The following is a 144,179-nucleotide window of genomic DNA, read 5'->3' on the forward strand; positions in this document are numbered from 1 at the left end:
ATAGTCCAGTAGGTTTATTTGGAAGTACTCGTTTTCGGAGCTTTGTGCCTTCATCAGGTTGAGGTTAAGATCATGCTCACAGAATTTATCGCCAAAGGAGTCCACTGTCATGGACATGTGAAACAGTAAACAATCTTAGATTAAAACTTTCATCTTTTATAATGGAATATGCTGGTTTCTGTTCTTTGATAGGTAAATCCCAGAACTTATTTTAAATTACATTCTCAAGTTATGATTTAAAGTTGCGAGTGTTGGACTGGGGTGGACAAAGTTAAAAATCACACAACACCAGGTTATAGTCCCAACAGCTTTATTTGGAAGCATTGGCTTTCAGAGCGTTACTCCTTCCTCAAGTTAGATCAGCTTTTTAAACAATAGGTGTGAAGTCTGTCTGTGTCCCAATTCTATGTCAGATTGACAAACCCTCTGTATAGTTTTACAGTCAGGTGAATTGGCTATGCTAAATTGCCCGTGGTGTTAGATGCATCATTCAGGGGGAAATGAATCTGGGTAGGTTACTCTTTGGAGGGTCGGTGTGGACTGGCTGGGCCGAAGGGCCTGTTTCCACGCTGTAGGGAATCTAATCTAAAAAATATCTACATGAATATTCATGCAGTTTTTGAGCAAAGTAAAATGTAATTCTTTAAAAACAAAATCACCCCATTAGCTTATATGTGTGTTTATGTAGGAGCGATAGGTTGAGTGTTCATGTGAGTGTGTGCGTATGGTTGTGAGTGCGCGTGATAGAGTGTGTGTATGTATGTGTGTGTAAGCTTGGTGAAGTGTGTGTGTGAGTGTGATGGGGCATGTGTGAGAGGGTCCGTGTGTTGGTGTGAGTGTGGGTGGCGTATGTGTGTGCACATGAGAGAGAGTTTGTGTGTGAGGGAGGGTCTGCATGGGGGTGTCAGTATGTAGAAGTGTGTGTGTGCTTGTGTGTGTCTGAGAGAGAGTTTGTCATGCAGTGGGGTCACCTGTAATGTGACTTGAACCCAAGGGTACCGAACTTTGTTATCAGCTTCTGCTCAGCCACTCTGCTTTGTTGCTTGTCCCGAACTCTGCCTTGGAGGATGGTCACCCAAAGGTCCAAGGTCGAATGTCCCGGACTGCTGAAGTGTTCCCCGACTGGGAGGGAACACTCCTGCCTGGTGATTGTTGTGTGGTTTGCATTCATCCGTAGCGTCTGCTCAGTCTCGCCAATGTACCATGCCTCAGGGCATCCTTACCTGCAGCATAAGAGATAGACCATGTTGGGCGAATCACATAAGTACTTGCCACATACATGCATACACATACCCTGCACCTGCACACACACACACACACACACGTAGCCAAGCTTATGCACACACACACATACACACACACTCTGTCACGTGCACTCACCCACACGCACACACTCACATGCACATTCAATCTGTCGCTCGACATAACACACATCTAAGCTTATGGGGTGAATTTGTTTTTGCAGAATTACATTTTAATTACACAATTACATACACCTTTGCTCAAAAACAGCATGACTTCATGTAAAGCTATACACAGGGTTTGTTAATCTGACATAGCATTGGGACACAGACAGACTTCACACCTATTGTTTAAAAAGCTGATCTAACTTGAGGAAGGAGTAACGCTCTGAAAGCTAGTGCTTCCAAATAAACCTGTTGGACTATAACCTGGAATGAATTTTAACTGTGTCCACCCCAGTCCAACACTGACATGTTGCGCACTGGTTAGCACTACTGCTTCACAGTGCCAGTGGCCTGGGTTTGATCCCTGCCTTGGGTGACTGTGTGGAGTTTGCCCATTCTCCCTGTGTCTGTGTGGGTTTCCTCTGGGTGTTCTGGTTTCCTCCCACAATCCAGAGATGTGCGGGTTAGGTGAATTGGCCATGATAAATTGCCCATACTGTTAGGTGCATTAGTCAGGGGTAAATAAAGGGGAATGGGTCTAGGTGGGTTACTCTTTGGAGAGTCGGTGTGGACTTGTTAGGCCGAAGGGCCTGTTTTCATACTGTAGGGAATCTAATCTAATCTATAAAAGCTTCCAAATTATAACTTGTGAATATAATTTGAAAGAAGATCTAGGATGTACGCATCAAAGAACAAAAACCAGCATATCCCATTATAAAAGATGGAAGTTTTAATCTAAGATTGTTTACTGTTTCACATCTCCATGACACTAGACTCCTTTGGCTATAAATTCTATGAACATGATCTGAACCTCCACAACTATCTGAAGAAGTAGTGGCCCACAGAAAGCTAGGGCTTCCAAAGAAGCCTGTTGGACTATAACCTGGTGTTATGTGATTTTTAGCTTTGTCCACCCCAGCCCAACACGGACATCGACCTCCAAGGCATGTCGCCCACATGTAAGTCAGCTCCGCCCACACAGACATAGCCCCGCCCACATATAATGCTAACCCCGCCCACATATGCATGCAACCGCCCGCACAGGCATAGTCCCGCCCACATATATGATAACCCCGCCCACACACGCATGCCCCGCCCACAGACGCTGCTCGCCCAGGTGTAGTCCTGCCCCTTGCTTTCCCGGCCACAGACGTACCGCCTCATGTTGTCACGTGACAGCCGCGCTCCGTGGGAAGTGATGCAGTGACTTGGTCGCGCGGAGGGAAGGTCAGATCCGGTGGCGGGGTGGAGTGAACGGGAATACCGAGGATGGACAGCCGTTTGCAGGAGATCCGCGAACGGCAGAAAGTGCGGCGGCAGCTATTAGCTCAACAGGTGAGAGCCATTGCCTTCACACCCCCGGAGGCAGTGTTCCCGGGCGGAGCTTAGGCCGAGCGCCTGGTTTAAAAGGAGCGGTCAGTGAGGCCCCGCAGCCTGGGCCAGTTTAGGAACATCTTGAGGCCAGTACAGGGAGGCCGTTCATTCCATCGTGTGTGTACTAGATCTCCAAAAGAGCAATTCAGTTGCCTCCTTTATCCTCCCTGTAACCCTGCACATAACCGTCCTTCTCCCGTTTTGTAAGTTTCAGTTGAACGTGCCCTTAGGTACATGTGACAATATTAAACTTCAGTACAGTGAAAAGTTTTGTTATGTGTGCAAGTACAGCAGATCATAACATGGAAAGGCACCATGATCATAGGGTGATTGCACAGAGCGAGGCATACAAATTTATGGCTGTAAAGGAGGGTGTACAAAAAGCAAGGTCAATGTGAGATTTTATATTTGAGAGGTCCATTTTAATACCAGCAGGGACGATGCTTTTCTTGGCGGTATGTGTTTTTAAGCTTTTGAATCATCTGCCTGATGGAAGAGGTTGGAGGAGAGTGTAACCAGGGTAGGAGGGGAGTTTGATGATGTTGGCTTCCTTTCTGCAGCATTGAGAGACATAGATGGAGTTAATGGATGGAAGTCGGGGTCAAGAGTGTGGTGCAGGAAAAGCACAGCAGGTCAGGCAGCATCCATGGAGCAGGAGAATCGATGTGCTCCTCAGATGCTGCCTGACCTGCTGTGGTGCTGGAAAAGCACCCTTTCAACTTTGATCTGCAGCATCGGCAGTCCTCACTTTCTCCTCAATGGATGGAAAGTTGGCTTGCATGATGGTCTAGGCTGTGTTCATGACACTCAGTAGTTTCTAATGGTTCCAGGCAGAGCAGCTGCCATACCAAGCCATGATTCATCCAGATAGAATGCTTTCCGTGGTGATGGTTAGGATCCTTATGGACGTGCTGAATTCGTTTAACCTCCTGAGGAAGAATAGGTGTTGTTTTGATGCCTTGAAAGTCACATGAAGTTGGATGTCCAGGACAGTTTGTTGGTTATTGTTACTCTTAGGAACTTGATGTAGTTGACCAGCTCCATTGATGTAGACAGGGATGTGTCCTCTACCTTGCTTCCTGAAATTAGAGTCATAGAGATGTACAGCATGGAAACAGATTCTTCAATCCAACTTGTCCATGCTGACCAGCTATCCCAACCCAATATTGTACCACCTGCCAGTACCCGGCGCATGTCCCTCCAAACTCTTCCTATTCATATAGACAAAAGTGAAGACTGCATTCCTGATGAAAGGCTTTTGCCCGAAACGTCGATTTTCCTGCTCCTCGGATGCTGCCTGACCTGCTGTGCTTTTCCAGCACCACTCTGATCTAAACCCTTCCTATTCATATACCCATCCAGGTGCCTTTTAAAAGTTGCAATTGTACCAGCATTCACTGCTTCCTATGGCAGCTCATTCCATACATGTACCGCCCTCTGTGTGAAAAAGTTGCCCCATAGGTCTCTTTTATATCTTTCTCCTCTCACCCTAAACCTATGCGCTCTCGTTCTGGACTCCCTGACCCTAGGGAAAAGACTTTGTCTATTTACCCTAACCATGTCCCTCATAATTTTGTAAACCTCTATAAGGTCCCTCCTCAGCCTCTGATGCTCTAGGGGAAAATAGCCCCAGCCTGTTCAGCCTCTCCCTATAGCTCAAATCCTCCAACCCTGGCAACATCTTTGTAAATCTTTTCTGAACCCTTTCAAGTTTCACTACATCTTTCCGATAGAATGGAGACCAGAATTGCATGCAATATTCCAACAGTGGCCTAACCAATGTCCTGTACAGCTGCAACATGACCTCCCAACTCCTGTACTCAATACTCTGACCAATAAAGGAAAGCATACCAAATGCTTTCTTCACTATCCCATCTACCTTCGATTCCACTTTCAAGGAGCAATGAACCTGCACTCCAAAGTCTCTTTGTTCAGCAACACTCCCTAGGACCTTACTATTGAGTGTATAAGTCCTGCTAAGATTTGCTTTTCCAAAATGCAGCACCTCGCATTTATCTGAATTAAACACCATCTGGCACTTCTCAGTCCATTGGCCCATTTGGTCAAGATCTTTTGTAATCTGAGGTAACCTTCACAGTCCACTACACCTCCAATTTTGGTGTCATTTGCAAACTTACTAACTGTACCTCTTATGCTCGCATCCAAATCATTTATGTAAATGAGAAAAAGTAGAGGACCCAGCACCGATCCTTGTGGCACTCCACTGCTCACAGGCCTCCAGTCTGAAAAACAACCCTCCACCAACACCCTCTGTCTTCTTCCTTTGAGCCAGTTCTGTATCCAAATGGCTAGTTCTCCCTGTATTCCGTGAGATCTAACCTTGCTAATCAGTCTCCCATGGGGAACCTTGTTGAACGCCTTACTGAAATCTATATAGATCACATCTACCACTCTGCCCTCATCAATCGTCTTTTTTACTTCTTCAAAAAACTCAATCAAGTTTGTAAGACCTGATTTCCCGTGTCCACAGCCCTGAAACTGAGACTCCCACAACAAAAACCCGAAGAAACCTTCCCTGGCAGTCAATACACTTTATTGTCGGGACCCAGGTGGACCAGCTCCATTTTCTCCCTCTTTCTCTGGTGACGCCATGCCGTCTCAAAAGTACTTATAATAGGAGGTGTGGGGTCAAAAGTGATAACTTTAAGAAGTGCCAAATTCTAACTTTTTTTTGCTCCGGAGCTTCAGACCTCATGTCTGTAGAGGACCTAAACCCCTTTTTCACTTCACTTTTTACAGGGACTCTAACCCCAATTGAAACCTTTAATCCATAGAAAGCGACTCATTGGTGTGCAAGCGTGCAAATGACCACAAAGATTCCATCACCACCAAGTCTCACGAGACGAGGGGTCGACTGAGTGTTACATTTAGAGAGAGAGATCAAGGTGAAGCTTACCTTGTGGGCCCACCCGTCTCTCGCAACCAACACTCAGATGAGCACTTATTCAGTCCACCTGGAAACCTGTGTATGTTGGAATCCCACCACTGCCACCATATGTTACGTTCTTTTCCCAAGGTTTTGCACAGAAGATGCTATTTGCACACGCCAACTTCTGAAAACAGTTAAAGTTTATTAAAGCTTGCACACGTTAGATGACGACCTCCTCCTCCCCCCTCCCCCTTATACAGGTCAGTTGTTCATGCTCACAGATACTCTGGCCACAGTCACATGCCACTCAAGACAACTTCCAGTCACTCTCTCACAATCACATGCCACTCCAGACAATCCCCAGTCACTCCCTCACAGTCACATGCCACTCAAGACACAATGCAGTGATGACCTCACCTCCAAAAACAATGCAATGTAAATCATCACTAAATGGCCAGATCACGTGTGAATTGTATTTTTTTGTAGCTATAGGGCCGCAGTCAGAATTTCAATTGCAATGTTTTTATTGATTTTGAATAGGTGCTGACGACAATTTAAATCACCCCTGAATAGCAAGGGAATGGTCATGTAAACATCCCACTTTCCACCTATAAGAGAAAGACATACCAAACTACCCCCAGGGCAATCAATTTCTTGCAGGTCAGCAAAGCAAATTAACTCTTTAATATCATACTGGTGTTGAGGATTGTCATGGAGGAGGTGCTATTGCCTGTCTTCTGTGAATACTGTCTGGGTCAGGAAATTAAGATTCCAGGTTAGAATGGTGCTGGAAAAGCACAGCAGTTCAGGCAGCATCCGAGGAGCAGTAAAATTGACGTTTTGGGCAAAAGCCCTTCATCAGGAATACAGGCAGAGAGCCTGAAGGGTGGAGAGATAAGTGAGAGGAGGGTGGGGGTGGGGAGAAAGTTGCATAGAGTACAATAGGTGAGTGGGGGTGGGGATGAAGGTGATAGGTCGGGGGCAGGTGGAGGGTGGAGTGGATAGGTGGAAAAGAAGATAGGCAGGTAGGACAAGTCATGGGGACAGTGCTGAGCTGGAAGTTTGGAACTGGGGTGAGGTGGGGGAAGGGGAAATGAGGAAACTGTTGAAGTCCACATTGATGCCCTGGGATTGAAGTGTTCCGAGGCGGAAGATGAGGCGTTCTTCCTCCAGGCGTCTGGTGGTGAGGGAGCGGCGGTGAAGGAGATCCAGGACCTCCATGTCCTCGGCAGAGTGGGATCGGGAGTTGAAATGTTGGGCCACAGGGTGGTGTGGTTGATTGGTGCGGGTGTCCCAGAGATGTTCCCTAAAGCGCCTTGCTAGGAGGCGTCCAGTCCCCCCAATGTAGAGGAGACCGCATCGGGAGCAACGGATACAATAAGTGATATTGGTGGATGTGCAGGTAAAACTTTGATGGATGTGCAAGGCTCCTTTAGGGTCTTGGATGGAGGTGAGGGAGGAGGTGTGGGCGCAGTTTTTACAGTTCCTGCGGTGGTAGGCGAAGATGCCAGGATGGGAGGGTGGGTTGTAGGGGGGGCGTGGACCTGACCAGGTAGTCACAAAGGGAACAGTCTTAGCGGAAGGTGGAAAGGGGTGGGGAGGGAAATATATCTCTGGTGGTGGGGTGCGTTTGGAGGTAGCAGAAATGTCGGTAGATGATTTGGTTTATGCGAAGGTTGGTAGGGTGGAAGGTAAGCACTAGGGGCATTCTGTCCTTGTTACGGTTGGAGTGGTGGGGTCTGAGGGCGGAGTTGCGGGATGTGGACGAGATGCGTTGGAGGACATCTTTAACCATGTGGGGAAGGGAAATTGCAGTCTCTAAAGAAGGAGGCCATCTGGTGTGTTCTGTGGTGGAACTGGTCCTCCTGGAAGCAGATACAGCGGAGGCAGAGGAATTGGGAATACGGGATGGCACTTTTGCAGGAGGTAGGGTGGGAAGAGGTGTAATCCAGGTAGCTGTGGGAGTCGGTGGGTTTGTAAAAAATGTCGGTGTCAAGACGGTCGTCATTAATGGAGATGGAGAGGTCCTGGAAGGGGAGGGAGGTGTCAGAGATGGTCCAGGTAAATTTAAGGTCAGGGTGGAATGTGTTGGTGAATCAAGGATCCAGGTGCAGAATGCAAAGCAGAGACCAGATCTCAAGAGTTTGGAGATTAGTTTTGTTGGAGGCAGAACTGTGGTCAATAAATAGAAGCCTGACGTAAGTATCCTTATTATGCCACCTGAGTTTGGACTCTTGGGAATATTGCAAGGGTTTTAGGTAAACTTATTTCTAAGGATTGTTTTTAAGATCCTGCTCTTTTTTTAAATAACAATATGTAAATGTAGTGCAACAGCAATAGTTATTTTGCCTGCTAATTTTCCATTACTTCTGATGTGTCCTTCTGTGTGTTGGTATACAGTATTTGAACAGGACTGTCCTCCTATTAAGTATTCGGGTGACTGAGATCACTCTTTAGCATCTGCTATGAACTCTGTTCTCCACCCATTTCCTCCATCTCTCCTGGCAACTGTATGGTGGAACCAGACAGTTACAACTGTGGTTTTGCTTGAAGTTGAGCTTCCAATTCCCTTTCATCATAAAATTTGCCTCCTTCCAGTTCTGTAATATTGTTGATCATCGGTGGCTGTTTTATATCTCAATTTGATTTTGAAGTGCTCTTGAGCATTCTTCCACGTTGTATCTCCAGACATGTTTGGTCGTCCAAAGCTCTGCTGCTCTATTCTGATCTCTTGCTCTGAAATTTGCTCCCTAAATTTCTGATTCTTTCTCTTCCCCTTCATTAATCAATAAACTTAACTCTGACCTCAGCAGTCCTAACCTGAAATTTATCCGTATTATACCACATCTGCCATGAATTTGCTTACTCACTCAGCCTGTCCAAATCTCATTGCAACATCTCTGTATCCACCTCATCCACCATCCTGCAAATTCTGAAATATTAAACTTAAAGTTTCACCTTCAATATACCTTTACATTTTGATTTAAGTGGCCTTGGGCAACTGTCTGTGTGGAATTTGCACATTCTCCCCGTGTCTGCCTGGGTTTCCTCCGGGTGTTCCGGTTTCCTCCCACAGTCCAAAGATGTGCAGGTTAGGTGAATTGGCCATGCTAAATTGCCCATAGGTACAGTAGTCAGAGGGAAATGGGTCTGGGTGGGTTACTCTTCGGAGGGTCGGTGTGAACTTGTTGGGCTGAAAGGCCTGTTTCCACACTGTAGGGAATCTAAAAAATTCCATTGTCTAAATAAATGCAAAATAAAAATTTAGTTTCAGTAATGAGGATTGTGAAACTACCAGATTGGTGCAAAAATCCATTTTGCTCACAGACGTCCTTTTAGGGAAAGAAACCTGTCCTGCATCAGATCTACCACAATGTGATTGCTTCTTAACTGCACTCTTGAATGGCAAAGCAACCAACTTGTGCTCTATCAACTTAGAATGCAAATCTAACTGGAATCAATCACCCAATGTAGAGTTAGGCATCAGATGTAGAGCCACAAAAGGCACAACTAGTATTTATTATGAGAAGGATAATTTCAAAGAGTACTTTGAAATTAAATAGTGATATCTTGAAAAGTGTCTGTGTTACAGATGAGGTGCTAGAAACACAAAGGTTGATAAATCAGTGGGATCTGATCAGGTGTATCCCAGACCTTTGTGGGAAGCTAGCGAAGTGATTAATGGGTTCCTATTTGTACCATCGATTAGCCACCCTCCAGTCTTCTGGTAATGTGGTGCCATTATTTCAGAAAGGTGGTAAGGAAAAATCAGGGAAGTATGGACTGGTTAGCCAGATGTCAGTGGTGGGTAAGTTGTTGGCGGTTGTGAGGGATGTGATCTGCATATGTTTGGAAAGGCGAGGGCTGATTAGAGATAATCAACATGGCTTTGTGCATGGGAATGCTTGATTGAGTTTCTTGAAGAAGTGACAAAGGAGATTGTTGAAAGCAGGGCAGTGAATGTTGTCTATATGGACTTCAGTGAAGCCTTTGACAAGGTTCTGCGTGGTGGACTTGTTAGCATGGTTTGATCACATGAATCCAGGGAGCGCTAACGATTTGAATACAAAATTGGCTTGAAGATAGGTGACAGAGGGAGATGGTAAACGGTAGTTCATCAGACTGGAGGCCCATGACCAGAGGTGTGCTGCAAAGATCGGTGCAGGGTTCACTGCTTTCTGTCATTTATATAAATGATTTGGATGTTTGTATGGGACGAATGGTTAATAATTTTGCAGAGAAAGTATATTACTGTTAGGGTGAAAGGGAAGGCTGGTAGGTATAGGGAATGCTGGATGACTAAAGAAATTGAGGGTTCGGTTAAGAAAAAGAAGGAAGCATATGTAAGGTATATGATTCCTGAAGAAGGGCTTATGCCCGAAACATCGATTCTCCTGCTCCTTGGATGCTGCCTGACCTGCTGCGCTTTTCCAGCAACACATTTTCAGCTCTGATCTCCAGCATCTGCAGTCCTCACTTTCTCCTCATATATAAGGTATAGACAGGATAGATTGAGTGAATCCTTAGAGTATAAAGGCAGTAGGAGTATACTTAAGAGGGAAATCAGGAGGGCAAAAAGGGGACATGAGATAGCTTTGGCAAATAGAATTAAGGAGAATCCAAAGAGTGTTTACAAATACATTAAGGACAAAAGGGTAACTAGGGAGAGAATAGAGCCCCACAAAGATCAGCAAGGCGGCCGTTGTGTGGAGCCGCAGAAAATGGGGGAGATATTAAACGAGTATTTTGCATCAGTATTTACTGTGGAAATGGATATGGAAGATATAGACTATAGAGAAATAGATGGTGACATCTTGCAATATGTCCATATTACAGAGGAGGAAGTGCTGGATGTCTTAAAATGGGTAAAGGTAAAAAAACGGGTAAAATCCCCAGGACCTGATCGGGTGTACCCGAGAACTCTGTGGGAAGCTAGAGAAGTGATTGCTGGGCCTTTTGCTGAGATATTTGTATCATCGATAGTCACAGGTGAGGTGTCAGAAGATTGGAGGTTGGCAAACATGGTGCCACTGTTTAAGAAGGGTGGTAAGGACAGGCCAGGGAACTATAGACCAGTGAGCCTGACGTCGGTGGTGGGCAAGTTGTTGGAGGGAAACCTGAGGGACAGGATGTACATGTATTTGGAAAGACATGGACTGATTAGGGATGGTCACCATGGCTTTGTGCGTGGGAAATCATATCTTTCAAACTTGATTGAGTTTTTTGAGGAAGTAACAAAGAGGATGTATGGAATTCAATGTGAGCAAATGCGAGGTCTTGCACTTTGGAAAAAAGAATACAAGTATGGACTACTTTCTAAACGGTGAGAAAATTCGTAAAGCCAAAGTACAGAGGGATCTGGGAGTGCTAGTTGACGATTCTCTAAAGGTAAACTTGCGGGTTGAGTCCGTGATTAAGAAAGCGAATGCAATGTTGTCAATTATCTCAAGAGGGTTGGAATATAAAAGCAGTGATGTGCTACTGAGACTTTGTAAAGCTCTGGTTAGGCCCCATTTGGAGTACTGTGTCCAGTTTTGGTCCCCACACCTCCGGAAGGACATACTGGCACTGGAGCGTGTCCAGCGGAGATTCACACGGATGATCCCTGGAATGGTAGGTCTAACATATGAGGAACTGCTGAGGATCCTGGGATTGTATTTATTGGAGCTTAGAAGATTAAGGGGAGATCTAATAGAAACTTACAAGATAATACATGGCTTGGAGAGGGTGGACGCAAGGAAATTGTTTCCATTAGGCGAGGAGACTTAGACCCGTGGACACAGCCTTAGAATTAGAGGGGGTCAATTCAGAACAGAAATGCGGAGACATTTCTTCAGTCTGAGTGGTGGGCCTGTGGAATTCATTGCCGCAGAGTGCAGTGGAGGCTGGGACGCTAACTCTCTTCAAGGCAGAAATTGATAAATTCTTGATGTCACAAGGAATTAAGGGCTACGGGGAGAATGCGGGTAAGTGGAGTTGAAATGCCCATCAGCCATGATTGAATGGCGGAGTGGACTCGATGGGCAAAATGGCCTTACTTCACCTCCTATGTCTTATGGTCTTATGGATAGATGAGGGCAGAGCTGTAGTAGTGATCTATATGGACTTCAATAAGGTGTTTGACAAGGTTCCCCATGAGAGATTGGTTAGCAAGGTTAGATCTCATGGAATACAGGGAGAACTAGCCATTTGGATACAGAACTGGCTCAAAGGTAGAAGACGGGTGGTGGTGAAGGGTTGTTTTTCAGACTGCAGGCCTGTGAGCAGTGGAGTGCCACAAGGACCAGTGCTGGGTCCTCTACTTTTTGTCATTTACGTAAATAATTTGGATGCGAGCATAAGAGGTACAGTTGGTGAGTTTGCAGATGACACCAAAATTGGAGGTGTAGTGGACAGTGAAGAAGGTTACCTCAGATTACAAAAGATCTTGACCAGATGGGCCAATGGGCTGAGAAGTGCCAGATGGAGTTTAATTCAGATAAATGCTAGGTGCTGCATTTGGGGAAAGCAAATCTTAGCAGGATGTATACACTTAATGGTAAGGTCCTAGGGCGTGTTGCTGAACAAAGAGACTTTGGAGTGCAGGTTCATAGCTCCTTGAAAGTGGAGTCGCAGGTAGATAGGATAGTGAAGAAGGCGTTTGGTATGCTTTCTTTTATTGGTCAGAGTATTGAGGTCATATTGTGGCTGTACAGGACATTGGTTAGGCCACTGTTGGAATATTTCGTGCAATTCTGGTCTCCCTCCTATCAGAAAGATGTAGTGAAACTTGAAAGGGTTCAGAAAAGATTTACAAGGATGTTGCCAGGGTTGGAGGATTTGAGCCAAAGGGAGTGGCTGAACAGGCTAGGGCTGTTTTACCTGGAGCATCGGAGGCTGAGGGGTTACCTTATAGAGGTTTACGGAATTGAGGGACATGCATAGGGTAAGTAGGCAAAGTCTTTTCCCAAAGTCTATCCCAACCCATCTAGTCCCACCTGCCAGCACAATGTAGGTGTGATATGCTTCAGTATATCCTCCTGGGTTCCGCCTAGGAACCCTCCAACTACCAGGGATGAACTTGGATTTCACCAGTTTCCTCATTTCCCCTCCCCCCACCTTGTCTCAGTCAAATCCATCGAATTCAGCACCGCCTTCCTAACCTGCAATCTTCTTCCTGACCTATCACCCTCACCTTGACCTCTTTCCACCTATCGCATTTCCGACGCCCCTCCCCCAAGTCCCTCCTCCCTACCTTTTACCTTAGCCTGCTGGACAAACTTTCCTCATTCCTGAAGAAGGGCTTATGCCCGAAACGTCGATTCTCCTGTTCCCTGGATGCTGCCTGACCTGCGGCGCTTTTCCAGCAACACATTTTCAGCTCTGATCTCCAGCATCTGCAGACCTCACTTTCTCCTCATGCCTTTAATAAAGGGGAGTGTAATGAGGTTTGTGGATGTGTTTTGTCTGCTTGTTTGGGTTTGTTGTTGAGAAATCAGCGGACTGTGTTAATTGGTTATCTGTTCTTTTTGAATACGCTGAATAAATGATTTTCCTTTGCTCTTCTTAGTTCCTCTGTGCTGCAGTGTGTGGTGGCTGATTGATATAATGTTCACCGGAGGCTCATGGATGTTACCAAGTAGGGTGATGAAATATCTGAAAATGAACCTTCAAGCTCAGTGAGCAAACTTACATCCAGAACCTCAACCTGAGCTACACATCTTCTCAAAACTTGCTTTGCTGCTGAATTTAGATTTTTCTTTGTGCAATCTAAAGTGAAATTTCACAAAGTTTTTTGTTTCTTAGCTAGGAGCTGAAAGCGCAGACAATATTGGAGCGGTTTTGAACAGCAAGGAAGAACAGAGGGAGATTGCTGAAACCAGGGAAACCTGCAGGTTAGTTTGAAAACAATTGTTGTGTGAACCTTTTTAATTTATTTTGCATCAAATAAGGTAGTATAGGAGATTGTGATTGTTTGTTAAAAACTTTGTAGGTACTGTAAAGCCATAGATTCACACTCATCTGTATGCATAAAGCAGTGGAATATTCAAAAACTAATTCCAGAAAGAAACAGAATTTGTTATCTAAAAGCATCTTGAATAAAGACCATATTGTTTTTTATGAGGGGATATGCAGGTGTTTTTGGTGATATCCCCTTATCCTTCAGCTTTGCTCCTCTCAGTTGTTTTTCTTCTCTTTCTGTGGGAAAGTCTCCAACTAAGAACAATGCAGCTAATAAGTGAAGGCTTGCAAGTTTAATCTGCCTCCTACAGTATTTTTATTCTTATCTCGAATATAGTTGCTATAATTAAGTAATTGAATTAACCTTGTTCTGCCAACTCTCAGAAACCAAGATTTTATTCTAAAATTCTTATTGTGTTGCTTAAACTGTCAGTTTTAAGTCTGGGCAAAGTGCTTTTGTGTGCACATTGGCACAAGACCCACTTTGTACCTCAAGTTAGGTAGGCTCTGCCATACATATTTTTACTCTATCTTGGTGCACTCCTTATTTTCTCTATACTCAGCTGATCCATTGGGATTCTTGGGAACTCTTCTAATCAATTAAATATGTTTAGTTTTTGGAAGAATAAAGTAATTCTCCTACCGTCTCGCTGCCATTTTAAGAACAGTGGCATTGAGGCACAGTTGACCATATAACTCTTGTGGCTGGCTGCATTTCATGATCCACCATTATTGGTCCCAGATTTATAGTTTAAATGTGTTCTTTAAAAAGTACATTTTCAATTTGATATTTTAAAATTTGATATTGATCTCTAAATTTTTTTGCAACGTATGCTTGTGTATATCTTATGTAATTTTATTATAATAATGTTTCACATTTTGATTACTATTTCAATTCAAGCTCCAAATGTTCTCTAATTCATACAAGTGCATGAAACCGACAGGATCTGCTCCATAGAAATAAACTTTATCTTCAGAAAAAAGTTAAACAGTAACATGTAAAGCAATCTAAGCTTGAGGCAAATTCATAATTTCTTTATTGATTTTAAAGCGGCAATGCCAGCTGAACAAGGCAACATGAGACTGTTACAGTTTTGAATATTCATCTCCTTTGTGGAAGAATTACAGGTTCTAACCTGTGGTATGAAGTAAAATTCAAAGCATTTTCTGGTGTTTGTGATAAAGCATATTCCAAAAGCTTAGGTGTATAAGAGAAAAATTGTTATGACCATAATGCTCTTTTATTAAATGCAGTGGGCTGTGGTATGTGCAATTTTGTAACTGAAATGTGTTTTGATTTTTTTTGTTGTTTGGTCTGCTGAGATAGAAAATCAATGTCACATTTTTAGTGGATTGCTTTTTACTGGATTATGTTTTTGTAGTGGAAGGCATACATTTTTAAAACTGATATTGTAATAAACTAGACTGATCAAATCAACTTGTTCTACTCTTTCTATAATTGCAAACACTTCTAAGTGAAGAAATGTAAAGAAATTGACAATTTCATCTCTGTAATTTAGTACTTATTTTCCTAATTTTGACAAATATAAAATATTTAGTTGTTAAAAAAAAACTGAAGGTTTTATGCTATTCCTTTTACATATTTGAATTTTATTGATCTTCCTTTTTGATGATTGGGACTTCCTCTACTGTGCCTTAAAATACAGCTAATGTACGAGGTTGATATTAACTTTCTACTAAACCAAACTTGTAGTCTTTGGGATCCCTGTTTTGAGTGAATTTGCAGCTATGCTGGCGCAAATCAAAATAAATCAATGGCATAGATTTTATAAATTGCATTCTGTTTTGACTGCAGAAGTTGTATTCAGTCCTATTTGGATGGCAATCTGATTTTTGAACAACGTTATGTTGGCACCAGTATAACAAATGGAGTTGGTGCAATATTCTCCACTCTAATGCTACAAGTTGATACACTGAGCCACTCTCCAGATATCACAGCAAATCCTGACGCATTGAGTTGTAAATTTGTATTGTTGATATGTGTGCAGCCAAGCTTCTCTTGGACAAAATACTTTCTATTACAATTCCAAATGCCACTGCACATGTGCAAGCACTTAACGCGAATGGCAATATTAATGAGTGCGTCTGGTTTTTACCATTTAATGGTATGGTGAAACTAGCATTAGTTAGGTTAACAATGTGAAATTAAATTGTGAGCTGTTTTGTACAATGACTCTCCTTTGCAAGACATGGATTTGAGACTGGCCCAGCCAAATATTGCTTGGTGTCCTTAGGAAAAGCTTTTGAACAGTCATTTTTGAGACTGGGTTAGGCCTGGGTCTCCCTAGTGGCAGTTTTTAATTGCAATGGGGGCAATATTGGATGGAAGTTTATCTCTTGATATATTCTTAAAATATTATTTCCTCAGTAAGTGGATTGATAAATCTTGTTCCTATTCAACATGTATTGGAGTTGGCCTGAAAAGTGTTACTTATTTTCTTTGCATGGTCAAACCAATTGCTAACCTGACTTGAAAGTCAGCATTTTGTTCGTAAATTCTCACAAAAGTTTCATAATTTATACTCATTTGAAATAGTATAGATGAGTACTTTAATAACTGCAAACTATCTGTTTTTAGATGCATAGAGATTGAACAGAGTGAAGAAAAGGTATAGATCAAAATTACATTTATTATGAAGCTGGTAAGCACTGTTTGATGTAAAGAGCTGATGGGGATAAGCTGCACTGAAGCAACAAATAGTTCAGCAGACCAATAATCTCAATTCCTGACAGTGCCGAAATAATTTTTGACAAATGTTCCTTTTCATTTAATTCTGCCCAAATAACCGACTTCTGGAGGGATAAAAACTCATTTATCTATGCTTACTGAATTGTTCTTGCTCCTCACTCCATCCGCAAATTTTAGTTGTCATTGAACCTGACGTTAGATTTAGTAGCTATTTAATAACTCTCTTAGTAGCGATGAAATAATAGCACTGAGTCTGATCTAAGTTATTTGAATTAAATAAATACTGGCAGCTTAATAATTAGTTCAGATTTGTGGAAAGCCATTTTAGGTCAAAGGGATTTATAACTACAATTGTGTATTATTGTAAATATATTTTCTGGGCAAGGAACTGGCATCATTGTGTAGTTATCGTATTGCTGCTTCAGGTATTTATGTCTCAACATTAAATTGCAAATCTTGTGGGTTCTCATTATTAACTTCAATTAAGTAGCAGATAATCTATTACAATGCCAGAATGTCAGAACTTTTTTTTTAATGGCAATCCACCTGATGTGTTTTGATATAAATTCAAGTTGTTGATCAATCTATCGTAAATCTCTCAGTTTTTGGCAAAAATGGTCCGTAATGACTTTTGTGCCAATATTCAAAGTGAATATAAATCTTTGGATAATGAAGGAGGTGTTAAATGTTTGGCACACCCAGTATTTTTTGACATTGGATGTTGATGAAACCTACTCATATGCAACTTTAATGTAGCAAAATAACATTGCTTTCTGGGACCTTCTCAACAATCAGACTTTTTATTGCACAAAAACAAAGCACTGGAGAAATTCTGCATCTGTGGAGAGAGAAACAAAGTTAACATTGCCAGTCCAGTATAACTTCTTCAGACCAGGATTTGCTTTCGTTATTCTTCCAATTTTCATACTGTTTCTTACAGTTTTGAATATTTGTTGTTTTCAGTGGGGTTGTAAGCAAGCTTTGTAAAGATCATTTACATTGTCAGATTTGATTCTGAAGTTTATGCTTGCAGATAGACGAGGGGAAGCATAAGGATTGCTTTTGTCCTCGAGAGGGTAATAGCCTTGGCACAGTATTTTCACTTTGGTTGCCACCTGCTGATTCCTGATGACAAGATTGTATTGATAATACATGTGTTGAAATTAATTAAAGTTTGGATTTGCATGTATCTAAGGTATTTGAGGGTGCAGTCTAAATGCCCCAGTCAGCAAACATCATTGGTCGGGGTTGGAATGCTGCTAGCGTGAACGACTGAACGAAAGCAAGAAGGAGCATTAAATAATATTTAAGAGAATAACTTTTTTTTGTTCTTAATCATGTAAATCAGGACTCCACTATTTTATTATGGTTATCATTGAATTTAAAAAAAAGTTTTATGAAGAGGCTGGAAACCAAGCTGGATTATAATTGATCGTAAAGGAATGAAGGGAAATGTGTCTGTATCTGGTCTAGAATGATAGGAGTTGTGCTGTTTATATGGGTTTTATGCAAGTTAACGTTGAAATTGTCTCTAATTGTATAAAACCAGAACAATCCCATAATTTAGCTGTAATTTTGAGACACAGCAATGTGTAGAAAATTGAAATGTTAGATATGATGGTGGTAGCTTTTCTGAAGATAGGGTTGAGATGCTGGCTGTTGTGATCTATTAGTCATTGGTGGTTGTGTTTAAAACAAGATCAAAATATTTTGTTTTCTAACAATGCAAGTTACTTTCACACATTAAAATAATACTTGCAGTTTTATCTGACATGGTGTGCTTATTTATGCCTCTTTCCACTTGAATAAAAAAGCATTCCCTAATAATTTTTATTAAATTTGGTCAATTTGGTTTTACAAAAGAAAAGTACTTCCGTTAACATGGATGAAGAAAATTTCAGTCCAGAGAGGAGAGGATCATATTTTTTCTGAGCATGATGCATTTTGTTTGGAGTAGTATTTTTTTCTACTACATTTAAATTTTGCTTAATGTTTGGCATTGGGTATTTCCTATTTACCTGTAGAACAAAGTAGTTCTCTTATAGGAACTGCAGTTAACATAACTAAATGTTTCCAGCAAGTTATCAAATTGATTGATTGTGTTTGATACAATTCAGTACAGTTCTGTCACCATCAGCTTTTTGAATGTGTAAAAAGTGCTTAATCACTTAATTAAAGATTTGGGATTAAGCTTTTTTTCCTATTTCCCAATGTTACAATCATTATGCATCAAGAATAAGCACCAATGGATGGGCCAGGTTTCTGTGCAGTTACTTGTTTATGAATCTTCTGGATGAAAGTTGCACTTTTTTAGTGAGAAGTCCAATTTAGTCAAAACACAATATTAGATTATGATGCATATTTGTTTCCTTTTTTTAAAGGAGCAGACTCTTTTGGTGAGTACTTCTAGAAAAATTTATTTCTCCAATGGATTGATGGAGACTGCAGCTTTAATATTGGGAAACTCCTCCTGTGGCGGGATTATCTGTTAAAAAAATCCATGATCAATTTAAGGTTCAGATTTTGGTTAAAAAAATTGCAAGTGCATTTTTGGATTGTGACAGAGTTCTGAAAATCAGACATTTATTAAATTTAATTTAATGGAGCATTGTTTAGAATCCTCTCTCCCCGCCCAATTTGATAAATATATATTGTATGCGAGTGAATACTTTTGATCCCATATTAAAGCTCCATTTGTCCCCAATAGTTTAAACTCTAATTTTTTTGTAGCAAAATTATTTTACTCTTCATGCTTTAACTTATAGGATGTGATAACTATTTGATAGTGTAGCTCACTTGTGTAAATTAATTCATAAGGGAGGGATAAGAAAGGTAATTCAGTTGCAAAATTTAGACTCTTTACAGAGCTGTTTGGGTCACTTGTACTGTATACTGTTTCTGTAGTATACTCTGCATGTGCATGGAAGTGGGATATTCTTAAATCTATAATTTATTTCAATTGATTTTTTTTAAACAACAGCATCTTTTGTTTGATGCTTCTAGGGCAACATATGACACATCTGCACCAACCGCCAAGCGTAAATTTCAAGAAGAAGGGGAAGCTAGTGAAGAAGAATTCGAAGAATACAAAGTAATTACAGCACTGCAATGTCTTGTTTTCATTTCCATCTCCAGACTAAAATGGGCACAGACTATAAAATTTATTTTAACTGGCCTCTTCCATATTATAGAAACATTGAATATAAGCTATAAAACATTTCCAACAAAACATAATTTATAACTTAGCATGTGAAACTCGTCACGAAATGTGTATCTGATTAAAGACATCCACTGCAAATTTAAAATTCTGCCAGAACTGCGATAAGAATCTAGTTCACTATTTTTTTGTTTTTGATAGTTGTATTTGTTTGGAATCAGTTACCTAACTAGAATCTGTTTTTTAAACTATTGGTTCTCAGGAATTCAGTTTATTCCATGCTACTCCAGTACCTGTTGCTCATGAGTTGAGAAGGTGTGCTGTTGCAGTCTGTGTTATAGGAAGTTTGAGAATTCTGATCTATCAGTGATGATGACATAATAGGATTCATGTGTCCTTGGCAGCATGAATTAGAAGTTGGCTAAAAGGTAGGAAACAGAGGATAGGTATAGAATGGGCTAAGACTGGAGATAAGTTGAAAATGGTGTTCCACACTAATTGGTGTTGGGACCCTGGCCTTTTCTGATTTATCTGTTTGCACGTTCTACCAATGCATGGGTTTCCACCGGGTTCTCCAGTTTCAAACCCACAGTTCAACCTTATGCAGGTTAGATGGATTGGCCATGCTAGATTTCCCCATAGTGTCCAGGGATTCACAGGCTAGGTGGGTTAACTATGAGAAATGCAGAGTTACCGGGATAGGGCAGGGGGTGTAACTGGGTAGGATGTTTTTCAGAGGGTAAGTGTTGATTCAGTGGGCTGAATGGCCTGCTTCCACATTGTAGGGATTCTACTCTGTTCTAGATTCTATTCATCCAAATGATTTGGTGATAGTGTTGAGGGCAAAATCTCTACATTTGTAGATGATACTGAGCTCGGGAGAATAGTGAATTGTGAGGATAACAGAGTTATTTTGGAGAGACATTGAAAAGTTGGCCAAATGGGCAGGCACCTGCCAATGAATTTCAGTGCAGACAAATGAGTTAGTGCCTATTGGTAGAAGAAACGTGGAGAGACAGTGCAGGCTCAATCGTACAACTTTGACGGAAGCTCAAAGGAGATATACTAAAATGATACCAGGAAAGTGGGATTTGAGGTATAAGAAAAGAATACAGAAATTGGGCTTAATCTACTCTGCCCCCAAAGAAAGTAAGAAGTGCTGAAAATGTGTTGCTGGAAAAGCGCAGCAGGTCAGGCAGCATCCAAGGAGCAGGAGAATCGACGTTTCGGGCATGAGCCCTTCTTCAGGAATGAGGAAAGTGTGTCCAGCAGGCTAAGATAAAAGATAGGGAGGAGGGACTTGGGGGAGGGGCATTGGAAATGCGATAGGTGGAAGGAGATCAAGGTGAAGGTGATAGGCCGGAGTGGGGGTGGGGGCGGAGAGGTCAGGAAGAAGATTACAGGTTAGGAAGGCGGTGCTGAGTTCGAGGGATTTGACTGAGACAAGGTGGGGGGAGGGGAAATGAGGAAACTGGAGAAATCTGAGTTCAACCCTTGTGGTTGGAGGGTTCTTATGCGGAAGATGAGGCGCTCTTCCTCCAACCGTCGTGTTGCTATGGTCTGGCGATAGAGGAGTCCAAGGACACCTTCATCCCCCATCATGAAGGACTCAAAGCCCTCCACTTCTTCCTTTCCCGCCGTACCAACCAGTACCCTTCCACTGACACCCTCCTTCGACTGACTGAACTGGTCCTCACCCTCAACAACTTCTCTTTCCAATCCTCCCACTTCCTCCAAACCAAAGGAGTAGCCATGGGCACCCACATGGGCCCCCGCTATGCCTGCCTCTTCGTAGGATATGTGGAACAGTCCATCTTCCGCAGCTGCACTGGCACCGCGCCCCACCTTTTCCTCCGCTACATCGATGACTGTATCGGCGCCGCCTCGTGCTCCCACGAGGAGGTTGAACAGTTCATCCACTTTACCAACACCTTCCACCCTGACCTCAAATTCACTTGGACCGTCTCAGATTCCTCCCTCCCCTTCCTAGACCTTTCCATTTCTATCTCGGGCGAACGAATCAACACGGACATTTACTATAAACCGACCGACTCCCATAGCTACCTAGACTACACCACCTCCCACCCTGCCCTCTGTAAAAACGCCATCCCATATTCCCAATTCCTTCGTCTTGCCGCATCTGCTCCCAGGAGGACTGGTTCCAATACCGTACAACCCAGATGGCCTCCTTCTTCAAAGACCACAATTTCCCCCCAGACGTGATCGACGATGCCCTCCACCGCATCTCCTCCACTTCCCGCTCCTCCGCTCTTGAGGCCCGCCCCTCCAATCGCCACCAGGACAGAACCCCACTGGTCCTCACCCCACCAAGCTCCATATACAGCGTATCATCCATCGTCATTTCCGCCACCTCCAAACGGACCCCACCACCAGGGATATATTTCCCTCCCCTCCCCTGTCAGCGTACTGAAAAGACCACTCCCTCCGTGACTCCCTCGTCAGGTCAACACCACCCACCAACCCAACCTCCACTCCCGGCACCTTCCTCTGCAACCGCAAGAAACGCAAAACTTGCGCCCACACTTACTTCCCCCTACTTCCCTCCAAGACCCCAAGGGATCCTTCCATATCCACCACAAATTCACCTGCACAACCACACACATCATTTGTTAGATCCGCTGCACCCGATGTGCCTCCTCTATATTGGGGAGACAGGCCGCCTACTTGCGGAACGTTTCAGAGAACACCTCTGGGACACCCGGACCAACCAATGCAACCACCCCGTAGCCCAACACTTTAACTCCCCCTCCCACTCCACCAAGGACATGCAGGTCCTTGGACTCCTCCATCGCCAGACCATAGCAACACGACGGTTGGAAGAAGAGCGCCTCATCTTCCGCCTAGGAACCCTCCAACCACAAGGGATGAACTCAGATTTCTCCAGTTTCCTCATTTCCCCTTCCCCCACCTTGTCTCAGTCAAATCCCTCAAACTCAGCACCGCCTTCCTAACCTGCAATCTTCTTCCTGACCTCTCCGCCCCAACCCCCACTCCGGCCTATCACCCTCACCTTGACCTCCTTCCACCTATCGCATTTCCAACGCCCCTTCCCCAAGTCCCTCCTCCCTACCTTTTATCTTAGCCTGCTGGACACACTTTCCTCATTCCTGAAGAAGGGCTCATGCCCGAAACGTCGATTCTCCTGCTCCTTGGATGCTGCCTGACCTGCTGCGCTTTTCCAGCAACACATTTTCAGCTCTGATCTCCACCATCTGCAGTCCTCACTTTCTCCTCGTAGATTAAGAAATGACCTGTTTTGAGGTGTTAAAAATTATGAACAATTTTGACAGGGTCAAGAACGATCTTCTGTTCCCACGAGTTAATGTATCACTAGCTGGTGATCGCAATTGTCAGCAAGAGAGCTAGGAGTGAGATGAAGAGAAACTTTACTCGGTTGTTAGGAATTTGAATGTGCTACCTGGGAGAATGGTGGAGGCAGATTCCAGAGGATGTTTCAAAAGAGATGTACATTTGAAAATGATTAATTTTGAGACATACAGAGGAAGGGTTGGAGAATGGGATGAGATGGGTAGCTATAAACACAATGGGTAGAATGGTCTCCTTCTGTACTGTACAATTCTATGATTCTAATTATATATTTTCTACTTGGGATGGTATTGAAGGGCAACTGGTGCATTGCTTATGTGCCTACCTTTCTTGTGCTTCTAGCCAGAAAAGGGTGTAGATTTGGAAGGTTCTGTTGAAAGAGCCTTGTTGCAACACATTGGTGATAAAGAGAGTAAATGTTTAAGGTGGTAGAAGACAGCTCACCTCCACCTTCTCGAGGACCACTCAGGATGGGCACTAAATGCTGGCTAGCCAGTGGTGCCCTCATCCCACAAGTGAATATAAAACAGTAGCTAATCAAGTAGGCTTCAAAAACACAGTTACAGTGGGGTCCCATCTCCAAAGCCTTTAATCTGTTTTTATCTCCCACATCATTCTTATCTTTTCTGGAGTTTCCATATTTCCATTCTTCCAACTGGATAACCATGATAAAGGTGAACATTCCCTTCTTGTTCTTGTCAAATCACCTGCGGCCTTTAAAATAATTGAATACACTGCCCTTCCATAACATTTCCCCACTGCCGTCCAGCTGATTGGGATTCACCTGGTGCTATCCTTTATCTATTTAATTGTGGCCTGGGAATTACTTGTAATGGCTTCTTTCCCTGTTATTAGAATGTATTCTTGATCTCCATCCCTTCCTATTTAGAGTCATAAGCTTGCACAACATGGATACAGGTCCTTCAACCCAACTCGTCCATACCATAGATTTCCTAAACCAAATTAGTCCCATTTGCCAGCATTTGGCCCATATCCCTCTAAATCTTTCCTATTCATATATCCGTTTACATGCCTGTTAGATGTGGTAATTGTACCAGGCTCCACCACCTTCTCTGGCAGCTCTTTGCATACACACACCACCCTCTGCATGAAAAAGTTGCCCCTTAGATCACTTATGAATCTTTCCCCTCTCACCATAAATCTATGCCCTGTAATTTTGGATTCCCCACTACCTTGGGGAAAATACCTTGTCTAGTCACACTGTCCACGCGCCTCATGATTTTATAAACCTTTATATGGTCACTCTTCAGCCTCCAATGCTGCAGGGAAATAAGTCCTAACCTAGCCAGCCTCTCCTTATAACTCAAATCTTCCAGCCTTGGTAATATCCTTGTAAATCTTTTTTGCACTCTTTCCAAGTTAATAACATCCTTCCTATAGCACAGTGACCTTATCCATGTCTTGTACGGCTGTAATCTGACTTCTCAACTCCTGGATTCAATGCTCTGAACAGTGAAGGCAAGAATGCCAAATGCTGCCATCATCACCCTCGATACCCGTGACGTCATTTTCAAGGATATGTACCTGCACCCCTAGGTGTTGTGTTCGACAGCATACCCCAGGGCTCTACCATTAATTTTGTAAATCCTGCCCTGGTTTGCCTTGCCAATATGCAACACCCTACATTTATCTGAATTAAACTCCATCTGCCATTCCTTGGGCCCACTGTTCCAGTTGATCAAGAATCCATTGTACTCTTAGCTAACCTTCACTATCCACCATACCACCAATTTTGGTGTCATCTACAAACTTACTTACTGTGCCTCCAATGTTGTAGTCCAAATTATTTATATAAATGATAGAACAACAGTGGACCCAGCACTGATCCTTGTGGCGCATTGCTGGTCACAGGCCTCCAGTCTGAATAACACACCCACTGTCACCACCCTCTCTCTCCTACTGTAAGCCACTTTTGTATCTATTTGGCAAGCTCTCCCTGTAGATGTCTTCCACTCTGCCTTCATCTATCATCTTGGTCAAAAATTCAATAATTTGTGAGACGTGATTTCCCATGCACAAAGCCATGCTGACTACCCCTAATCAGTTCTTGCCTTTCTAAATGCACGTAGATCCTGTCTCTCAGAATCCCCATCAACAACTTACCCACCACTGACATTAGGCTCACTGATCTCTAATTTCCTGGCTTTTCCTTGCAGCCTTTCTTAAATCATGGCAGGGCAATAGCCACCCTCCAGGCTTCCAACTGTCAATGATACAAATCTCTCCAGCGAGTTTTGAGAAGATTTGTAGCTCAGTTGAGGTTTTGGATGTATGTTTGCTCGCTGAGCTGGAAGGTTCATTTCCAGACACTTCGTTACCTTCGTAGGTAACATCTTTAGTGGGCCTCAGGCAAAGCAATGCTGAAAATTCCTGCTTTCTATTTATATGTTTGGGTTTCTTTGGGTTGGTGATGTCATTTCCTGTGGTGACGTCACTTCTTGTTCCTTTTCTCAGGGGGTAGTAGATGGGGTCTAAATGGAGTAAATGGTGTTTGTTGATAGAGTTCCAGTTGGAATGCCATGCTTCTAGGAATTCTCGTGCGTGTTTTTGTTTGGCTTGTCCTAAGATGGATGTGTTGTCCCAGTTGAAGTGGTGTCCTTTCTCATCCATATGTGAGAGAGGGTCATGTCTTTTTGTGGCTAGTTGGTGTTCATGTATCCTGGTGGCTAGTTTTCTGCCTGCTGGTCCAATGTAGTGTTTGTTACAGTCCTTGCATGGTTTTTTGAAAATGACATTAGTTTTGCTTGTCTGTATAGTGTCTTTCAAGTTCATTAGCTACTGTTTTAGTGTGTTGGTGGGTTTGTGGGCTACCATGATGCCAAGGGGTCTGAGTAGTCTGGCAGTCATTTCCGAGATGTCTTAGATATAGGGGGGTTTCTGGACATGTTTTGTCTGCTTGTTTGGGTTTGTTGTTGAGAAATTGGCAGACTGTGTTCATTGGGTATCTGTTCTTTTTGAATACATGGTATAGATGATTTTCCTCTGCTCTGCGTAGTTCCTCTGTGCTGCAGTGTGTGTTGGCTTGTTGAAATAATGTTCTGATGCAGCTTCGTTTGTGGGTGTTGGGATGATTGCTTCTGTAGTTCAATATTTGGTCTGTGTTGTTTTTCTGTAAACACTGGTTTGAAGTTCCCCATTGGCTGTTCGCTCTACTATGACACTCTGGAATGGCAGTTTGTTGTTGTTTTCCTCCTCTAGTGAATTTTATGCCAGTAAGGGTATTATTGATGGTCTTGAAGGTTTCCTCTAATTTGTTTTGTTTAGTGATGACAAAGGTGTCATCCACGCAGTGGACCCAGAGTTTGGGTAGGATGGTTGGCAGAGCTGTTTGCTCAAGTCTCTCTGCTAAGAACCCTGATATCAGAGATCCCATGGGTGTTCCTTTGGTTTGTCTGTAGGTTTTGTTGTTGAAGGTGAAGTGGGTGGTAAGGCATAGGTCCACTAGCTTGATGATGTTCTCCTTGTTGATGAAGTTAGTGGTGTATGTGTCTTTGGGTCAGAGGCCCACTGAAGTTGTTATCTAGTAGGGTGGTGAAATGTCTGGAAATGAACCTTCCAGCTCAGTGAGCAAACCTACATCCAGGTATATGAATAGGAAGGGTTAAGAGGGATATGGGCCAAATGCTGGCAAATGGGACTAGATTTATTTAGGATATTTGGTCGGCATGGACGAGTTGGACCAAAGTACCTGCTTCCATGCTGTACAGCTGTATGACTCTATGAATGTGTGCCTGTTTGGAATTAAAGAGGGTATATCCTAAGTTTGAAGATTAGTAATTAATGATCTGTTTACCACTGCTAAAAAGATGAACTTCTTAAGTTTAGTTTTCTTTGTTATTAATGGGACCTTGTGTGAATTTCTTTTGTCTTAGGTAGTGGCCAAAGTCGGGCAGGTTAGCCACCTTGGTGATTAAGTGGTCATTTGGGGCAGTAGGGTGGCTCAGTGGTTAGCACTGCTGCCTCACAGTGCCAAGGACCCGCGTTCAATTCCTGTCTTGGGTGACTGTCTGTGCAGAGTTTGCACATTCTCCCTGTGTCTGCGTGGGCTTCCTCTGGGTGCTCTGGTTTCCTCCCAAAATTCAAAAGATGTGCAGGTCAGGTGAATTGGCCAGGCTAAATTGCCCATAGTGTTAGGTGCATTAGTCAGGCATAAATATAGGGTAGAGGAATGGATCTGGGTGGGTTACTCTACAGAGAGGCAGTGTGGACTTGTTGGCCTGAAAGGCCTGTTTCATACTGTAGAGAATCTAATCTGTACGTGTGTGATGGCTCATGGACTAGAGCAGATTAATTTCTCACACACAACCCATCAAGGTTGTGACATGAAAGGAGTACATTCTTGTATAATCTGCACTTCGTCAATAATTGAAACAGCTCGCCAAGGGCTTTGCAGGAAGATAAACTATTGAAATTTATTGTTGGGTTAAAATACTTCAACCAACCGTTGTTAGTATTTGGTATTTACTTAGGGAAAAGATGATTTATTTCCAGATTTTCTTTGTTTTCAGGTCCTCTTGGTTTTCAGATTTAGATAAAATGCATTTGAGAGTATTAAATTAATGTTTACTAGGTTAGTCATTAATATATGCTGCTAATTGTCAACATGAAAGTAACTATTTTCATTCAATGAAATAAGTATTTAGGGATGTCGGCCATATGTTCTTCATACTTATATTTGAATGGCGCATGTGTGTTGTACGTGGACACCTGTTGCTTAACAAGAAGCAAATGCACAAAAGATCAATAACAGCGTATGCAAAAACATTATTAATGAGCGCATAATTTTCTTGTTTACTAATTAATAATAGAAGTTAAGCAATTAAGCATATGTGAAACACCTTTCTGGGCTTGATGAATGTGTAATATATTTTCTACTGAGATTCGTATTTGTGGCCAAAATTGCATCACTTGATCACATCAATGGCGAGTCAGCAACTTGTTTAGGAAAGTGCAAACCTAAATCAACCATAAAACTGACCAGACTGTAGAACGGCATCTGCTTGAAGACTTTCATAAATCAAGAAGCTCCGGTGAATTCAAGTTTTCTTCAGGTTGAATTCAAGTTAGCTGACAAGTGTCTTTCCTCGGTTTAGCTAGTTGTTGTGGTTTACCATTAAATTAGAGCACACTGAATGCACATATCTGCGCTTCATCATCAGTGACATGACCATAGCTATGGAGTGACATGCGAAATGGCCCTTGCAGTTGGAATTGTCATATTTAAAACAAATCCAAAGAATTTTTATTTTAAATTTGAAAGCAGAAGACTGCATTGTATCTTAATCAAATTATTATTAACAATCTATCAAAGAAAGATATTGTATTCTAACCAGTTTCTAACTGTGCAGGAATGAATCCAATAAATCACTAAAGGAGAAGCTGTTTCTGGAACCTTCAATCTATTTTGATGTTCAGAAAAACATTTTGTTTTTGACAGGATGAGGTGGTGGAAGAAGAAGAAACAGAAATGCAATATAATGAGGAAATTTATAAGGATTCCAGCACATTCTTAAAGGTAAATCTATTTCAGCTAAGTTAGTGCATAAAGCTAAAATAAAGTAAGCAATAAGCTATCAAAATGCTGAATACACTTGTGAATTTAATTAATACATTTACTCTTCTATTTTAGCAAGAGTGTAATGGCTTATTGTAATGTTTTGAATTGTTTTGAATATATATATACATACACAAGGTGAGAGTACACAGGCAAGCCTACATTTATTATCCCAGCTGCTTTGAGAATTGTGATTATAAGCTGACATACAATCTTACGGTTATTGTAATGATGCTTCTTGTCTGGTGATTTGGTCATCAATTCCTACTAATTCTGAATGTAGTTTTAAATAGCTTTTTTTAAATGAAATCAGTTCAGCTGCTTTAAAATCTCACTTTTAAATGTGTTGAACAAAAGTTGCAGCAGAGCTATTTATACAAAAACTTGATTTCTTTACCAGACAGATTGAAGTATAGTGTATCTTGTCTTCATTTTTCCCCCTCTGCTATCATAATATTGAAGCGATATACAGACATGAAATCTAAATAAATATGTACCTCAAAGAATCCTGAGACCTGTTCAAACATATATACACCAATTAGTGTAACAAGACTTTACATTCTTGCAGCACTTGTAACAGTAAGTTACAAAGGATATTTTAAAATAAATGATATTTGAGCCAAAAAAAAATGATAATTGGACAAACTACCCAATGACCTTGGTCTGATGTACATTTTAAGCAGTGCCTTGCATGGTGAGTTTAGGTTGTGGAATTTGAGTTTATGGTCCAAGCTGCTGACAGCACAGGGGCAAGAAAAGGAGGTTGAGATACAAATGAGGCTGGATTTGGAGCGGTACAGAGTTTTTGGGCTATGGGATTTGTGAGTTGTGATTAAGGTGTGTGATTTATTTAATTTTGTTATCATTTATTGTTTTTTTTGGATTTTGGACTATTGGCTTGTAAGTTTTTTTCTGGGAGAGAAAATGTTCACTGATTTCTTATCATGGTGTTCGCAAGAGTGTTCTTGGAGACCTATGGGAGTTTGTTAATGTTGGAGCAGTTTTATGAGCCCTGAGAAAAGAGCATAATACATTAGGCTTCAGGTAGAAGGTTTTGGAATAGACTTTTTGAAGAAGGTGGGAGATGATGTGGAAATGCATGTAGCTTAAAGGAAGCCTTTATTTTAAAAGAAAATGCTTTACTGATGTCATTGCTTCATGTGAAAAACAGTTGGTTCGAAAGAAGGAGTTCCAAAGTGTTAAGAAATAGATTACCTCAGTGTACAGAAGTTAATTTTGAAGTTCTACACTAACCTTTTGGTTAAATCCCTGAAAGGATTGTGTGAAAGTGTGGGAGGGTAGGGAAGATCTCCTTATTGGGATTGTATTACAGACCTCCTAATAGTCAGAGGGAAATTGAGAAACAAATTTGTAAGGAGATCTCAGTTATCTGTAAGAATAATAGGGTGATTATGGTATGGGATTTTAATTTTCCAAACATAGACTGGGACTGCCATAGTGTTAAGGGTTTAGATGGAGAGGAATTTAAGTGTGTACAAGAAATTTTTCTGATTTAGTATGTGTCTGTACCTACTAGAGAAGGTACAAAACTTGACCTACTCTTGGGAAATAAGGCAGGGCAGGTGACTGAGATGTCAGTGGGGGAGCACTTTAGGGCCAGCGACCATAATTCTCTTAGATTTAAAATAGTGATGGAAAAGGATAGACCAAATCGAAAAGTTGAAGTTCTAAATTGGAGAAATGGCCAAATTTGACGGTATTAGACAAGAACTTTTGAAAGCTGATTGGGGGCAGATATTCACAGGTAAAGGGACGGCTGGAAAATGGGAAAAGTGACTACGGGGAATCTCAATGATGAGTAGATATTTAATAATACTCAGCAAAAATGTATTCCTCTCGAAACCAAGGACTTAGTGAGAAAGGTGAACCACCTGAGGTTTTCAAAAAGAAAAGATGGTCAAGGAGACTATCCAGTCAAAACCTAAAGGATACAAACTGGTGAAGACTAGTGGTAGGCCAGAAGATTGGGAATTTTTTTAAGATCCAGCAGCAGAGCCTAAAAAGCTAATACAGGGAATCCCCGATTTACAAATGCTCGTACTTAGAAATGTGCTCCCATACAGGGATGTAATTTTCAAAGACAAATGCAAACATTTCCTGTGCTAATGAGCAGCTGCTTTATATTTTCCTGCATTGTGTTCCAACTTGCATATAAGTAGACTGGCAAACGGACTCCAGAATTGAACCCGTTTGCAACCTGGGCATGCTACCTTTGGAAGGAGAAAATTGATGATCAAAGCCAAGAGTTTCATTGGGTACGCAAAAAGAGAGTAGCGAAGGAAGTGTGGGAACCTTGGAGGATATGACTAGCGAATTGAGATTGGGTAACAAGGAAATGCCAGGTAATTTAAACCAGTATTTTGCATCAGGCTTAACAGTGGAAGTTACAGTCCCCAAATATAATAAATATGGTGGTAATGGGAGGATAGATTTTGTGACAGTATCACGAAGAACAAAGTATTTGATGAATTAATAGGACTAAAGGTGGATAAGTTGTCACAACCTTGGGGCCTGCAATCAATGGTTTTAAAGGAGGTGGCTGCAGAGATTGAGGCATTGGTTGAAATATTCCAGACCTCACTAGATTCTGGGAGGGTTCCAGTGGATTGGAAAACTGCTAATGTGATGCTCTGTTCAAGAAGGCAGAGAAACAGAATGCAAGAACTGTAGGTCAGTTAGCCTAACATTTGTTCAGAAAAATCTTGAGTTCATTATTAAGGAGGAAATAGCAGAACTGTGAGAAAAGCTTAACATAATCAGAATGATTTTTTTTTAGAAAGGGAAATCATGTTTTGACAAATGTGCTAGAATTTTTTTTGATATAACAGTTGGTAAAGGCAAACTGATAGATGGAGTGTATTTGGATTTTCAGAAGAGATTTCATTAGGTGCCGCATATAAAAATTATTGCATGAGATAGGAGCTCACTGTATTGGGGGTAATTTATTAGCATTGATTGAGAATTAGTTAACACATCGACTGTAAAGATTGATAGATCTTTTTTCAGATTGGGAAGACATAATGGGGGGAATGCCACGTGGATACATCCTTGGACCTCAAGTACTTGCTATCTTGTATTAATAATTTGGAGGAGGGTGCAGAATGTAATGTATCCAAATTTGCTGCTGACACAAAAATAGATGGAGGGCATCATGTAATGAGGGCATAAAGAATCCGCAAGGGGATATAGATGGGTTCAGTGAGTGAACAAAAACTTGGCAGATTGAGTTATAAGTAGGAAGTATAAGGTTACTTTGGTAAGAAGAATACAAAGGCAAAGTATTATTTAAATGGAGGAGAGACTCCAAAGTGCAGTGCATATAGATTTGGGTGCCTGAAACACATTTATCCTGACTGTTAGTTACCCAATCCTCATTGGTAGTTGTGAATTTTTTGTTTACAGTTCTTCCTCCATTCTTGCACTTTGGGTTTTCTGCTATTCTTGGATTGTTTTTTGTGTATTCAGTTGTGAAGATAGATACAGTATAATTGTTTCCTTGCTTTCCGTTCTTCATTTCTTAGTCTCAACCATGTTTATATATTTCTGGAAGATTTTACCATCTGCTTTTTAAATTTTTTTGCTATTTTTCTCTTAAACCCCTAATTTTCACCTTTTATTGTCATTCTTCAGTTTTTAAAATTTTCCCAACCTTCTGACCTATCACTTGTCTTTGTAGCATTTTAAGGCTTTCCTTTTAATTGATATCATTCTTCATTTATTAGTCATGGCTGGTGTATACTTGTCAAATATTTTTTCTTTGTCAATGAAGAAAGCTTTGTTGAGATTTCTGAATTATGTCCATAATAGCTACCAAACTACTTTACCGTCTTAACATAGTTTCCCATCCCACTTTAACTTGAACTGACTTTAGATAGTAGTAATTACGTTTATTGAAGCTTAAGGCTCAGTTTAGATCCCATATTTCAAGCTAAATGTGAAATTTTATCATGTCATGATCATCATGTTGAGGATCCTTTACAATGAGTTAATTTTGTAATCCTGTTCCAACACACATTACAGGTCTGATATGGCCTTCCCCCGGTTGGTTTCAGTTGTGTTTGTCTTTTAAAAAAAACTGTCCCAAATCCACATTATGAACTTATCCTCCATGCTAATTTGCCAATTATTGCTGTGGTGGAGAAGGGTAGCTTTTCAGACTGGGGGCCACAAGGATCGATGCTGGGTGCACTACTTCTCATCATTTACTTAAATGATTTGGATGTGAACATGGGAGGTATGGTTAGTAAGTTTGCAGATGACAGAAAATTTGGAGGTGTAGTGGATATCGAAGAAAGTTCCCTCAGAGTACTACGGGATCTTGATCAGATGGGTGAGGAGTGGCAGATGTAGTTTAATTTAGATAAATGCGAGGTGCTGCATTTTGGAAAAGCAAATCAGAGCAGGACTTGTACAGTTAATGGTAAGGTCCTGGGGAGTGTTGCTGAACAAAGAGACCTTGGAGTGTAGGTTCATAATTCCTTGAAAGTAGAGGCGCAGGTAGATAGAATAATGAAGAAGGCAATTGGTATGCTTTCCTTTATTGGTCAAAGTATTGAGTATAGGAATTGGGAGGTCATGTTGTGGGTGTACAGGACGTTGGTTAGGTCACCTTTGGAATATCGCGTGCAATTCTGGCCTCCTTCCTATCGGATGGATGTTGTGAAACCTGAAAGGGTTCAGAAAAGATTTACAAAGATGTCACCAGGGTTGGAGGATTTGAGCTGTAGGGAGAGGCTGAATAGACTGAGGCTGTTTTCTGTGTAGCATCAGAGGCTGAGGGATGACTTAGAGGTTTATAAAATCACAAGGTGTAAGGATAGGATAAATAGTCTTTTCCCTGGTGTGGGGGAGTCTAGAACTGGAGGCATAGGTTTAGGGTAAGAGGGGCAAGATATAAAATTGACCAAAGGGGTAACTTTTTCACGCAGAGAGTGGTGCGTGTTTGGAATGAACTTCCAGAAGAAATGGTGGAGGCTGGTACAATCACAGCATTTAAAAGCATCTGGATGGGTAATTGAGTAAGAAGGGTTTAGAGGTATATGGACCAAGTGCTGGCAAATGGGACTAAATTGGGTTGGGATATCTGGTTGGCATGGATGAGTTGGATCGAAGGGTCTGTTTCTGTGGTGTACATCTCTATGACTTTATAACAGAATGTGTAGATGTAGTGTGTTCAGACTTTCAAAGGCATTTTATAAATTGTTACACAAGTTAATATATTGGCATGGTTCAAGGATTAGGAGGAGAAAGTGAGGGCTGCAGATGCTGGAGATCAGAGCTAAAAATGTGTTGCTGGAAAAGCGCAGCAGGTCAGGCAGCATCCAAGGGCTGGAAAAGCGCAGCAGGTCAGGCAGCATCCAAGGGATGGAAAAGCGCAGCAGGTCAGGCAGCATCCAAGGGCTGGAAAAGCGCAGCAGGTCAGGCAGCATCCAAGGCTGGAAAAGCTTGGATGCTGCCTGACCTGCTGTGCTTTTCCAGCAACACATTTTCAGCTCTGGTTCAAGGATTAGGTGACATATAGAATGCAAAGCCTAGAAATAAAAAGGAACTTTTAAGATATACTTTTAATTGAAAGGATAGAAAAGCAGGGTGTTTTTTTTTTAAAGGTATGAAATTGGAAAAGTTAGCATTCAAAGGAACTTGGGTCTGCTAATATATACTGCTGAAAATGTGTTGCTGGAAAAGCGCAGCAGGTCAGGCAGCATCCAAGGAACAGGAGAATTGACGTTTCAGGCTTATCCAGCAACACATTTTCAGCTCTGATCTCCAGCATCTGCAGTCCTCACTTTCTCCTCTGCTAATATATAGAATATAAAGTTTGCATTTGGCAAGCACAGCAAGCACATGGTATGTTGACCTTTTATCAAAGGGTTTGAATAAAAACATCTTTGAAATTGTGCAGAATTATATTTGATCACACTTGGAATATTGTATGCAGTTTTGGTCTCCATATACATAGAAGAATACACAGGGGAACCTTGATTATCCGAACATGAGGGGCGGGCAATGTTTTGTTCGGATAATTGATTATTCCGTTAACCGATGAAATGCCTTTCCTCCGGCGCTCGGAGTTTTTAAAGTCTGCTCCCCCTTCAGGGGACTGCAGCAGCATACAACGCACAAGACCCCGGACCCAACACTGCACCCGCCCCCCTCCCCCCCCACCCGCCCCCCTCTCCCCCCGCCCCCCCCCCCCCCCCCCCCAACCATCCAACACCACGTCCCACCCCCAACCCATCCAGCACCACCCACCCTTGTCCAACCCCGCCCCCAACCTTATCCACTCTCACCCACCCACCGCCTCTCCGTCCAACAGGGGAAGGGAGGTTTAGGGTACACCCCTATATAGAATGCCGGGGAAAGAGAGGGTGGGCAGACAGTCATTTGGAAACAGTGCCTGTTTAATCACTGTAAATAAAAGACGCGATCACTGTTGGAAACACGTCTTTGATGTGATGTTTCTATCGGGACATCGAGATCTCCTTCGGATAATCCGATTTTTGGATAATTGGTATTCAGATAATCGAAGTTCCTCTGCACTTTCTTTAGAGGCAGTAAAGCAAACATTGACTAGATAGATCTTTGGGATTAAGAGGGTGATTAAATTGGGTCAATATTTTGAGGTTGAGAAGAATGAAACATGATTTCATTGAAATATACAACATTCTGAAGGGATTGACAGGGTAGATACTGGTATTTTCGCTGGTTGGAAAATCTGGAACAATGGCTGCAGTCTTGGTATTAGAAATCATTATGACTGCAGTGAGGGCACAATTCTTCACTTGGTGTTTTCAATCTCTGGAACTCTCAAAGATGGAGAGCTGTGAATCCACCCTCGTTGAATTTATTTACACCTGAGATTTTTGATGTTTTGGGAAATGAGACATGGGGAACAGGAAGGAAAGAAGAGTTGAATCGGAAGAGGATCCATGATTGTACTGGACAATGGAGAGGCTTGATGGACTGCATGATCTACTCATGCTCTAATTTATGTTATTCTGAGAGCCAAAGGTAGAACAGTTGCAACTTGAAAAGTGCAAATTATAATTAAACTGGGACAGATTCTCTGGGTAACAAAATTTCTCCTCATCTCAGTCTTAATTGGCCTACCCAGTATCCTTAAACTGTGACCTCTGCTTCTGGACTCTCCAGTCCCTGGAATGTTCTTCCTGCATTTATCCTATCGAGTCCTGTTGGAATTGAATAGCTATCTGAGATTTTTCCTCATTCTTCCAGACTTTAAGACTTACTGATCGAGTCTCTATACATCAGCTCTGCCATCCCAGGAATCAGTTCGGTAAATCTTTGTTACACCCTGTCCGTAGACAGAACAAGATTCCTCAGATAAGGGGACCAGAACTGTACACAATACTTCAGATCTGGTCTCTCCAAGGCCCTGCACAGTGGTAGCAGAAATATTCTGCTCCTTGTACTTGAATCCTCTAGCTGTGAAGGCCCACATATCATTTGCCTCTTTCACCACCACCTGCACCTCATGCTTATTGTCAGCGACTGCTGTGTAACGATACTCTGGTCTTGTTGCATTATATGAAGAATATTACAGACATGAGAATAAAATTTTGATTTAGATCTGAAAGTGCTTTCCATACTGGTTTTATTTTGAAAAATGACTGCAGTATTTCCCAACTTAGCCCTGATATCTTAAATCTTTAATGTTGCTAAAAATTTATTAGTTTACTGATAAACTTTTATCAAGGTAGCATAAATAAGGATAGTTATCCATGCTGTCTTACTCTTAGCTTTATTCCAGCTTTTCTGTTTTGTATAAACTATTTATTTCATTCATTTTTCCATCAGGGTACGCAAAGTCTGAATCCACATAATGACTACTGCCAGCATTTTGTGGACACAGGTCATCGACCCCAAAACTTTATTCGTGATGTTGGTAAGTTAAAGCAATAGCCCTACAATTTGTAGTGTTGTGAATTAAAGTTGAGTTTAATTTTATAGGCTTTCCAATTCCGCAGTTGGAAAATAGTGAAGTGGAAGTCCCACTTCTGATTTCAATAGAGCCAGTTTTGGGAATGAGAAAAGGTGTAACTTGTGCAAGCACAGATGATAAGTTCATCACTGCCATTGAACTCATTGTTGACTGCACTCAACCAGCCATAGTTTTCAAAATTCACTATGTAATGTCTACATTAAATATTATTCTGTGTTTGTTGCAGTACTTGTGGACAATCTCTAATTGCCAAGAATTAGACTAACAACATTTTAATTATGGACCTCACAATTATGGCTGAGACTGAGGTTTGCTAGAAGCAACATCTATATGCTGAAACCTGCCTTGTTTGGGCAAAAATAATTTTACCAGACATTGCATATTCTTCTAAAAAGTGTTTGGGGGAAATTATCTCCCTTAAATAATCTACATCTCAAGGCTTGACCAATCAAGAAGCAACTTACCAATGAAGCAGTAACCTTTGCTCGTTCTTTATAAAAGGTTGCTCCCTTTGAAATTTGGCATTTTTCAAGCTTGATGGTATGTCTGTTTTTGTCTCTAGTCGTCAACTCTCTGTCGAACAAGTGAATATTTACATAGTCAGTAAATTTGGATTTACATAGATTTATACTTAGTTCTAGGTATTGACATGACCTAAAAAGATAGAAGGTTGATTTAATGATTTACTGTTTTGAGGAGATAATAGTACTAACGTGAGGTTCAGCATGAATATTCTTTAGAGTAGTGTCTTCGGCCCAACCATATTCAGCTTCTTCATCATTGACCTCCCCTCCATAAAAAGGTCAGCAGTGGGACATTTGCTGGTGAGTCTACAATTTTCAGCACCATTCACCACTCAAAAAGTGAAGAGGTCCATGCCCAAATGCAGCGAAACCTGGATCAGGTTTGGATTCACAAATGGCAGCATTTGTACAGTGGCAGCAGTGTGCATCATCTACAAGATGCACTGCAGAAATTTATCAAGATCCCTTAGACAGCACCTTCCACATCCACAACTATTTCCATGAGAACAGATATTTTGGAACACCACCATGTGCAAATTCTTCTCCAAGCTATGCTCATCATCCTAACTTGTTGTTTTTTCTTCAGTGTTGCTGAGTCAAATTCCTAAAACTCCTCCCCTAATGGCATTGTGGATCTACCTACATAAAATTGACTGTCTCAGTTGAAGAAGGCTGCACTCTACCATCTTCTCAAGGACACCTAAGCATGGGCAAAATATGTTGGCCCAGCCAGCCTATGTTCCATGAATGAATGGAAGAAATAACAGCTGAGATCTTGCATCTAAAAGAACTGAGCTGAACACTCCAAGATTTGCTATATATGATCTTTTCTGGATGTGATTTTTTTTTTGAGATAACACCAAAATAGAAAACATGCACACTACCTGAAAGCTGAAAGAACGGCGGATACTGTGAATCCGACACCAAAATAGAAATTGCTGGAAACACTAAGCAGGGCTAGCAGCAGAAGTTAATAGTGACCCACCCTCAGAACTGATGGTAGCTCGAAAAATGTTTGTTTATATGCAGAAGATAGGGTCGGGGGAGGGGATAAGGAGTAAAGGATAGGTAAGGATAGAGTCCAAAGAGAGAGAAGAACAGTTGAACAGACAAAGGAGTCGATAATGATCTGGCTGGGAGAGTGAATAGCTGTTAATGGAGACTGTTAGTGGCTTACAATATGTAATGTGTAATGGCAGACTATGTGATAACAAGGTAGACAAACAGGAGACTGGAAGAACACAGCAAGCCAGGCATCATCAGGATTCCAGCATTGTAGTTTTTCGTTTCTAGCTAACTGATGACAAGGCCTGGTGTGTGATAAGGGGCTAGGACGTGGAGTTCAGGCCATAAAATTATTGAACTCTATATTGAATCTGGAGGGCTGCAGGATTCCCAAGCAGAAAGTGAGGTTGTGTTCTTCCAGCTTCTGCACTTCTCTGGAGCACTGCAGCAAACCTGAGACAAAGATGTTGGCCAGGGAACAGAGTGGTGTGTTAAAGTAGCAGGCAACTGGAAGCTCAGGGTCATTTTTGCAGGCAGAACGAAGATGTTCTGCGAAGCAGTCACCTAGTCTACACTTCATTTCCCCAATGTAGAGGAGAGTACATTGTGAGTAGTGATTGCAGTAGACTAGATTGTGAGGCGTGCGGTGAAGTGCTACTTCACCTGGAAGGTATGTTTGGGCCCTTGGATACTGAGAAGGTAAATGGACAGATATGGTACCTTCGGTGGTTGCAGAGGAAGGTTCCGTGGGGCTATCGGTGGGGTGTTGGGAGTGAAGAAAGAGTGGACCAGGGTGTCCTAGGGGAACAGTCTCTGTGGAAGGTAATCAAAGAAAGGGAATGGAATTGTCTTTACCTACCATCCCACCAGCATCTAGAAGATCACCAGTTGCCATTTCTGCTACCTAAAGTGAGATGCTACCACTCGACACCCATTCCCCTTCCCCTCCCTTGTCCACCTTCTGCAGGGACCGTTCCCTCTAGGACACCCTGGTCCATTCTTCCTTCACTCCCAAACTCCCCCACGCCACAGAACCTTCCCATGCAACTGCCGAAGGTGTAACACCTGCTCATTTGCCTCCTCCCTCTTCAGTGTGCAAGGACACAACCATACCTGCCAGGTGAAGTAGCAGTTTACCTGCACTTCTCATAATCTAGTCTACTGTATTTGCTGCTCACAATGTACTCTCCTCTACATTGGGGAAATGAAGTGTAGACTGGGTGACCACTTCGCAGAATATCTATGTTCTGCCTGCAAAGAAAGACTCTTTGATCTTCCAATTGCCTGTCACTTTAACATGTCACTGTGTTCTCTGGCCAACATCTGTCTCAGACTCACTGTAGTGCTCCAACGAAGCATAGCCTAAGATGGAAGAACAATGTCTCATTTTCCACTTGGGGTAACCCTCCAGACTCAACATCGAGTTCAATAACTTGAGGGTCTGAACTCCCCATGTCCTAGCCCCAATAGGCCAGACTTGTGATCACATAGTCTGCCATTATACACTACTTATTGTTAGCCACTAGCAGTCTCCTATTCACTCTTCCAGACAGATTGTTATTGACGCCTTTGTCTATCCAACTGTTATTCTCTCTGGGCTTTATTCTTACCTATTGTTTACTCCTTACCCCCTTCCTCCAACCCCATCTTTTGCATATATACTGACATTTTCCTAGCTATCATCAATTCTGAGGAAGGCTCACCTGACCTGAAATGTTAACTCAGATTTTTCTTCTCAGATGCTGCTAGACCTGCTGAGATTTTCTGTTTTTGTTTATGATGTACATTATGTGAACACAATAGGGAACAGCAATAAACTGAGAGGCCTACCAACACTCTGTTTGTGTCACCTGAACTGGAAATTCATACTTCAACCCACTTTCTCTGTTGTATGAAATATACTTCATATGATATTAATTTTCAGATGTGCATTTGATGAGTCTTTGGAACATCAGTAACCTTAATTCATTAGCACAACTTTCAAATGTAATTTTAATTTTAAAATAACACAACAGGCCTGGCGGACAGATTTGAGGAGTACCCTAAACTCCGTGAACTGATCAGGCTGAAGGACGACCTAATTTCCCAAACCAACACTCCCCCTATGTGAGTATTTCTCTGTGGAAATTTTATGACTGATCTCATGTAAAATACAGCTGAAGAAAAATAGTATGTGAAGTTGTTAGCATTTCAGGCTTAAATAAGGATCTTACTGTGAAGTAATGAGCTCTCTAGGCTGCAGAGCTATGCAATAATGTGGAATTCACAGCACAATCCACACAAGTGTTGGCTGTGTCAAAGATGTTCAGAGCTGTAGGAAGAAAGCGTTATAGGTCCTCTGCGATTAAAATGCATCACCTGTGCAGTAGGTTTTGAAATGGAAATTCCTTTCCCTGTATTTCTCTTATTGTGCCCTCTAGGTTTAAATGTCATCTGATAGTACACCTTTATATTTTGGCCCCATGCCCAAGAAAAAAAATGTACTGGAATTGGAGGCAAACAAGAGAAGGTACACTAGACTGAGGAGGAATTATCTTATGAGGAAAGGTTGGGTAGATTGGGCCCATACTTGTTGGAATACAGAAAAATGAGATGCAACCTTACTGACATGTAGAAGATTCTTAGAGGACTTGGCAGAGTGGATATGGAAAGGTTGTGTCCCCTGGTGGAAAGAGATTAGGATGAAGAGGCATAATCTCAGGATAAGAGATCAACCATTTAAGACAGATGAGGGATTTATTTTCTGAGCATAGTGGATCTGTAAAATTCTTTGCCACAGAGAGCTGCTGAGGCTGTGTTGTTAAATATGTTCAAGGTTGAGATAGACATATTTCAGTAGGAAATTAAGATTATGGGGAAAGACAGGAAAGTGAAGTTTAGAATTCAGATAAGCCATGATCTCATTGAATAGTGGAACAGATTCAATAGCTGACCTAATTATGCTCCAATGTCTTGTGCTGTTACTAATGTTTTCAACTATATTTGTTACTTACACACTTTGGGTTGTTAAAAGAAAAAAGCTTTACATTGTGACAATGCTGTCACTTTAAAAAGGTTATTTTGTCCTTGTTTTTTTTTCAAGAGAGGTTCTAAAGGCAGAGGTGTGGGAATGTCTAGTTTAACAACGACAGGGAAGTGGTCAGTTCTCCCAGTTCAGGTTTTTTCTAGTTTGGCTTAGCTGTAGCATTCACAAGATGCTGCATTCCTAAAAGGTTCCAAACTTTAGCAGATGATTCCTGACTGAGTTTTTCTCTGAAATCTCTTTAGAAGTTGTTCACTCCTTCTTATAAAATTTACCTTTTTGCCAAGGGGTGTGTTTACGGGATTGCAACAGTTCCTTAGTTAAGTTGCTGAATCAGGTTGGGTAAGTTTTCCAATAGTTACATTATTCTAAATTCTGTTTTCTTTTATTCGTGTTTCAACTGTAGTGTTTAAATTGCTTCGCTTAAAGGTGAGTGGTTTGACCAGCTGCATCACACCTGGACTATCCACTTCACATCTGCCTTTAAAATAAGAAAAAGTTCTGGTCTAGATGACCTTTTTAAAATAGTTTGAGGGGGTCTGGGTTGCTCCATAACAACATTTACAAAGTATCTTTAACATCCTCATGTGTCATAATCATACGCTTTTCTAAAAGCTGCCCCCAACAAAATGCTACTAATGAAAACTCATTGAGCTGATGACATCTGTTGCTAATTTGACATCAAGGTTCTTGTGAAAAACATTACATCTGGTGGAATGGGGTATGACTGGATGTTTAAAGATGTGCTATGCTGATTATTAGCTAAACGGCATCATAGGATCTGAGAGTATTTGTGGAATGTCAATTTTCTCCATGTTAAATTCCACATGTTGGAGAAAATATTTTGTGTAACTTGTAGATATTTGGACCTCTGCTTTAATTCCTTGAGTATGTTCTAATTTATTGTGCTACTTTAAAAATTTAGAAAGAAGAAATTCTATGCAAGTTAATTTCTAGTTTGCTCTCTGTGGAATACATTAATGTGATTGGCTGGTGGCATATTTGATGACATCACTATTGCTGAAAGCCTGAAAATCTCCTTGACTTGTACCAGATTCAAATTGATTTTGTTTCACAGTTAACTGCTAAATTCAAGTCCATGCTCTTTGTTTTAATTTTAATTATTCGTTGCATGTGGTTTTATTATCCCATCAGCCTCTTTTTGGTTCACTAGCCCATCTGAAGTATTGAGGCTAAAAGATAGTACTTTATTAGTACTGCACGGTGCGCAATGCACACATGTTTGCAGAGAAATCTTCCAATTCTGACCAAGTTCCTGATGATGTTTATGTTAGCTAAACACTTGTATCACCAACAGATATTCATAAAATATAGTTATAATTAAGTTTACAATTCTTTTTATAAATAGGTATTTACCAGCCGACCTAGAAACATTTGATATTAGAGACCTGAAATGCAAGTTTGATGTTATTTTGGTGGAGCCACCTTTGGAAGAATATTACAGAGAAACTGGAGTAACAGCTGTTGAGAAGTGCTGGACATGGGATGATGTGAGTTGTGTAGATTTGCTGACAATGTTTTATTTTATTTATGATCATTATACAGCAGATTATCATTTGAAAATGTTTCCCATTTGTAAGACTGGTCCGGGGAGTGTCCTGTATTCTGAATTAACTAGCAGTTAATTACAAGGAGATTTTCAGGCTTTCAAAAGTAACAGCTGTGCTTTATCCATTTATCCCTTTTTTAATACCTGATTACTTGGAGATAAAGCCATTTCAAACCATTAACACTTGTTCTTCAATAATGTTGTTAGCATTACTAAGAAGAGATTTAGTTGAAATAGCACTAAACATAATAAAATCTGATAGGCTGAAGAAATTAGTTGACTTATTTCAAAGCTTTATACATTATAAATCACAAGATGCATAAACAAAAAAAGTTTAATTTCTGTTTAAAAGAAAGCATTTAAAAAAAGGAGCAGGGGTTTGAACTACCTTTGCCAGCATTAGCTGTAGCTGATATGAACTTGATCCCCACTTTCCTGCTCCCCGATCTTTGAATCTCTTATAGTTCAAGAATCTCTCTGCTTTGAATATATGCAATGTCGCAGTCTCTGCAGCTGTCTAGGGTTCAAACTTCCCAACACTACACAATCCTTCCTGATCTCATCCTTTAAAAGGCAGCCCTTATCCTTAAACTAAGCCTCCAAGTTCTAAAATCTTTCACAATAGAGATTGTTGTGCATACATCTGCTCCAAGGTTGCCACTCAGGTTAAAGCACTTTCCTTTGTCTGGAGGCATGCCCAGCAAGAAAGGAAGATGATCAATGACTTTCTCCATTTTGCTGGCATAAATGCCATCATCTTTTCCATAACACACATTCACACACTATATTTCTGCAACTGTGCCCACCAATGTTTGTACTGTACCCTTTCACTGTTGCCTGCAACATCACTTTCTCTTACCCAACCAACCTCCAACACTGCCTGCTGTCTGCTGCCTAATCACTCAATGCAGCATCACCTCAGTTGCAGCAAAAGTAACAGCTGTGCCACCCATTTTTCCCTTTTTTAATACCTGCCTCTCCCTTATTCCTGGAGGAAAGCAGTCCCCATTAGAAATAGTGCAGAAAGAGTTAAGATGGGTGGTGGCTGCTTAGTTTCTCATCCCTTATGAGGAGAGAATCCCTAAGTTGAATGATTGATAGGCTGGCTTACTGTGCCCACGCTCCTGGACTGGTCTCAGAGGCTACCCTTGGCCTGAAGAAGGTTAACTCTGCTTTCTCTCCAGAGATGCTAGTAGACCTGCTGAGATTTTGCAACAATTTTTCTTTTGATTTCTGTCCTTGACTTAGTATGCCAGGGTCTCTGAGCAAAGGCTTACCCCTCTAGACTTGACTGCAACTTCTGACAACTACAGCAAGGCAAGACAGAAGCAATATCTCTAGCTGAGACTGCAAAGTGCAAAAAGGCATGGCAGGGATCTCCTGAGCATCAACATAGTGTGGATGAGCAGAGGGATCTTGGTGTCCATGTACACATGTACACAGATCGCTGAAAGTTGCCACCCAGGTAAATAGTGCGGTGAGGAAGGCATATGGCGTACTGGCTTTTATTGGTAGAGGAATTGAGTTCCGGAGTCCTGAGGTCATGATGCAGTTGTATAAGACTCTGGTGCGGCCGCATCTGGAATATTGTGTGCAGTTTTGGTCGCCATACTATAGGAAGGATGTGGAGGCACTGGAACGGGTGCAGAGGAGGTTTACCAGGATGTTGCCTGGTATGGAAGGAAGATCGTATGAGGAAAGACTGAGACACTTGGGGCTGTTTTCATTAGAGAAAAGAAGGTTTAGGGGTGACTTGATTGAGGTGTACTAGATGATTAGGGGGTTAGATAGGGTTGACAGTGTGAACCTTTTCCCGCGTATGGAGTCGGGTATTACAAGGGGGCATAGCTTTAAATTAAGGGGGGGTAGATATAGGACTGAAGTTAGGGGTAGGTTCTTCACTCAGCGAGTCGTAAGTTCATGGAATGCCCTGCCAGTAGCAGTGGTGGACTCTCCCTCTTTATGGGCATTTAAGCGGGCATTGGATAGGTATATGGAGGATAGTGGGTTAGTATAGGTTAGGTGGGCTTGGATCGGCGCAACATCGAGGGCCAAAGGGCCTGTACTGCGCTGTATTCTTCTATGTTCTATAGGCTCAGAGTGGGTGAGTGCTGTGATTGCAAGCAAAAAGCCTAGAGGTTTAGCCTGGTCCAATCCCTGAGCATAATAATATTCTTGCAGGAGCATTGCAGTGACAGATACTGGTGCAAATTATCCTGTAATGGATTGGAGATGTGCCATGAACATCACTTCCTTTTACTACTTTATTTAGGCTGGGCAGACTTCTAAGTGCTCTCTGCATTTGTTTTGAGAGTTCAGGCTCACTGTCGCCACCACTTCCTTATCCATGTCAGGTGAAGCCTCTTCTGTTTCTCTACCTCTCTGCCCACCTTGTTTTATTCTCAAATTTCTCTGTTCATATGCCGTGAGCTGCAAGATAGTAAAGTGTGCAGCCCTACAGCAGACTGAGTGAGTGTTGTTGAATGGCAACTGCTTGTTGAGTCTCAAAACCAAGGAAAAAGGACCAAAGGTGACACAACATGAAAGAGGGTAATTTGGGTGATCAGTGACCATTTTGAGAGATGAAGAAGCTGGGGTTGGAGAGTTTGATTGAGGAAAGAGCTGTAAAAGAGCAATTCCAGGAGGTTCTGGAGCTCTAATCACCTTGAGTCTTTGGGCTTTCGGAAAATTTCCCATGACAGCTTCAGGAGGGAGAGTCCTGTCGATTGTCCTGCTTCACCCTGGGCGAGGTTTTCAATTGAGACTACAGATCGCAGGATTCTTCAAGCAGTTCCACTGCAAGGTGCCAGATATGCATGGTTAATTTTAAAAAAAACTGCATCCATATCAGACATTTCAACTGGGCAGCACCAATGAAAGACTATGGCTCACAGCACAAATACCGAGCTCATTCATCAGCCTTCATGCATTAACTAGTCCTGTATCTTGTCACTGGAATAGGAGCTGCCCCATTATCTGCAACATTATTTAAAGCTATCTACTGTATGACAGTTTTTATTTCTCTCAATCTCTTCTCTGTTTGAGACTCCATTTGGGCTGTGCTCTTTGGGTTGGGACCAACATTTACATTGGCTACACTCTTTTTTTATATACTTACAAATGTACTTTCTTTATTTTTGTTTCTTTTTTTTTTCTCTTTTTGTTATACTGACTGTATTTGATTTTTCTCAAAATTCTGATCTACCATGAAGCTTCACAACATTGTATGCATTCTTTTTTAATTTAATACAATACTAAACACCTTTAGCCATGGGTGACTCGTCCTTGTGTAGATTTTCTTTCTTCATCAAGTATATATTTGTTGAGAATTATGAAATAGCTCCTTTAAATATCTGCCACTGCTTATTCAGCAGCTTTCTTTGTAATCTGTTTTCCCTGTTCACTGTAGCCAAGTTCATCTTCATACTTTTTTATTTATAATAGCCTTTAAATTTAGTCACTAGTTTCAGAACAAAAATTTTTGTTCTCAAGTTGAAGTGGAATTCACGATGTTATGTTCACTGTTCCTTAAAGGATTATTTGCTATTAGATCAGATAATCAATCCTGTTTCATTGGATATTACTAAATCTAAAGGAGCCTATTCCCTCGTTGGTTTCTCAACATATTGACTGTTTTTTAGAACAATATATTGCATGAACTTGTCTTCAAGGTTACCTCTATCAGTTTTATTTGTCAAATCAATATAAACAATTTAAGCCATCTAGGATTATTGCAACACCTTTGTTAAACCCCTCATTGTTTCTTGATTCGAGCTCTGCCTTAACATTTCATGCCAAATAGGAGCATGCCAACTATTATAATCAGTGATTTATTTCCCTGTTTTTTTTTAATTTGGCTCGCATAGCTTGCAAAATTAGGGTAAAATCTATGATAATTTGTCACTACCTTACTGATGCCATCCTTCTAATAGAGAGACTCCAACTTTTTTGCTTTCTGCCTGTTCTCCAGAAATGACAGGCATCTCTAAATGTGCCTTGGTCATCTTGTAACCATGTTTCTATTAGATCATGCTTATTTACATTTGTGCAATCAACTCTTCTCATTTTGAAAGCAATGTGCATTTAACTAAGAGCCTAGAATTTAGTTGAACCATTTTTACTGGACCTTCCCCTCCCACACCAAATCTTTGTCTAGTCCTGAGAAGCCCTTAGCCTTGGCACTGAGCATGCAGCATAGACAATGGGCAGGTAAAAACAAGGACTGCAGTTGCTGGAAACCAGATTCTAGATTACAGTGGTGCTGGAAAAGCACAGCAGTTCAGGAAGCACCCGAGGAACAGTAAAATCGACGTGTTGGGCAAAATCCCTTAATCAGGAATGCAGGCAGAGAGCCTGAAGGGTGGAGAGATAAATGAAAGGAGGGTGGGGGTGGGGAGAAAGTAGCATAGAGTACAATAGGTGAGTAGGGGAGGGGATGAAGGTGATACGTCGGGGGTTGGGGGAGCGTGGAGTGGATAGGTGGAAAAGAAGATAGGCAGGTAGGACAAGTCATGGGGACAGTGCTGAGCTGGAAGTTTGGAACTGGGGTGAGGTGGGGAAAGGGGAAATGAGGAAACTGTTGAAGTCCACATTGATGCCCTGGGATTGAAGTGTTCCGAGGTGGAAGATGAGGCGTTCTTCCTCCAGGCGTCTGGTGGTGAGGGAGCGGCGGTGAAGGAGGCCCAGGACCTCCATGTCCTCGGCTGAGTGGGAGGGGAGTTGAAATGTTGGGCCACAGGGCGTTGTGGTTGATTGGTGCGGGTGTCCCAGAGGTGTTCCCTAAAGCGCTCTGCTAGGAGGTGTCCAATCTCCCCAATGTAGAGGAGGCCGCATTGGGAGCAATGGATACAATAAATGATATTGGTCCAATATCATTTATTGTATCCGTTGCTCCCGATGCGGCCTCCCCTACATTGGGGAGACTGGACACCTCCTAGCAGAGCGCTTTAGGGAACATCTCTGGGACACCCGCACCAATCAACCACACCGCCCTGTGGCTCAACATTTCAACTCCTCCTCCCACTCAACCGAGGACATGGAGGTCCTGGGCCTCCTTCACCGCCGCTCCCTCACCACCAGACGCCTGGAGGAAGAACGCCTCATCTTCCAGCTCGGAACACTTCAACCCCAGGGCATCAATGTGGACTTCAACAGTTTCCTCATTTCCCCTTCCCCCACCTCACCCCAGTTCCAATCTTCCAGCTCAGCACTGTCCCCATGACTTGTCCTACCTGCCTATCTTCTTTTCCACCTTTCCACTCCACCCTCCCCCATCTCTTTTCCCCCCGCCGCCGACTTATCACCTTCATCCCCTCCCCCACTCACCTATTGTACTCTATGCTACTTTCTCCCCACCCCCACCCTCCTCTCATTCATCTCTCCACCCTTCAGGCTCTCTGCCTGTATTTCTGATGAAGGGCTTTTGCCCGAAGCGTCGATTTTAATGCTCTTCAGATGCTGCCTGAATTGCTGTGCTTTTCCAGCACCACTCTAATCATAGACAATGGGCAGACAATCCCTGCTTAAAGACAGCATTATTTACTTTCTTAAGTGCGGTGTTAAACATCACTGCATTCCTTTTTAGCCCTGCACTTGAATGGCTATCTGCACAATAATGCTGCGATATGTTTGCTCAGCCTCCATGCATCCCACATAGGCTGCACAAACCTTGTACCCCTTGGGCAGGTTTAATACTCCTCCAGTGCTGCTTTCTGGGTCCCCGTATCGGATTCACTCATAGTCACATCTACTTATCCTGACTATATCTGATATGTTTGACCTAAGGAGAATGACTGCATCTTAGAATAAAATGTTCAGGTAATGGCCAACTTCTCCCTCTCTACTGCATTGCAGAGTCCAAAGCTCAGACCCTAACCTATGAATTCTGAACCAAAATTCCTTGAATTGCAAAAATTGCATGACAGATGCAGTCATTGTGGACTGCACTAGTCTTCATCAAGTTCTACAGCTGCAACATATCAACTGCCTGTATCTCTATTATACTTAATTAGGATTTTGACTTTTGAAATCAGTTTGTGGTTTGCTTTTAATCAATCTTGTTTAATTTATTAAAATTAGTTTTTTAGGTTTATCCTGTTACTTCACCATCTTATTTTGACTTTTTTTTAATATTAAAGTATCCCCAGCTCTCTGAATGGCTGCATGCCTCCAATTCCCCTGCATTCTGAAAAAAATCTATACTGGTATGTAGTTCCATTGCCTCTATATATTCTTAATAATTCACTTGCTCTTCTACTTTCCTGATTGTTTTAAATCAAGGAAATCAATTTTTTTTAAATCAATGTCCAAGTTTAAAAAGGAAATAAAACACAAATGTACCTGTAACTCTCTCTGGTAAGCTGAACCTGCTGGTGCATTTCGCAACTGCTTGACAAATTCCTATACCAAATGATTTATATTAATGGGGAATGGACAAAAGGAAAGTTACTACTTTGTATCTAGGCTTTAATTGACATTTGAATCAATGATTTTGAAACTTAGTTGTTTTTGAAAGATTGTACTAGCAGCACTTTAAAGAAAAGGTAAAAAAATTATAAAATATAAGTTTGAAGCCGAAAGTCACACGTCTGCATCATTCTTCATTATCTGCTTTTGATGGCAGTATCAGAGCAGCAATGTTCAATAGCACAAATCTTGTTAGTGTGCTAAAGCATAAGTGTCAAACACTTGTTGCGTAAAATCCTGTCTTGGTTAATTTATCATAGAATCCCTACAGTGTTAAACCAGGCTATTTGGCCCATCAAGTCTATACCTCTGAAGAGCATCCCACCCAGACTCTTCCCCCCCCTAACTCTGTCCATATAAGCCTGTATTTCCCATGGCTAACTCACCTAACATTATGGGCAATTTAGCATGGCCAATCCACCTAATCTGCACGTTTCTGGATTATGGAAAGAAACTGGTGCACCTGAAGAAAACCCATGTAGACATGGGGAGAATGTGCAAACTCCATGCAGACAGTTGCTTGAGGGTGGAATTGAACCTGGGTCCCTGGTGCTGTGAAGCAGCAGTGCTAACCACTGAACCATCGTGCAGCCCTTACCACTGTGTGTACAACTATAGCTCTGGATAAATGCAGTTTTTAAAAGTTTGTTTTGCAGAAGTTAGAAGAAGGATAGAGATAGTCAAAGAAATTATATGAAAGTGAAGAATGTGGTAATATTAAGCAAACGTAGGCTTGTAACTAGGTTTAAAAGTGAAGATTGTACATTCTACCTGCCTCAGAAAACTGAACAGTATGTAAAGATATACAGGAGAAACCAGAGGCCTTTTGAAATATGGATGCATAGATGTGTACAGAAGTTCCACATACAGCCCAAAAGGCAAATGAGGAGGTGCTTAAATTTGCAAGAGCCAGAAGAATTATAAACAGCAATATTCAGAAAAACAAATAGCAGTATTTTGGCCATTCAGTTACATCTGAAATGGAAAATAAATATTCATCTCGTGTTTAGGTGTCTACATTCACCTAATCTTCCAAACAAAACCCTTCACTTAACAATTGAAAATGAGGCTTTGAAGCTGCATATTAATTCATTCACATTGCATTCAAGAATAGGAAGCAAATCTACTTCAATCTTGTAATGCTAAAAATAGTGAGTTTTATAGCACGTCTTAACTTTGGGTAGCACACTGGAAATCCAATCCTGCTAGATCTGGAGTCATTTCAAAAGTTAAAGATTTTATTAAAGTACAAAAGTGCCTAGTTTACCTGTCCTTTTAAGACCCAGGTGATAAAAAATACTAATCAGGTTTCTGTAGCTGGATTTACTATTTATTGCAAGTAACTGGATTCTGGGCACAGATCTATAACTGTGAACTGTCAGCATATAACAGTGCTGATTAAAACTGTAACCGTTTTATAATTTTTTCTATTTCCCCCCCCCCCCCCAAAAATAAAAATGTATGGATATATAGAAACATACACAGGAAAAACTGAGGTTAGTTCAGTGGTTCCTGGCCAGTTTGCTGAGATGATCCTTTTGGCTTGCCAGGACGTGCTGCTTCTTGACTTCTCCTCCAGGTACTTTCACTTGACTGCGGGAAGCATAGAGTGACTGACTCATAGTTTATAAAGTCTCTGACTTTCTGGTTAAAAGCAGCAGCTTACATTAATGGTGAGGGAACTAAAATAGCTTTCTTCAGGCTTTAGGTACTTAGTTATTGCAGAGACAAGGACCCATGCACCCCCTACCTTGCCACTTTATGGAGGTCCAAAGGCTCTGGGTTATGCCATGCAGACTCAAGCTGTTCATTTACCTGGGAGTCATATTGTTGGATCGAAAACATTTGTCATTGGTCTGTGGTGTTGTGACTAGTTGCCAACTTGTTGCCAGTTGTAGTCTACTTTGTACACGCCACTGGCATCAGTTCATATGCAATTCATGTTCCCCCACTGGTTGAATAAATAGTTTCCATAAGTGCCGGAAGCTTGCTTTTAAAAAGTGCAGCATCTCTTCTACAATTTCTTTTTAAAAATAACAGTTCTTTTCCCATTTTGGTCCCTAATCAAAGATATAGAAATATGAAAAAAAAGTAATCTTTATAATATGCAAAATTAGACAGCTACCTGCTGTATGAAAGAAATAGTTTTTTTTAAGTATGATCAAGTTTTGTAAATATTCTTCACAGTGCTTAAGATAAATCATTTTGTCAACATGATAACTCACCACTCAAGTGCAGGACCTTTGTACTGTCTGTGAGAACTATGAATTTTGTTCCATTGTAAATTGTGCACAATAGCTTTATCCTGTTTGAAGTTCTTCCTCCCTTAGAGTGTCCTCTTTCTCCAGAGTAAAAGCTACTTCTAAATAAAACTTTCAATATTAGTTTAAAATTTAACTCAAGTAATATCTTGTGGACAAAATTTGTTATAAATTTTACAATATATGCTCACTGGATCACCCATTACCTTACTCAAAATAAGTGCTACAGTTTGTATACTGGACGTCCAATTTAACATGGTCAGGTTTTCACAAGGACCAGATGGCTTCAACTCGCTATTCAATTATATGAATTGAATCTGCAAACACCTAGAGTTGGGGAAAATCTTTATAGGAGAATCACAGGTTTCATTTAAGATGCAGGTACATAGTTCTTTGAAAGTGGAGTTGCAGGTAGTTAAGATAGTGAAGAAAGTGTTTGGTATGCTTGCCTTCATTGGTCAGTGCATTGCACGTAGAGGTTGGGAGGTCATGTTGCGGATGTCTAGGATATTTGTTAGGCCCCTTTTGGAATATTCTGTTCAATTCTGGTCTCCATGCTATAGGAAGAATGTTGTGAAATTTGAAAGGATTTAGAAAAGATTTACAAGGATGTTGCCAAGATTGTAGGGTTTGAACTATAAGGAGAGGCTGAATAGACCGGGGCAATTTTTCTGAGAACATCAGATGGTGAGGAGTGGTGGAGGCTGGTAGAATTACAACATTTGTGAAAAGATTTGTAGCTCGGGTGCTCGTTGTTGTGGTTCTGTTCGCCAAGCTGCGAATTTGTGTTGCAGACGTTTCGTCCCCTGTCTAGGTGACATCCTCAGTGCTTGGGAGCCTCCTGTGAAGTGCTTCTGTGATCTTTCCTCCGGCATTTGTAGTGGTTTGAATCTGCCGCTTGCGTAGCAACAAAAGCAATCACCCCAACACACACACAAGAAGTTGCATCAAGACACTATTCAAAAGGGCCACAACACGCTGCAGTACACCAGAACTGCAAAAAGAGGAAGAAGAACATCTATACAATGTATTCGCCAAAAACAGATACCTGCGCAATTTCATCAACAGGTGCCTAAGGGAAAGACAATGGAACGAGGACATGCTACAACCCAAAGGACTAGCCACGTTACCATACATCAAGAGCATTTGCGAACTGACAGCCAGACTACTGCGACCACTAGGACTCATAACAGCACACAAACCAACAGCCACTCTCAGACAACAATTCACCAGAACGAAGGACCCGATACCCAGCATGAGCAAAATCAATGTAGTGTACAAAATCCCATGCAAGGACTGCACAAAACACTACATAGGACAAACAGGAAGACAGCTAACGATCCGCATCCATGAACACCAACTAGCCTCGAAACGACATGACCAGCTATCCTTAGTAGCCACACACGCAGATGACAAGCAACATGAATTTGACTGGGACAACACTACTATTATAGGACAAGCCAAACGGACAACAGCCAGGGAATTCCTAGAGGCATGGCACTCATCCACAGATTCAATCAATAAGCACATCGACTGGCCACTGCAACAGACAGCTGGAACTGACAACCGGAAGCGGCAGATTCAAACCACTACAAATGCCGGAGGAAAGATCACAGAAGCGCTTCACAGGAGGCTCCCAAGCACTGAGGATGTCACCTACGAAACGTCTGAAACACAAATTCCCAGCTCGGCGAACAGAACCACAACAGAATTACAACATTTAAAAGGCACCTGGATGGTGAATAGGAAGGATTTAGAAGGAGATGGGCCAAATGCTGACAAATGGGACTAGATTTATTTGGGAAGTCTGGTTGGCCTGGACGAGTTGGACTGAGGGGTTTGTTTCTGTGCTGCACATTTCTAGGACTCCATGACTCTAAAGTGGGTTCTGTATTCTTTTGCATGACTGAATTGGAAAAGGATCTCTCTACTGCAACTTGGCAGTTCTACTAGCTTCACTGTAACAATGTCAAAGAATTATTTGATGTGTCATAGTGCTATCCTTGGGGACAGAGTTGCAACGCTGTTTTTTTTCTTTCTCTGGAATTATTCTGGTTCACAGTCTAATAAAGTTAGTGTCTGCCAAAGCAAGAACGTCTGACCTTTTGAGATGTGGTTTCACTGAACTATAGGTTGGTCTTTGTTTGATCTAGTTTATCTACTAGAGTGGAATGGCAGTTAGAAGTTGGCAGGGTGGTCCAATATGTTTATTTTGCAGCACTCTTTTGTGGCAGTGCTGAAATTAAAACAAGGTAGACTTTGACCCTCAAGAGGCATAAAGACCATGATTTCCTTCTATACCTCTGGAACGAAGTGCTGCAAATGGTAAACATATATGGGCCATGTTTCCTACTTCTGCACTGATTACAGGCAGGTCATAGGTTTGGTTCCTGCCTCATCACATAGAGACCCTCTGTGCAATTTTCATATTATAGTATTTTTTCAATCTGGAGAGATTTTTGATTAGAAGTGGCCCTTTACAAATGATTACTTTTGAAGTGAAATATTTATGTGACCAGCAAGTATGTATTTGCTGTTATCACTGCTTTCGAGAGCAAATGATATACGCGTTATAAATATTGAGACACAACTGAAATGAACGAGGAGAGTTCTGATACTGTTTAGTGATGTCAGTGGGTCTTTTAGTTATTGTAAACTGTGAAGGGTTTGTAGCAATAAAATCAGCTAAATTATGCTGAGTAACTAGATTTACAAATCTTTCAAGTCGTTACTGTGGCTTTTGGTCTATTTGTCTTAATCACGTGATTGACACCTATTAAGTTAAATGTTTATTTCTCTGCCCATTTTTATCTTGCTTTCATATATTTGTAAATATCAGACCAGTATTGGATACCGTTTTGCAAAGGTACTTCTGCCATCAACTTTTGTAATAAATTATTTTTGTACGTTAAAGAGATGGTCCTGAGTGCAAATCATACCTCAAATGGAAAGAGGTTGTAGAAAAGTAACCCAATAATCCACAAAAGGTTAGGAGGTGAATTCAAGTCTGTACCCAGCAAAAATACTGACAATGTATTTATGAATAATGGAGAATTAGTTTATGATGTCCAAGAAAAATTTTGCAAGTAGTTATTTTTAAATTGAGAAGAAAGCATTTTCATAGCAATCTGTTTTTCCTCCTATAGATCATGAAGTTGGAAATTGAAGAAATTGCAGCTCCAAGGTCATTTGTCTTCTTGTGGTGTGGCTCTGGGGATGGTCTCGACCTTGGAAGAGTGGTAAGTTGTAAATCAACAACAAAATCTCTTCATTTACTAAATGGTCTATTCAGATGATCAGTTTGTCTGGTTTACTGCTGACCAATTGTTTGCCATCAGTGGATGGTGTATATTGAGTCTTGAGCTGATTACACAATTCACCCTGATCACTCTAGTGTGCTGTTCCTTGTCTAATATTTTGATCACAATTTTTTAAACTGTGATAGCATGAAGATATTTTTCTGCATTTTCAGTTAAATTATATATTGAAAACAATCTTCTGTCAATTTTTTTGATCAAGATAATTAATATCTAATAAACTTTATTAAGAAATAGTAGCCATATGTCATCATCAATGGACAGAATTTCTTATCTGAAAACCTGTTAATACTGCAGGGATTAACATTCCACTATTCAAACATTTGTTAAAGTTTGCACACTTTAATTATTAACCCTAAGAAATCCTTCCTTTTGTAAACCCTGATTCATGTTCTGCCATTGTTAACATTTTTAACTGCTTTTTATAAGACTTTTTAGAATTAATATTCTTACATAGTTTAAAGCTTTTAAGCCAGTTTTCCCCCAGATCATTTTTATTACTCTGATTTTAATACTATGTAAGTAAGTGTGTACTGGTTGTCCTTTGAATATAATTGCATTTTGTTATAGTGATCAAATGATGCAATTGACTACATTTTATCAACATTACAGCGAAATTATCGAAAGGTGTCACATTTTATTAAACTGGCAAGCTCCTGAGTTAAAACAAAATCAAAATGTACTCAAGTATGTGGTTTACAATTATCAGACCTCTCTTTAGAGATTCTGTTTTAATGCAAAAGTCATGTTTCATTGATTCTAGTGCCTTCGCAAGTGGGGCTTCAGGCGTTGTGAAGATATTTGCTGGATCAAAACCAATAAGAATAATCCTGGAAAAACGAAAACCCTGGATCCAAAGGCAGTCTTCCAACGAACAAAGGCAAGTGTCTTGTCTGACCTTGGGAGCAGCATTTTGTAGCGAGCCCAAACTGTTTCATTGAGTTTGCTCAGAATTCATGCAGTCATACAAAAAGAAACACCTGTTTTTCCTTCTATTGTCCAATTGAACTGTACGGAGAATTGCAGTTCAGAATGGGTAATTAATTCCTCACCAATTCCTACAGCCTTTGGTGTGAGATAATATGGAAGGCATTGATCGCTTGCGTATTTTGCTTTATGAAGCCCTTTTATAGCGTTGTGAATAGAGGTATTCACTTGTGCCATTGTGCTAACTGAAATGCAAAGTGGGAAGGATGGAAAAGGCCTTGAAAGTGACTATCCAGTATTGAATGATGAGGTTCAGTAAAATTCAAACATGTTCCTCAACATTTGCCTGATGTTGTAGCTTAATAACACCCCATGCAATATCTCCGAACTCTAGTTTTAAAACACTTTCAGCTCAATTAAAATTCAACTCCCAGCTATACAATTATCCTTTTTCTTTGAAATCTGAACCTGCATGAGTCCTACTAAGTGGAGGTGCATTACAAGAATTAGATTTAATTCAGTAAGAATTGTTTAGTTGTAAAATGTCTTTTCTGTTCTTCTTTTAAACAAAAAAAATCTCATGCAGGTTTCTAACTGAGAAGCAGTGCATGTCTATTAGTTTTGGAGTGCGAACTTATAATCGCAGTTCCCTTCATGAAAGGTTATTAATTTCAGCTGGGGCTTTGTTAGTGGAGAATACAAAAGTTTGCCATGGGGGTGGGGAGGAACATGCCACTGTTTATAACCATCACAACGACCATGGGAAAAAGACCTAGTATAATAAGAGTTAGTTGCCAGCTGTTTCTAATGTTGTTATATGCTCCCAGGAAACAGATTTTGGATAAAATCTACTTCAAACTGGTTATCAGGGCAAAACATTTTAGTACAGAAAAGAAATCGACCTGATCGTAGTATGGCAGAAAGTTATTCAGTTTAGGAAAATCACCAAAAAAAAACTTTACTTGCAGATAAGATATTTTTAATGTTCAGCATCAATTCACCAGATTTGAATAAAACCAAAAGAGCAACTAACTGAACACAAATGATACACAGTTTGAAAGTGTTCACCGCAGTGTGCAGCTAAATCAAAAATCTATTTTAATCAAAGCAATTCTTCTGATGTTAAACATTAACATCAGTTTATTTAGCATAATAAATGGATTCTCTATTGGTGTATTCATAGAATTCAAAATATAGTTTTAACTTTGATTCAGAATATATAATCTAATAAAAGTAGTTTTCTACTTTAGTTACATGTTTGTGAAAAGTATATATCATTGCAGAAACTGCTTTCTCTAGATTACTGCTAGCTGTTAGTAAAATCAGTGCTTTAATTTATTTTAATGCGCGGCTTTCCACAATCAGTACTTACAACACAGTGACTTGATTCTCCAGAAGGGCAACAGTGAATTACTGAGCATGAAGAATTGATGTGCATCGGCATCCTGAGGAAGCCATAACTTGCGCACATGTAGTATTATTGCTGGAAGATTAAACTTCCAACTGTAGTACTTGCCCTACTTGCTTTGTTTCTAGATAACTGATCCCACAATCATAGAAAATAGAGAAACCTGGACTTTTTACTATATGCTGACAGAAGGATGTAACTGTTCAGTAATTTAGTTAGGACGTCAAAGCACAGTGCTGATTGCAACAATGTTCAACTCCTCCACTGCTCTTGTACCTGAAAATGCAACCCACCCCCAACTAGCCTCCCCCTTCCCAACACACGCCCTTCCTACCCTCTTTTCCCCCCACCCTACTTCCCCGCAACCTGTGGTCACTTAGGAAAGACTGTCCAGTATCGAAGATGATGACCCAATTCAACCAATGTACACCAGTGAGCTGAAGACAGAACCTGAGGGAAGTGTTTTCAATTTGTGCAGAAAAAAATGGTGTGGCTTTGCTGCAGTTATGTTTGCTACTTTGCCTGTCAATTTGTTGCTTGAGGCAGGATCAGAAGTTTAAAGACTCCAAAATCAAATGATAAGTCAGCAGCAGGTGCACTTCCTCCAGTGTTGACCAGAGGGTCTGGGCCTATGTATTCCATAATTATTAAAGTCATAAAATTGCAGCACTCTGTTTCTACTTATACTGACATAGGTCAGAAGTTAATTTTGATTTTGTTTAGAAGGACGTCCCTTTGTTCCCTCAGGAAGAAATGATGTTTTATTCGTACAGAATTTTGCTCATGAGTATCTAACATAGAGCTTTGAAATATAGACCTCACAATCCAGGAAGGATATATCGGCTGAAGTTGTAGCACTCTTTCATTATATTGCTACTTGTACCTAAGATGGTATCATTTGTGGGGACATTATACACTTTTCACTGAACTTGTGTACACATGACAATAAAGTTTAAATCAAATCAAACAGGCTGGGCTCAATACCTCCTTATGTACTTGTAATTTCCAAGATCCAATAAACATTGATCTTTACAAACTTTAATGGATGAGACATATGTGTATTATGAAATATTTTATTTACGGAGACAGACTACCATTTTGATGACAAAATGAAATGCACTCAAAACTCTCATGCAGCATTCTTTCAATATAAATTCCCTAATCTATTTTATTAGGAAATGTCTAATTTCTAATGTAGTGAAAATTTTATTTTTCAGGAACACTGCCTGATGGGTATCAGAGGAACAGTACGTAGAAGTACAGATGGTGATTTTATCCATGCAAATGTGGATATTGATCTGATAATTACAGAAGAGCCAGAGATTGGAAATCTTGAAAAACCAGTGGAAATATTTCACATTATTGAACATTTCTGTCTGGGACGAAGAAGATTGCACATTTTTGGAAGGGATAGCACAATAAGACCAGGTGTGGAATGTAAAATTATTTGCGGGGGGGGATATCTGAGCATTGTTGAAAACATTGTTCTGAAATATTGGCGCATTCTGCTTCTTTATACAGCTTTTAAAATAGTTGGTGAAAAAACTGTTGCATTCAAAGATCATTTTTCCTGGGCATTTGTGATAGCTGAATCAATAACTCAGTGAACCAAACAGACCAGAGGACATTCAGATTCTGGGTGTGGTGTGTTCTGTTTGGTTGATCTCCATTGGGGTAGTAATTTTGATCTTGCTTTTTAATGAATCATTAGGTTAAGAATGAACTAACTTCTCAGTCATCCAGCAGCACCACTTGAAGTGCAAGTACTTTTATCCAGTTTGACCTTGGACTAAATGTATTGCCTATTCATGATTCTGGTAATGTGGCAGGATTGTTAAATGCTGCCCAAGACGACTTGGGATAATTGTGGATTTTATAAGGTTTGTAGTTATTTCCTGTTAAATAGGTGGTGGAGGGGTGGTAGAAATTAGAATGATAAAGAAGTGAATTTTATTTATATCTCACTTGACTGCTGAATACCTCAAAGCACTTACAATAACTAAGTGCTTTTTCAAATGTTGCTGTTGCAGTGTAGGAAATGCAGCAGCCAATATGCACTCAGCAACCTCCCTCAAACAACAATGTAATAGAACTTGTGTTCGTGATGTTAAGCGAGGGATAAATATTAAACAGAAATGTACTTTATTTAAAACACTTCCCATAAAATAATGCGTTTGTTCTGATTTCAATCTTGTTAATCTCCTCTGAACCATTTACAGTGCATTCACAATCTTCTTTTAAGTAGGCCAAAACTGCAAAATGATTGAGATTGGGCTCACTAATTCTCTAGATAACCAAAAGATAATATCCTTCCTTTTATGTTGAATTTCTCTTATAACAGAGATAACATCCCATTAATTACTTGCTGTACCTGTATATTAACTTTTTGAACTTGTGCACGAGAACATGAGATCTTGAAATTCCAGGCGTTCTCCATTTAAGCTGTACTCTGCTATTTTATTCTTTCTGCCAATGTGAACAACTTTACATTTTTTTCCACATCATCCTCCATCTGCAAGATTTCTGTCCATTTACTCAACCTGTCTATTATTCCAGTAATAGTATTGCTGACAGCACTCCAGTGCCTTTTAATGAAACATATTTTAAGCTGAGAAATCAATATACCACTTTAACCTGCCAAGCTAGCAGCAAGATAAATGTCCCCATTTCTTTTGAAATGTTGGCTTTATAAATTTAATGTAATTTTTAGTGTTGTTTAGTGAATGTTACTTTAGTGTATCTTTCCAAACATGGCAATTTTTTATCACTAGTTCTCAGAAATAGGTTGGGCACTCCTAACTCAGGGCTAACAAATCATTTGTCCAGACTTCATGCTAAAATTCAATTCTTTTTGAATCACGTGTGCTATTTCAGTAGCAGTTGTTAGTTATACGTATCTTTGAAAAAAATCGGAAACAGAGGAGTTTATGGTGTTAAATGTTGATGTTGCCTCAAAAACTCTGGATTGTAATCAATTTATTGCCTTGTCTTGAAGTTATGGCTGTACCTTTAAAGGTTAGTTAGCTACTTATTCTTTCATTCCTGGACATTTGAAAACAATATTTTTATTTGACTTTGGTGTTATCATTGATTCAAACTTAACTTTTTATACAATTTTTGGATAATTTTGCATTTGCTTCAATTTTTCTTTCTTTTATCCCTTGTTTTTAGGTTGGCTCACTGTGGGTCCTAGTCTTACAAACAGTAACTTTAATGCAGAAGTCTATAGCTCATACTTTACTGGTACAAATGTGCACCTGACTGGTTGTACAGAGGAGATTGAGAGACTTCGTCCCAAGTCGCCACCTCCAAAATCTAAATCAGATAGAGGAGGTGGAGCCTCTAGAGGTGGAGGAAGAGGTGGACCTTCAGCTGGACGTGGAGATAGAGGAAGAGAAAGAAATAGAGGAAACTTCAGAGGAGAAAGAGGGGGATTCAGAGGACGCGGCGGTGCCCATAGAGGCTTTGCTCGGTGATGACAGAACCCGAAAGAGAATTAATTTGAAATGACAATGGAAGCAGGATTTCAGAATCACAATCTGAATTCATTACTGCTCTAATTTTTAATTAAACTTTTTGATATATGCTACTTAACCAGGGAGTAATACTTCCATAAGAACAAAACGTACACAGGCAATGTGTACGCAGGCAATGTGTACGCAAGCAATGGTTTGTGCATAATCGTCGTTAAAAACATACTGTAATACTTAAAGTACAGTGCAGCTGCCATTAAATCTAATGCTGTAATTTAGGTTGTTTTTCAATTTAAAACTTATTGCAATGTCTTTTAAAGCTGTAAAATATCAAAAACCTTAAAATTTCAGAAGTTAAATACAATGGTTTGAGTTCAATGTTTCAAAGCTATTTGTATTTTCCCCTCGTGTATGTTTGGCTTAATCTTATTAGGTGACGTAGTGCAGGTTTTCCAGCTCGTTGGTGCAACTCCTGTCAGACCTGTTCAAAATGATTTCTCTATGGTCAAGTAACAAACGCTGTCAACTTCAGTCTGATCATGTTGGAGCCAAGGCCATGTCCCAGTCTTCTCCATGCTTTCAAATATGTCAAAGTTAATGTAACTCTTTGCCTTTGACAATATGTAGGAGACATTATGATCCCATTATAAAAGCTGTAGTCAGCTGCTCTTTTTAAATCCCAAATTTTGAATACTTCCATACTAGGTTCAGATGAGGTGCGTGATATTGAGAAGTTTGTGTCTTGCTTTGTAATGCTCCCACTTTCAGAACATCAATTTATAAACAGACTTAAATTAACAATGCTTGAATTTTTCATACACAGCCCATTAAAGAAAGAAACTAAGGCAGAATATTCTGTTTGTTTCAAATGATAAACTTCTAAATCTTTTGCATTATCCATTACAATTTGTTGTTAACAGTTTCATGGTAATATCTTTCATTGAAAAGTTTCCCAAGTACAATGTCTAGAAAGAAATTGAAGGATGAGTAAAGCTCTAATAGTGACAAATTAGAGCACAGCTGATCATTGTAGAGCAGATGACCAAAAAGCAAATTACTGAGTGAAAAATCTCTAAATGAGTAGCAAGGAGTATTGGGACCATATACATTATTGAGCAGATGGTTTCAAAAGCTATCCAATTCATTTAATTTTGCTTCCTAAGTCAATCATGCTGACATCCGCAGTAGTTCGTACAAATCTGTAAAAGCATTTTACTGCCGATTGAGCTTTTTATTTTAATAGAGTTCTAGCTTTGATTTTTAATAAAGAAAAACTAAATGAATGTATATTTTCAAGAACTGTCGGGTTAAAAACCAAGCACTCTGGTGATAAAACCTATTTGATGTCTTCAAATTTTGTGGCGTGATGACACCAAGTCTGAATGAGTTTCTCCCTTATCCCATCTGATCAATCGGGCTATTTTGGCAGTCTCTGACCCTTTGGTTAAGAATAAAAGAAACTAAAATAAGTTTCATGTCTTTTATTTTCATTTGTTTTGTGTATTGTGGAACTGTTAGCTTTGTTAATTAAATTTGCTGGTTGAAAGTATTTGAAACATTGTATTTACTTTCAGTACAGCAATAATTTATGGCATATCTGTTTTAAATGCAGGTTGTAAATGTGCAGTTTGTGATGAACTTTTATTCCATGTAATCTAACCAGATTAGTTGTTTACTACACTGATAGTTGCAGGTTTTGTTTTGAAAGTGTTCAAGTATTTGACTGCTTTGTTCAGCAGTCTTACAAGTGACAAGTACTTAGTGCATGTTTTTAAAAGCTAAATAGATTGTTTTTAAAAGATTAATGTAGTTGCCTACAGATATTTATGGCTTTGTTCCAGATACACATGTTTGAAGAAATTGAGTGTCAGCCAGTTAATTTTGATATGTTAATGCTTTTATTTGTATATCCCCTCAACAATTGAGATTATCTGTTAGTTAAATAAAAAAAACTGACTGAAACACATTATCCCTTAAATAATTTTGGCACCATACTCTTAGTGACCCAACTCCATTAAGTTTAATATGGGCACATTTTCCAATGATCATGAATTTCACCTTTTGAATATTGTATTGGAAAATGTAGATTCCACCAATAATTGTCTTTAATTTTCTATCTAGTCTCATTAAATTTGGGCATCTCTAATTTAAGACCTTATAACAACTGTAGCTACATTGTCTAGTGGATAGCAGATGTTAAGACCATAAGAACCAGAAGTGGTCTGGTTGATCCCTCGAGCTTGCTCTGCCATTCAGTCGGATCATGTCCACTTTCCTGCCTTTTCTCATAACCTTTGATTCCGTACTGATCAAGAATCTATCTATCTCCGCCTTAAATATACACGGGATCTCTGCCCCCACAGCTCTGTGGCAAGACGTTCCAATGACGACTTCCTTATCTTAGTCTTAAACTGACACCCTCTGGTCTTAGATTCCTCCCCTGAGGGGAAACTTCCTTTCAGCATTTACCCTATCAAGCCACTTAAGAATACCATATATTTCAATGAGATCACCTCTCTTTCTTCTAAACTGCAGTGAGTGGAGTCTCAAGCTGTTTAATCTTATGTCATAAAAACAACCCTCCATACCACAGATCATCCTAGTGAATCTTCTCTGAACTGTCTCCAATGAAATTTAAAAAGGGACCAAACCTGCAGTCACTCCTCCAGATGGGATCTCACCAGCACCTTGTACAGTCACTGGAAGACTCCCTGTACTCCAAGACCCTGGACATAAGGCCCAACATTCCATTAGTCTTCCAGATTATGTGTACCTATGTGGTGTTCTCCTTTCCAAAATGAACAGTTTCTCTTTCCCACATTACACAGGAAGCAGAGTGTGAGCATAACTGGGGCATTTTCAAGTTGATATTGAATAGTGGAATGCAATCCAGATCATTGAGACCTTAGCTGCTTGATTCAGATGAAATGAGAGAGCTGGTACCTAAGTTTGATGCAAAGAAAGATGGAAATGGGGACAGGATGCATACAGAATCTATAGGCCAACCAGCAACAAAATGGCAGATGGAATATAACTTAGTCCTCAATGTTTTCAGCAATACTTGATGCAAAGGGCACAGGAAACGAAGACTTGTCCATCTGTTTTGTTCTGCTCTGCTCCTAAAGGTAGCGGCTGATCTCTTTCTGAAGAGAGACAGCAAACGTGCAATCATTGTGTAATACTGTGTTGGGTAATGTGCCTGTATCAGCTGAATAGATGGAGTTCTGTGGAAGCAGCGAGTAGTTGAGTGAGGCTGGTGTCAGTAGCTTGTGCGTGAAGTTGGAATGGACTATCAATGTTAAACTCGGATTTCACCAGTTTCCTCATTTCCCCTCCCCCCAGCCTGTCTCAGTCAAATCCATCAAATTCAGCACCGCCTTCCTAACCTGCAATCTTCTTCCCGACCTCTCCGCCCCCACCCCAGTCTGACCTATCACCCTCACCTTGACCTCTTTCCACCTATCACATTTCCGACGCCCCTCCCCCAAGTCCCTCCTCCCTATCTTTTATCTTAGCCTGCTGGACCAACTTTCCTCATTCCTGAAGAAGGGCTAATGCCCGAAACGTCGATTCTCCTGTTCCCTGGATGCTGCCTGACCTGCTGCGCTTTTCCAGCAACACATTTCCAGCTCTGATCTCCAGCATCTGCAGACCTCACTTTCTCCTATCAATGTTAAACCAGAGTGTTATGGACTGTAATGGCTGTGGTGCATTGAGTAGCTCGAGACTATTGTGATTCAGTGCTTTTGAAATACTTCGAAGGTGTATTCACCATCTTGACCACTCAGGTGAAGTTATTAAATTTTTGAGACATGGCTGCCAGGTTGTGTGCTGTGTCTGTAGAATTTGCCTCCCTGGCCACCTGCTGCTATTACTTTCAAAGAGCACTCCTTGAAGATCTTCTGGATTCTTGTCAATGTTGCATTTCTTAGCTTCCTTTTAACTCCAAGACTAAAACCGCCTTCCAATATGTGTTCAATCAATTTATTAGATTTTAAAGAAGCAACATGCTGTAATAGAGGAGTGCTAGAAGATGTGTTGTACCTGAATTTCTAGAAGGCACTTGATAAAATGCCAAACCAAAGGTTATTTTATAAAATAAATGTTTGTGGTGTAGGGGAATCACTTGATAAAATGCCAAGCCAAAGGTTATTTTATAAAATAAATGTTTGTGGTGTAGGGGAATATGTATTAGCATGGGTAAAAGATTGGCTGATTAGCAGAAAAACAGTCTGTGTAAATAAGTCTTTGATTAACAGGATGTGGTGAGTGGGATTGCACAGCAATCTATGCTGGGACCTCAACCTACGCTTTACATCAGTGTCTTCAGGAGCATTATAGCTAAATTTACAGCCGACACAAAGAAAGGTATTGTGAACATGATTTTGCAGTTGGATATTGATAGGCAAGTTCCTGTTCCTTTGATGCTGCCTGACCTGCTGTGCTTTTCCAGCAACACATTTTTAAGCTCTGATCTCCAGCATCTGCAGTCCTCACTCTCAAAAAAAAATCTGGCAAATGGAATACACTGCAGCAAAATATGAAGTTCATTTTTTTAAAAATTACATGTTATTAAAGAGAATGCAGAAATCCCAAGTGTAGAGAAATCTAATTATTCATTAAATGAAGCACAATATGATAGTATGCAGATACAGCATGTAATCAATACCGCGAATGGGATGCTATCCTTTATATGAGGAATTAATCATAAAAATGATGATTTGGAGATGCCGGTGTTGGACTGGGCTGTACAAAGTTAAAAATCACACAACACCAGGTTATAGTCCAACAGGTTTAATTGGAAGCACACTAGCTTTCGGAGTGCTGCTCCTTCATCAAGTGATTGTGGAGTGCACAACTGTAAGACTCAGAATTTATAGCAAAAGTTTACATTGTGATGTAACTGAAATTATACATTGAAAAATACCTTGATTGTTAATAACCTGGTGTTGTGTTTTTTTAACTTGTTATGCTTCTGTTAAATTGGGAATTGGTGAGGCCATTTCCTGAATATTGTGTGCAATTTTGATCTCACTTAAAGAATGTTGTAGATGCTTTGGAAGTGGTTCAGATGAGGTTGTCTAGATTGGTACCTCGAATATTTGGTTGGTCTCATAAAGATAGGTTGAACTTGTTTTACTGACATTGAGAGAGCGAGAGGGCTGTCTTGATTATTGTGTATAAGATCCTAAATGCCACTTGTGCAACTTTGGAACTCCACCTCAATGCAGTGGAAGAAAGATCATTAAAGTTTTTTTACGACCGAGCTGGATTCTTGTTAGATAAGGTTATTGAGGATAGATATAAATGGGGAATTTGAAACACAAACAGATCAACAATGATCATAATCATAAAGTCATAGTCATAGAGTAATATAGTACAGAAGACACCCCTTTAGCTCATCGGATCTGCACCGACAAAAAAAAAATCACCCTATCTACACCAACCCCACTTTCCAGCACTTGGCAAATAGCCTTGAATGTGAAGACATTTCAAGTCCTCATCCATGTACTTTTTAAAGTGTGGCATTTCCTGTCGCTGCTACCCTCCCAGGCAGTGCATTCCAGAACCCCACCACACTTTGGGTGAAACATTTTCCTCAAATCCCCTCTAAACCTTCCAATTAAAGATTAAAACAAACTGTAAAATCTGCCTTCACCTTAAAATTCTGCTCCCTCATTGATTGACCTTTCCAACTAAAGGGACTGTTTTCTATCCACCCTTTCCATGCCCCTCATAATCTTATTTGCCTCAATCAGGTCACCCCCTCAACTTCTGTTTCAAAGAAAACCAACCTAAGCTTATCCAGCCTCTCTGCATAGCTAAAATGTGCTAATCCAGGTGACATTCTGGTGAATCTCCTTTGCACCCCCTCCAGTGCAATCATATTATTCTTCCTCTAGCACCAGAACTGCACGAAGTACTCCAACTATGGTCTAACCAAAGCTACAACATAACCTCACTGCTCTTATAATTATGCTACGACTGATAAAGGCAAGTATCTTACATGCTTTCTTAACTATTAACTTAAATAACTTAATTATCCTCCTCCCAATTAACACATTCTGCCACTTCAGTGATCTGTGGACAAGGACCCCAAGGTACCTTTGTTCCCCTGAGTTTCCTAATGTCCTACCATTCATTGATACTCCCTTGTTTTGTTACTTTGTCCAAAGTGCATAACCCCTTACTTCTCGGTATTAAATTTCATCAACCACTGATCGTCCTTTCTTATCTTTCTCAATGAGGGAGCAGTATTTTAATCTTTCTTCTGTTTATATCCTCTTGTATCACAAATCCTCTTTCCTTACTATTACCCACTCAGTCAGCTATCGAGTCATCTGCAAACTTACTTCTCATCTCCACCTTCCTCTCTACTACATTCTCATCTAAATAAACAATGAGGAACTCAGCTCTGATCCCTGTGGTGCACCTCTGGACATCAGACTCCAGTCACATAAACAGCTTTCTACTATCAGCTTTTGTCTCTTACTATAAAGCTAATTTTGGATCCATCTTTACCCTAGATCCCAGGAGTTTTTACCTGCTGTATAGGTTCCCCACATGGGACCTCATTAAAAGCTTTGCTGAAATCCATATAACTACTCAACTGCACTATCCTCATCTATAAACCAGAAGAATTAATTGACAAGAAGGGAATTAAAAATTTGGGTCAGAATTCCTTCCCTTCCCAGAGTAGCCTGGGATACAACTCATCCGGACTTTTCACTGTATCTCAATACGTGTAATAATAAATTCAATGCATCCAAATTCATTATAATAATCTGCCGAAGAATCTCACTGTTCCTCTCATTGAGCTCTATGCCCGTGTTCTCCTCCTGACTGAAGACACACACGAAACATTCATTTAATACCCTACTGGTGTCCTCGCTTCATGCACAGATTACTCTCTTGGTTTCTACAGGACTCTGCTCTTTTCCTGGTTACCCTCATTCCCCTTAAAATTTAATATCATGGGATTGTCCCTAACTTTATTTGCCAGTGTTTTATCATACCCCTTCTTTAGTCTCCTAATTGCTTTCTTAAGATCCCTCCTGCACTTTCTATACTCCCCTAGGGCTTTTGTTGTACCTATAGCTTCCCTTTTCCTTCTTATCCTGTCCTGAATATTTGTAACCATCCAAAGCTCTCTGAGATTGTTGCTCCAACATTTCAACCGAGAGGGAAAATATTGGGCCTGTACTCTTCCCTTTTCCTTTTTGAATGCATCTCACTGTTCTGCTGTAGATTTCCCCACAAGAAACTATTTCTGGTCTATTTTAGCCATATCCTGCCTGAGTTTAATAAAATCTGCCTTCCCCAATCTAAAATCCTTTTCTGCATGCCATCTCTTTCCTTTTCCATAACAAACTTAGAATATATGGTGTTGTGTTTGCTATCACTAAAATGCTGCCCCAGTGTTCAATCACTTGTCCAATTTCATTCCCCTGAATTAGATGCAACACTGCATCATTCTTACTGGATCTTCTGTGTCTTTGACATGAAATGTATTAAGGAAAGATTTTAAGAAATCTGCCCCCTTTTATACCATGATTACCCTAATTAGGGTTGGCGAAGTTGAAATCCTTTTATAAGGTGACCCTATTATTACACACCTATATGATTTGTCCATATATCTGCTGCTGTTTCCAGTTGAGTATTTAGTAACATACACTCAGCAGCATTAATGAGTTTTTTTTTTCATTCCTAATCTCTACCCACAAGATTTATTGAACGATAGAGTAGATGTGAGGATTTGAATTGTCTACTTTGCATGCTGGAAAAGCACAGGTCAGGCAGCATCTTAGGAGCAGGGGAGTCGCCTTTTCAGGCATAAATCCTCATGAGGCTCATTCCTGATGAAGGACTTATGCCCAAAACATTGATTCTTCTGCTCCTTGGATGCTGCCTGACCTGCTGTGCTTTTCCAGCACCACACACTCCACTCTGATTTCCAGCATATGCAGTCCTCACTTTCTCCTACTTTGTATGTTTGTGTGATCTCACTTTCGGTGCCATCTTGAATAGTGATCCCTGAAGTCTGCTCTAAAATAAACTTAGTTCATTTCATTTTATTCATTGACAGGATAGCAATAGGCTTCCTCCTTGATCTAAATGCTGTGAAGACAGTGCTGTAAGGGAGAAAGTTCTAGGACTTTACCTTAGCGACAGTGATTCAAATCAGAATGATGTGTAGATTGGAGAGGATCTGTAGATGGTAGTGTACCTTTGTATCTGTTGGACTTGCTTCTTAGTTTGGAGAGGTTGTGGATTTGGAATGTGCTATGGAATGACCTTTGTTGAATTGTTAACAGTATATCTTGTAGATAGACCACGTTACCACTGTGTGTCGTGGAAGGTGTGAACATTGGAAGTGTTGATGCCAGTCAAATGGGTTGCTTTGTCATGGATGGCATAGAGCTTACTGAGTGCTTATTAGAGCTACAATCATCCGAGCAAGTAGAAAGAATTCCATCATACCCCTTACTTGTGCCTTGTAAATGATAGACCAGATTTGAGTAGTCAAAAATGAGTTATTCACTGCAGTATTCCTAACCTCTGAGCTGCTCTTGTAGGCATGGTAATTAGATGGTCTTGGTGCTCTTGTGCCATTACCTGCCAGTTATCTGCTCAGGCCAGAATGTTGTCCAAGTATTGCTGAATTTGGATACCAGCTCCTACCATTAGTTAATGCCAGTTCCTGATTTCAAAATTTATTCAAATACCACAAATATTCCCTAAGTATTCAACCAGATAACTGTTTATCTTCCATCACAAAATATAACAATTTATTTAATAAGTGTGAATCTGCACAAATCGCTTGCTTTCAGTGCCCCAAACTGTCTGTCTTTAGTCTGGCAGTAATACACATACCAATTGACACCATGGTTATTTTAGCATTACTAAGTGTGAAGGAGCCAAACAGTTTGAATAAGTTGTCTTAAGTCATTAATTCCCAGAAATGAGAAACATTCTTACCCCGTGTTTTTCTATAGAAAACAGTGAAGAGAAAGAGGAAGATGAAAGAGGGCGAATCTCATGTAGTAATGGTATAGTGTGTCATATTTGGAACTTGCCAGAAACAAGAAGGAAGTTTAGGGAAGTGGTGACCCACAACATAGTTGTTAAAATAAAGTCATCATCAAAACATTAGACACTGAAGTTGAGAAATCTTGATCTTGAATAGACTGAGTTTTTAAAAGATTGTAATTTATTCTTCCATTCTCCCATTTCAATGTTCAATTATAGACCTGGTTCGCTATAAGTAAAAAAAAACCTATACCTTTTCAACCAGTATTAATACAGAAATCAATTTCCCTGGACACTACACAATCTGTTCTTGTCCCAGTAACTTGTTTATCCAGCTAATAAGGTAAATTAGGGTGTAACGAAAATACCTGTAGCAATATTAGAATAACATTTTTCTCCACTGCGACTAGTTTTTCAATGCTAAACTAACCTTTAATTTTTATACAATCTTCTGAAAAATTTCATAAATGTTAAAGATAAATATGGTTAATAAAGAAGTCAAATTACAGCTGTTATGGAGGCATCGAGTCATACAGCACGGAAACAGACCATTTGGTCCAACCAGTCCATATCGACTATAATCCCTAGCTAAATTAGTCCCATCTGCCTGTGCTTGAAAAATATCCCTCCAAACCTTTCCTATTTATGTATTTATCCAAATGTCTTTTAAACATTGTAATTGCACCCACATCCGCCAATTCCTCTGGAAGTTCATTGTACATACGAAGTACTGTGTTTTAAAAACAAAACCAGTTGTTTCATGTCGTTTTAAAACTTCCTTAAGGTGTGGTATGCTGCCTCAGTGCCAGGCTGGATGGAGTTTGCGCATTCTCCCTGGGTGCTCCAGTTTCCTCGCACAATCCAAAGATGGTTACGTGAATTGGCCATGTTAAATTGCCCATAGTGTTCAGGGATATATAGGTTAGGTGCATTAGTCAGGGTTAAATGTAGAGTAATAGGTCTGGGTGGGACACTCTTCGGATGGTCTGTGAGGACTTGTTGGGTCGAAGGGCTTGTTTCCACACGCTAGGGATTCTATGATTTTAAGTCCTCATGAACCCAGCAGCCGCATTGTATTGAAGAAGAGATTTAAAGCATTGGGCAGGCTGGAAAGCCAGTTTATATAGCAGAACAATTTTTAACATAAGGAACTGAACTTTCACCTTTAACTTAATGTATTAATCTTTATGGAGTTTGCTGGTTGTAGCTTTAAAAGGAAATACGCCTGAGGAAATAGGATCACCTGGTTGACCCCCACAGCTCCACATGAAAACTTTTGCCCATCTGGAAATACATTTTGACATCACATCAATAATTTACATTCAAGTGCTGCATTGAACTTTTACCTGCTATGAAATTATTTATCACTATAAACTTGTTTAAGAAAAAACTAGTTTTCAGAAAGCTAAATATTTATTCTATTTCAGAGATTAGTTACTGCATATTTATTACAGGTACTACATGTGACAATGTCTTCAAACATTACTAACTATCTTGAAAGCAGATGTTTTGCTTTATGCTCTTGTTTGCTCAGAAGCAGCACCGGTTACAGGACGCATTATCCTGGGTCAGCAACCTTTCCGAATTTCTCTGGTGTCTCTTTGGAAACAATGAATTTCTATCCTTTGAAATTTGTTAAAGGTTTGAGTACATAAGGAATAGCATATACTTGTGCTCTATTGGTCAGGGCAGACTCAAACTATCCCTTTAAAGTACATGAGGTCAAGCCAATCAACCATATAGCATTTGTCTTCCACTGAATAACCACATCTAATATGGATTTAGCCTGACTAGTGTCCTTGTGAAATAGCTTTAATGTCAAATAAATGTCAAAGAAGGAAAAAGCTCTTAAGATTTCACTCTGCATCCTTAGATTAGTCATGCAAAAGCTCCAGGATATCATGTATATTGATTTACCTGTCTGGCTGCATTGGGCAAATCCATGTTATGAAGAAATTGGAGTGATTGGTTTCCTTTGGGACTATCTATATCAAAAACATTTAATGCCTTTTATGAGAAAAATAAGGGAAAGCAGGAAAACGTTTTGCTGTGCAAAATGTTCCTTGGCATGGTTGGGGGGTGGTGGTGTGCAATCCATCTTGTGCAAGTAAACTAATTGTTTGGCTATTTACAGTCAAAGAAGACTCTTTGCTTTACATGATTGCAAGGTCTAAGGTGAGATGGGAAAGATTTAAAAGGGACGTGACTTCATGTAGAGAGCTGCCAGAGGAGGTGGGTACAATTACAGTTCATAAAAGGCGTAAAATGTGTATACATGAATGGGAGGAGTTGAGGGATATGGACCAAATGCTGGCAAATGGAACAAAATCAGTACAGGATGTATGGTTGGCATAGTTGAGTTGGACTGAATGGTTTGTTTCCATGTCTCCAGAAACTAGAATTTAACCCAATTTTTAATTAATTAATCTTAGAATCCCTGCAGCATGGAAACAGGCCCTTCGGCCTAACAAGTCCACACCGACCGTCCAAAGAGTCTCCCACCCAAACCCATTACTCATTAATCGATATTTAACCCCGGACTAATGCATCTAACCAACACATCCCTAAACACTATGGGCAATTTAACATGGCCAATTCACCTAACCTGCACATCTTTGAATTATGGGAGGAAACCCATGCAGACACAGGAAACTCCACACAGACAGTCGCCCAAGGCTGGAATCGAACCTGAGTCCATGGTGCTGTGAGGCAGCAGTGTTATTCACCGTGCTGCCCATAAAATACTAATCCAGTATGTCCCCCATCTCCTATGGTTCTATGCATAGGTGGCCTTGCTGATCTTTCAGAGTCAAGAGTGTGGTGCTGGAAAAGCACAGCAGGTCAGGCAGCGTACGAGGAGCAGGAAAAAATCGATGTTTTGGGCAAAAGCTCTTCATCCTGCTCCTTGGATACTGTCTGACCTGCTGTGCTTTTACAGTACCACAATCTGGACTCTAATCTCCAGCATCTGCAGTCCTCACTTTTACCTAGTTGATCTTTCAGGAGCCCTATTCTCGCCCTAATTACCCTTTTGTCCTTAAATGTGTTTGTAGAATCCCTTTAGTTTCGACTTAGCCCCAGTTGCCAAAGTTATCTCATGTCCCTTTCTGCCATCTTTCAACTGTGAGAGGAAACCCACACATACACGGGGAGAATGTGCAAACTCCACACAGACAGTTGCCTGATAGGTCCCTGGCGCTGTAAGACAGCAGTGCTAACCACTGAAAGGCTAGCTTCTAAAAATCTGCTGCCTCCTCTAAAATGCTCAGTGAGAACAGGAAGAGTTAAAGGCAAATTTTTAAAACTTCTTTTGAAGTGTAAAATATAAAAAGACTATGGAAGTAGAAAGAACAGCTATGAGTAAAACAAGACTGGTAGGGTTAGCTCAGAACAAGCAGTAGTCACAATTTTTTATTGACACAAAACAGTATTTCATATACTTAATTTCCTGTTTTGATGTTATTGCTTCACAAGTGGTCCCTGATGTATGAGTACTTTGATTATTGTAATATTTCAGTGTTACGGTTCCAGAGAAAACAAAAGTCAGACCAGAGAGACATGCGGTTCCTTAAAACCAACACAATCCAAGTAAAAAAACAATCACTAAAGCATTGGTAGAGACTGTTTTTTGTTGTCTCCAAATGAGATTGAATGGAAAATTCTAGAGGTGAAACTTGCCTTCTGCAGTGATGCAAGGTGAACCGCAAATATATCATGTGGAGGTGCCGGTGTTGGATTGGGGTGGACAAAGTTAAACTCTGCTGTTAATAACCTGGTGTTGCATAAATGTATCATTGGCTGATCTTGCCGCAACTGATTTTACTTTCGTTATCGCCCATTTTCCACTGAATATCATAAATCTCCCAAGTTAGACAAGCTGAGGACTCAGTTAATTCCAGTTACCAATTCATTATGTGTATTTCATGCATCATTTGATGTGTTGGCACAAAATGTCAGAGTTAAATTCTATGTATTTTGTCAGTCTATGGTGTTCTGCCCCAGAGCAGATCCAAACTCAAGTCCCCAGAGGTAAAATTCTTGAGCAACTCACTCAGCAAAATTAGATGTGGTGATTTCTTGTTACCTTCCTCGGTTTCTAACTTTGGAGTGCCTTCAGTTAGTTCAGGTACAATCTAAGCAAAAAAAGCCTAATTCACTGGAATTAGCACACAAACACAACCAGTCTGACTCAGTGTGGACAACATCATTTTCCCCACAATTTCATTAAATTGGAATTAAACCAATTGTTCCCACAAAGTTCAGGCTTAAAAGATTATTTAAAATATTCATCTGCCCACCATGTCCCCTCAGTCTCAACAACACAGGTCGAGTCTACTTAGTGCCTTTATGTCTCTTCCTGATCTAATTATCAGTATTTATGGTAGAGGGTGATGGGGTCAATACTCAGTGCTAGGACTCGAGCCACTCCTTGAGATGGTTCGTTATCGCCCATTTTCCACTGAATATCATAAATCTCCCAAGTTAGACAAGCTGAGGACTCAGTTAATTCCAGTTACCAATTACCTCCCACTTTTTATAATGCTTGAGTGAGTCTTTCCTTGAAGCTTTGAGTTACATCAGAGCCTTTGTTTTCTATGGCCCCAACATGGTTTTTGGATGAGATATAATCATGGCAGCTTGTTTGTTTGATGACTCTACCTTAATTTGATGGTCTCTTATTAACACCTTTGTCCAGGTAATAACAGGGTAGTACCTTTTGCTCTGTGCTGACAATTGTACAATTGGGACGGTTGATCTCTTAGTGTTTCCACCTTTTGCCTTATTCAGTTTTGAGGTGATGTTGAATCAGAAGCTTATGCTGTAGCAAAGAGAGCTGAGTTTTTTTAGCAATATGTTAGTGCTGCTGTTGGTGACAGTACATTCCTTAGAGTCATCCTGAAATGAGAGAAGGCTGAATCTACATTGTTATTCTTTGTCATAAGCATCTTGATAGTTTATACTTCACTCTCCACTTCTTCCTTAGCATGCAAATGAATGGTAATAACATAGAAAATTCATTATGTTCATGGATGATCATCCAACGTCATAAAATGGTGAAGCAGAAGTTAGTAATTTAGCTGATCAAGTCTGCTGCACATTCAATGAGATCATGGCTGATCTTATAATCCTCAACTCCACTTTCCTGCTTTTTCCCCACGTCCCTTGATCCTTTCACTGATTAAAAAACTGTCTGTCTATCTCAGCCTTGAATACACTTAATGACCTAGCCTCGAGAGCCCTCTGTGGTATAGGATTCCACAGATTCATTATCTTCTGAGAAGAAATTCCTTCTCATCTGTCTTAAATGTGCAATCTCTCTCACATAAAGAAATCAATATTCTTCAGTGACTTGTCTGAAACATTAATTTACAAACTGTCCATTACCTGCTATCGTTTCATTCAGAATGCCATGTGTGGAAATATAGGATATTTTAAAGCCTTAATGACAGCTTCAGCTACAGTCTGCTGATTTCTAACCAATTAAAGCAGTGGCCTGTGCTTATAAAGTAAATCCTCACTCTGAAATCAAACAGATCTAAGCCTAGCCTTTGCCAAACTCTATAGGGATAGATTGATGGTAATAAAGGTCCTGTAAGTGTATATTTGTTGATGGCACAACTACAATAAAAAAATAATCTAATCTGGCTTTTGAAATACTACTGTATCATACTGACTGTTGTTTTGACTTGTTTTGTATTTGCTAATCCCAAATGATGACCATGGAGTTTTTGGAGATGTCTTCTCTCAGTGCTCATGGGGTCAGGGGTCTGTTATTAAAGGTTAGTAGGTCATCAATTACCTTTAGGAATGCCTGCGCTTTGTGATTTTTTTTTTAAAAGCACCTCATTGCAAGGCTGACCTGTTAGTATGGTCTGACCTGAACATATTCTACATCTTCCAATTGTGTTGCCGTAATGTCTGAGAGTGGTAGTGTCTACAGCTTCAGAGGTGAGCACCGGGTCCTGCAGTGCAACCTGGTCACTGTTGGTCTTAGCGGAGTGCATGCACTATTGCACACTAGTCAGTGTGGCACCTTTGCCATTTCCTTAGAGAAGGGCAGTACGGTGGCTCAGTGGTTAGCACAGCTGCCTCACAGCACCAGAGGCCTGGGTTCAATTCCCTCCTCAGGCAGCTGTGTGGAGTTTGCACATTCTCTCCATGTCTATGTGGGTTTCCTCCCACAATCCAAAGATGTGCAGGTTAGGTGAACTGGTCATGCTAAATTGCCCATAGTGTTTAGGATATGTAGGTTAGGTGCATTAGTCAGGGAAAACAGAGTAATAGGGTAGGGGAATGGGTCTAGGTGGATTACTCTTTGGAGGGTCGGTGTGGACTTGTTGCCACACTGGCCTATTTCCACACTGTAGGGATTCTATGATTTATTATCAGGAGAGTGACCAGAGCTTATGGGCCATCTGAACTGCAAATTAAATACAGAAAGATTTATAGGCAGTTGTTACCGATGCTTCCTTTTTGATGGTTATATAACATTTCTGTGTCTATAAAAGGCAAAGCAATCGTGTTTCTTTATGCCATTTTCCTACGTGGAAGTACAGCCCCAAGTTGCATGGACAAGATCTCTGGTGCCATATTGTACTTTCAAATAAACCTTTTTGACTATAACCTAGTGTTGTGCGATTTTTAACTTGGTCTTTTGTGATTCCACCTTTGTCCCTTACTGCTGTATAATAATGGCAGTGTAATTTAACCCTGATTCGTATGAAGTGATACATTTTGGAAGAAGTAACAAGACAAGGCAGTAATCTGTGAATGGGAGGACACTTGGAAGTTCAGAGGAACAAAGGGATCCTGGAGTGTTTGTCACAAATCCCAAAGGTGACAGGGCAGCTGAAAAGAGTAATTAACAAGGTATGCAGGTCACTTGTCTTTATCAGTTGAAGCATAGATTATAAGACCAGGGAGTTCATGTTGGAGCTGTACTGGACTTTGGCTGGACCACAGCTGGGGTACTGTGTGCAGTTCTGGTCACTACACTACATGAGAGATGTGATTGCGTGAGAGGGGTGTACAGGAGATTCACCAGGATGGAGTTTAGTGAGGAAGACTGGCTGGATAAGCTTGGGTTGATTTTTTTGGAGCAGAGAATGTTGAGGTGTATGCCGGATAGGGGTGTATAGGGTTATGATGGACAGGGTGAATAGAAAGCAGCCGGTCTCCTTAGTTGAAGAGTAAATAACAAGGGGAACAACACTTCAAGGTGAAAAGACAGGACACTGAAAGAGGACAAGGGATTTTTTTTTAAACCGAGACAGTGATGAGAGTTTGGAATGCACTGCCTGGGCGGGTGGTTGAGGTAGGAAGTTTCACAACATTTAAAAAATAGTTGGATGAAGACTTGAAATGTTTTAACTTTCAACACTATTGGCCAAGTGCAGGAAAGTGGGACTCACATAGATTTAATGTGGTTTTGGTAGTACAGAATTGATGGACTGAAGGGTCTCCTCTATTATATGATTCTATGTTTCTATGATTAATATAACCTAAAAATATGATAGTGTTTTTTCCAAACTCTCAGCTCTTGTTCAGCGTGAGACCTGTCTGTTCTCATGCTTTTAAAACCTCCTGGACACAATGGTCATGGGACAGCTGTGGGTGAGGGCATCATCTATGTGGATTCACTTCCTGCCCTCAAGCATCAGGTACTGAAATAGATTCTGTGTGGAGGATATGCTGAAGGGAATTCAACTAAAACAGTGCCGACCAAAAGCTGGGATAAAAGTTGTGAGCAACTTTGATCCTTGGTCAAGCAGTATTAGTCAGAAACTACTGCTTGCATTCGGTTTTGTGAAGAGAAGATCTTTGAACAACTTTACAAGAGTATCATCTACATGTCTGCACATGTGTGTATATCGGGCATTCATCAGAACATTATCCAGAGATGGGGAGGGGGGGGGAAATAGTTGGTGAATGCCCCTGGCCACCACTTCCCTGTAGCCTTTAGCCCCAGAAGTTTCCCCCCCCAAAAATCACATCGCAAAAGTTATTTACCTGGATCTTGGTCATCACCATGTTAGTTTTTCTTACCACCAGTAGTCACAGCCTTCTCAGTGGTGCTGTTATATATTTTTTCTTTTTTTTTCTTTTTGTCTTTTTTTCCTTTCTAAAGTGCACCAATCTTTATTCAAATTCCACCACCAGGAAGATAGGAAAACACCCGGGTGGCCAGTGACAAACACTGCCCTTCACATCAAAGTGGTGCTGTTATTTTTTTTTCCCCCAGCATCTCCTCTTTATTTTTTTGTTTTTTTTTGACACTCCTGGGTTTTTTATTTTTTAAATTCAACCCCCATACTACCACCTAAGTGCGGTAGTGCTTATTTTATCCCCAGCACCCATGGTGTGTGTGTGCAGGTGTGAGACACAGTGAAAGACACAAAGTGCATGAATCTTTATTCAATTTCCACCAACAGGAAGATAGGAAAATGCCCAGGTGGCCAGTGACAAACACTGCCCTTCACATCAAAGTGGTGCTGTTATTTTTTTTTTAACGCCCACACCCAATATATACATGGTCCACTCATGTTTATTTATTTATTTATTTTTCTTTTTCTTTTTCTAACCCCCACACTAACACCTAAGTGCGGTAGTGCTTATTTTATCCCCAGCACCCATGGTGTGTGTGTGCAGGTGGGAGACACAGTGAAAGACACAAAGTGCACAAATCTTTATTCAATTTCCACCACCAGGAAGATAGGAAAACACCCGGGTGGCCAGTGACAAACACTGCCCTTCACATCAAAGTGGTGCTGTTATATTTTTTTTTTCTTGTCTTTTTTTTTAGCACCCATGGTGTGTGTGTGCAGGTGGGAGACACAGTGAAAGACACAAAGTGCACCAATCTTTATTCAATTTCCACCACCAGGACGATAGGAAAACACCCGGGTGGCCAGTGACAAACACTGCCCGTCACATCAAAGTGGTGCTGTTATATATTTTTTTCTCTTTCTTTTTTTTTCCCCTTTCTTTTTTAACCCCATACTACCACCTAAGTGCGGTAGTGCTTATTTTATCCCCAGCACCCATGGTGTGTGTGTGCAGGTGTGAGACACAGTGGAAGACACAAAGTGCACGAATCTTTATTCAAATTCCACCACCAGGAAGATAGGAAAACACCCGGGTGGCCAGTGACAAACACTGCCCTTCACATCAAGGGACAGTGCTGTGTGATCAAAACAGTGAAGGGGAGGGTCGGGACTAAATCAAAATAGAGTTGGAGGGAGAAATGATGCGCTCCACTCCCTGCGGCGCCCACCTCTCCCTGAACAACTCCAGGGTGTTGGTCGACACCGCGTGCTCCTTCTCCAAGGACACCCGGGCTCTAACGTAACCGCGGAAGAGGGGCGGGCAGGCAGTCGGCCCTAACGACCCCCTCCATGGCCCGCTGCCTCGACCTGTTGATGGCCAGTTTGAGTGGTGCTGTTATATGCAAGAGCTACCTGGCCTCTGATTGACTGTTAGCTATCATTGAGCTGCCGTCAGACCTGCCAGATTGGAGGAAGATATGGCAGGCCTTGCAGTGAAATGTCTCACCCCCTTTTCAGAAAGCAAGCCAGATGAAATACATTCCATTGTTTGTCCTAGTTAGCCCCCCACTGGCAAAATGGCTCTCAAGTAGAAGCATTTTGTTTTCATTATAAATATCAAGTGTAATGTAAATTTAAAAAATGTATAGCTAATTCTTTTAAAATAACTGATTTATTAAATCAGTTTAACTATTTATACCCTTGGTAATGTGTGTCTCATCTTTTATAACCCATCACATGTAAGCATATTTTGTTAGAAATGTGGGAATGAAACAACAGTCCTTTCAATGACTGGTAAGCACTTGTCAAAAACAACTAAATGTGGTTCCAAAAAAATTGGAAATATTTATGACCAAAATTCACTGGGTGAGGAGAAAGACCAGCATGAACATTAATGCTACTTTACAGAGTAAACTAAAGCTGAGGATAGACAGTCTGAAGAGAATGGTTATTTGCATGCGTTAGCTATAGCTGCATTATTGAGGCAGCAGGCTCAATGGCGAAGACACTGAAGCATGGTGACAGGGACTATTGTCATCATATCCAACTGAGTGGGACAATAAATCATTTGTTAGTTCTCTTGAAGTACTGGATTATTCCTCTTTCATTCTTGTTTTAAACAGATTGTTTTGCTATCTTAAATCTCATGGTTTGGAAATGAATTTTCCAGTTCTTTCAGGGAAAGCTACAGCCGCTTTAACATTGCATTCCAGCCGAATGGGTGTTTGGATGGTGCAAGCCATTACAGAGCTGCAGTTTGATATTTATTATTTCAGCCTGTGAGCTGTAGGATCGAAATTTATAAATAAATGTCCTGACGTGATTTTTCTGTATACAAGCCATTACTATTATAGAATTATAAAATTCAGTTGCTACTGGCTAACTGATCATTGGGCTATTTTGAGATTTAATTATGACGAAAAAATAGTTCTGAACCATTTTTGGACACGATACTTTTTTTTTCTCCAGGCATTATTTATCAAAATTGTAATCCGCAAATGCTATTGTGGCCCACAGCCAGTTTATGCTTGCCCGTCCCCTCCCTATCCCTCTGTAGGATCGGATGTCACCTCCAGCCCCTCTTTCTCACAATTCGATCAGCCCAGCTTCCAACTGATACACTGCGGACATTTGCCCAGGCAATGCCACTGGGTACAACGCACCGTCAAATCGCATTTCCCAGTCCATTGTCTAGAGCCCAAGACTATCTTTCGTGTGAAACAGCGCTTTAAATGCACTTTGATTACGTAAGCTTTGTCTCCTTTTTTTTCCTGACAGTTCAGTGTTCCTACACATGCTCTTATCAAATTAAATGTTCAGTTTTTATGCAAGGTAGGGCAAGAAATATGCTCCATATCTTCACTTTATTGTCACCAGATAACAACAACCACAGAATCATTACGGCACATAAGGAATCCATTCAGCCCATCATGTCATGCAAGACCGAGTCAACTCACCTAGTCTCATCTTCCCCAAAGCCATGCAGACAGTCCTGTTCATGTAGCGAGACAACTCCTTTTTTTGAGTGTTGTCATTGAAGTTGTTTCCATCACAGTGTAGCACTGCATTTCAGTTAGTAACCACTCACTGCGTACTGCTTACTGCACTGTTACAGCAACTTCTTTTATTTTTCTTTTATTACAAAAAGAGCAATTGCGGAATGCATTTTCCCTCCTGATTTGTTTGATGTCCAGTGTATAGAATGCAAAGGAAAAATGCAATAGTTTGGGAGGTGTCATCATTTTCCACATAGCGATTATGGGGAAATTCAATCATTTTAACCAGTATTCAAGGGTTTAATTAAAATACCAAATTTTAAAGAAGTTCAAATGTAAGGATACTCATTGCACAGTTTTACCCAGTTGCCCCACGCAATTGTTGTCCTCCCCACCCACCCCCACCCCCACCCCCAAACCTGAAGATATTAGAAGCTAGAAATGTGACAATGGGGAACTACAGACTTGATTGAGTTTTTTCAAGATGTAACAAAGAGCATTGATGAGAGCAGAGCGGTGGACGTGATCTATATGGACGTCAGTAAGGCATTTGACAAGGTTCCACATGGGAGACTGGTTCGCAAAGTTAGGGCTCATGGAATACAGGGAGAACGAACCGTTTGGATACAGAGCTGGCTAGAAAACAGAGGATGGTGGTGGAGGGTTGGCTTTCAAACAGGAGGGTTGTGAACAGTGGTGTGCCAGAAGGATTGGTGCTGGGTCCTCTGCTTTTTGTCATTTATGTAAATGATTTGGATGTGAACATAGGAGGTAAGTTTGCAGATGACACAAAAATTGGAGGTGTAGCGGACAGCATAGAAGTTTCCCTCAGAGTACTACGGGATCTTGATCAGATGGGCAGATGGAATTTAATTTAGATAAATGCAAGGTGCTGCATTTTGGAAAAGTGTATCAGAGCATTGTATACTTAATGGTAATGTCCTGGGGCGTGTTGCTGAACAAAGGTTTATAGTTCCTTGAAAGTGGAGTCGCAGGTAGATAGGATAGCGAAGAAGGCATTTGGTTTGCTTTTCTTTATTGGTTAGAGCACTGAGTACAGGAGTTAGGAGGTCATGTTGTGGCTGTACAGGACATTGGTTAGGTCACTGTTGGAATATTGCGTGCAATTCTGGTCTCCTTCCTATCGGATGGACGTTGTGTAACTTGAAAGCATTCAGAAATGATTTACAAAGACGTTGCCAGGATTGGAGGATTTGAGCTGTAGGGAGAGGCTGAATAGGCTGGGGCAGTTTTCTCTGGAGTATCAAAGGCTGAGTGGTGATCTGAGAGGTTTATAAACTCACGATGTGCAAGGATAGGATAAATAGTCTTTTTCCCTGGGGTTGGGGAATCCAGAACTGGAAGGCAGAGGTTTAGGGTGAGAGGGGCAAGATATATAAGGGACAATGTTTTCATGCAGAGGGTGGTGTGTGCTATAGGACAAGACGCTGTGGTCCCAAAGCTAATGACAGCTAACCAGTAAGGAAAGCACTAATTGACACAGCACAGTAAGACATGGATGTTATGATTTCCAGTTTTGCCTCTAATTGAACAATTGCTAAGAAAGCAGCCCTGAATTACAGCTTAGTCTAGTCTGTCTATGCACACACAACTTTGCTCCTGGAACCTTTCAATGCTAATTGCTGGTATGCCCTGCAGTGCAAATCTGTGCTTCCAGAGCATTCTGCCATTGTATTGGCAAGATACCATGATGGTACTGTGAATTTGGCAGATGCCAGTACTCTTGGACATGGGGAGCCTGCAGCTGGTGCTCATGGATTGTGTCCCAAGTTTCATGTTGCTTCGGCCCTTCGGCCCAACAAGTGCACACTGACCCTCTGAAGACTAACCCCACCCACATTCCCCAACCCTGTATTTATCCCTGACTAATGCACCTAACACTATGGGCAATTTAGCACAGCCAATTCATCTAACCTGCACATCTTTGGACTGTGGGAGGAAACCAGAGGACCCGGAGGAAACCCACGTAGACACTCTACACAGATAGTTACCTGAGGCAGGAATTGAACCCAGGTCCCTGGCACTGTGAGGCAGCAGTGCTAACCTCTAAGCCACCTATAATATAGAGGGAGCCACTCTGCTTTTCATGTTGAGTTTTCTTGACCTCTTTGGTAAGATAGGAAATGGAATATGAATGAGGCAAATTGAGCCATCAACAAGGCATTTAACAAGCAATAAACCCCTTGTTTATTGGCAACTTGCTTCTGCCAAGTGAGAAACTTGCCATACCACTTGTGAAAAGCATGAAAGATGGTGTGAGATACTCCTAACATCAAGATGGGTTTTGTGGAACTTCTTGCCAGTTTGTTTGCTATTAAAATAACCTCAGGATAAAAGTGTGAGATAATTAAATGGTATTCAATGTATATTTCAAAATAGTAAAATTATTAGTGGATGAAGTTATGTAAATTATATTTTGCTAAATTTTTTTCTCATATCCTGTTGACAGCTACTGAAATTGTGTTAATAGCCTAGAAAATTCAGCAGAATAATTAGGATTTGTAGAGCATTCCTTAATTCAATATACTATTTTCACATTTAATCTATTTCATTCTCAGTTATTTATGCGTTATGTTCAAGATAGGTTTGATGTTAATTTTTGCACTAAACTTACCTATCAACTGGTAATGTTATGTAACTACAAATAGCAAAGGCCAATCTTTCTCCATTTTTATTCAATGCCATTATAAATGTTTTCTGTTTTATTACAGATGACAAAAAGACAAATGTATGTACTTGCATTTATAAAGCACCTTTACCACCCACACAAAATGCATTGCAATTAAGTTAATTTTTTGGGTAAAGTCACTACCATAACATACCATATAAGCTACATTGCATGTATCAATGTCCCATAAAGTGCAGTGCAATAATGTTATGAATTAACCTTCAGCTTCATTACGTGAGATATAATTTTCCAGAGTATTATCATGCCTTAACTGAATTGTCATATTCTAGCTGTTAATGTTTCTTTCCATTGCCATTATTGACAATGGTGTGTATTTTAATGGTGAAGCACTATTCACATTGTCTGCTCATTATAAATTCCTACAGAACACTGACAGAGTTCCAAATAAACCCAATTGTTACAATCAATGTTACCAAACAGAAAGGAAGCCTCTAAAAGTTCCATGGAATCCATCAGCCCTCCTCTCTGTCTGGTGCATTGAAAAACTCCCAGATGCACTCACTATTGGTGGATATTGAATATGGTTGCCAAATGAGACTGGATCAATTGTTGAAAGGTTAATCACTACTAATGACTGATCATATGACAATTGACACAACTTATAAAGGTTATTGAATTTATTTTACATAAATTATTTTCCCAAAGAACCATACACACCCAGGTTATAAAAGTTCTAAATTAATAAATCTCCTTACAAACCTTCCCATTATATTCCAAAACATTTCCATAAATTTATCTAATTAGTTTAGTACAAAGTTAAAAGTGCTCTTCTAAAACACCGTTGACCTGAGCTTTGTAATTTTGTTACATTTTCCAGATGCTGATTATTTCCAGCATTTTCAGTGTTTAAAGCATTTCTTCTAATCTACCAGACAGCACTGGAAATGCCAAGTGTGAGAAGGGAGGAAGGCAGGATTGTGGAGGTGGGTAAGGATTGTGAGCTATCATTTTACAGCCGAGGAAACACAAAAGCTTTAGATCCTTGTGATTACCAACTACAGTAGAACAACTGAAGGCCAATGTAACACACTTCACAACTCCACAATTTGCAAACAGCGGAATCATCTGGAAGGGGTGCAGTCACTGGTATACATTTCACAATTGTGCTTTTCATTCAGGCAGTCTGAACAGAGACGTTGAGATGGATTTCCTAGTCTTACTCTCTATGATGCCAGATTCATGAGTGACATGAGTCTATCTGCAACGTTAGGACCCAGCATAGCCTCATTCTGGCCAACCTCTGGTCCTTCCAGTGAACCACAGTATCAAGGAAGATGACTGATAGAATCTCGTACCTCTTGAGAATTTCAGGGCTGTTGAGCTTAGTTTTTATTAACTGTGGGTTTTTTTTAAAATGTTTTACTAATTATGGGTTCAATATTTCTTCCCTTTTTTGAGTACGTGTGGGTTTACTCATAGCACATATTTGGATCTTATGTGCATTCCACTTAATGCAAATATATGCAGCCAGTCAGAGAAAACCTGTTGTGATTGTTACTGAATAAGCGATTCATACAGTTAACAAGCAAATAAGGACTATAAATGACAATTAGTGCACAAATTCAGCTGTGCATTGCATATACCGATGTATTCATAAGGGATTAAGATGTAAATGATTGTGCATTGAATGGAAGGAATAGAGGAATGCCCAGGTTTTGATGGGGAACAGAGTCCAGGCGGCACAGGAGTTAGTGATGCAGAAGATATGACACCAAAATTGGAGGTGTAGTGGACAACGAAGAGGGTTACCTCAGATTACAATGGGATCTTGATCAGATGGGCCAATGGGCTGAGAAGTGGCAGATGGAGTTTAATTCAGATAAATGTGAGGTGCTGCATTTTGGGAAAGCAAATCTTAGCAGGACTTATATGCTTAATAATAAGGTCCTAGGGAGTGTTGCTGAACAAAGAGACCTTGGAGTGCAGGTTCATAGCTCCTTGAAAGTGGAGTTGCAGGTAGATAGGATAGTGAAGAAGGCTTTTGGTATGCTTTCCTTTATTGGTCAGAGTATTGAGTACAGGAGTTGGGAGGTCATGTTGCGGCTGTACAGGACATTGGTTAGGCCACTGTTGGAATTCTGGTCTCCTCCCTATCGGAAAGGTGTTGTGAAACTTGAAAGGGTTCAGAAAAGATTTACAAAGATGTTGCCAGGGTTGGAGGATTTGAGCTATAGGGAGAGGCTAAACAGGCTGGGGCTCTTTTCCCTGGAGCGTCGGAGGCTGAGGGGTGATCTTACAGAGGTTTACAAAATTATGAGGGGCATGGATAGGATAAATAGACAAAGTCTTTTCCCTAGGGTCGGGGAGTCCAGAACAAGAGGGTGTAGGTTTATGGTGAGAGGGGAAAGATATAAAAGAGACCTAAGGGGCAACTTTGTCACGCAGAGGGTGGTAGGTGTATGGAATGAGCTGCCAGAGGAAGTGGTGGAGGCTGGTACAATTGCAACATTTAAGAGGCATTTTGATGGGTATATGAATAGGAAGGGTTTGGAGGGATATGGGCCGGGTGCTGGCAGGTGGGACTAGATTAGGTTGGGATATCTGGTCAGCATGGACAGGTTGGACCGAAGGGTCTGTTTCCATGCTATACATCTCTATGACTCTATGACTCTAAGGTAAATACATATTAAGCAACCTGCTTTATGTAATGCAAGTTAAAGTGTCACAATAATTAACAGGATTAAGCTGTATAATATTTCCTCTCTACATAAATACAGCTATTGATTATGTATAGAAACAAGCACATAAAATGTCATACCACTAAAACAAAGCATTTAACCTGGTCTATCTTTATCTGTACTTTTTCTCCATACAAACAAGCTGTGCTTATGATTTTGTTCCAATATCTCTTTATGTCTTTTTTCCCTCTATCCACACATCTAATGTCAACTGCTGACATATATTCTGTCTCAACCATTAAGCCTGGAAGTGAGTCCTGCAATGAATCCTCACAACTCTATGAAATGAGTCTAGCTTCTGTTTTAATTCCTGACAATTAATCTTAAATCTGTGGCTCCTTGTTCAAACCTCTCTTCTAAACGTATTCTATAATTTCATTATTTTTAAAAATATCACTCTGTATCACCTCACATTTTCCTATTCTCATGATAAATCATCGAACTTACCATCATTCTTTTATATTTTGTCAATTAGCATCATATCCTCCCTAAAGTTAAAAGCTGATAAAAACAATGGTGCTTGAATTTGTTTTTATATTCCTTTGAGACTCAATAGTTGTGGGATGATCAATATGAGACAAGTAAAATGATAAAATGATTTAATAGTTATTTACAAAGAAACTATTTCCTCTTCTGGAGGAATTCTGATCAAACAGGCACAGTATTAAAATTAGAGGTACGTTAGTAAAGAGTTAATTCGCACCAAAGGTAGCAGAAACCTGGAAATCTTTCACTCCAGAAGCTGAAAGTGGCAACATCAACTAGAAATTTGAACTAGGTTTGTCTGAAGTGGGGCAAGTTAAATGTTTACAAAGGTAAGCTTATAATTGGAATATAGCCTAATGCAGTGCAAAGTGTAATGGTTGAATTATCTTTACCAGCCTGGCAAGGTAACATTTTCAGTCAACCTTTTTATTAGTTTTAAGATGCAGCTAAGAATTTTAAATAATTTTAAAAAAAGCTTAGACAGCCACACTAACTAAAGAGTCAGTCCTAAAATAGTATTGAGGCAATACAAAGGTATCTCAGAATAAAATATGCTTACAATTTAGCTCCACTTTCCCACAGTAAGCCCTTAGCCTTGAATGTTCTGACACTTCAAGTGCTCATCCAGGTACTTTTTAAAGGTTGTGAAGTTTCCTGCCTCAACTATCCTCCCAGACAGTGTACTCCAAGCCCCCACCACCCTCTGGGTGAAAAGGCTTTTCCTCAAATTCCCCTAAATCTCCTGCCTTCCACTTTAAAATTATGCCTCCTTGTTATTGATGCTTCATTTAAAGGGAACAGCTGCTTTCTCTCAGCATTGTCCATGCCCCTCATAATCTTATTACATCTCTATCAGATTCCCCCATCAACCTTCTCTGCTCCAAACAAAACAACCCAGTTATCCGGCTTTTCTTCAGAGCTGAAATGCTCCATCCCAGGCAACACCCAGCTGAATGTTCTCTGCACCCCCTCTAGCGCAATCACATGCTTCCTAGAATTGCACACTGTATTCCAGCAGTGGCTTAACAGTTCAGCTCCCACATAACCTCCCTGTTGTTATAATCTATGCCAGAACTGATAAAGGCAGGCATCCCATATACCTTCTTAATTTCCTTATAACCTCTCCTGCACCACACCTTCAGGGATCTATGCACATACACCCCAAGATCCCTCTGTTCCTTTGATATTCCTAATGTCTTGCCATTGATTGAGTACTCCTTTGTTTTGTTCCTTCCTTCAATGTTTATCACTTCACACTTGTCAGGTTAAATTCCATCTGCTATTGATCTGCCCATCTGACAAATCCATTAATATCCTTCTGTAACCTAAAATCCTCCTCCTCACTGTCAATGACCTGGTCAATCTTTGTGACATCCACAAACTTACTTATCATCCCTCCCACATTCTCATCTACATCATTGATGAAAATCATAAACAATAAGGAACTCCGATCAGATCCCTGTGGTATGCTACTCCACATTCGGCTACATTCATGGGTCACAATACTGGTTCTTTTTACAAGGTTACTATACCCTTGCATTTTTTCCAGAGAGGGGGTACTTGGTTAGGCTCCAGCTCAGCTGGTTTTGAATGGTTTATTGGGGCTCTTTTTGTTTACCCCCAACAGATAATGCCTCCAGCCTAAGACTTTCATGTCTTAGAAATAACCGGTATAATCAAAGGGGAGTAGCCAGTTAGCTGTGTAGCTAGCCTTCTTTCAGTTCAGAACTTTAGTGAGTTTAGTGGCAGTTGTGTGTGGAAAAGGCTGTGGGATCTTCTCTCTCTTCTTTGTAACTATTAGCTGTTTGTGTCATTTTTACTTTTTGTGCTAAGTGATGTCTGTTTTGGGACTGTTGCAAGTATTTTTGGAACAGCATCATTAAGTTGAGTTTGAATAGGATAAGTTATCTGGTATTTTGTTTTCTGTTCCTTGTGTTTCATTCCTTAATTTTGTAAATAAATTCAGTTTGTTTAAAACTTGGCAGTTGAACCAGCTAACTTATTCCAGGAATATCCACTATACACTTTGCTAAAATAAATGGCAAAGTTACGGTCTGGGCTACCTGCTTAAAAATGTTTTGAGCAGTCTGGCCTGGTCCATAACACATACAAATAGTCTTCTACCACCAGTCTTTGTCACCTGTCACTAAGCTAATTTTGGTTCCAGCTTGCCAAGTTGCCCTGGATCCAATGGACTTTTACTTTCTTTATCTGTTTCCAAGTGGGAGCTTGTCAAAGGCAATCCATCGAAGCGTTCTACAGCAGCTTCCAAACTTACAAGCTCTACTTGCAAGAAGAACAAGAGCAGCAGATATATTGGAACATTTCCACATGCAGGTTCCTGTAAAAGTCACACCTGACCCTGACTTGGAACTGTCATCACTCCTTCACTGTTGTTGGGTCAAAATCTGAAACTGTTTTCACAAAGTCATAGAGGTTTACAACACAGACAGAGAGTCCGTGTCCCATTGTAAGCATCATTTTCACATGTGTCTGATCTACTTGCTTACTTATTGGGACTCATTTTACTCTAATAATGAGATGTGGTTTATTATGTTGAAACACAAGATATAAATATATATATTTACAATTCTATCAAACCCATCTTTCCCTCTAATTTCCCGAGTAACGTTATAGTTTGTAAATGCCTATGTTCTCACACTGGCTTAGAATCTGCTTTCAAAGCACCATATGGTAAAGAAGTTTATATTACCCCTTTTATAGCTGGTTCATCTGAAATTGAGCCTATTCTTCCTGCTCCCATGGTTCCTGCTTCTTGTCCTCATATCTCTGGAGTGTCAGCCCCTCTAATTTGAGTGGCCACTTTTAAATAGTTATCTGGGTCATTCCCAAGTATAGTGGCTTATTTTCATTTAGTGACAGCAGTTTGATGTAACAATGTAATTAACACAATTCAGTTACACCATGTAAATTAAGTTCCCGTCTAAGGAAAGGTATTACGAAGGAAAATATTGGATATTGAATTTCTCTATTGATTGAGCTGACTCTAGGAGTTGGGCTGTCTCAAAAACAGTTCTACTGAAACTTTATTGTTCCCTCCAAAACCTTGCAACATTGTCTCATCAACACCTATTCATATCAATCAAGGTGAACGGCTTGTATATCTGTCTGGCTTGAATCAATTTGACAGTGAATGCTACAAACTTCGTGGCTTAATATCTCAGTTCCACTGTTCAACATAATCAATCAAGGTAACTGGTTTGTATACCTGTCTGATCTGATCCAATTCCCAGCATGCTGATCAGTTGGCCAGTTTTCCCAGCATGCCATGCAGTTGACTTTAGTGTTTCAAAAGAGCTATTATTTTATTTCGAAGGGACCTATACCATTGAATCTACCCTAGTCAAAAGTTTAATCCCAATTCCCAGCACTTGGCCCATTAACTGTATACCCGGTGTGCATCTAAATCTTTCTTGTTATGAGGGTTTCTGCCTCTACTATCCTTATAGGCAGTGAGTTCCAGATTCCCACCACCCTGTGGTTGAAATAAAAATTCCTCATACACTCTCTAAACCTCTTGTCCCTTACCTTTCCTAATAGCAAGGTATATCTGCATGCACCAAAGGGATTGCAATGGCACACCACTAATTTCTCAAAGGCATCTGAAGATGGACAACAAATAATAGCCTTGCCAAAAATGTTCACATCTCTTATATGGATCACAATAATTTAGCAGGTAGCAGCATCCATAAGGAAGGAATCTCATGGAATCATTGACTTACATCAGAAATGACCAATCCAATAATTTTACAGAAAATACTTGATCATTAACACAAACTCCTAATATTTAATCATTTCTTTTATTTCATTTTCACGCTTTGTAGCTCTGTAAATGGTCTGCATGATGAACTTCTTTGAAGATATTGGCAGAAAAAGAGTTAAAATGTGCTCGCAAAATTTGAACAGAGTTCCTTGTGCTATTAGTTTTCCTACTGGACTGCAAATTCTCTGCACAAGAAAAGATAACCACCTGCATGCTTATCTTGTCCAATATGAAAGAATCCATACATGTACTGTGTGTGACTGAACATCCAGTGACCTTGAATTTGAAAGATAAGCAAAGAGAAGTAGCATTATGTGGTTAATTCATTTCACCAATGTCAATCAATGGTATAACTTTAGCCATTGGTCCTTATGTGAATGCATGTTGGACATGGGTGTTTATGTTAATGATATGCAGAGCAGAGTGGTATAAAAAATGATGAATTATAATAGAACTTTGTGTTTGATCCTGAAAGTTTGAACTACAAATGTTGTACACTTGCTAAACTGCATTTCCTGGAATCAGTTTCTTGTAAAATAAATATTTCATTTTATTTAAATAGTTACACTTCAATTGCCTATTGTCTTGTCATCACTGAATTAAATTACCTGAAGCTGGGCTCCTTACTTCCTTATTTTCATACAATTGAGTTGAGAACGCTGAGCTTTAAATCATAATTTTTATGCATCCAGAACAATAATAAAATACAATACAGTACAGCACAGGAACAGGTCCTTCTTTACAATCACTTATAAACATGAATTGAAGCCAAATACCGCAGGCAAAGTGAGCACTCTACTGTGTTTTAAAATGACAACACTTGCAATTTGTTTACAAGTTATTTTATTATTTAATAAGATGATGATATTTGAGGTGAACATTATCACATGACTGAAAATGTATGAGAAAATTTTACTCAAAACAAACTATCATTGCAACCTGTTTAACTGTGTACAGGCTTATTCAACCAAATTGCTACCAGAAACTCATAGGATTATGGACATAGGTTGATCACGCATTGAATGTGTGTTTAGTCAATATTGGTGAGAAGTGGTACCAGTTTTGCGGAGTTGAACAGTTCCAGGTTATTCCTAACATTTTAAAAGATCTTTTATATTTTGAAAGCCGATCTTCCATACTGGGTTGCTGGAGGGAATCCATCTTCATATTAAATCACAACGCAGAAGATGTGGTTTGTCAGTATAGCATTTTTTTTGAGGAGTAAGTGGGAGGCCACTTGTGTTTGCACTGCACTCATATATTTTTGCAAAAGGTACAAAGGACATTTAGGAAAAGAAATGGCAGGACATTGGAGCCCTCAAATTAGAAGTCCCATCTCATTTTCTACTCCAAAGGCTTTGTGTTGTCATCCCCAGAACAGTTCCCATCTTTCCTAGAATATAATTTTGGAATCATTCCAATCAATGTTTTGGATTCCAAGCTACAGCTCCAAAATGGAACTTCAAAGTTACAAGTGTCATCCTAGTTATTCTGATAAGGGTAAACTTTTTCTCCTCTTCCTTCTTGACCTATCTGTGACCTGTGATATGGTTAACTAAACTATTTTCCTCCAATTCCTCTCCACTGTTGTCCAGTTAGATTGTGTCTGCTCTCATTAACTACCTAATTGTAATCAAAGACTTTGCTTCAAGCTCCTGTATCATTATGTCTAGTGTCCCCAAGGATCTATCCATTTTGTAATCCTATTTCTCATTGACATGCTACCCCTTGGTTTCAATATCTGAAGGCTGTGTGCACGTGCACTGACAATATCCGATTCCACCTCATCACCTAGCTCTACCTGTACCACCTCTCTCTCAGCTCCTCCACTATTACTGAAGTATCAGCTTGCTTTTTTGACACATCTCTGGATGAGCAGAAATTTTCTCCAATTTAATGCTGTTAGAATAAAAGCCAGTGTTTTTGGCCACTGCTTCAATCTACATTCTTAAGTTATCATCTACATCCCGGTCCCTAGCTGTTGCCTGAAATTAAACCAGTCTATTTACAAGATGGTGTCACATTAGCTTCTGAGATGAGCTTCCAATCTGATATTCATGCCATCTTCAAGACCACTTATTTCCATCTTTATATCAAACTTTGTCATGTCTCAGTCGAGCTGCAACCTTTTTATCCCCCAATCTGACTATTCCAATGCAGTTTTAGCTGATCTCTGACATGCTAATTCTACAAAATTGTGAACTCAAAGACTCTTAACTTACAACATATCACCTGTCACTCTTCTAGTTGGTGATCTACACTGGCTTTGGTCAAGCAATGTGGTGATTTCAAAATCCACATTGTTATTTTTGAATTCCACCTTGGCATTGCCCCTACATTTCTTCCAACTCCACAATTCTCTGAAATATCTGACCTCTTGTATATTTCCAGTCACAGCTGCTCCACAATTGGTGTTTGCATTTTGAGTTGGCTAGGCCTGAAACTTCAAGAATTCCCTTTCTACCTTTTTATCTCACTTGCCTCCTTTTAGATACTTGATAAAATGCACCTCTTTGAGTCTTTTGATGGTGAAGCTGTTGGTCTTCTGATCTAATATATCCTAAGATAAATGCAAAGAACTATGGATGCTGGAAATCTGAAAGAAAAACATAAAGTGATAGAGAACCTCATCAATTCTGGCAATAATTATGGAGAGAAAAACAGAGTTAATATTTTGAATCTATTGATATTGTCAGTTCTGACAAATCTATTTTCCCAATTTATTTGTCTCTGTATCTGTGTAAGGTGATTAGAGGTTTGGTTTGTATTGTTAATGCCAAATGTTTATATTTATTTACTTGTAACTACAATCTAATTATAATAAATATTATAAATATTGTCCATCATTGCTCAGACCTTTCAATATAAGAGTTGGGACATTATTTTGAGGTTGCACAGGACTTTAGTGAGGCATCTTCTGGAATACGATGTCCAGTTCTGGTCGCCCAGTTATGGATGGACACTATTAAACTGGAGAGGGTTCAGAAGAGATTTACCAGGATGTTGCTGGGAAAGGAGGGTTTGAGTTGTGAGGAGAGGCTGGATAGGCTGGCACTTTTTTCACTGGAGGACGTTGAGAGGTTACCTTGTAGATGTTTATAAAATAATGAGAGGTTTGGATAAGGTAAATGGTAGGTGCCATTTCCCTAGGGTGGTGGATTTCAAGACCAGGGGGCATATTTTTAGGTGCGAGGAGAAAGATTTTAAAAAGACATGAGAGGCAATTTCTTTACACAGGGAGTGGTTCGTGTGAGGAATGAACTTCCAGAAGAAGTGATGGATGTGGCTACAGTTACAACATTTAAAAGACATTTAGATAAGTACATAAATAGAAGATGTTTGGAGCAGACAGGTAGGATTAGTTTATTTTGGGCTTATAGTCAGCATAATCTTGGACTGAATGGTCTGTTTCTGTGCTGTATGATTCTTCGACTTTATAAATAATCATTCTTGTTTAATGCAGAAATCTAGTCTGTGCTTTCTATCAACCTTGTTCTGAACCTTCGCACCTTAAAAAACCTTAGCATTTGGCACATCTCTAGGAATAGTGGGGCTTGATATATGGCATGTTACACCAGTAAATCATGATAACCCAAAATGATGATGGGGGAGCGATCCATGATTTGATCCACCAACAGTGAAGGAATAGTGATGAAGTCCCAAATCAGAATGTGGTGTGGCTTAGAGAGAAACTTGCAGGTGGTGTAATTCCTATATATTTGGTGCCCCTGTACTTCTTGATGGTAGAAACCAAAGGATTGAAATTGCTAGCTAAGGAACCTTGGGGCGATATTGCTTCAGATGTGGTAGATGATATGAGTCAGAACTCCAAAAACTATTGAACTTTTTACCCCTTGATTCCAAAATGTGTTTTTTTAAACAGATTTTTATAAGAAAGAAGATAAATACAGGCGTAAAATAATTTTGTGGGACCAAATTTATGTAACACCTAAAGTTGTCAAAGCAAATTCAAACAGACTGAACTGTGATCTCTTCTGACTACATGATCTTGACTTCTTGCTCAACAGCAAGTCCAAATGTCCCAAACTGCAGACACATTTTGTAATTTTTCCCCTTGAAGGGGTTAAGAAGTCAGTTTTAAATCTACTACAGGGGTCTAGTCAGACTAAATGTGCTCATACGTACCATACGGAGTTCAAGCATTAATGTGTTGTGATGCTCACAATTAAAGAACTATCTCCTAGTTACTCCTGTGTTGCAGGGAAAAACACTTTCTCACTCTGAGTGTTGTAAACCAGATTTTAAAAAGGAAGCAGGATTAAGGAGCTTCAGTCAGCCAACAAAATCACGACTCTCAAAAATCCTACATCAATACTGCCAGTAGCCACCCATGTGGAACAGATTGAATAAAGATGGGGAGCTAGTTCACCTCTCCTCACCTGCAAAGTAAAAACATGAGAATCCTGTTTGGGACTGTAACAAATTGGGGAATCTCGCCTGAGAACCTGATCATAACAGAAAAGCTAATAGAATACTGTGTAGAACAAATGTTACTTGTTACTTATCAGCCAAGTCTCAACGTTGTCAAAGTCTTGCTGCATTTAGACATGGACTGTTTCAATATCTGATAAGTTGTGAATGTTGCTGAATATTGTGCAATCATTGGCAAACATCTCCATTTCTGACTTTATGATGGAGGGAAGGTTATTGAAGAAGCATCTGAAGATGGTTGGGCCTAGGACAATCCCCTGAGGAACTCCTGCAGAGATGTACTGGAACTGAGATGAAAGACCTCCAACAGCTATGATCATCTTCTTTTGTGTCTGGTATTACTCTAGCCAGTGTAGATTATAATGGCCTTCCCCCCACCCATTAAATCCATTGACTCTAATTTTGCTAAGGCACATTGATGCCACCCATTGGTCAAATATGGTTTTGTTATCAAGGACCATCAACATCACTTCCCCTCTTGAATTCAGATCTTTTGTCCATGTTTGGACTAAGACTGTGCCAAGTTCAGGACTGAGGGGAACAATGTCAGTGAACAGGTTAGTGCTGTGTGAAGTGCTTCTTGACAGCACTGTTGATGACATCTTGCAGCACATCGCCGATGCCTAGAGTAGGTGGGTAGTAATTGTTCAGGTTTGATGTGTCCTGCTCTTTGTGGGCACAACATATCTGAACAATTTTACACATTGTTATGTAGATGTCAGAGTTATAACTGTCCATGAAATCTCTATTGAGGGCACCCTTTTTTGTCTTTTCATTAAAGTACTGTAGAGATGTAGTGAGCTTTTTTTTTTATATATAATATGTTATCGATTGCTCTTTCCACTACGCTTTCAAACACTGATTTTCATTCTATTGATTTACCTGCCATACTCTAAATGAAGGTAGATGGGCCATTACCATAACATGAGCTATACATGCCCCACAAGATATTTAAGATATTTATCTTGAAAATAATGTTCCTGGCCAAATGAAAAATGAAATTTCATAAAGTATCCTCAGCATAAAATAGAATGGGATTTATAATAAATCATCGAGCCAAGATTTTATATTAACTCATTGAGATAAACATTCATTGAGTGCTATGTCACACTGGTATGACAAGTTCTATAATAAGTCAGGATATTGCCATAAATTTAATATTTCATCCCAGGTAATTTTTTTTTCCTCTGGATTGCAGCTTCTTCGTTTTGAGGAGAACTGAGACACATGATTAGTGAAGTAATTCATGTAACTAGAGATGTGATGAAACCCTTTATTCTTCTAAATTCCATTATTACATATGGATTAAATATACTTTTAATTAAATACAATTTTCAACTGAATTGACTTAACAGAGTATAACATTCCAAAGTGGGTTTTGGAGTAGTGAGATCTGAATGTATAAGCCATAAGCCATTGTGAGGGTGGCAGTGAAATTAACAAACACCAGGGGCAACAGCGAAAGTGGCAAGACAGGTTGAGAGTGCAGTTAATAAAGCACACAGAATCCTATCTTTATCAATAAAGACATTGAGTACAAAAGCATGGAAAATTATTTTGAATTTGTGTCAGACATTAGTTTGGCTTCAGATGGAATATTGCCACTAGTTTTAGACACTGCACTTCAGGAATGATGTGAAGGCACTGGAGAGATGGGAGAGAAGTCTTACAAGGATGTTTCCTGAGTTGAATATTTTGTTATGAAGATAGATTGGAGAAACTAGTACCTTGGGGAAAAATTGCTGAGACAGATTTGGCAGAGGTCTGGATAGAGGAGATAAGGAGAAATTGCGTCCACTTATGAAAGCATCAAGAATGAAAAAGTACAATTTAAATTGGCAAAAGAAGCAAAAGTGACCTGGAAACAACATGTTTTCATGCAGTGAGAGATTAAGGTCTGGAATCAATTGCCTGAGCATATAGTGGAAGCAAGTGAATAAATGAACAAAGTCACAAACTCTAATCTGTTAAAGAAGAATGTGCAGGGATTCCAGCAGAATGCAGGGAAATGACTCTAAGTGAATTGATCATTTAGTGAGTCTGTAATCAGTAGAATGGCCTGTTTCCTCAGCAGAATATTTCTGTGTACTTCCTATTGCAGTTTATAGATGACTGACTGGTATCCTCATTTAGAGTCATAGAGTCATAGAGATGTACAGCACGGAAACAAACCCTTCGGTTCAACTCGTCAATGCCGACCAGATATCCCAACCTAATCTATTCCCATTTGCCAGCACCTGGCCCATATCCCTCCAAACCCTTCCGTGGCGTGAAAAAGTTGCCCCTTAGGTCCTTTTTATATCATTCTCCTATCACCCTAAACCTATGCCCTCTAGTTCTGGACTCCCCCACCTCAGGGAAAAGACTTTGTCTATTTATCTTATACATGCCCCTCATGATTTTAAAAACCTCTTAAGGTCATCGCTCACTCTGGTGCTCTGGGGAAAACAGCCCCACCTATTCAGCCTGTCCCAATAGCTCAAATCCTCCAATCCTAACAACATTCTTGTAAATCCTTTCTGAACTCTTTCAATTCTCACAACATCCTTCCAATAGGAAGGAGACTAGAATTGCACGCAATATTCCAAAAGTGGCCTAACCAATGTTCTGTACAGCCGCAACATGACCTCCCAAATCCTATACTCAGTGCTCTGACCAATAAAGGAAAGCAGACTAAGTGCCGCCTTCATTATCCTATCTACCCGTGACTCTACTTTCAAGGAGCTATGAAGCTTCTACAAAGAGTTGCAGTTCTCATCAATTTACACATATAATATAAAACTCATGATGTATAGACAAAAGCTTTGCTTTAATGGTTGAGCAATTTGATCCTATCTTGCTTTGCAGCAAAAAGATCTGATTTCGCTTTTTCTGATTTATTTAATTTATGAGTCATTACTGTTTCTGTTTCCACACTGAGCTGTTTGATGGCAGGAGAATATAATGACAACACAGCTAAGCCATTTAAGAAAGTTGCAGACTTATTCTTTGATGCTGCATGCAGTGAAAAATTGTTATGGTACACATGTTTAAAAAGGTTTTCAATCTCAATTTACTCTGTGACATTTAGTTATATTTAGCAAGGTTGTTTAGAAATAATAAGTTTGCCCTCTACAAGTATTATAACCTCATAAGCATTTTTGCATTCATTTTCTAGTCTTGCTCACCTTTACTTGAAATATGAATACACATGAAAAAAATCAAACATCAAGAACCAAAGCAATGTGGAAGTCTGCTGATAAATCATGTACTATAATGTAGGTTTCCCTTCTCTATTTTTCACACAGTGGTCCCTTAAAATCTGTGATCTTATGGTCACCTCGCAGAACTGTTCTGGGATGATCAGGCCTTCAGGAAAACTGAGATTTGGGCTGTTATTCTGGAGACTGAATGTGTTGCTTATCAGAGTTACTCTTTCTCTCAGAATGTTAGGGCTGGTAGATGTATCCAGATGTACAGGATCAAAGTGCTGTTTGGAACTATCATTATCAAATTTGCTCCCCTGAAATTGGAAAATACTCAGCAACAGAAGTCCTGTTGGGTTGAACATTATTGTGAATGGTAGACTACCTACAGTGCAGAAAGAGAACGTTCAGCCCATTAAGTCTGCACTGATCCTCTGAAGAGCAGAAGCTTTTGCCATGGCTAACCCACCTAACCTGCACATCTCTGGAGTGTGGGAAACCAGAGCACCCAGAGGAAACACATGCAAACATGAGGAGGGTGGGAGTAGGAAAATGTGCAAACTCCACACAGACAGTCACCTGACTGTGGAATTGAACGCAGGTTTCTGGTGCTTTGAGGCAGCAGTGCTAACTCACCATGCCACCGTCTGCCTTATTCTGCTAGCGGGCAGAGATCTTCTGCCTGTATATAACACTTTTCTATAATTTTTTGACACGGCTGATTTGAACACAGAGGTCTAATTATTTGAGATTGTAAAGGCCAGTGATCTCTTAGCAAGCAGAAGCAAACACAGCAAGAATGAACTTCCAGCTGAACTACTCAAGCACAGATAATCCCATCAACTCTCAGTCCTTCATGGCTTTTTCTTGGAGAGTAGGATTCCTACCACAGGACATGCAAGTCACAAAAATCACAATAGAACATATAGAACATAGAACATAACAGCACAGTATAGGTCCTTCGGCCCTCGATGTTGCGCTGACCTGTGGAACCAGTCTGAAGCCCATCTGACCTGTACTATTCCATTTTCATCCATACATTTATACAATGTCAGAGATAAACAAAGGTGTCAGAGATGAGTGCAAGAACTATAGGGGCATCTCCATCCTCAGCATCACTGGGAAAATCTTTAGTGGAGTCATGCTTAAAGGATATTGTGTGAAGCCCAATGTACTTCCACGTTGGTTAACCTACAGTGAACATGGGGTTTGCAGTATATCTTTTTCTTATTTCCATGAATTCCACTAAAGGTTTGGACAGTCAGCTTACCACCACCTTCTCAAGGATAGTTAGTGATGAACAATGAATAATGTGCCAGCCAATGATGGTTACCACTCAATAAATGAATTTTTAAAAATATCATTGCTGGGGATGCACATACCAAATTTTGGAACAAAATGATGGCTCACCGTAGTTCCTTAGTTGAATCTGCTTGCTCCATGATAACATCCATTGCTCAGGACAGTTTAACAGCAACACTTCTGACAGATTTGGGGTAAAGAATTGAGTAAAACAGAGCAACATCCCAACCCCAACTTCAAGTTATTCTCTTCTTCACAATTGTAACCCTTAACTTCCCAATAAATATAGGAGTTCCCTTGCATAGTGTGTCAGATAGCAAGCTTTATAATCTGTCCAGAGCAAGAGTAAAGACAAATATGTAGTATATCCTGGTCAGAGGACTCTGCTACGTTGAAGATGTTATGCTTGTTTCTTACATGGAAACTCAGCTACAAGTCTCATGGATTGTCTTTCTCATGCCTGTATTTTAAGTTCCCTTAACTGTAAGTGCCAAGAAAATCATGACTATGAGGCAGTGTATCATGCCTTGATCACATTAAGCAACACTTTCAGACAAAGTTCACAACAAATTTTGCTATCTCTGGTCCACAATGACTGATAAACTATTTCTTGATGCAGAACTTGAAACTTGCAAAGGATAAATGGCTCCCACCTTTAGCTGATTCACAAGAAGTGTACAAAAGTGCATCAGGCTACCTCCTAGGACCGTGATACTGAGGGCTATGTACTCAATATTCTGTAGTTGTAAAAGATGGGCGAGATGGAGGTACAGACTCGAAGAGCAGAAGGGTCTCTTCTGTACTATATGATTCTAAGTTAACTTCCAGCCATCAGGAAAAGAAACTTTTGTTGTTTGTGATGTTTTGTCTGCAACTCAAGGAAGGACAACAACATGAATGTAACACTCCTCTGAAAGGCAAAACTTCCATGATGTGCGAGCACTGATCAAGAAGGGAGGTGGCATTGCTGACTTAGGCACATATGCAGCATGGAACAGGGATGAATTCCCAAGGATTTTCTCCAATGATAACATAGCCAGAGTGAGAAGACCTGTAGGATGCCCAAAGTGCCATTCCAGGATGTTTGTCAGTGGGACAGGAAGGCTTTAAGCATCAATATTCACATCTGGAAGGTATCAGCCAAATGATGGTGAAAAATCATGCTGAGATAAGCATTACCATGACCATCAGTGGCTACATTGGCCTGAAACCGGCTGTTAACATTGAAACCAACAACCTACATTGAGGCCCGATAGTCAATTTGCATGCAGCTCATGTTTCAGAATCTGCTTCTCAAGAAAGGGTCACTTCAACCATCAGCAAAAGTGCATCAGATAAATCTACCCAATCCCCATGAGATTTGCTGCATATCCATCACCTTATGTACAGAGGGACCTCGATTATCCGAAGGACACGGGGCGGGGAGTATTTCAGTTGGTTAATCGAATTCCTGATAATCGGCTGCTGGATAACATAGTTTAGCCAAGCATCAGGACCTTGCGATCATGCCCAATAAGCTGATATTCAGATAATCGAATACCAGATAATTGAGGTTCCTCTGTAGTTGAAAGAGATCAGTGATGTGATGCAATTTGACAATCCATAGAAAATGCTGCACAGACAGGGAGAAACAGATCATCAAAGTGCAAATCAAGCAGCAATGATTCAGCTAGCGTACCTACCAGTGATTCTTTCAAGGCTGTTTTTAACAACATCCAGGGATCCTTCACTAATACGTCTATTTCAGAAATGAGAGGAGCCAGAAATTGTAAGCAGAAAAATAGATAATCCTTAATTGTAACTGAAAGAATTGCAAATGCTGTAATCAGAATCAAAAACAGAAATTGCTGGAAAAGCTCAACAGGTCGGCAGTATCTGTGGAGAGAAATTAGACATAACATTTCAGGTCCAGTGACCCTTCCTCAGAACTGCCCCATTTCTGAGGAAGGGTTACGAGACTTGAAACATTAACTCTGATTTCTCTCCATGGATGCTGCTGGACCTGCTCAGGTTTTTCATCAATTACTGTTTTTGTAATCCTTGATTTTATGGCAGTGCTCAAAGTGTGAAAACATCACAAGAAAGCTATTTTAAAAAAACTACTGCAGAAAAAATTCTGAGTTTTTAGGAAGGTCTTATATAGGAAGTTATTGTGGCCTATTATATGTTGAAAGAAAGCGACATCATGAAGATTTAAAGGATTATATCTTAAAACCAGAAACAGTCTTGAAAACATAGTTAGACACCAGCAGAGAGAAGGAAACAAAGTAATGATATCACAACTGTTCTAATTACATAATCTAACAATGTAAATAGCTGAGTACTTTGTTAAATTAATGCAATGAGATGAAATATTTGTTCATCAACTGAAAATACTTTGCTTTGTAACTTTTATTTCACTCATTTATAAGATGTGGGCATTTCTGGTTAGGCCAGCATTTATTCTTGCCCATTTTTAATTGGCGAAGAGAAGTTGGTGATAAGCAGTTGACTCGAGTCATTACAATCCTTGGGATGTAGATACACCCATTATCCCGTTAGAAAAGTAGTTCTGTGATTTTAACTCAACGACAGAGGTTGCTATAAGGTTGCTATAAGGTCACAGGAATTGAGTCACCCTCCAAACTGAGTGTCCCTGAGCAAGTTGGTATTGCACTGATAGCACTGCTGATGACTGCTTCCATCACTTTACTGATGCTCGAGAGTAGACTTATAAGACAGCAATTGTTTAGTTGGTTTTGACCCTGTTTTGGGGGGCAGGACATGCTGGGAGATTTTCCATATTGCTGGGGAGATGCCAATGTTGTAACTGCAGCAAAGCAACTTGGCTAGGATCATGGCTAGTTCCAGAGTGCAAGCATTAAATGGGCGGCAGGGTGGCACAGTGGTTAGCACTGCTGCCTCACAGCGCCAGAGACCCGGGTTCAATTCCCGACTCAGGCGACTGACTGTGTGGAGTTTGCACGTTCTCCCCGTGTCTGTGTGGGTTTTCTCCGGGTGCTCCGGTTTCCTCCCACAGTCCAAAGATGTGCAGGGTCAGGTGAATTGGCCACGCTAAATTGCCCATAGTGTTAGGTTAAAGGGGTAAACGTAGGGGTAGGGGTATGGGTGGGTTGCGCTTCGGCGGGTCAGTGTGGACTTGTTGGGCCGAAGGGCCTGTTTCCACCCTATAAGTAATCTAATCTAAATACTATTACATGAAATTTTATCACAGCCCCATAGCCTTTGAAGTACTCAGCCATTTCTTGATATTGTGCTGAGTGAATAGAATTGGCTGAATACTGGATTCTGTGATGTTGGGGACCCTCGGAGAAGACTGAGATGAATCATCCACTTGGCCCTTCTACCTGATGCTAAAGGAAACCATGAAGGGGTGGGTTGGCTGTAATAGGCTAAGTAACTTTATTAAAATACAGAAAAGTGTATAGGTAATGGTTGATTAATGAACAAATGTATGAGTTGCAACAGTTAATATTCCTTTCAGGCAAAACAATATAACAGGAAAAGTAGTCCAACCATGGTTAACAAAAGAAATTGAGAATAGTACTAGATCCAAAGGAGAGTCATAAAGATGCTGGAAAAAATAGCAAGCCTGAAAATTAGAAGTAGCATAGAATTTAGAAAAGGAAGATCTGTCCAAAACTGGAGAATTGTTAATGGCGAACAAAGCAGTCGGACCGCAATTAAGTAACTACTTCAGTCTTCAGAGAAGACAAAACCAATAATTTTCCAGTATTTCTAGAAAGCAAGAGTATATGAAAAGAAGAATTGATTAAAATTAGTAAAAAAATATGGCTTGTAAAATTAATGGAACTGAAATTGAAAATCCCTAGGACATGATAACTTACATCCCAGGTTACTATAGGAGCTGTCCATGGAAATATGGAGGCATTCTAAAATTCTGTAGGTTCTGAAAAATTCCTGACTGATTGGATGTGGTAAATGTAGCAACGCTGTTTAAAAAGGAAGGGAGAGAGAAAACCAAGAATTACAAACTGGTTAGCCTCACATCAGTAGCAAAGAAAGTGAGGACAGTAGATGCTGGAGATCAGAGTCAAAAAGCACAAACGTTGACTCTCCTGCTCCTTGGAGGCTGCCTGACTGGCTGTGCTTTTCCAGCACCACACTTTTTGTCTAAGATCAATCAACTGTCATTTTTCACGCCTTCTTCCCAGGGAACTGGGGCTGTTGGAAACAAGGAGACCTCACCTACAGGATGAAAAATGTCAAAGAAAGCAGGGAGAAAAACCTGAAGGCTCGTTTATGATGGATTCCTTTACATGATATGGATTTTGAGCACTGATAATTTAATATACACTTCCTGCAGCAATATTGAGAAACTCGTCACAGTTTAACTATTAGAAACAACTTGCAATTTATAATAGTTAATTAAATATGAATGTAAGAAACCTTTTAAATCATCTCTTTCCTAATGTGACTAAACGTGACCAACATCACATTAATTCTAAATTTTGGACAAATATCTGACCATCCACAGCCATGGCATGCCTGAAGTGGGACTTCTGGTTATCAGTGAGGCAGGAGAGTGGGGCAAGTGTGGGTCCTGCATGGGACCCAGCAAGACCAGCCCATGGGCAAGGTGGGCCAAGTGACAAAGAGATGGCACCTAAACAGTGGTGAGTCCTGTTTGGTGGGAACAATGCAGGTGGCAGTGAGGGAGTGGAAGTGCAGATTTCATTGGTGAGCTGGCTAGGATTCATTCCAGAGGTGGCGAAATGAAGATAGACTCCCTTTCAGCTATGTCGTTTTATTCTTTTCATATTTAAACTATTCAAAATGGTGCCAGTTTGTGGCCACAGTTAAAGCTTTTCACTGTATTTAACTGTATTACTCACTGTAAGATGCAAGTGACAATAAGTCATTCAATTCAGTTCATAAGATGCAATTTTAAGCTGATGCTGATAAGTCCAATTTCTTTATGTAACAGTTTTAAAAAGTGGATCTCTGTGTGAAGCGAATTTCAAAGTCAATCACACCATTTAGCATTGAAAGAGGTTATACCTGCAGCAAAGCACCAAAACCCTAATTAGTAGTTTTGATTTGTTCCTGATAACCTTCGACCTGCTCAATGGTAGGATGTGATCATTTTATCATAAAGATGACCTTTCCATTCATTTGGAAACTTGTCTCTGAAGCTGGTGACAGATTTCCAAGATTTAATCTGACCTACACTTGTACAGGTTGAGGAATAAGTGACATTCAATTATGTGGAGAAATATATTGTGAATTATAATGAGATTCTACTTCACAATACATAATAATATGATACCTCCTTTAAAAGAGTATGCTCACATTAGAAAGTGACTGGTACATAGTTCATATAATGTTTACAAATATGTTAAGTCACATTAGGCTTTCCATTCTAAAATATCACTATGTCTCAACAAAGCCTTTGGATCACTTGTGTCTAATAGTACTTCTATCATAGAGTCATAGAGATGTACAGCATGGAAACAGACCCTTCAGTCCAACCCATCCATGCCAACCCAATCTAGTCCCACCTGCCAGCACCCGGCCCATATCCCTCCACCACTTCCTCTGGCAACTCATTCCATACACTTACCACCCACTGTGTGAAAAAGTTGCCCCGTAGGTCTCTTTTATATTTTTCCCCTCTCAACCTAAACCTATGCCCTCTAGTTCTGGACTCCCCGACCCCAGGGAAAAGAGTTTGCCTATTTACCCTATCCATGCCCCTCAGCCTCTGACGCTCCAGGGAAAACAGCCCCAGCTTGTTCAGCCTCTCCCTAAAGCTCAAATTCTCCAACCCTGGCAATATCCTTGTAAAAATGATTCTTAGACTCTTTCCTTCAGATTCAATTGAACTAGCCCCTCTTCATCATCTCCAACAAGGCATGATCGTTTAAAGCTGACAACTATGATGAGCTGACAGGATGTGGCCTGTGTGAGACCTGACCCAAAACACAGTAACAGCACATGTACATAAGTAGCAAATGGTTCATCAGTGGGGAGCCAGTGTTCCTCTAAGCTGCATGTGTGAGGCAGCATTTGTGAAGTGCAAGTGCAGACCACAGCAAGTGGATCGTTTTGAGATATCATATGTGTATGCAGCCACACAAAATGTGAAGGTAACACACAAGAAAATAATCAGACTGAGCATAACAAAGTAAAGGTCGGAGTACCATTGGTTCCAACATCTGGGTGGCAGCAAGAACACATAAGAATTCACCATAAAGCATTTAGCATTCTTCTCAACAGTCTGAAACATGGTCCTAATCTTATTTATTCCAATATTGCATGGGAAAACTGTGAGAATGTTCATTGTATCTTTCACTGACTATCTAAGGCAGACACATCATTAATCATCTGTTAAATTAAAGCAGAACCAGAAAGTGCTGGAGAAACTCAGCAGCTCTGGCAGCATCAGTGGAGAGAGAAACGGAGTTAATGTTTTGAACTTAATGATACTTCTCTGAGGTCATTTGTTTTTATTGTCATTTTATTCCTGCATCATCATAAAAGTGACATAACACTATCACCACTATTATTTAAAGGGGTAATCCAAAAATTCAATTGGCAGGAGGCCAGAGTTAGAAGCAACAGAGGAAGAAGCTTCAGTTTGGAAGCAAGCTACACAAAGATTGGACCCTGCTCTCATGACTCTTCAGGAAAGTGAGAATTTTCACCTGGATTCACCCAGTGGCTTTATCCACTGCTGCTAAGATAGCAGGGCAAGTAGGACAGGGCCACTTAATTAGCCACTGCTTAGTTTTGAAGGAACACTCACGGTGTCATTTCTCATCAAAGTACACTGAACAAACCCTTTCCTACTGGCAAGGAAGAAAGCAGCTGCAACACAGAGAGTGTTGTGCCATATTTCCCAGATTGATTGAGACCTGTCAATTTCTATTTTATTTTTGCCTCACTTTCACTGGTGGCCTTCTGGGTGTCTGGAATTTGATGTTAAATTTCAAAAATCAGTGTTGCTGCCACACTAATTGAGGGATTGGTTGGAGCAGGAATACAACCTGGAAGTGTGTGGGGTCCAATTGCTCTATGAATAATATCAGTTTTAGCCTTGTCATCCACATGCTCCTGTCCAGTAACACTCCCCAAATCACCCGCTCCAGATGCTGCCCGATTGGAGTATTTACAGTATTTTACCTAATTATTTAATATTATCTTCCATTTGATGAATGCACCTTATCCTTCTCTTTTTTTCTCTTTGTTACACTCTTTCCTCCCCTCATTTGGTGGTAAAGGTGCCTGGCCAGAATGACTATGTGCTACTGATAGTGCTACAATGGATCTGTCTCCACAGCAAGAGGATCCTCAGGTCTATTTATCTGCGGACTTCCAGGAAAACTCCAATGGGGAGAAGAGAAAATTTCAAGTCAGTACTTCTTCCTGAAGGCAAATTTAAAACTTCATGTTGCTGCATGAGGGATCTTGAGGAGAATTTATGTCTGCTAATTTGGAACATTAAACCAAAAAGAACTCACATTTTCACAACCTGAGGACCTGCTCAAATATGTTCCAGACAAAGCAGCAACGCGGCTTCTCTCCACCTCTGTAAATGTCTCTGTTCCGCCACCCTCTGATTTTCATGCCTTGAGCAAAGCCAACTTTAACAGCTCCACCTTTGGTGCTATGTTTTCAACTGTCTTAGCACCTCAGCTCTGGCAGTCCACCCTTAAACCTCTCTAGCTCATTCCTTAAGATGCTCCCTGAGACCCAAGAATTTGGACAAGCTGTTTGGCATCTGCCACACCTGTACCAGCCACATGATAGATACCTGTCAAAGTCCTTACAACAGAATTTTCCAAAACCAGGTCTTCTGCCAAAGGCAGCAGGAATGTGTTAACACCAAACTCCGCACAATCCTCTGAAAGACATGTACCATGCTGGCATTGAACTATATCACCAATCTTTTACTGATGCTAGGTAAAAATTCTGCACATCTTCCTCACAACACTGTTGCAGTGCCCATTGCCTGTGCATGCAGTTCAAATAGTGGGCCTATAACCATCTCCTCTGCGAGAGTATTCAGGGATGGGTGATAAATAGTGATTCAAAGTTTGTGAGAAGATAAACAGTGATATTAACAGTGATGTTCAAATGCTAGGAATTATTTTCTTGAACATCGCCTTCCCTGATTTTGTGACTAATTTTGTTTCCTGACAGTCCTGTAAGTGCCTTGGCATATTTTATTCATGAAATCTGCTATGGAAATTCAACTTGTTATTTTAATAGTTATTAAAGGAGGATACAAAATAAAATATACGCATAACATGTTAGACTAGGATTTGGTGGAATGGGATGTTACGGATTACTTAAGACATTTTCCTGTATTTTTCACTTTAAGGTTTTCTGGCAGTAAGCTGTTGGAAATGTGAACTGATAATGATACATGCATCTGGGCCTCTGGGACCTACATCAATGAAGGGAGAAATAGTATTTCTCCTTAAACAATGCGATTGAAAGATCTAGAAATGAAAAGCAATTAAGATGATAAAATAAACAGTGCCAATCCTCACTAGGGGAAACCAATCACCCATCCCTAATCCTGGTGTCATCACCAAAGTTAAATATTTCATCAAACTGGACAAAATTCCACAATTTATCTGTCTTTTAGACCAAGTTTGACAGACAGCACGGACCAGGTTTCTGGACTTATCAATGTTGCTACTTGATACAAATGAATAGTTTCTAGCTACAGGTAAACGATTCTGAAATGTCTACACATAACTTTAATGGTTAAAAGTCTGACCCCCTAATAAAAGACTAGAAATAGACAGACACAAAAAAAGCATGGGTGCCAAGGATGGAGGGAAAGACTGGGAAAGCAGTTCAGATGTCCCTGCTGTGATGATACACAAAGTGTGTTTTTTTTAGTGAATAAAGGAAAGCTTTGGAAAAAAATGTACACTTAAAAATAATCATACAGCTTTATTGCTTTTTACAAAAATCATCAACAGTAATGTGCAATGACAGCATATCTATCCTTGATTTGCACTGAATAATAATTACCTGTTTGTCTTACTGGCAGAATTATCACTGATTGGGAGAGAATTTCTCAATGCAAAATCAAGTTGTAACCATTCCATTGAAAGAGCAAAATTAGTGTGTCATTAGACAAATCACAGAGAGTTGTCTTCACAAGAAATGTGAAACAATAGTGTAAGTATCATTCCTGTTTGGTCTTAACAAGATAGAATAGAAATTTATTGCCACATGTACTTTTACATGAAAAATGCGGTAAAATGTTTAATGAGTTGCCCCACCATGACAGCTACATCAATGACAGAATTCATCCATAATAATAAAAAAAGTAAAATTAAAACAACGTTCATCACAATTCAGTTAACGGCTCCTGGGCTTGGGGAAAGCTGATTAAGGAGCGATGGAAAACCCAGCCGGTTTGGGACTGCCATGCTGGGCTGAGACTACCATTCCGGGTCGAGAGTGCTTTCCGGGCCACTGGAATACTTGGAAACAGACGCCAATGAAGAGCTCCGCACTGGGACAACACTGCCACACAGGGATGCTGGAAGCTTTGTCATTGCTGGGCCAGGAGAATCCTTCCACAAAAGCAGTGAAAAGAAGGTAAGATGAATCTTAATAATATCTAAATAACGGGAAACATTCAAATAAAGCAGAAAAAGATAAGTAAAAGCAAACGGAATAAATGAGTTCCATGGCTCCTGGCCACACCGTTATCTTAGTCTCATTGATGGACATAGAAAGATTATGGGTAAGACCAGACCAGGAGATACTGCTTTAAAATTACAGGTCATCCATTTTGGACAAAGATGAGGAGATTGGTTTTCTCTCAGAAGGAAGGTGCGAGTTTGGAACTTATTGCTTCAGAAGTCAGTGGAGGTCATTGAACATTATTAAAACAGAAATAGATTCTTGATGGGCCGGGGAAAAAAACATTGTTGGGTAGATGGGAAAGTGGAATTCAAAACACAAACTGATCAGCCACGATGTTATTGAATGGTAGAGCAGGCTCAAGGGGTGGAATGACCTACTTTTGCTCCCATTTTGTATGTTTGTATGAGCTGCCTTTAAAATTAAGTTTAGTGTAACCCATATGCTGTGGCATGTCTTTATGTAGGAGAAAGTGAGGACTGCAGATGCTGGAGATCAGAGCTGAAAAATGTGTTGCTGGAAAAACACAGCAGGTCAGGCAGCATCCAAGGAGCAGGAGAATCGACGTTTCGGGCATAAGCCCTTCTTCAGGAATGAGGAAGGTGTGCCAAGCAGGCTAAGATAAAAGGTAGGGAAGAGGGACTTGGGGGAGGTGCGTTGGGAATACCATAGGTAGAAGGAGGTTATGGTGAGGGTGATAGGCCGGAGAGTGGGTGGGGACGGAGAGGTCGGCAGTAGATTGCAGGTCTAGAAGGCAGTGCTGAGTCCGAGGGTTGGGACTGAGATAAGGTGGGGGGAGGGGAAATGAGGAAGCTGGAGAAATCTGAGTTCATCCCTTGTGGTTGGAGGGTTCCTAGGCGGAAGATGAGGTGCATTTCCTCCAGGCGTCGTGTTGCCATGCTCTGGCGATGGAGGAGGCCAAGGACCTGCATGTCCTTGGCGGAGTGGGAGGGGAGTTGACGTGTTGTTCCCCGGGGCAGTTGGGTTGGTTGGTCCAGGTATCCCAGAGGTGTTCTCTGAAACGTTCTGCAAGTAGGCGGCCATTCTCCCCAATGTAGAGGAGGCCACAGCGGGTGCAGCGGATGTAGCAAATGATGTGTGTGGAGGTGCAGGTGAATTTGTGACAGATATGGAAGGATCCCTTGGGTCCTTGGAGGGAAGTGAGGGGGGAGGTGTGGGAGCAAGTTTTGCATTTCTTGCGATTGCAGGGGAAGGTGCCGGGAGTGGAGGTTGGGTTGGTGGGGGGTGTGGACCTGACGAGCGAGTCGTGGAGGGAGTAGTCTTTTCAGAACGCTGATAGGGGAGGGGAGGGAAATATATCCTTGGTGGAGAGGTCTGTTTGGAGGTGGTGGAAATGACAAAGGATGATACGATGTATCTGGTGGGGTGGTAGGTGAGGACCAGTAGGGTTCTGTTCTGGTGGCGATTGGAGGGGCGGGGTGCAAGGGCGGAGGAGCGGGAAGTGGAGGAGACGTGGTGGAGAGCATCGTCAACCACATCTGAGGGGATATTGCGGTCTTTGAAGAAGGAGGCCATCTGGGTTGTTCGGCATTGGAATTGGACCTCCTGGGAGCAGATGCAGCGGAGGTGAAGGAATTGGGAATATGGGATGGCGTTTTTACAGGGGGCTGGGTGGGAGGAGGTGTAATCTAGGTAGCTGTGGGAGTCAGTCGGTTTATAGTAAATGTCCGTGTTGAGTCGGTCGCCTGAGATAGAAATGGAGAGGTCTAGGAAGGGGAGGGAGGAGTCTGAGACGGTCCAGGTAAATTTGAGGTCGGGGTGAAAGGTGTTAGTAAAGTGGATGAACTGTTCAACCTCCATGTGGGAGCATGAGGCAGCGCCGATACAGTCATCGATGTGGCAGAGGAAAAGGTGGGGGGTGTTGCCAGTGTAGCTGCGGAAGATGGACTGTTCCACATATCCGACGAAGAGGCAGGCATAGCTGGGGCCCATGCGGGTGCCCATGGCTACTCCTTTGGTTTGGAGGAAGTGGGAGGATTGGAAAGAGAAGTTGTTGAGGGTGAGGACCAGTTCAGTCAGTCGAAGGAGGGTGTCAGTGGAAGGGTACTGGTTGGTAAGGCGGGAAAGAAGAAGTGGAGGGCTTTTAGGCCTTCGTGATGGGGGATGGAGGTGTATAGGGACTGGCTCTCCATGGTGAAGATAAGGCGTTGGGGGCCGGGGAAGCGAAAGTCATGGAGGAGCTGGAGGGCGTGGGTGGTGTCCCGAACGTAGGTGGCGAGTTCTTGGATTAAGGGAGACAGGACCGTGTCGAGGTATGCAGAGATGAGTTCGGTGGGGCAGGAGCAGGCTGAGACAATGGGTCGGCCGGGGCAGTCAGGTTTGTGGATTTTGGGCAGGAGGTAGAAAGGGGCGATGCGGGGTTGTGGGACTATGAGGTTGGAGGCGGTGGATGGGAGATCCCCTGAGGTGATAAGGTTATGGATGGTCTGGGAGATGATGGTTTGGTGGTGGGAGGTGGGGTCATGGTCAAGGGGGCAGTAGGAGGAGGTGTCCGCGAGCTGGCGTTTAGCCTCAGCGGTGTAAAGATCGGTGCACCAAACTACCACCGCGCCTCCCTTGTCTGCCGGTTTGATAGTGAGGTTGGGTTTGGAGTGGAGGGAGTGGAGGGCTGCACGTTGCGAGGGTGAGAGGTTGGAGTGGGTAAGAGGGGTGGACAGGTTGAGGCGGTTAATGTCGCGGCGGCAGTTGGCTATGAAGAGATCGAGGGTGGGTAAGAGGCCAGCACGGGGTGTCCAGGTGGATGGGGTGTGTTGGAGGCAGGAGAAGGGGTCTTCAGAGGGTGGGCGAGAATCCTGGTTGAAGAAGTAGGCGCGGAGGCGAAGGCGGTGGAAGAATTGTTCAATGTCTCGCCGCGTGTTAACTCGTTAATCCGAGAGTGTAGGGGGATGAAGGTGAGGCCTCTGCCGAGGACTGATCTTTCATCCTCAGAGAGGGGGAGGTCTGGAGGGGCGGTGAAAATACGGCAGGGCTGGGAGCTAGGACCTGGGACCTGGTGTGGGGCTGGAGCTGGGAGTGGGGGCGGAGTGGGGGCAGAGATCGGCGTGGGGGACCTGGGTGTGGGGCGGGGTTACGTGCCAACTCCGCTACCATGCCTAGCTCCGCCCCCACGCCTAACCCCACCCCCACTCTCAGCTCCAGCCCCACATCAGGTCCCAGGTCCTAGCTCCCAGCCCTGCCATATTTTCACCGCCCCCCCAGACCTCCCCCTCTCTGAGGATGAAAGATCAGTCCTCGGCAGAGGCCTCACCTTCATCCCCCTACACTCTCGGATTAACGAGTTAACATGCGGCGAGACATTGAACAATTCTTCCACCGCCTTTGCCTCCGCGCCTACTTCTTCAACCAGGATTCTCGCCCACCCTCTGAAGACCCCTTCTCCTGCCTCCAACACACCCCATCCACCTGGACACCCCGTGCTGGCCTCTTATCTGCCCTCGATCTCTTCATAGCCAACTGCCGCTGCGACATTAACCACCTCAACCTGTCCACCCCTCTTACCCACTCCAACCTCTCACCCTCGCAACGTGCAGCCCTCCACTCCCTCTGCTCCAACTCCAACCTCACTATCAAACAGTCAGACAAGTGAGGCGCGGTAGTAGTTTGGGACACTGATCTTTACACCACTGAGGCTAAACGCCAGCTCGCGGACACCTCCTCCTACTGCCCCCTTGACCATGACCCCACCTCCCACCACCAAACCATCATCTCCCAGACCGTCCATAACCTTATCACCTCAGGGGATCTCCCATCCACCGCCTCCAACCTCATAGTCCCATAACCCCGCACCGCCCGCTTCTACCTCCTGCCCAAAATCCACAAACCTGACTGGCCCGGCCGACCCATTCTCTTAGCCTGCTCCTGCCCCACCGAACTCATCTCTGCATACCTCGACACGGTCCTGTCCCCCTTAGTCCAAGAACCCCCCACCTACATTCGGGACACCACCCACGCCCTCCACCTCCCCCATGATTTTCACTTCCCTGGCCCCCATTGCCTTATCTTCACCATCGACATCCAGTCCCTATACACCTCCATTCCCTATCACGAAGGCCTCAAAGCCCTCCGCTTCTTCCTTTCCCACCGAACCAACCAGTACCCTTCCACTGACACCCTCCTTCGACTAACTGAACTGGTTATCACTCTGAACAACTTCTCTTTCCAATCCTCCCACTTCCTCCAAACCAAAGGAGTAGCCATGGGCACCTGCATGGGCCGCAGCTATACCTGCCTCTTCGTCAGAGATGTGGAACAGTCCATCTTCCGCAGCTACACTGGCACCACCCCCCACCTTTTTCTCTGCCACATCGATGACTGTATCGGTGCTATCTCGTGCTCCCACATGGAGGTTGAACAGTTCATCCACTTTACTAACACCTTTCACCCCGACCTCAAATTTACCTGGACCGTCTCAGACTCCTCCCTCCCCTTCCTTGACCTCTCCATTTCTATCTCAGGGCGACCGACTCAACACGGACATTCACTATAAACCGACTGACTCCCACAGCTACCTAGGTTACACCTCCTCCCACCCTGCCCCCTGTAAAAAACGCCATCCCATATTCCCAATTCCTTCGCCTCCGCCGCATCTGCTCCCAGGAGGCCAATTCCAATACCGAACAACCCAGATGGTCTCCTTCTTCAAAGACCGCAATTTCCCCTCAGATGTGGTTGACGATGCTCTCCACCGCGTCTCCTCCACTTCCTGCTCCTCTGTCCTTGAACCCCGCCCCTCCAAGCGCCACCAGGACAGAACCCCACTGGTCCTCACCTACCACCCCACCAATCTCCAGATACATCAGCTTATCCTTCGTCATTTCCACCACCTCCAAGGATATATTTCCCTCCCCTCCCCTATCAGCATTCCGGAAAGACCACTCCCTCCGCGACTCCCTCGTCAGGTCCACACCCCCCACTAATCCAACCTCCACTCCCGGCACCTTCCCCTGCAACCGCAAGAATTGCAAAACTTGCGCCCACATCTCCCCCCTCACTTGCCTCCAAGGCCACAAGGGATCCTTCCATATCTGTCACAAATTCACCTGCACCTCCACACACATCATTTACTGCATCCGCTGCACCCGATGTGGCCTCCTCTACATTGGGGAGACAGGCTGCCTACTTGCGGAACGTTTCAGAGAACACCTCTGGGACACCCGCACCAACCAACCCAACTGCCCTGTGGCTCAACACGTCAACTCCCCCTCCCACTCCGCCAAGGACATGCAGGTCCTCGGCCTCCTCCATCGCCAGACCATGGCAACACGACGCCTGGAGAAAGAACACCTCATCTTCCGCCTAGGAACCCTCCAACCACATGGGATGAATGCAGATTTCTCCAGCTTCCTCATTTCCCCTCCCGCCACCTTATCTCAGTCCCAACCCTCGTTCTCAGCACCGCCTTCTTGACCTGCAATCTTCTTCCCGACCTCTCCGCCCCCACCCCCTCTCCGGCCTATCACTCTCACCTTAACCTCCTTCCACCTATCGCATTCCCAACGCCCCTCCCCCAAGTCCCTCCTCCCTACCTTTTATCTTAGCCTGCTTGGCACACCTTCCTCATTCCTGAAGAAGGGCTTATGCCTGAAACGTCAATTCTCCTGCTCCTTGGATGCTGCCTGACCTGCTGCGCTTTTCCAGCAACACATTTTTCATGTCTTTATGTAGCCTACTTGGTTACTGTTACACACCATATGCAATGTATTCAACTATGAGCAAATGCAGCAGTGTTTTATGTAAATATATTTGTCAGGAAGTTGATTTGCTGATGTAAGATTCCATTACTTTGAATAATTTCTTATTACCTAGAGGAGGATTTAGTATGTATATGCAAACTGTTCAGCCAGTTTTATAATAAATGTCTTTCTAAAAAAATAAATGTATGACTTGCACGTGTTAATACTTTTGTAGATATTTCCTGGAAATCATTAATAACTTTGTTGGATTTCTTTATATATTATATTTTCTTGCAAGTTTTCTTTCAAAATTTGTAAGTTTTGCCTACTACAGTTAATGAATCTATCCCATTGTCAGTCCTACATCTCTTGGTTAAAGACAAAAAAATACTGCAGATGCTGGAATCCAGGGTAGACAAGCAGGAGGCTGGAAGAACACAGCAAGCCAGGCAGCATCAGAAGGTGGAGAAGTCAATGCTTTGGGTGTAACCCTTCTTCAGGACAGAGTGCTACATCGCTGTCCAGTAGCCCCTGGCTGATGTGGGAAAATTCTACTGAAACTTACTTTTCACAAGACACTTCCAGACTCAATATGTGAGAAATTTGTTTATGTAGGTCTGCTTCCAGCATTGATACCATTGATGGCTATAATAATGTGAGGCTGTGTAGCAAAGGTTTTCGCCAACAATTTAGTTCAGCAGTTTTAGATTATAACTACTGCTCATTTTTTGTTTTCATCTTGCAGAGACTGGTAGTGAGTCTGTTATTGTCATCTCCATATCCTCCAGAACCATCTGTTATCTCTTTATTTATCCATTACTAGCTTCATTTACTTTGCAGCATCATTTCAATTGTCTCTCCTGCCTTCCACATTATCACAAACTTGCTTTATTTTCTTCTTTCACCTATATCTTTCCATGTTTCCGAACTTACTTAAAACCTGTTACATCTGTAACTTTTTCTCAACTCCGATGAAAGATCAATGATTTGAAATGTTAACTCCAACGTTAAACCCAACTCTCCTTTCACTGGTGCTGCCGGCTCCCTAACCGTTTCTGTTTTTATCGTAGATTTGACTTCTGTCAAATAAAATCAATTGAATCTTTACAATTTTCCTAAATTTTCTGTTCACATTTTATGTTTTTTTTTATGCAGTTGATTTGTGATTTTGTAAACTGAAATTTGCATGAATTTTCAAGAGTCATGCTTTAAAGGAAGAAGAGAAAGAAATCATTTGTTAAAGGCAAGACAGTTAATTTGGATTTATGGAACAACACCACCTCCTGGTGGTACAAAGAAGGAGTACAACATCAAATTTCAATTTTATATGAGAAAACCGAGACTTAATTTTTACAAGATGAAACTATTGAGGAAAGCAATTAAAAGTAAAATTATTCTATTAACTTTATTCAAGTTTGGATAATTTAGTCTCTTTTGTAATGACTGAACATTATTTGTTATCGAAGATTATAATTAAAAGGTTAGTATGAGGAAAGCTGAAACGTTCTGACAGAATGAACCCATTGGCCCTCCTGCAGCTTTCTTATGTTGTTAATTTACATCAGTAGTTCTATCAGTAATAGGGAAATAGGGTCAATGTAATAAGATCTCCTCTTGGTAATGTATTTTTAAATTAAAATTTCAAGAATGTAATGCCAATGCATTTTCTCCTTGGGGTGCCTTGTGCACAATATAAGTAGGCAGATGTTGGATATATTCAGTTTTTTTTTCTTTATTCACTCAAGGGATGTGGGTGACTCTGGCTAGGCCAGCATTTATTTCCCATCCCTGAGGGTAGTTAAGAGTCACCCACGTTACTGTTGATCTGGAACCACATACAGGTTAGACCAGGTCAGGATGACAGACTTCCTTCTCTAAAGGGCGTTAGTGAATGTGATGGGTTTTTCTGACCATCAACAATGGCTTCAAGGTCATCATGAGACCCTTAATTCCAGATTCTTTGTGAGATGTAAGAGCAATATTTAATGGAAGTGAGGGTGGTGAGGAGAATTACTTTTCTATGGATCCAACAGGATAGGACCCTGTGCCCTAATACAGCTCACCTTATCTAATAAAGTCACAGGTAGGACAGGTCAAGAGGGCAGTGCCGAGTTGGAGGGTTGGATCTGGGATGAGGTGGGGGATTTGGAAACTGGTGAAGTCGATGTTGGTGCCATGTGGTTGAAATATTCTAAGGCGGAAGATGAGGCATTCTTCCTCCAGTTGGCGGGTGGCTTGGATTTGGCAGTGGAGGAGGCCCTGGACTAGCATGTCATTGGTAGAGTGGGAGGGGCAAGTTGAAGTGGTTGGCCACAGGATGGTGGGGTTGTTTGGTGCGTGTGTCCCAGAGATGTTCTCTGAAAAGCTCCACAAGTTGGCATCCGGTCTCACTGATGTAGAGAAGATCACATCAAGAGCAACAGCCACAGTAGATGAGGTAGGTGGATGTGCAAGATGCTACAAATAGGTATCATATTCTCATTGAAGAATTGGTCAATAGGCACTCTTAAAAAATTAGAACAAAGAATGGGTGGCCCTACATTATGGAGTAAGCAAGGAGACGATCACTTATCCCAATAGATCTGTGAGCGCAAATGCATAAAACATTAAAAAAACAGAGATATAACTGAACGAAGCCATAACAGTTGCAAACAGAATGGTGGGGTTAACTTCAAAAAGCATAGCAATCAGAAATAGGCAAGTTATGCTAAACTTAGAGAAGCTTAGTTATTCAGTTCTTCAGGTACTGTGTATGTTTCTGGTCTCCACAAGTAAATATAGACAGGTGCATTGGAGAAAATGTTAAGGAGCTTTATAAGGATGACATTCAAATAGCTAAAGTACAATATGAGGAAACGATGAACAGGCTGGGTCATTTTCTTCTGGAAAAGAAAGAATTGCAAAGTGACCTGACAGCAATCTCTAACGTTATGTAGATATTTGATAGGGTGGATGTAAGGAAGATTTTCCCACTTACAGAGGAGTCCAAATCTAAAGGCCGACAGATTTGTAGGTCAGAATTTTCCCAGCCCCAAATGATGTATGTCCCTGATGAGAAATATGGAAATTATATGAGATGGTCAGCAAGAAGCTTCTTGCTGTCAAGAGCAGAACTTTTCATTTTCCAATCACATGTTCAATAGTGAGCCGAGATTGTCACTAATAAGTGGCAAGAGGTCTATTTGCATGCAGTAGCTTGCAGTAATACCTCACGAGTACCTCATTAACAGTACTGTGTAGGTTAAACTCCTCCATAATCATATTGTCATGTGTGTGAGGAGCATGCAGTGTCCAAAAGTGTAGGATACAAATCCTGGCCACATGCATCTTGACCTTGTCACTGGTCATTTCAAATTGAAGCAGAAGTAATTAAAGTTTACCTTAAAAGAGGCATCTGAGGGCCACACACACAAAGCTTTACAAGATCACATAGTCTGTACAGGGGCTCAGAACTGAATCCTCTCACCTTGAATAGTAAGTATTTGTCAGCATGTTCTTAAATGCAATGTTGCCTTTCTTTGCCACATTACTGATGCTGCATTTAATGTTTTATGTGGAGATATTCCATAGCCCTACTAGTCAGAGTGCACCATATCCCACTGTATGGATGAGTGTACAAAGCCTTCTTCACTTGTGATGTGAATGTTGACTGCTTCCATTACTTTTCTTATGCGCCCTATATAGATTCATCGCAAGTGTAACTGATGGATCACAACAGGAATTATCAGGAAGGTAAACTGTATCACTTTTTCTTTAAACAGCAATAAATATGAATGTGCAGTTGTATATGCAATGACGTGTCAGCTGTGCAATCTATGTGGCCTGAGAAGCCTAAGTTTGTGATTGCTCTCCCACTACATGCACGGTAAAAAGCAACTCCAGGCTTCAATAGTGAAACCTCGATTAGCTGACAGTGCTGAGGGTATAATAGAGTCATCTTATCAAACATGAAAGCACTATATCATAGGCAAAACATTCCTGCCCAATGTCATTGCCATAAACTTCAATGGTTTTGAGAACATCAATGTTGGCACTGATGCTAACATTAAATATCACCTTCATTTATGGGTGTATTCTGGGCAGCAATTGTGAAGACTTGCTGAATCAGAGTCTAAAGTTCCTCGAAGACCTCATAGTCGCCAAATATTGACAATTACGGAGGAGTCTGGGACATTTCCTTTATTGTGGAAGAAACAATATTGTGTTTTTTTGTTCACACTTTATTGAATGTCCATGTTAGTGAGCAGTGTTATACTTGTCATTCTGTGGGACACGGCTGAACTTGCAGCCTTAGCTGCTCCTCTTGACAAGCCACTGACAAGATGCAATCTCACTGAGGGTCATTCAAATATCGGAGATAGCCTTCAGAATTCTTATAATGTGGAAAGCAGCCCTTTGGTCCATTATGTCCATTATGTGCTAGTCATCAAATCTATACTTTTTAACCCCATTTTTCAGCATTTGGCCCATAACTGTTACATTTCAAGTATTCACCTAAATTGTTTGAACTGTCCTGGAGGGCCCTTGCCTCTACCACCTTTCAAATAATGAGTTCCAAAAACCCACAACCCTCTGGATGAAAACATTGTTCCTCAAAGCTCTTCTAAACATCCTGATCCTTACCTTAAAACTGTGTCCCCTAGTTATTTATCCTCTACTAAGGGGAAATCTTTCTCCCTATTTACCCCGTCCATGCCTCTCAGAATGTTTTACACCTCAATCAGATTTACCCTCAGCCTTCTCTGCTCTAAGGAAAACAACTCAAAGTATCTAGTCTCACTTCATAGTTGAAACACTGCAGCTCAGGAAACGTCCTGGTGCCTCTCTCATGTTCCCTCTGTAGTGCAATTGCTTCCTTCCTATCGTGTGTTAAAGAGAACTGCCCACATTACTCTCTGTGTACTCCAACACAGCCTAACACAAACTATGAATAGCTCACTTTGTTACACCTCTGTGAGGACTCTACTGCGATTCAGCCACAGATGAACAATATTGACACTTATGCTACTCCAGCACTTACCTTGACTCCAGCACCATATCTGTGTTGCCAATGACCAAATCACAACCCAGGGCATAATTCATTGGCATCAGCCTCATGCACCCTTTTCTCCATGCACATTGGCATGTGGCAACCCCTCACAACCATCCTGGTACTTCTGATGCACTGACAGTGCGCTCTGGAAGCCAAGACGTGTATTGTAGGGTGCATTACCAAATAACATTGGAAGTTTGCAGAGGGGAGATTGTGGTCCACAATGATGTAGGTAGAAAGGAGAAAGAGGTTCTGCTGAGGGAGTATGAGGATCTCGGGACTAAATTAACAAGCAGAACCAAACAAGTAACTGGGCAGCTGATAGCCTAGTGGCATTATCACTGGGTTGTTGAGACCCAGATAATGTTCTGGGTACCTGCTTTTGAATCCTGCCATGGTAAATAGTGGAATTTGAATTCAACAAATATCTTAAATTAAGAGTCTAATGATCATGAAACCATTGCAGATTGTTGGAAAAACTCATCTGGGTCACTAATGTCCTTTAAGGAAGGAAACTGCCATCGTTACCCAGTCTGGCCTAAATGTGACTCCAAACCCACGGCAATGTAGTTGATACTTAATTGCCCTCTGAGTAATTAGGGATAGGTAATAAATACTGGCATGTTTAGTGACCCCTAGATTCCTTGAAATAATTTAAAAAACAGAATCTCAGAATTACTACTTGAGCCACGATCAGATTGGCACAGGGTCAACAAGATTAAAGAGATAAATACGTAGCTCAAAGATTGACGTGAGAGAAACAGGTTTGAAATCATGGGAAATTGGCCCTAGTACTGGGGAAGGAGGGAGCTGTTCCAATGGGATAGACTCCATCTGAATCAAATTGGGACCAGAGTCTTTGCGAATTGCATAATTAGGGCTGTGGATAGGGCTTTAAACTAAATAGACAGAGGGAGTGAGTTCAATTGCATGGACAATTATGGAACAAAATTGAAGAAGGCTGAGAGCTCAGCAGAGGTTATTAAAGTTTCCCGAACACGTAATAGGATAGAGAATATGGGAAGTGTCAGGCACAGCATACAAGGAGACAATTATGAGAAGGGGATGGGAGGGTCAGTCAGTGCAGGATTGACCCTTTCATACCGCATTTAATTGACTTGAAAATCTCAAACTCATTTACTTAACAAATAAAGTGATAACTCACAGTTAGAAAGTAATTTAATGCTACTTGGAATCCTCATGGTTGCAGGTCATGTGCTGTCACCCTGGTCCTTGGCTTATTAGATATATTCAGCCTGAAAGCTTTTGAACACAACAGTTGCAGTTGGCTCAAAAGCAGAAATTGCTGGGGAACTCAGTAGGCCTAGCAGTGTCTGTGGAGAGACAAAGCAGAGTTAACATTGTGACTCTTCTTCAAAATTCAATGTTTTATTTTAGTGTTTGATTGTTTTGTTTTAGTTATGGTTGGCTGTCTGTTCTGACTGAGGCTGTCCAAAAGCCTTGCTCCTCATCTGGCAGTTTAAGGGTGTAGCTGATCTCTTCCCCTTCTGGAAATGCAACTATGGAGAATGAGATTTTGTTTCAAAGATTCTCTGTATGGAGGAAAGTAAATGTGTGTGTGTGTGTGTGTCTGTGTGTGGTGTGTGTGTGTATGTCTGTTTGTTTGTGTCTGTGTCTGTGTGTGTGTTAGATAGAGAGAGGTACAGTGAGAGAGTAAACAGTAGCTTTCTCTACAAGCCTCTTGTGGTTGATGCAGGAACATGCCCTACTTCTCTGTAATGGCCAGCAGAAGTTCAAACTTCCATTGTACATTTTATATATGAAGAAATACTTCATGATTAGCTCATGTCTGTGCATTTATCTTAGGAAAATCAAGGTCTTACATCCAAGAAATTAGCTTCCAAATGGATATTCTCCGTAGTTGAACACCTGCAAATAGCTCCTTTTTGATAAGACAGGAAGAAAACCATTCACACATTTCCAGGGGTTTATTGGTTCTGGGACGGTCTTGATCCAAATGAATAGAATGGTGACTATATTGTAATGAAAATTGTGTTTGTTTTCTGTTTCGGTCAATTTAAAAATTGTCGTTTTTAAGATGATGAATACTGATGAGTTAAAAAAATTAATTTTTGACAAGAGTATGTTACAATAGGTGATCCAGTTCACTGTGAGTGAGCCACTATGATGTTGATGGTGATAATTCAGCGATGATGGTGTTTAGTAAGGTCATATCTTAAGGAGAATGTTAGCACACTGACGGTGGTTCTTACCAATGACACTGAAGACCTCATGCTTTTGGCCACCTCTGACTGATACTATCAGGAGCAAGGAGCTGTTTCCTTCTCAAGCCCTTTAGAGAAATAGCAATACGCAAGGGTGGTGTGTTGAGCTGCTCCTTGAAGCATATCTTATGTTTCACGGATGATCAATAATCGGACTCAAAACTCAAACCCAGTTCATCAAATGCATTCCAGGCTGCAGTACTGTTCACATATTTAATTATTTTTGAAGGCCATGGGTATGAAATCCTGGCTTCCTATTGGCATTCATGACATGGTGGGCATGGTTCTGACAAGCACTTTCTCTTTGACAGCTTCTGATAAATATGTGCAAGGTCTGACATCTCAATGTATGTTTGTGTACTGACTTCACAGATTACATTGTCGTAGTTTCAGTCATGTTGATGGCACGGACTTTCAGTATGTGCTGTTTATTTGTTGAGGATAGGCATTTCCACAAAGAAATGTGGTTTTCTGTTAAATGTTTTCCATGAGGAAGCTCCTCACTAGGGACTGGTTGATATAATTTATGACATTTCAAGAGTTTGGGAGAAGCTAATCTGAATTAGGAGGTTCCTGGTGATGACCCCCTTCCTATAAAGATTAACAATGGTGTGGCCTTCTGTTGGTTCTCCCATTGCTACCCACTTCCTCCTCCTCTGTGTAGGGGCCTCCTCCTCCTCCTCCTGCACCCCATCTTCTGCATCATCTTCCTCCTCAGCTGTTAGTTTAGCCCCTGCTTCTGAACAGTTTCATGCCCTTCCTCTGCACCACATTGTGCAGCATGCAACACACAGTGACTGTGCTGGAGAACCTTGCAGGATAATACTGGGGAGTTCCTAAAGAATGTTCTAGGCACCTAAAATGCATCTTCGAGGTGCCAATAGCCTGCTCTGTTGTAATATGAGCCAGCATATGGTTGAGACTTCCAGGCTCTGCTTGCAGGAGATTATCAGTCCACTCTTCCAGAAGCCAAAAATTGACTTGTGTCAATGTCTGAAAAAGCTGAGCAAGTTGCAAATTTCTTGGGATAAAGGAATCTTGCTGGGGGGTGGGGGGGGGGGGGGGAGGGGGGGATGCTTGGTGTGGTCATATTCAGGGAGTAGATGGATTTCTAGTTCATGAAGATGTCAGTGTGATAACTTGATGCCCTTTCTTTAGACTGGGGCAGCGCACCAAGTGAAAGCATCAGCACAAATCCTGCATTTGTGAATTGTAGGCACATGATATTACGTAGGAAAGCAGGAAGCTTAAATATTTAACTGAGGAAGGCACTTATAGACAGATCTGGTGACATATAGATATTTGTGTGTAGTTTGGAGACTTATCACTCAGAAGGAAGTCCTGTCAGTTGACTTTTTTTTAGATTACTTACAGTGTGGGAACAGGCCCTTTGGCCCAACAAGTCCACACCGCCCCGCCGAAGCGCAACCCACCCATACCCCTACATTTACCCCTTACCTAACACTACGGGCAATTTAGCATGGCCAATTCACCTAACCTGCACATCTTTGGACTGTGGGAGGAAACTGGAGCACCCGGAGGAAACCCACGCAGACACGGGGAGAATGTGCAAACCCCACACAGACAGTTGTACACTGAGCAGTTGTCTGTAAGAGAAACTCCTGAACTCTTGTGAAAAGTAGTTCCCAAGTGGTTTCCATGGCTGAAATGCCTGGTGTTCAAACCAGATTAGAAAACGCTTTCAATGTCCATCTCAACCAAATCACTGTGGGTTAGGTTTTACTGTTTGCGATAGGTGGGCGGCATGGTGGCACAGTGGTTAGCACTGCTGCCTCACAGCGCCAGAGACCTGGGTTCAATTCCCGACTCAGGCGACTGACTGTGTGGAGTTTACACGTTCTCCCCGTGTCTGTGTGGGTTTCCTCTGGGTGCTCTGGTTTCCTCCCACTGTCCAAAGATGTGCAGGTCAGGTGAATTGGCCATGCTAAATTGTCCGTAGTGTTAGGTTAAAGGGATAAATGTAGGGGTATGGGTGGGTTGCGCTTCGGCGGGTCGGTGTGCCTGTTTCCACACTGTAACTAATCTAATCTAAAAAGGTTGAAGTAGATAGAACGGAAACTGAATGATCACCTCAGCTCAGGGAATCAAGGGTCTGATGGTCAGATAGCAACTCCCAGGCAGGAAGACAACCAATTAGCAGTGCAAAGGGGGTCTCTGTGCCTCACTGGGGTCCCAGGGTAAATCAACGAGGTAAAAACAATAACTGCAGATGCTGGAAACCAGATTCTGGGTCAGTGGTGCTGGAAGAGCACAGCAATTCAGGCAGCATCCAACGAGCAGCGAAATCGACGTTTCGGGCAAAAGCCCTTCATCAGGGTAAATCATCAAGTGGGAGAGGGTTTATCACAAACAGGAAGGTGCCATGGCTACAAATATAATGGTCTTTTTCCTATCTCACCTTTTCTTTTGGCCAGACTCAAACATTCAGATGCAGCCACCTTCAGAATCTGCCACTACATGCAGCCAGTGTCCAAGCATTTAAAGCTGATGCTTTATCTCATTCTTCAGGTCAGGATTGCTGATTGTACATTGCAATGCCTGTCTGGGAGATCTCAGACTACGGGAGTCTGCACATTCACTGTCCCTGAGGCTGCTTGCTCTTTCTCTCTAAGTAAAACTCTTCAACTCTTTATAAACTGTTACACCCCTTCAGTTAAATCTGTACATAGCAGGTGGTGAAATACAACTCTATAGTGTAATGTCTTAGACCTCTCCCTTTGCATGCTCATTCTTTCTGATCAATAACCGAATCATGGTGTCATATCTATCATCATGATTTATATGATTCAAATTATAGATTTTTATATTTTCTAATTAGCCTGCTTCAACAATGTCATTAGCACTTCTGGAGCAAGTGGGACTTGAAACCAGGCCTCCCTAGTTCAGAGATAGGGTGGACACAGTGCTACTGTCCCTATCACCCCATCACCCAAGCCCACCAAGTTTATCTCTACTTGCCCTGCATTATTCAAGTGGCTTACTTCTACCAATTAAAACTGCTTTGTAAGCATTAGTGTCATTATGAAGATCATTGCCATTATCTCTGTTATCACCAGTAGCTCATCTTCTCTTCCTCTGCCCCAAATCCAGACTTTACAGGGTGACTCTGACCAGACATCCTGATCTGGTGTGCTTGAGTTCAACACTAGGTGATGATGTTGTACTGTGCCTGGAATTGTTGTACTGCTCTGTCTATTGTCTGATGCTGTCTAAGTATGACTATCCATACTCTATGATAATTTTATTTGATCTTACTTCTTGGTTTGATTAAGATTAATGTATTCTGAGTTCATACCTACTGAGTTTCTCCAGCAATTTCTGCTTTTCTCAACGTTTTCTTGTTCCTTCTCAATGCCTTTTCAAGTCATATGACAATATAGGATCTGTTTATCTGATGACTTCTATTAGCCCATCTTTTAATCCTGGCTTTAAGGGTCAGCAGAGTTTTCAGGGTCTGTTTTGAACTGTAGCAATTTTGCTACTTTTTGCGGCCACTCAATCTATCTTAAAGTCAGCTTGGACAAAACACATCTTCCTTTTAAAACCAAATAAATTAATTATGAGTCTTTTGCACTGTCTTTCCAGAAATCTTTGATGAAATAATCTGTTCTGTCAGCATGAGGCCATATATTGGTGCAGCTTTGGCATGACAACGTGTAATTCTATCAGTCTTTCGAATGTCTGACCACCACACTGATTGCTCGATTCTTGCTCTGTACATTGTCATACCAAAATGTTCCTGTGGAGTTTCTGTAGGATGGCTCTTTGTATCAACTGGGATATAAACCATACTATGTTCCTACATCAATAAAACCTTCTACTATTCCTAACTGTTGTTTCTGCTCATAGTATGTTTTCAGAGTTCTACTGGATTATATTTTGACCATCCTGAACTTTGTGCACTCCTTGACAGATTTTTAAATGGCACAAATTTATTTGAGTTTGCCCTCTGTTATTGGTAAAGTATTGGTTAGAGCTAAAGAATAAGGCAACTTTATTCTGCTCAATCCATTAATGTCCTCAAGAGTATATCCACCATTATATGTGCCCTTCTTGGAACATGCTATGGCTGGCCTTTCTTCAAAAGCTCTCATAAAGATTTGGTAAGACTGGTTAAGTGGGGATAAACTTTCTCATTTGATTCACCGTGCCTCAGAAGGGCTGTACATCATTTATGCTCTCAGAGAATAGAATCATAGAATCCCTACAGTGTGGCAAGAGGCCATTCAATCCATTAAGTCCACAGCTGACCCTCTGAAGAGCATACTGCCCAGGGCCACAGCCCTACCCTATTCTTTTAACCCTGCATATCTCGTGGCTAATCCATCTAGCCTGAACATCTCTGGTCACTATGGGCAATATAATGCAGCCAATCCACTTGGACATCTTTGGACCGTGGGAGGAAACTGGAACAGATGGAGGAAACCACTCAGAAATGGGGAGAATGTTTCTCAAGGAGGAATTGAACCTGGGTCTCTGGTACTGCAATGCAACTATGCCAGCCACTGAGCCACCCCTCTAAAAGAAAACAAATCTAACTCAGTGTTGGAAATTTTACTCAATTCACCATGATGACTTGTAGTTCAATAATGTATCTGAGGAATGTAATCATCCATGTGGAGAATTTCTCATTTAGTGTAAGGCCTGCATTCTATACTGCCTTTAACAGGTTCCTGATCCTCTGGTCATGTTCCTTCTTTGATTTACAATGCTTTCAAATATCATCAATATGGCAAATGGTTCTTGTTTCCATTCTAGGATTCCAGACCTCTTTTGGAAAATCTCTGGTGCAGAGGTGATCTCATATGGTAAACTGTTGAAGCAACAGTGTCTGAAGAGTTTAATAACAGTAGTCAGCAAGTTTGACTCTTGGTCTAAGACCATCTGCAGAACAGTTTCATCTGTCTGTTGCCAGTTTTCCTATGCAACTGTCAACAGATAAAATTGGATGGATTCCTCTTCCTACTCCTTTGTTTAGCTGAGTGAAATCCACACACAATCATTTTGTCCCAGTAACAATTACTAGTTCTGGGTGCAATGTGTTAATTCTGTCACTGATGATATGACCTTGCTTTCAATATTGCTAGCAATATGAGATTTTACTTTTTTTGCATCAGAAGGTGATGAATATAGGTCTACATGCAGATGAGTTCAGCACCTTCTTACAGAGTAATGTGATACTCCTGCTTCAATATTCTAAACCTTTGAAGATTCTTGATGCCATTCTCTCCTGTATTCATTCTGATATGTCACCCTCTCTCACATCCAGTGAAATAGATGCATTTCTGCTCAACAATGAAGTATCCTGGTTCCTCAGTATAAGCAATATTTCACCAACATTTCATTTTTGATGACTGAGCTTTGTCGATGCTCCTGAAGAGTTATGCCTCTTGGTCCATGATGTTTTATATGAGCTGGTCTGAACTACACAGAGTTCGACCACAGCAATTATTGAAACATCCCCTCCCAAATCAAGTTTAAATTTTGCTCAAATCCTTGTAATATTTTTTCAAGGTAACCATCCAGAATTGATTTGAATTGTATTTGGCAGACACTACTCATGATGGATAAATTTTTGATCCCTTTGGGTTTGATATGCTTGCACCTCTGAGCTGTGAATGCAATACCAGAAAGTTTCAACAGCAGTGTTCAAGATATTTATTACCAAGCAAGGACTCCTGACGATGACCCTCTGAGAGGATAAAGCTTTCTCATTATTACTGTCTTAAAAGGTGGACCTTTTATTCTTAAATGGCATCCCCTAGTATTATTTTCACCCACAAAATAAACCATGCTCCAAGAACACATTCTATCTGGTCCCCTCAATGAGATCACCTTTCATTCTTCTAAATGGTTGTAGACATAATCTGTTTAACCTTTTGTCATAAGGTGAGGCCTGTATCCGGGGAAGGCATCAAATGAACCTTCTGTGAACTGCTTCTAATGTAGTTACATCCTTTCTTAAATAACCAATGTGACCTGAGCAATAAATAAAACTGTGGCAAAACATCCCTACTCTGACATTCCATTCCCTTCCAATTAATACAACATTACATTTGATTTTTCTTTTAAGACTTGCTGAGTCTGAATAATAACTTTATATGATTCACGTAGGATACCCAGATCCCTCTTTGCCACCATGTTCTGTAATTTCTCTCCATTTAGCTGGTTTACTGCTTCTCTATTCTTCCAAAATGAGCAAATTCACACTGTACCACATTTAGACTCCATTTGCCAGGTTTTTGCCTACTCCCTTAAGCTGCTTATATCCCTGCATCTTCTCTTGACAAATCACATAAGATTTCTGCAGAAACTCTAGATGCCTGGATCAAAATCCATTCATTTGTTCTCTTACGTTTTCACCATTTTTTACTTCTGCATAAAGTCTCTACATTGTCAAACCCGCAACCCAGATCCTAAGTTGATACTTCAAGACATCTGAACACTTACAGCCTCCAGAGTATAACATTAATAGCAAATAAATTTAAAGTCTCTATTCAAAGGGGTAAGCTAGAGGAGTACTTGTGCAATGATAAATTGATAAGAAATAGCCCAAACAAATTATAAAGGAAAGACAACCATGACAACTCTTTGAGGATGCTGCAGATTTGTAGTTAATTAAGTTTTAAACAGAGTTCTACATTAAAGCCTTTTCAATTGAATTAAAGGTCACAGGAATTAAAATGAGAACTTGGTATGAGATAAGAATCTAGTTCATACATTAAAAATGGGTCAGTTCACTGGAGACATTGGGGAACTTGGGGCAAATAGGTGGGGCTTTTCCAATGGCTAATAGACATTTAGACATTTCTGCTGCTGTCAGATAATTACAGAAGGAATTACTTCAGGCTGAAATACATTTTCTAAAAATGAGAGATGGAGCCAAAAGATTAAATACTGTGATAAAAGTAAGAAAAATAAAACATCATGTGGAAGATATTAAGTAAGTGAGGATCATTGACATAATTCAGGACTGCACAAAAGCGATGGTGAGGGACTGTTATGCCTATAAGCCAAAATTAAATATTGTGATGAAGTAACAATGTTTAGTCAAATAGATAGAGAGCAATTGTTCGGGGAGAGGGATGGTGGTGGTGGGGGGGGGTGCGGTGGAGGGAAAATTTAATGCTAAGTATTCAGAAGTCCCTGTTATGCTCAGATGTGGTTAAACCTTTCTTTGGTTTGCTCGTTTATATTGGGGATGAGATTATTATCTAGATATTGGAATAGTGGACTATAAAAGTTCATTTTTTGATGAGTAAAAAGATCTATTAGAAATGATAGTAACTCAGACAACACCCAATTTATATATATCAAATCTCCAGAAGGGTTCAAATCAGTGCTAAACAGCATGAATTTTCAACAGTTGAGAGCTTTTACTTCCCATGGATCCCTGTGATATTTTCCGACTATCGTGAGGAATCAAATTAATTGTAGATTAGCGAGTTTTGAGAAGATTTGTAGTAATTGTAGATTATTCCAAATTGTGTAAGTGTGACTGCGCTGGAATCAGCAAGGGTTCTGCTCATTGAAACTGTAATATGGAAGGTAGTGACATGGATGAAGCGTTATAAATGTCAAAGCGAATATTATAAAAGCAAGATAAAAGCATTGTATGTTGCAGTTAGAATGATGAATATAATGCTTTGTAATACTTTCCAAACTTCCAAACCTGCAAATGCTTCCATCTAGAAGGACAAGGGCAGCAGATACACAAGTATGCCAGCACCTTTAAGTTCCCTTCAAAGCAACTCACCATCCTGACCTGGAAATGTATCACCCTTCCTGTCATGGGATCAAAAGTTCTGAAATTCCTGCAAAAATGCCAGCCCAGCCAGCGATGCCATGTTTGGAGAATTTTTTTTTAAGAACTAAGAGGGAAATTTAGTACAGTGATGACAATTACATGAAATATTAATGGTCATCTTAAGGAGGAAGATGATAATTGAGCCAATTTTTCTTTATCCCCTCTGCCTGGGCATTAGAATGTCAAGGCCCATCTACTGCACATTCTGCCTGCAACCACCTGAACCATATGTATTTCCAAGTTCAGGCCTTTTAATGGGCTTCCCTGCATCCATGGCCTGTCTTCATTCTGGCCTAGCTCCTAGAAAACAGTGGTTAGGGAAAATCTAGCAGAAATTTCCACCAAGGATATCAGGTCTTCTGCCTGTCATCTAAAAGGAACAGCTAAAAGCCCTCAATTGCAGAATCTGATACATGAAAAGCCTCAGGTTCGTTGTCTTTGCTGCCTGGCTATTTCTGAATACAGAAGCCTAAGGCCTACTGTGCTTAGAATAGGCATTCTTTGGGGAAGAACTGAAAATCTCAAGGTGACAACTTTGGCTAAGTTTTCTCTGATACAAGATGCAAGAAAACTGACTCTGTGATTATGAAGAACATGAACACATGAAGCTTAAATATTTGGATGAAAATAATATTGTGTAAAAGGGGGATTGTAAATAAAAGATGAAGAAGAAGATCAAAAGTAGAAGATGAAGAAGAAGATCATTGCACAAGTACTTTAAATAACAGCTCAAACAAGTACTTTAAATAACAGCTCAAGGCTGTTATTTAAAGATTGGGGGCAGAAAAGCAGAACTCAGAGTTTATTGAGAAAAACTGTTTTCACTAATGGAGTGGTTGTGGGATGGGAAACAACAGGCATCAGGATGACAATGTAAAATTGGTGCTGTGTCATGTTATGAGTTGCCTACTAAATTATCATCTTCTTAATCAAAGACAGAAAGCCCCAGTTTACTGTTAAGATAATTTGCCATGGAAAGAATGACACAAGTCAGTGATGATCCCATAAAGGTATTTCAGATTTAATTTACACATTCACTTAAACTCCTTGTTCAGTGGATCTTTATTCACAGAAGGATTTTAGAGCTGATCTGAAAGGCTTGAATTTGAGAGATTTTTATTTTAATACAAGGAGTTGAATACTTAATTTTTGACACTGCAATGTTAGGAATATTATAGTATCCTAATGTTTGAATAAAAAGTTTAATTTTCAATGAAAACACTACTTGTGTGAGGAGTGAAAGATTTGCCTATCACGAACAGGATAATGTTTGTTGGAGACCTGAGCTACAGCTAGTGAGGTACACACTAAGATTTGCACAAATTATCCTTATGCATTTCCAAAGTGCCTTTTTAAGTACTAATATCATGGCACATGGAAATGTATTTAGAATCCCACTGGAAAAAGCAAAAGACCTCCGTAACAGGCAACAACTACTTCCAACATTTGACCACCTTCTTAAGTAGAGTTTCTTCTTTAGGATAATGTGATGTATCTCTAGTCCACTGACACTTGGCTGAACTTTGTTGAACCATGGTTTGGGCATTTGGAAACAATTTGATCAGAGAAGTGACATATAGAAATGGGCTGACTTCAAATATTTCCCGCATTACAAGGAACCTTTTACAGAGCTGCAGACATTGGCAAAGTGCCATACAGTATGTAATGTAAAAACTGCAGATGTAGCAGAAGTATGAGCTTCACTATATGTCGAAAATTTGGCTGAATTCGATTTCTGCCTCAGAGACCTGACGGCCCAAGGAAGATCCTGATAAACATTTTTCTTGCTATAAATCTTTATGGACCAATCTTTTCATAGGAATGGGTCAGACCGCTTGTGCTGTACTACACAATTTCTGGACGATAGTTTTGTTTGTGTGATTCTCACTTCAGATGGTTTGTACTGGTCCCTGAGGCAACCTCTTCGCCTTTTCAGGGAGAGCAAAATATAGTATTCTCCTGCCAACTCTGCCACATCAGCCCAGACCACTTCAGCCAGTTTATTCAGACATTCCAGTTAATGAGAAACTTTAGTCTCTGCAGGTTCTGACTATCAGTAGTCCATTACTTACAGCCTTTGACCCATGGATATCAGTGAAGACTACAGGCAGGTATGAGTTGATATATAACCAGGATATGACCATCCCTACTCACTGCTCATTTCCATCTGTAGATTTTCCATGGTCATTGTGAGTTCAGAGTGTTTCCTGAGTGATTTAGCCACTTCTTTATAAATGCAACTATGTTAAAGAACAATCTGTTGGGGAAATTGTTACTAAAACACCAGATCCCTTGCTTTGAGCAGCAATTTATGGTGCTTTCATAACATGGATGTTGTCCAGTTGTTTGAAGAAAGCACTAATTCCATCTTTGCTTATTAAAAGTCTAATAATAGCAGTCATCAGGATCACTGCAACATCTAAGCATCTACATGTAATCTTCTTCAAGTTACCATGTCTAAGTTTCTGGATGAACAATTATGTTAAAATTGTATGGAAGGTGACAGGCACATCATTGCAGAAAAGAGAAGTTGCATTCAGTTCTCCAAGTTGTTTGGTAGCACAGAATGTGAGTTTTGCTGAAAAAAGACATAGGCTGTCAAAGTTTTCCATCTTGCATTTGTCAGGACTAAATTTCAAAGGGATGAACAATTTATACTGCAAAAGATAAGCGTCCTGTTTGGTTGATACATTAGCTGTAATCAGTCAAGATATTACCATGAAATGACAAGTGAAAGTAGCCATTATGTAGTTGCTGCTCAAGTGGCATTATCCATTTGCATGGTGCTGCTACAAAGCCAAAAAAAATGTTTTGCCTACCATGCTATACGAATTGCAATGCCATTACAAACCAGATACATTAGCCATAGATCCCAAGGACTGGTGGATGATATTAAATAGCAAGTGGCTTTGGCTGTTTACAATAGACAGAGGACTGAACCATACTCAAACATCCCAGGCTTGAAATACTCACAACAGACTGTCTAATGTTAGATATAATTCCATAATTAGACACCATCTGGTGAACAATCTTGATAATGCTAAGAATTACACTAAGAACCAGTTGAAGATTATCAGTCTGGCTTGTAAGGTGGCTCAATCGTGTTGGCTCGAAATTACATGTACAAGGCATGTCTTCTCTATGCAAAGAAACATGAACAGTTATTGAGCTTTTTAAAAATTAAGCTAAAGCCTGGGGAACAATATTCATTATGGCAATGCCTTGACCATCCACAGAACTTTGGTCCATCATATCTGCACCAGTTCTCCAAATGAGCATCAATACTTGGTGCTATTCTCCTGCCCTTTCCCTGTAATACCTCATATTATTGCCACTTAAATATATATCTAATATTCTGTTGAAGGTTTCGATTGATCCTGCCAGTGGGTTGGACTTGCAGGGAGGAGAAGCATGTAAGAAGGTTTCCATCACAGGGTAATGAGCCTCTGCATTGATTTAGAGCTGGAAGGAAAAGCTTTCTTGTCCTTATCCTAGAAAATTTCTTCTATGAATATTTCTGGAATTTATTTTAGTGTGGTGAAAATTCACTGGTGAATTTTCCATGTCAGCATAGGGACATGTGGTTGAAGTTGTTAAAGTTTAAGTCCTCATTTGAAAACACTCCCAGCTATTGAGAATTTAATTGCTCTGCTCATCCAGGATATGAAAAATGAGCTAACAGTGAATGTCCTTATTTCAGAAAGCTGGCTATACTGGCTGGATCAAACTTACCGGTGATGAGTAAGATGGTGCAAGTTAAGAAATGGAAGGTAGATTGGAAAGATTTCCTTTAATCTGTTGAGGTAAGTCTGCACAAGATTAGATAGGGGTTAGGCTGAGGATCTGAAAACATCATGCCTAAAAAGATAATTTAACCTGATCTTTCACAGATGAAAAACTAAACAATTGCTGAAGGTAGTCAGGTTATCTCCAGATAATTTAGAATAATGCACACATCTTACAAAGATCCCACTCTCATTAACACTATAAAGATGTCAGAACAGAAGTAGACTGTTCAGCCTTTTGAATCAGTTTCATGCTTTGACTAGATGCTTTCTTTTAATCCACCTTTTATAAAAAAAAATGAAGTGACACAATATTATTACCTTGTACGTTTACATCTCTCTGAACTCTCTAACTTAATGTCCAATCCCCTTTCCAATGCAGTGAGAACTATACAATTTTGCTTTTTATTTCTTAATCCATAAGCACTCTACCTTAATGCCACCCCCAAGAACATCCATAAGTTGTAATGTTGTCAGAATACCCTTCACTAATTTTGCAATCCACCCTTCTTACCACTTAGAATCATATAATCTCTGCAATGTGGAAGCAAGCCATTTGGCCCATCAAGTCCACAACAACCTTCCGAAGAGCATACCACCCAGGTGCACACCTCTTCCATCCCTACAACCCTGCATCTCCCATGGCCAATCCACCTTTGGACTGTGGGAGGAAATCGGAATACCCGAAAGGGAACCACACAGATATGGAGAATGTGCAAGCTCCACACAGGCAGTCACCAGGGGCAGAAATTGAACTCTGGTGCTGTGAGGCAACAGTGCTGATCACTGAGCCACCATATCACACTTCATTCTTTTCCTGCAGATGTCGTAACCAGGAAGATTGTATTTCTAAATGAAAACTGAAAGAATTGTGGATGCTGTAAATCAAAAACGAAAACAGAAATTGCTGGAAAAGCTCAGCATTTCTGGCAGCATCTGTAGACAGAAATCAGAGTTAACTGAGTTCTGAGGGTCACTCGACCTGAAAAGTTAACTCCGATTTTTCTCCATAGACCTGTTGAGCTATTCCGGCAAATTCTGTTTTGAATTGTATTTCTAGCCCTGTCCAGTTTTTAGTTATATTTCAGTATAGTTAGTCTATCCAAACCCTCCATAATTGTGAATGCAGTCATGTAGCCTTTCCATGCCACTATAGCCAATGGATATTCTGCAAAAGGCATGGTACCTGGTAGAATCGCTTTAGGATCCAGTATCATTGATGCTTTTGGGACTCCATTGGATATAGTGATTGTTTCAAACAAGTTTTCTGTTTTCTCTTGCTAACTTGGCTTTCCCTTGAAGTAACACTGTCCTTTTAAACTTGACTTCTATGATATCATCAGCGACTGCTTTGTGATTTTTGGATAAAGTTCCTGTGATAAATCACTGCTGAAGCCAACTTTCATTCAACTTGGGTCAAGGTGGCCGAAACAGAATAAAGCCCCCATGGAGTTTACACTGAGGGATATCCTGATAATATGCATTGCAGATGATATTAAATTATGCAAAAGATGATTTTTGATTTGCAACTGAAAGTTTGCAGAAGAAACCATGTGCTACTTCAACTGGTTCGATATAAATCTTCTGGCTTACAGTGATAGGTTGCTGTGAAGGGAGCTTTTACTCTTGAATCTAATCAGAATAATTCATTGTCTGCCATTTATTTCTGAGCTTGCAGCATTAAAACAAATGTTGGGGTTGTAACAATGAATTTTTGGAAGTGCTGTGCAAAACATATTTACTAAAACTGTTTGAAATGTTTAAAATAATGGGTTTTGAAATAATCTTTTATTTTAGTTATACATATTTATCTCTTGAAATATTCATGCTTTTTGCTGTATGATATTAAAACCTTAGAATTATCTTTATTTTATTTCTGAGTACTGATTGAGTAATTGGTGTCTTGCATTTGGTTTACTGCTGAGGTTGTTGTTGTAGAAAAAGGCAATAAACGCAGTCAAATATTAAAGTGTACCATTGACTTCTCTGAGATATTCAATACCAAAATAAAACTTTATAATTGTATACAGATGATGTTTTATAACTTGCTTTTGCAACTGTAGCAAGGTGAGAAGCTGGGAAGAGGACAGTGGGGCTTTTTCTTGAATATTTTCATTATTTTCTGAAATCAATGCTGCCTGGTAACCAAATGATTGACAAATTAATATGGTTTCCTTTATTTATTGTATTGAGAACATTTGTCTTTCAGTGACGCATAACAACACCACTGGAAAAGCTCTGCAAAGGCGAATATCACGTCACCAGGTCACCATTTACTTACATATGCATAGTACTTGACATTGGTCAAGTGTCAAGTGTCAAGCTAGCTCTCAGAGTGAGCAGAACCTCTTACACATCAGGGAACTCACACTCTATGAGGTCTATCTGGCTGACCTTGTCACAATCACTAGAACTGCTGCTCTGACAAGTCACACACCACCCTGACATGAACCTATAACACTGTTTCTTCATGGTCACTGAGACTACATCCTGTATTACCTTCCCCAATGACACACCACAGCAGTGCAAGAATGCAGCCCATCACTACCATGGACACTTAAGGACTTTGACTTTGCCAGCAACACCCAAATTCCATGAGTAAATAAAAATAGTGAGCAGCACTAACAAATTTTCTCTTAATATACTTAGTTCTGACTCTTGTTTCTCCAGCCTAGGGTCTCCGCTAAGGACCATTTCTGAGTGAATGCCTCTTTTAATACCTCCATAAATTTGATGTCCTTCCAAAAACAGTTACAAAAGAAATAAAATAATAAACTAGCTCTGAAAATAGTATAATTAGATCTGGCACAAGCTGAAGTCCTTTTAGAGATCAATCTACATTTGATATTCAGACGAAGTCAGTGTAAGATTTTTTAGTTAACAGAACCGAATTCCACACAGAGTTATGAATGACTGGGAGCCAGTTAAATACAAGGGCTGAATTTCATGCCAGTAAAACAATGTTCAGAGATTGTGGCTAAATGCCTTGTATTTTCTCTCCTTGCAAGCATGCAAACTTGAGTGCAACAAATACAGACATTTCAATGTGCATATCTCATACCTAAGGATCCTGGCTGGCAGTGCTAACTCTCAAAAACCATAATTTTAAATCACAAATATGTGATATAATGATGTAAGGAGTTCAAGCAATGCATTGCTGTGACTTCTTACATTACTTACAGCATGGGAGGGAGGGATGTTACACTGAGAATAGAACTTTGTCTCACGGTAGAACAGAATGGAATAGAAAGTTGGGAAGTGTGTAAAACTGACTGCCTGTGGAAGATTTCACTCCTCTCCAGTTTAATTTCATATCCAAGTGAGTTTGAAAGGACCTTAAACTATCCTACTCATACAGCAACTATGCTGAGTTTTATTCCACAGAATGCAACATGGGAATTTCTAATGGAGAAAAGGGGCTAGATGCTGTGATAAACAGAATAAATTTCAAATGATTCATACTCTCACTTAATCCATGAGAATGCATTGCAGCCTTGAGCAGACTCCAGTGGTTTAGTGTAAATGGAAGAAGGTCATAGAGTCATAGAGGTGTACAGCTCGGAAACAGACTCTTCGGTGCAGCCCATCCATGCCGACCAGATATCCCAACCCAATCTAGTCCCACCTGCCAGCACCCGGCCCATATCCCTCCAAACCCTTCCTATTCATATACCCATCCAGATGAATACAGTTCTCTCTGTATTCCGTGAGATCTAACCTTGCTAACCAGTCTCCCACGGGGAACCTTGTCGAATGCCTTACTGAAGTCCATATAGATCACATCCACTGCTCTGCCCTCATCAATCCTATTTGTTACTTCTTCAAAAAACTCAATCAAGTTTGTGAGACATGATTTCCCACACACAAAGCCATGTTGATTATCCCAAATCAGTCCTTGCCTTTCCAAATACATATACATCCTGTCCCTCAGGATTCCCTCAAACAACTTGCCCAACACCGACGTCAGGCTCACTGGTGTATAGTTCCCTGGCTTGTCCTTACCGCCCTTCTTAAACAGTGGACCAGTGCAGATGAAAACCAAACATCTGGAGTTGCCACCTCCCCCTTCCAAAAAAAAGATGCATTTTTATGTGGCCCCAAGTCTGTTATGGCTCTGTGTACCTTGAGCTCCATCCAGTTTCCATTACCCTCAGCCCCATCCAGGGCTCATCGCTTTATTGAAAGACCCTGAACTGAAGCTGGATTCTGTGGATGCACCCCTGCCTCTTTAGAACAAGAACACACAGAGTGCTGCTTGGGGGAAAAAGGAAGTGTCCTTTGCATCAAAGCCCTCTTTCTGTGAAGCAGAAAGTGTGAAGGGCTGGAGGTCAAGGGCAAGGTCTACCCCATCCCCAGTGGAGATAATATTGCTCTTCATCAAGCCTCCCACTGGTGACCGTAGGGAAGAGAAGGCCATGCTTCTGCCACCTGATACTGGGGCAGGCAGCCTGGGAGCTAGGGTAGCTGTGGACCCTCAGGCTGTCATAGGCATTGGCTTACCGGGCACGGTCAGGCCCTACTGGGTCACAGGGTAGTGGTGTGGTCGTTGAAGGCTCCCTCACACCAGTCATCTTGGCAACGTCTTCCGGTTTGTTTCCAGACACACCAGACGCCACAGTGCTGGGAGTGGAACAGGTCACTGAGTTACTGATGCCTGATACCCAGCCCTGTGCGAGAAGCGCATAGTGAAGCGCTCAATTCATGTATCCCTGTGGGGAGCAGGGGGTAGAGTTTGGGATAAAATTAGCGCCAGCTGGTATATCTGATCCGGACAGTGTTGGGGGAGGGGTCGGAAGACACCAGGCATGACCTGGAAGTGATGGCAGCTCGATGCTGGGTGCTGAAAGCGATTTAGAATCTTGTGCCCCCTACCTAGTCTCCCCTCATCCCTTCTGAGGAGCTCAAGCACTTCCTCATTATTAAGCTAAGAGGAGCAGGGCCTGGGCCAATGGTCTGAGCTGGTGCTCCTCAATCGATCCAGCATACTGCCCTTCAAGCCTCACACAGAGCTGCAGTCAGAACGAGCAACAGGAGCTCTCTCCCCACTGGGCTCCTAAGGGAATGGGAGATTGTGTACACCCTTACTCTCTGTCTAAAATGGGGCACTGGTGAGAGGTTTGAAACAGAGTTGATGTGGAGGTAACTACTGACAGTGTCAATATCAATGGCAGCAGCGATGTACAGAGTAGACTTCATGGAAATTATTGTTCCTGAAGGAAGTATCCAGTGCAGAACACACATTCTTATTCCACGACAAAGCCAAATGGTTCTTGGAGTGACGTAGAGGGATCTCCATGAATCGTTTTGCTCAAATGTTGGTGTGGTGAGTATTTTGTTGGGATCAAGGAGCTGGTGCCGGATAATAGGCTCCACCTCACTGTTAGCTTGGTGACTTGGTCACTTTGTGAATATTTACACTCTCTGTTAGGCCACAGCAAAGGTACAAAGAAGTGTCCATTCTTGTCAGCTTGTCAAAGGGGACACGTGCACCATAGATTACTTACAGTGTGGAAACAGGCCCTTCGGCCCAACAAGTCCACATCGCCCCGCCGAAGCGCAACCCACCCAAACCCCTACATTTACCCCTTACCTAACACTACGGGCAATTTAGCATGGCCAATTCACCTGACCTGCACATCTTTGGACTGTGGGAGGAAACCGGAGCACCCGGAGGAAACCCACGCAGACACGGGGAGAACGTGCAAACTCCACACAGTCAGTCGCCTGAGGCGGGAATTGAACCCGGGTCTCGGGCGCTGCAAGGCAGCAGTGCTAACCACTGTGCCACCGTGCCGCCCATAGTTAGAAGGTTTCAATTCTATCCTGAGGTGAGGGATCAGGATGGTACCCACCTCCACTGAGCATTGTGGGAATGGTTGAGAGACTTGATTAGGTCTTTGGCATCTGGTGACATTGCCACCCTGACTCCACTGCCTTCACCTTCATCGGGCCAGGGGTCTAGAATTGATCACTTCATTTCTCAGGCTTTGTGCTGGAACCGCAATCTGCTGTGGACAGAAATTGTTGTGTTCTGTGCTCAGATAGGATCCATTACCTGGCACTTCCATAATCTGCAGCTGGAGGACAAGCAGGTCCAGCGTTCACTCTGTCACTTCTGGACCGGCTTTAGATACAAACGGAAAGGATTCTTCTCCTCAAGGTTATAATGGGATGTGAGCATTTTTGTCTATGTCAGCAGAATGCGAAGGGGTTGACAAAGGTGGAAAGCCAGGATCGAGAAAGAGGTAATTGTCCTGGAGCCATGTCTCTGTCAGGCTGCTGAGGATCTAGCCCTGTAGGAATGGTAGGGAGAAGAGGAGAAGGGCATGTTGAGGGATCTACAACTCATCAGGTCTGCAGCTCTGTTCTGGAGGTCACAGATTCAGTTCCCTGCAGGGGGCTAATCTTGACTTTCTTAAAACCTGTTGCCTGGCCTCCCTCATTTGCACAAAATCTTTTTCCACGGTCACATTTCCTGCCTTGGCACCATATGGGTTCTGCCTTACCAGTCCATCACTGTGCCAGTCTGGACTGTACATGGGTGACCCAGAGACATTGATAAACATAGAGCCACACATGTCTGGCTGTGAGCCTTTGCTATATGTAGTTGCCAACCCCTTTTCAGCCATCTTGTGTCAGCTAAAAAGCGCCAGGTGGCTATTTTATATCAACATACCCTCTTTCAACCTTGCAGTAATCCCTTCATGTTGAGCCCCCTACTAGATAGGGTGTGCTGGTAAAGTATTTCATTTAGCAGTTGTCTGGCCTGAACGATGATATGCTGTTCCTGTTTATAGCATATTTTCACAGGAGTAGCAGCCCATTACTATTTCCTCAGAATGAATGATTTTGAGGCATGGATCCGAGCTCTGTCCCCGGGAGCTACTGCTAGGGATCCTACAACCTCCACCAAGATGGCTTTATGTGGCTGGCAGAGGAGAGGGCCCAAGCTGCTGTGGTCGTCATGCCCACGGATGTGCCAGCTGAGATTTCACATTGGTCTCAGGTCCCGAACCTTCCTTGGGGACCAGCAGCCCACAGTTTGTGGAAATTCACTCCATGTCCTTCCAGTCACTGTGGAGATGTTTCCTGTTATGTACCGTGCTGCATACCTTTCACTTCCTCACCTTTGTTCACTGTTTGAGCATGCCCTGGCATTCCATCTAGTCGCTAGGCAATGGCAGAGGACTCCAGTGGACAGCTCTTTACATGGGGGTCATTTGCTTACCATTGGGATCTGTGGTTGGAGGCATTCCATGCAGTAGTCTTTAACAACCAATCTCGTAGACAACATAACTATCCCAGCCAGTACCTGCAGCATTTCTACCTGCCAAGAAGGCTGGTAATTGGGTCACTGCTGGTTGAGGCTCTGAGATGGACATTAATTAAGCCTCTTCAGTCGATTAATAGTGGGTTGTAAAAATTGCCCTTGATCTTCCCACCAGATGTGATTGTTGAAATAGCAGGAAGGAGGCAAGTATCTCTTCTAGTGTCAATGAACTTAATTATTTACCCTTCCTGTCACCAATCCCATCGTCTCAAAGCAGGGGAAAATTTTGTCCCATGTTGTTAATAACATACTATAACATGGAGCTGAATCTCCCATCACATTGCTCATGGGAGAATTGAGGATGTATTCTCCTATTACTGAAGGAATATTATCAGGATAGTGTGACAAGGAAATTTTGACTGGCAAAATGTTGTCAGAAGTATTTGTGGTATGGCCAAAATGGTGCATCATTTTCAAAACATTTAATATTGAACTGGCAAATTTGGTACTTAATACTTCCAAAGGTAACATTACATTTGTGTTATGGCTGTAGATAGTTTCACTGTTTTAAAGAAACTATCTGGTTCTTGCACAAGATTGTAGGCTGAAAAGATCTTTAGGATGGATTCTGTCATGTTTGGCTGATTGTGTCAAATATATGCTTTTTGTAATCAACTTGTAAGAAATGCTAATTCTGGATTTGTTTGCACAGTGAGAGCATTATATACTCAGTGTGAGCCATGGCCAGGTTATGTTCGAGTCAGAGGTTGTTGGTTCAAGTTCCATGTTATGGCTTAAGGCAATAATCTATGTTGACCCACTTTGGTGCTAAAGCATTTCCAGTGCTCCTTTTCAGACGGAATGTTAAGCTGAAGCTAAATGCTCCACTTTGTGTGTACAGCAAATATCTCAAGTAGTGGAAATTAATATTGGAGAAATAAACATATTAGTCAATGAAACCAACACAATTAAAACTGAAATAATGGTGCTGTCCAGTTGACCTTGCTGCTATTTAGCACTAACCTAATAGATGCATAAATAATTCACTGCTGTTTGTGGGGATTTACTGTGAAAATTGAATGCTACGTGAGCAGACTGCTCAGTGTAAATGAGTGGCATCCCAGTAAGCTCCTTGTTCAGGCTGGCATTTTGGGTTTGCCACGGCAGCAGTGTTGGCCCTGAGACTGGATCAACAATGCCTGAGATCAAGTTGCCTCAGCGGTGGTCACCTCACTGTTTACAGGTGGGAACATGCTTCCCCAGGTCCTCTTGCTAAGTCAGGTGAACTGGAATTGACTCCCACTTTCAGCGCTGGCAACTACTGCCCTGGTAAAATTCAACCCACTGTCTATTAACTGTTTGGCACTTGGAAGTCATGATTTGGAGGTGCTGGTGTGGGACTGGGGTGGACAAAGTTAAAAATCACACAACACCGGATTATAGTCTAACAGGTTAATTTGGAAGCACTAGCTCTCGAGACACCTGAAGAGGCAGCGCCTTGAAAGCTAGTGCTTCCAAATAAATCTGTTGGACTATAACCTGGTGGTTGTGTGACTTTTAACTTTGGCACTTGGAAGGTATTATATAAACACATTATCTCCTTATTTGTTGTTATGACAAAATCAGGTGAACACTGTTTCAATACAAGGCACTCAGTTTTATTTGCAATTTTTATGTTAACAATTAATAACAGGGTAAAAATTTGCATAATAAAAATACATGACAGAAAAGTCACGCATGATCTGAATTACGAGCACTTTATCTGTCACACATTCCTCATTGTAAAAAGATGCAAAGGTTTCTTTAATGATCGCCATTTGCAGGTAACTACATGAAGAGGATCTACTATTAATTACATAGAATAACAAATCCAAAAATTGGTGACTTTATTTTGAATGTGTAATTTGTCTTATGCATAAATGGAAATACAATCTTTTTGATTCTAGATGACTGCAGCACGACCCCACTTTGGCAATAAAAAAGCTCACACAGGATATCGTAACTGAGTGTTTTACATCCATTATAATTTAAAATGACAGAAGTTGAATATACCACATGTATTAAAGGCTTCCCCTGTCATTTTATACAACCATACTTCAAATCATTGGGTGCCTAATGGTAGTCATGAACTGAATATGTGCTGCTCACTAAGAATGATATTTCATTTGAGTGCCTAACCTTTTCACAAATTACAGGAGAAATTATGTCCAAGTGCCCACACATTTTCAGCACTTTGCACTGTCACAGAACAAATTGCCTTCAACAGCATAAACATGATTGAAACAACGACTTGGGGATAAATAAAACCATCAGCTCATAACTGTTATCAACTATTTGCCTTGCTCTCTCTCCTCATCCACTGTATACCACAAAAGATTGCTTAGTCTTATGACGGTTTTTCAAAGTTACAGGCATTTTTATATTTCCTTACTTTCCTCCAATTCTCCCTGACATAAAAAGGCATGCAATATGAAATGTGTCACCAAACCTGAAAAAACAATTGAAGAATATAGGTATTCAACATTTCATTGTGCTTTGCATGTATTTACATATATTTAACTTAGTAATGTTTGTTATGTATTTTGAAAGATTTACAGAACTAAGTGTGCAAAATTCCTCAAACAGAAATTAAGAGCCTCTCCAGTCATTAAAACCAAACACTGGAGGGAGGGAGGGAGGACAGCACGTGACTTTCAATTCTGCACTTGCATCTAGCAAGCTTTCTTTCTGTCCTGCTTGTTCATACACAACATTTGTAATAATTTATCAAAGTCCACATATCATATTCACGTATTATATTAGTTAGAGATAAAATTTCTTAGGTTTTCACTGCTATAGCCCCAGTGAGAGACTGGTGAAGTTCCATAGAAGATGGTAGAGAAAGGTGGCGCCACATCCTTGGTCTTTCTGGCAATCTTCTGTTTGTACATATTTTCCTCAGCCAGGGCAAAATGTCAACGCGGAAGGGAGAAGGTACAGAGCTGAGATAAAGGACCAGAAATTGGATGGAGTTTTGATTCAGGGCAAGAAATGAGCACTGAGTACAAATCACCACCATTCCTGCACTAGATCATGACTGAACTTTGAATGTACCCCAAACTAATATCCAATATGGTATGCAGTCAGATTTGAAGTGATCACTCTGATAACCAGGTCTTCAATTTTGACTGCACTGAACAAAAGATAGGCCTTTATTAACCACGGTTAACTGAAAATCCCATATACATTAGGTGCCCTCTTTCTGACCCCACATATCCCACTGGATCAGTTTCAGTGAACACCATTCTAGTAATAAGTGCAAGGATCATGATCTCTGAATTACCTGTCTCTTTATCCCTTCTTTAAACTGAGTTTTAATTGTGCCATTGTGACACACTTATTCTGAAGGGTCACTGGATCTGAAATGTTAACTCTGCTTTCTCTCCACAGATGCTGCCAGACCTAATTAGCTCAAAGTTGGCTGTTCTTTACCACCAACCCTGACAGCAATCCCCTCTGCTGCACCTACTCCCCCTCAATCAAAATTTAGAAAGTTGCAAGTGATTAGATTGTGAAAGTCATCTGTGCAGTACAATCAACCCTGCCAGGTTATGGTGCTGGTGTGACAAATGATAATTTTATGCTTTGATGAGAGGTTATCTATAATACTATTCCTTATCACTCA

At 41.0% G+C, this 144,179-nt stretch overlaps 2 protein-coding genes across 3 annotated transcripts in view; one reads left to right on the forward strand and one right to left on the reverse strand.

The window, feature by feature from the left end:
* Nucleotides 1-2,590: 2,590 nt before the first annotated feature.
* On the forward strand, nt 2,591-62,319 carry mettl14 (methyltransferase 14, N6-adenosine-methyltransferase non-catalytic subunit). Of its 2 annotated transcripts, XM_043696782.2 has the most exons (12): nt 2,591-2,741; nt 13,456-13,544; nt 18,703-18,717; nt 19,325-19,412; nt 28,285-28,362; nt 36,241-36,328; nt 39,930-40,020; nt 42,306-42,447; nt 54,379-54,471; nt 55,313-55,429; nt 58,102-58,312; nt 60,056-62,319. In XM_043696782.2, exons 1-12 carry the CDS (start codon nt 2,676-2,678, stop codon nt 60,358-60,360), a joined length of 1,383 nt encoding a protein of 460 aa, XP_043552717.1. In that variant the 5' UTR covers nt 2,591-2,675; the 3' UTR covers nt 60,361-62,319. The 2 variants fall into 2 exon arrangements, with proteins under 2 accessions (XP_043552717.1, XP_043552725.1); XM_043696790.2 differs by lacking the exon at nt 18,703-18,717.
* A 79,838-nt stretch (nt 62,320-142,157) lies between these two features.
* The window catches only part of sec24d (SEC24 homolog D, COPII coat complex component), a 203,998-nt gene continuing 201,976 nt past the window's right edge, over nt 142,158-144,179 (reverse strand). The window contains exon 23 of the mRNA XM_043696761.2: nt 142,158-144,179. This exon is cut by the window's right edge and continues 1,441 nt beyond it. The gene's annotated coding sequence lies outside the window, so the exon portion shown is untranslated.

This window comes from Chiloscyllium plagiosum, unplaced genomic scaffold (genome assembly GCF_037043375.1).
Source record: "Chiloscyllium plagiosum isolate Xiang-an unplaced genomic scaffold, Cpla_swu_hap1 HiC_scaffold_1, whole genome shotgun sequence".
Taxonomy (NCBI): domain Eukaryota; kingdom Metazoa; phylum Chordata; class Chondrichthyes; order Orectolobiformes; family Hemiscylliidae; genus Chiloscyllium; species Chiloscyllium plagiosum.

Bases quoted from the DNA above. Each gene is read 5' to 3' on its own strand.
- mettl14 (XM_043696782.2), top strand. From the start codon at position 2,676: ATGGACAGCCGTTTGCAGGAGATCCGCGAACGGCAGAAAGTGCGGCGG. The intron at 28,363-36,240 runs GTAAATCTATTT...TTTTTCCATCAG, and splicing joins ATTCCAGCACATTCTTAAAG to GGTACGCAAAGTCTGAATCC. The intron at 42,448-54,378 runs GTGAGTTGTGTA...TTCCTCCTATAG, and splicing joins AGTGCTGGACATGGGATGAT to ATCATGAAGTTGGAAATTGA.